The sequence below is a fragment of the Pseudorca crassidens genome, chromosome 9 (assembly GCF_039906515.1).
Source record: "Pseudorca crassidens isolate mPseCra1 chromosome 9, mPseCra1.hap1, whole genome shotgun sequence".
Taxonomy (NCBI): domain Eukaryota; kingdom Metazoa; phylum Chordata; class Mammalia; order Artiodactyla; family Delphinidae; genus Pseudorca; species Pseudorca crassidens.
Genome location: NC_090304.1, coordinates 37,771,327 through 37,915,505, shown reverse-complemented (window position 1 = coordinate 37,915,505; position 144,179 = coordinate 37,771,327). Strand labels below are relative to the sequence as shown.

Below are 144,179 nucleotides of genomic sequence, written 5' to 3'. Positions count from 1 at the left end.
TACTAAATCTGTACAAATATCATACTCACACCAGCCAAAAGGATATAATTTTACTTCATCATAGAAAATATTCAGTTTTCTCCAACGATACTGTGCACACTCCCTCATAGAAATGAAAATGAGGAACGCCATGTGCAAATAAACTGTTAGTCGTTGTGGTAGCTGATGAGAAGCCTTGGGAGAAATAAATGAATATTTTGAATTTCCAAAGTACTGTGCTGATTATCAGAGGGGCAAGTTAGCAGAGAACACTCTGTGAGACTAGAGGAGGGGAAAAAGGACACACTGTATTTCTCTGAGTCTAAGACCCCTAGACTGAAAGATGTGTTACTATTTATACACCACCAAGAAAAAAGATGCTACCATTTAGATTCAGACATAATGTTTTCTTATCACTCTGAATTTTTACTTTACACGTACTGAGAGAGTTCTTTTAAACTTAGACATAGATTTTAATCTTACATCACTCTTGTGTATAAACAAAAAGGAAAGCATACACAAAATTAATATATTTTATATTAATAATATAATAATAATATATTAATATATTTTTAAGGTTTTTCCAGTTTTTGAACTTTCTGTAAATAGATTTCTATTGTATGGATTCACTAGTCATTTGCTTATTTTGGTCAACAATATGTTCTTTAGACATAGGCATGTTGATGACTGTTGCAGTAGTTCTTCCATTTTCAATGCTGAAGACTATTGCCAAGCATGAATGTAACACAGCTTATTTCAACATTTGGGTTTTTTCTGTTTCGCTATTACAGTGTTGCTTCTGGTAATCTTGTGCAAATATTCCAGTACAAGAGTTCAAATGGTAGAGACCTAGAAGTGAAATAGAATATGATTATGTTGAACCTTAGTTGGTAATACCAAATTATCTTTCCAAAATGGTTATATATATATATTTACAATACATATTTCTATATTTTATATATTTATATTCCCACAAGTAGTGGATACATGGCCCCCTTGCTCCACATCCTAGGCCATATTTGTTTTTTATGTCAAGTTGGTGAGTGATAAATAGTATCACATTGTAGTTTAAATTTGTGTTTTCCTGATTGTCGATGAGATTCCCCATTTTTACATATTGATGAGCCATTTGTACTTTCTCTTCTGTGAAATTTATATTTATTTCCTTTTCCTTTTTTATTGATTAGTAGGAGCTCTTTATATACTTCATATAAAGCCTTTTTGATTATGTATGTTACAAATATCTTCCCCCAGCTTGTGGCTTTTATTTTCATGTTTTCAGTCATCTTCATGGGAGTAATGTATTTGGTTTTATATTTAACAAACTTACGATTCAACAAAATTATAATGTACAGCTATGCACTAATTCTTTTAAAATGCTTTCTTTCCCTTTATTTATCAATGTTTAGAGTAATAAGTTTAATCCCAGCAACTGCAAAGTTGTCTAATAAATTTGCTTTTTTAAAAAGTTTCTTTATGGTATCTTTTGATGAACACTAATGCTTACCTTTGTTGTAGCTTTTTTTCAATTAAGAACCATCTTTTAAAGTGGAAAATTATCTTATTCATTCTCTGACAACCAACTTCTATAACTTATTAATGTATTTGCTCAAGGTACAGAATATATATAACCTATGACGTAGCTATCTTTGCAAGCACTGTGGGAAGTAAACTTTAATTTTTCTCTCAAGAGAGTTTTCTTAAAAAGCCAGTACTTTTTATTTTTTATTTATTTATTTATTTTTAGGCCATGCTGTGCGTCATGCAGGATGCTAGTTCCCCAACCAGGGATCAGACCCGTGCCCCCTGCATTGGGAGCTGAGAATCTTAACCACTGGACTGCCAGGGAAGTCCAAAGCCAGTGCTTTTTAAAAGAGTTTGGTTTGCTTCTTATTTTCACCTGGGAAATCTTTGAAACTTTCAACTTAGTTTCAAAGGTATAGCTGGTAGTCTCTACCCTTTGGAAGTGGATTACCTTCTGGTGTGCTGGAATCAGCTCATACTAGCTCAGGAGAGCTAGCTGTTACATTTTCAGGGATTTTGCAAGCCAACTGTTAAGTCTTCGTCCTTTGAAATTAGCCGTGGTGGCAGTATTTACACCATGGAAATTGACAAACACTTAAGTCAGGGTTTTTTTTGTTTTGTTTTTTTGTTTTGCGGTACGCGGGCCTCTCACTGTTGTGGCCTCTCCCGTTGCGGAGCACAGGCTGCGGACGCGCAGGCTCAGCGGCCATGGCTCACGGGCCTAGCCGCTTCTTGGCATGTGGGATCTTCCCGGACCGAGGCACGAACCCGTGTCCCCTGAATGGGCAGGCGGACTCTCAACCACTGCGCCACTAGGGAAGCCCAAGTCAGTGTTTTTGTTTTTTCTTCCAGAGAGCCATCTCTTAATTCCCAGCACATGCCTGGGACTACTTCTAATTCCAAGTTCCACAGGTCCTTTCCTTTGTTCTTCTAGGCACTGACAAACCAATCCTTGAGGCAAGGGCAGCTTCTGCAAATACACAGCTTCAGCACCAGAAAGGCTGGATTCCCCATTCCCTATCCTTCAGTTCACTCAGGGAGATTAAAAGAGATATTACATTCAAACAACTTAAGAAATATGAAATTCTTGTGTACACTCTTGATTATATGACTGCATTTTCTCCCCAAGAAAACAAACATGGGGGGCAAATGCATACATCAGAAAAGGAAACATTTTTTACACAGCTGCTCTGAGCTTCCTGAGACCAGGACCTACACTTGCCTATATGTTTATCTGGTAGAGGGCAGCAGCTCCCTAATACTGAGGCGAGGCAACCTGCTAGGAGGCGGGTGGTTTCTGCTCTGGGGGGCTTCTCACTCTTCCCATGCTCCAAGAGTGCGGGAAAACACCCTCCACTGGACTGCAAGTGTCATAAAGAAATGACCGACTTCCTAGAATCACACACAAGTCTAACACAACTCACTATCAAACCTAGAAACAGCCATTTAAGAGAACAGATCTACCGCGTTTCTCCTCTCAGTCAACCACTGGTGGCTCACATGTAAGACTGCACCTGCATTCTTCTGGCAGAAGCCACAAGACAGCAATCAACAACAACAATGACTGGACTTCCCTGGTGGTCCAGTGGTTAAGACTCCATTTTTCCAATGCGGGGGACGTGGGTTTGATCCCTGGTGGGGGAATTGGGATCCTACATGCCACATGGCGCGGCGAAAAAAACCCAACAACAATAACTGCAACACAACCAAACCCAATAATTATCCTACCTTTAAATGACTATAGCATTTCTCAGCATAAAAGCTCTTCAGCAGCATTATTCTGAGCTGGTTAGAACCAGTTCACAGAGACAGAGATTCTCTATATAGACCGAAATGAGATTAATCTGAGTTCCCCTTTCCTTGTTCAAATTTGGGCTTAATACAGAGTCACTGTTCTCAGATATTCATATAATCAACTTACTGGTGACACACCGTTTGTTAATTTAGATGAACTAACACCCTCAAGGTTATTTGTTTAAGTAAGCATCCTTTTGATGCAAAGAGACATAGACATCTTTAGGAAAACAAATAAGTATTAGATAAGTAGAAGTGGTTGTCAAAGATCTCTCCTCCCAGTATCCTCCACTAAAGCCAGATGGTTTTTCAAGACAGTCTGCTAAAATCTCAGGGGACAGTTAATTCTAAGTTACACAGATAGTTGTAGAAAACCGATAAAGAATGAAGTTGGACAGCCATTTTAAAGAAGCTAGAGTAACTTGGTTCTAAAACAAGAGTGGACAGTACAAGAAAACAATAGTCCCATTTCAATTCCAAAGGTGCAAAAAATTCAAAACACAGCATAGTGTTGCCAAACCAAATATGAGTATTAAAGGTGCCTCATAATTGAGTGCGGTTTATTCTTGGAATGCCAACATTACAGAATCAATGTAATTCACCACAATGATAGCTTAAAGGAGAAAATAATATTATCTCAACTGATTTTTAAAAAGCATTTGATAAAGCTGAAGGCATATTTATGGTTGCTTTTTTAAAATCCTTTAGAAAACTACGTATCAAAGTGAAATTTCTTCAGTTTATAAGGTTATTTGCCAAAAAGCTACAGCACATATTTTATTTAATGGAAAAACCTTTAATTCATTGCCGTTCAGGATCTGGAATGAGAAAAGGAATGCTACTATCATCACTGTTGTGTAACACAGCTCTGGAAGCCCTGGCCAATGCCACAGAAAATTTCGAAAGTAAGAGATACAAGGATTGGAAAGGCAGAGATGAAACCGTCATATTTGCAGTTAGTATAATCTTCAACCTCAAAAAGCACACAAAATCAACAAACTATAGAATTACTAAGGAAATTTAATAAGGTTGCCCAACACTTGATCCAAAAGCCTAATCATTTCTCCATAGCAGAAATAACAAAATGGAAAATATGATTAATAATAATAAACAATTCATGGTAACAACATAACTATAAAATTTCTAAGGACTGGTTTCACCAGTAATACACAGCACCACAATGGAGATTTCAAACCTCTAACAAACACCTTAAAAGATGATTCAAACAAATGGAGAGAAGTTGCTGGCTCACTGATGGGATGACTTAATATTGTAGACATGTTGATTCTACCACAAATTAATCCACAAATTTAATGCAATTCTAATGAAAATTCCAGTTGAATTTTCCCAGAACTGAAGAAAATTACTCCAAAATTCATATCAAGAAGTAAAGGTTCATGCATACAAAAGTCAATCCTAAAAAAGGAGAATATTAAGAAGAGGCACTTACCATATGAGGTGTTCAGATGTACAGAAGAGCACAGTAAAAAAACAGTAGTATTTGCTCAACAAAAGATATATTGACCAATGGAATAGGATAGAGAGTACAGAGCTAGGGTCACACATATAGGACATTAGTATACGATCAAGGAGACATCACAAATCATTGAAGACAGGATGGGTTACTTAATAGTTTTGGAAAGAGAAAAATAAAACTGGATCCTTACCTAATACGTATACAAATGTTCACTCCAGAAGTATTAAATACATAAACATGAAGGTAAAACTATAAAGTTAATAGAAAAGAATATCAAATAATATATTTGTGATGTAGAGATGAGGAAAAAATTCTTAAACAAAACTTCAAAAGCAGGCTTCCCTGGTGGCGCAGTGGTTGAGAGTCCGCCTGCCGATGCAGGGGACACAGGTTCGTGCCCCGGTCTGGGAAGATCCCACATGCCGCGGAGCGGCTGGGCCCGTGAGCCATGGCTGCTGAGCCTGCGCGTCCGGAGCCTGTGCTCCGCAACGGGAGAGGCCACAACAGTGAGAGGCCCGCGTACCACAAAAAAAAAAAAAAAGAAAAGAAAAAGAAAAAAATAAAACTTCAAAAGCACAAAACACAAGACATAAAATGGTATTTCATTACATGAAAATTAAGAATTTATTTTCAGATAGAGAATGGGAAAAAGACAACGTCTAAATTATGGCAAGGGATTAATATTTCAAATATACAAGGAACTTCTGTGAATCATTAAGAAAAAGACGGCAACCCCAATAGAAAAATGGGTGAAAGGTACACAAAAAATAGTTTACAGACAACACACTAGAAGTAATAAGCTCACAGAGGGATGCACAAATCATTAGTAACCAGAAAAATGCAAATGAAACAAGCAGACGTTACATGCATTAGACCAGAAAAAAGATGACATCCGCAATGTGCCATGTATATCAAAAGAGTGATATTGCTGGCGTGCACATCCTTGTTTTCACTGTGAAGTGTCACTCTGCTGTCCAGGAGGGCAGCCCGCCCATATGCCCTCCAACAGTTTTGAGGGTTTCTATAGCTCAGTGCCGTTGCCTTGGCATGACCCAGCTATCCACTTTTCCAGTCTAAAAGCTTCCATCAAAAAAGAATTTTGCTTCAAATACACAGATTAGTGTCTAAATAATAAATAAAGTATTACAGGGTTGCTCTCACAGGACACAGTGACAATCTCTGATGTCTCTTTTGTTGTTGTTGTTGTTTTAAAAAACTCCTCTGTTAGAAATAACTTTTCTGGATACAGTTTTTGTGATCCTATCTGCTGTTCTTGCAGCTCCAGGAGAGAGGGAACATTTTCTATTTCTTATCTTGAGGAGACTTCTTTTGCCAGAGACGAGTAGGGCCTATAGTTTTCAAGGTCAAGTGCTGGAAACACATGGTTTAACACTGAAAGAGATGCAGTCCTGAGAGAAAAAGAAATCATATGGAAAAGAAAAGGTCAGAATAGGATTATTAACAGATGGAATATGGCACATAAAGATTAGGGACATCTGGGCTTCCCTGGTGGCGCAGTGGTTGAGAGTCCGCCTGCCGATGCAGGGGACGCGGGTTCCTGCCCTGCTCAGGGAGGATCCCACATGCCGCGGAGCGGCTGGGCCCCTGAGCCATGGCTGCTGAGCATGCGCGTCGGGAGCCTGTGCTCGGCAACGGGAGAGGCCGCAGCAGAAACAAGATTAGGGACATCTTTTTTCCTCTTATCTTCCATTATAAATTTTTTATGTGACTCTGACAGGTTTATCGATTCTTATTTTATAATCGTTGTTCATTTCGGTGCGTTATTTACGTGTATGTATGTGTTTGCACATTTAGTGGTGTTGTGGGGAGGTGTGTGTGTAAAGAGAGAGAGGCATATACAAGTCAACTATATTATAAATGGACATTTGCTGTTTTTCCTTATCTCATCCTTGGAATCCCGATCAGGACAGGAACTGGGTTGCTGGTTTTCTTCATCATCATACTCAGTACCTAGGAAAATGCCTAGACACAGGCAGACTTAATGAATCTTATTGGACAAACATGTCCACTGAAGAAAATCGAAAAATTTTAAATAAGTATAAAAATGAAAATAAAAGCAATACGAATTTCATCAGCCTAGACGGGGCGGGCGCGGTGGTGGGGGTGGGGGACCGGTGTGCAGGAAGAACCTCTGTAGAAACGTCATGTTTCCAATCTGTTGTCTCAGTGCATGTAGACATATAAACCCATAAACAAAAACAGGGTGATATAACACTATCGTTTTATGTTCTGCTTTTTCACTCCACAGCTTATCATAATCATTTTTGCATGTTACTACCCTTACCTACCACAGTCAGTGGCAAAGCCGAAATTCAAATCCAGCCTGTGAAGCCTGGGCGTTTGGATTCTTAGCCGTAGGTTATAGAGTTGACACCTGAACTTGGCAGCCGTTATTAGCATATAAACAAGTAACTGGACAATATATTTTAATTCAATTTCATTAAATACTGATTAGCTTAATAATACCTCTCCAGTGGAATGTTACCCGCATGAGAGCACTGATCTTGTCTATCTCAGATTCCCAGCGCCCAGAACAGTTCCTGCCACATTCTGGGGGGATCATTAAACAGGTGTTGAATAGTGAATAAAAGGACGAATGAGTTCTGTAGGCATCTTTACTGGAAGGATAAATTGAGGTTTTTAGAGACTCTTTGTTAGACTATTTTGGACAGTCCCAAGTCCACCCTGCAGAGAATAAAGGATGATCTCAGTGCACTGGCTCCCTCCCAGGTCAGATCGTCCAGGAACTAGGCACGCTGGCCAGCCTGAGTTATTGCCCATTTGTCCAACTCTTTCAGGAAACGTATCAGTGGGTCATTGACGGGCGATTTTGCAACGATGGTTTAAACAGAGTGGTTTGACAGGACTCCACAGGTAATAACTGTGTGTATAAACAAAGCACACTATCCTCAGAGAGGACCTGGGTCTTCTTTCCCATAATTACAGATTTCAAAAAGCAAACCTGGGAAACTAGAGAATGGTGAAAGGGCTCCCTATGCACCCGAGAGTGAAAAACAGGCTGTTGAGTGATGCTTCTTTTCTATCACCCACAGCTGAGGACACAGCGGCTCCAAGTACCCCACATCCTAGAGAGGGCATCCAGGAAGCAGGGCCAGACCTCAGTAACCTCCCAAGGCTGACAAAGAGGCAGCAGTGCCGGCCTCTGCAATCAACACCTCTCCAACCCATTCCACCTCTGGTCCACTTAGGAAACGCCAGAGGAAAGGGAGGGAGAGACGGCAGTGTCGTCAGTCTTGTGGGGAGTGCAGTATTTGTGGAGATAGGTGATTTCCTCAAATTGGTTCAGGGTGCCAAGAAGAATAGAAGAATGCCTGTTCAGTTCTCAGCTGGGTGCATGCTCACTGCAAACACTCCCAGCTCATTCTGGTGCCCCTATCAAAGCAGAGGGAGTACGGTGAGGGAGTTCTTGAGAGAGTTGACATGTGTAGGAGCCGGTGACTGTTCTGGGGATTTCTAAAAGGTTGGAGCACCCATGCCAGCAGAGCTTAAAGAGGCAGTGGTGGAGTGTGACTAGGAAGGAGATGGGGTGAGCTCTTTCCCATCTGCCATCTCTGCAGGAAGAGAAGAGGCCCTCAGTCATTCTGGGGTTAGAATAAAGGCAGTGCTGCGCCAGGTGAGGTGACACCTCAGCTAAGGAGGGAGCTTGGAACATGGACCATCATCAGGACCAGTTGTGGATAACCTGCTCCTCTCTGGGGAGGCCCTCCATAGCTGAGGGGCTGGTATGAAGCTGAACCTCACCTCAGGAGCACCCCCATCACACCTGATGATTAATAATAGCTCAAAGCTTATTATTATTTCTTCTCAGTAAATATAGTGAGAGAGAGAGAACTTGCATAGGTTTACATTTATATCTCATATTTCATCATTTCTAGGACACACATTTCTTGATTATACATTTCTGAAATTAGGATGTGTCTTACATTCACTAATGACCAGGCAGCACTCATGAAATTGTTGTCATTGCTTTAGGATTAATTTTGTGTATGCTTTCCTTTTTGTTTATTCACAAGAGTGATGTAAGATTAAAATCTATGTCTAAGTTTAAAAGAACTCTCTCAGTACGTGTAAAGTAAAAATTCAGAGTGATAAGAAAACATTATGTCTGAATCTAAATGGTAGCATCTTTTTTCTTGGTGGTGTATAAATAGTAACACATCTTTCAGTCTAGGGGTCTTAGACTCAGAGAAATACAGTGTGTCCTTTTTCCCCTCCTCTAGTCTCACAGAGTGTTCTCTGCTAACTTGCCCCTCTGATAATCAGCACAGTACTTTGGAAATTCAAAATATTCATTTATTTCTCCCAAGGCTTCTCATCAGCTCCCACAACGACTAACAGTTTATTTGCACATGGCGTTCCTCATTTTCATTTCTATGAGGGAGTGGGCACAGTATCGTTGGAGAAAACTGAATATTTTCTATGATGAAGTAAAATTATATCCTTTCGGCTGGTGTGAGTATGATATTTGTACAGATTTAGTAGTCACCTCAAAGTGACTCATTACCACATTCTGCAGATCCAAACCACATCCATACTTTCTACAACTCCCAAACCCTCCCCCCAGTTCTGTCCACTTCTGAACAATACTCTTCTCAGACCTTATTCATTCATTTCAACAAATATGTATAAAGCAGCTACTATTTGTGAGGCCCTATGACAGGCACTGTGGATACAATGACAACACACAATAAAAGAGACAGGCCTTTGCCCTTGGGTTCCCTACCTACTGGCTCTAAAGACAGACAAGAAAACGGGCGAACGCACTGGAGTGTGACGAGTCCTGGGGACACTCACCTACAGCAAGAGCAGGTACAACCAGATTCCCGCAGGTCCCTGTCGTCCATCTCAAATGTGCTGCATCCCCTGACCCCACTCTCTTCACCCTCGTTCCTTTCTCAGAGCCAGAGAAGTTTCTGCTCCCCTTGGGGTTAACCATCCTTTGTGGGTTTGATCCCTCTGCCTCTTGCTTCCCCTTGACTCTGCTCTTATTCCTTCTTCTTTACCTTTCTTATCTCCCTCTTCCTTAGCTCCTTCTTGTTCCTTATAACTAGTCTGACCTTCTTTGAAAGAAAACCTTTCTTGTATTAGTAAAATAAAAGATTAGGTCAATTATTCATTTTCAATAAGCATTTGTTGAGATGCCATTATATGCCAGGTACTGGATATTAGGGGTGAACAAGGGAGAAATGGTCACTTCTCTCACTGATTTTATAATACAAGGGAGGAAGATGGACCAAAAGAAAACCCAAACAAAAATTAGAAGAATAAACCAAAAATTGAGTAAAAGAATCCCACATGTTAAAAATTGGTAAACTGTAAAGAATAACCAGAGTGAGCCAGCCAGGATGACCAGGAAGGCCTCTCTCAAGAAAGAGTGAATTCGGGAGAGCCCCACAGGTGCGACATTCCCATCCTTGTGAAAAGCGAGCAGAGGAGTATGTGGGCAGAGAAAATGTCACCTGCAAACGTCCTGTGCCAAAGAAAATCTTGGTTTGTTGGTGATACTGGAGAGTGGGGAGCTTGGGAAGGGGTGGCATGAGATGCTGCTGCAGGGTGGCCAGGGACAGATCACACTGGGCTTTGTAAGCCGTGATAAGCACCTGGATTGTATTTTAAGGGACATGGGAATCCATTGAAGGATTTTAAGCAGGGGAGAGACATGATCTGAGTATAGTTTGTATGCTAGACTGAGAGGTAGGGTAACTACATGCTCTCTTTTGCCCAGGACAGTTCCAGCTTATTCCTGTCATCCAGGTATAATTATCAATAATGTCCCTTTCACAATGGAAAGTGACTTGGCTTAGATGATAAACTATACAGTCACACTTAAGCAGAGGCGGAAGCCATGAAGATGGGGAGACTACTGAGACAGCTGTTGCAGGAACCCAGGTGAGAACAGGTGTGGCCAGGAGCGTGGAGGTGCACGTGAGACCAAGCTGATGGGCTAGAGATGAATTTTGGAAGTAGAATCACAGGGCTTGCTAGTGGATTGGATGTGGAGGTAAAGGCAAGGGAAGCATCAAGCACATTTCCCAATATCTGGGGTGAGCCACAGAGGGAAGAGTCGTGTCATTTGCTGAATTGGAGTGGCCTGGGGGTGAAGAGTTCTGGACGGAGATGAGCGTTTCCTTTGGACAAGCAGAGTGTGAGATCTCTGGAAGCCATCCAATCAGAGGTTTCAGGAGGCCAATCAGATAAACAAGCATGGAGCTTGGAAACCAGGTTCTGAGGGGGAGATATAAGTTTCAGAGGCGTCAGCATGTAGATACTATTAGCTGCGCTTGTTGGGGAGAATACAGAGAAATAAAAAGTGCGAGCCCAGAACCAAGTCTGAGGGACACTTAGAGTTTGGGGAGATGAAAAGACCCAGCTAAGGAGATAAAGGAAAACTGAAGGGAAGCAAAAGGAGAGTGTGGTACTATGAAGCCAAGAGAGAACCTTCCAGGAAGGAGGGAGAGGACAACTGTGCTGAGCATGGCTCAGAGGCCTCCTGATAGGAGGAGAGAAACATGTCAGTTGTTTTGGCAACATGGAGGTCAGTGGTGACCAGAGCTGTTTTGCTGAGTGGTGGGGACAGAGGACAGGCTGGTGTGGGTTCAAGTGTGAGTCAGAAGCGAGGAATCAGAAAGTGCAGATGGGCAGGTTTTCAACAAGTCTGACTATAAAGAGGAAGAGGAAAACGTGCAAGAGTGAAGAGTGATGTGGATTGAACTCAGGGTTTTCAATGTGGTGCTTTATTGGGAAAGCTGTTACTGACTGTCTGGACTCTGCAAGGTTTTGCCCATGTGAGGAACAAGCACATTTTCCTCCCTGGTGTGAGTGTCACTGCGTGTCCTGTGCAAGAGAAGAGCACCACAGGAGCTGGGCAGAAGGAAAGCACAAACCAGGAAGTGTTTGTGTCCTACAACGTCCCTCCTGCGCCCTGAAAGGACAGAGATTAACACTGTGCCCAGCTGGCACAGGAGAAATGTTTACCAGTTCCAGTATCACAAGCGGGCAAAAGAAGGGTGGACGTGGAGCTCAGAGTAAATAAACTGATAACCGGCACACACTTCTACTCTGAAAGTGGGATTCAGGAGCACTCCTAAGGGGAGACGATTCATGATGAAATGATCCCTGTAGGGGAAAGACAAGTTTAACTTCCTTGTCAAGGAGGAAGAAAAAGTGTGTCTGTAAGGTAGTTAGTCACAGGAGAACTTTCTCATACAGTTCCCATCAGAAGGCACTGTCAGAGGTGTACGTAGAGGCTGTGTCTCAGAAAAGTGAGTCTGACAAAATAAAGCAGGAGCAGGGTAGCCGGGATTAGGGAGAGTGTGGTGGCAGATTGGCTGGCAAGAACAGGCTCAAAGCACTGCTGAGTTTAGGGCTCTAGTGGTAAAGTCTCAACAGACCCCAGGTTGTAAGGAGACTCCTATTATGAGAATGTTCACTATTAGATTTCTATCCCAGGAACTGAAGGTATAGAATTTGCAAAATGAGGGGAAAGAAAGGAGAAGTAGGAGAAAGGATGACTTGAAAGTTTAGATAAAGCAAGTTCTCCAAATTATTGTAAATAGGAAAAATTTAATAATCAGCCTTTTTATTACTTGAAATAAAAGTTGGATACAGAAGTCTATTCACCATTCTTTTTTCTTTTTTTGGGGGGGCTGCTTTGGGTCTTCGTTGTTGCACGCGGGCTTTCTCTAGTTGCGGCGAGCGGGGGCTACTCTTCGTTGCGGTGCGTGGGCTTCTCACTGCGGTGGCTTCTCTTGCTGCGGAGCACGGGCTCTAGGCGCGCGGGCTTCTGTAGTTGTGGCGTGTGGGATCAGTAGTTGTGGCTCGCGGGCTCTAGAGCGCAGGCTCGGTAGTTGTGGTGCACAGGCTTAGTTGCTTTGCGGCATGTGGGATCTTCCCGGACTAGGGCTCGAACCCGTGTCCCCTGCATTGGCAGGTGGATTCTTAACCACTGTGCCACCACAGAAGCCCCTGTTCCCCACTCTTTAAAGTGTTAGATCATTTTACTTCTTGGAATCTGTAATCTGAAAAAACCAAACACCAAAACCAAATTTTTATCCAAGGAAGAAGGTTATTGGTTTCTCTAGGAATTTGTGATTTATAGAGTCACTCATAATTCCTGTACTCTAACAGGCCCAAACCCCTTTTATTAGACACTGTTTTCCTCAGTAAGAAGTAACATGCTGGGACTTCCGTGGCAGTCCAGTGGTTAAGACTTGGAGCTCTCACTGCCGTGGGCCTGGGTTCAATCCCTGGGGGGAGAACTAAGATCCCACAAGCCATGCGGCATGACTGGAAAAAGAGTAACATGCTGCTGGCTTTCCTCTGTTGGGAAGGGTCCAGGGAGGGAAAATGACTTCTTCTCAAGGACCTGATACATATCCAATGCAATACAAAACCTCCTGATACTTAATCTTGATGGCGTCCCTATGCCTCCGTTTCTGGACATGTTTATTCCTGGACACTTGCATCAGGCAAGGAATATAGAGTGAAGGGAGACAGCGTTGGAGGCACTTCTGGATGGCACAGACAGAAATTGGTTCATAGATGGATTTGTAGGTGTTGCTGAGAGATGAACAGAAGATCAAGGTGCAGCTGCTGGAGCAGGATTCCACGATCCAGTCGTCCCGAGGCTGTGTCCCCTGCCCGCACACAGACACCACTGAGGACGCACTAAGGGCACTAGACCCCAGGGCAGAGAAGCTGACAGGACCCAACTGCCAGGGAGTGAAGAGGCCTGAATACAGAAGGGCCTAGAAAGAGCACCACTGTAACCAGAGGGGCCTGGAGGGGAGCGGGTCTGATTAGGGGAAGGGGTGGAGCAGGGTGTCTGCCCTGTATGATGCTGAGATTGTGGCCCCGACACCCAAGACACAGGCACAGACTCGGTCTTCATGTGGGTGTCCAGCCATCACCCCTTGGGAACAAACAGGCTGTCCTTATATCAAAGAATAATACACGGTTTTCAACATTCAATCTCTTAAGCATTTATTAGATCTGCTGGCTTCTGTGGACAGAGAACTCACTAGCTCAGCGTCTCTGCCCTTGGGGGCTCACAGCTCCGTCGTCTCCTGAGCAGAGTGAGAGGCAGCTCAGTACTTGTCGGGCAGGCCAGGAGGTCGGAAGTAATTGGGGTCTTTGCCGCTCCGGCCCCATCTATTGGCAAACTGGTCGGCCTCCGAGTCCTCCCGTCCGTGGCCACTGTCTCCATGCTTAAAAAGGTCTGTGATTCTCTGACTATTCTCCCTGGCATCGCTGGAATGGAGGAGGGCAGGTAGGGGATTACTCCAGGGCTGACGAGCAACAGCCCACCCTCCCCATCTCTCCTCTTTCCAAGGAATCGAGGACTCTGACAGGAGCTAGGAAAGAGGGAATGAAGCCTGAGGCTGCCCGGGCTCAGCCCACCTCAGCCCTGCGGGTCCCCTTATGCTGGGTGAACAGCACCCATGGGGGAGGCTTGGGAATCGTCTGTCCCACCAGCCTTGCTCTGCTCTTCAGCCACTCAGACCCCACACAGGACACAGAGGGTGAGGGTGGATAAGAGGAGGAGAGGCCACAGCCCTACAGGAAGTTCTCCAGGGCTTGGCCCCTCCTGGCTGTCCGAGGCTCTCACACCCATCCCTGCATCCTCAGGGCCCCTGGTACCTGATCACTTCAGCAGCCCAGACGCCCCCAGGTCCCCTTTGGGCAGCGTCATAGTTGCCCCGGGCGTGAAAGTACTTGTCTGCATCTTTGTACCCGGCTTCTTTCATGTCAGAGTAGGCTCGCCACATGTCTTTAGCCCCTGGGAGGAAAGCACATAGAGAAAGGATTATCAGGTGGACAGAAAACTGTGACACACCTTAGGGAAGAATCAAGGAATGAAAAATCTTCCACTGACTCAGTTTCATCCTGTGGCTATAGCACCATGAGTGCCATAGATTGAGCAGAGCATTCTTTGTGTCTAGTTTCCTGCTCCTGGTAACTCGAATGAGAGTCGTTATGGGGGGAGGGGCACAGCTGCGTTGGACCTGGTTGTCGGGCCCCTACGATGCTGTCTCTGGACTGCATCTCACTTAGGGCTCTATGTGATACGTTTAAGGAGAGAAGGGAGCTATCTTTATAGGGCAGGATTCCTCAGCTTCATACTATTGACATTTTAAGCCAGATAATTCTTTGCTGTTCAGGGCTGTCCTGGGTATTGTAACACGTTTAACAGCATCCCTCACTTTTACCCACTAACGGGCAACCTATTCCCCAAGTGGGACAACCAAAAGTGTTTCCAAACATTGCCAGATATCTCCAGGACACAAAATTGCCCTTGGCCCCGAACCACTGTTATAAAAGGAAGCCGCATAGGATGAGATCCAGGGGATTTGGGTGAGTGAGGAGGTGACATGGAGGACAGATTCTGAGAAAGGGGCAGACATGCAGCACCTCTGCCCTGACGCCTAAGAAATGTATCCCTGCTGCGCGAATGCGCTCAATGTGACTTGATTCCCCTGCCTGTTAGGCACGTGAATGGCATCCTGAGGACTTTCTAGTGGACGGTATTGATGACGTGGGCTGCCTGAGGAAGCAAGCCCTCGAGCAGTGGGTCTTGCCTCAGCCTGGTTACACCTTCCAATCAGCTGGGGAGGTACTGAAAGTCCCCTGAGACCTACCTCACAGCCCAGGCCAGTTACCTCACACTCTCTGGGGTGGGTCTCAGGCATCAATAGTTTTCACTGCTCCCCAGGTGAATCCAACATGCAGCTGAGATTGATAAGCCCCCAGCTTGAGGGAGTGGCACTGGGACAAGTCTGCCCAGCAAGAGCTGTGGCCTCGTGCACAGCTGGGTTCAAACTTCTGTCCTGCCACTTGCTGACTGGCACTTAGTCCCTGGGCAGCAGACTCGGCTGCTCTCAGCCTCGGTTTTCTCCCCTTCAGATGGGGGGAGATGCCTCCCTCACGGAGGTATTCTGCAGGTAAGTAGGTGACCAACTGTCCCAGCCTAACCAGAACTGCACCTGTTTTCCTGGAACTGCCCCAGTTAGCGTTGAAAGTGTCCTGGAAAAGTCCTCAGACCTGGGCAAAGCAGGAGAGTTGGTCACCCTGAAGTGCATGTAAGGGCCGAGTTCCTACCGGAAGCTTGAGATATGTTATTAGGTTCCCCACCCCGGTCGCACACGGGTTTTTTTGTCAGTTAAAAGGCTATAAAAGGGTAGGAAACAGACTGAACCAGGGACAGTGTCACTGAGTATAGGAAGCAGGAGCAAGAGCTAAGCTGAAGGTCCCTGAATTATCCAATTAGGAAATGGAAGGTAAGAAGGAAGAGAAGAAGAAGAGAGGAAGGAAGGAAGGAAGAGGGAAAGGGAGGGAGGAAGGGAGAAATGAGTGGAGGGAGAGAAGAAGAGAGGGGAAATAGATGGATAGCTTTCATCCTCCTTCATGCAATTGGTCTGAGGGAAATGCTGTACCATTTCAAGACTTATTTTATGTCTTCCATTCAAACTTCCATTTCAGCTGGGAATGATGACTGTTCTTTCTCTAGTGACTGATCGACATAAATCCTGTGGTTTTCAATCTGTCTGAAAAAAAGCTCCCCAAACACCTGGCACATTCTACCACATAGGGCAGCACCGCCTAAGACAGTAGCTCCAACCCTTAAGAGCGCTCATGGTGAATCCCAGAGGCCCATGGGTGTCATCCCCCCTCCACCAGCCTTACCTTCATAAGCCTCGCCAAGGAAGGAAAACCATCGGCTGTGGACTCCCAGCACCAAGGAGCAGAGAATGAGGCCTGTGAAAAGCTTCATTGTGCTGAAATGAAAGGAGAGGGTCAGGGAGACACGGACAAGCCTTGTACACCCACTTGGGGATTTGTATGTCGAGGAGAGCCCGGCTGTTCTTTCCACTTGTTCTCATTAGACTCTCAGTGGTCCACCTAGGCAATATTGCAGTAGGACCTCACTCGGAGCCACTAGCCCTCAGCTCTGAACCCACCAACCCTGAACCCAAGCCTGTCTAAGAGGTCACCAAGGTGTCTATGGTGGAAGAAGAGAGCAGCTGGGACGTAGCTGTGTCTTGCTAAAGCAGCCTGTAATTAATCAAAAAGCATTTCCCATGCGCCACGCTGCCAGCACTGACCTCATTCAGCACAAATACAGAAGAGAAGATTTAAACTAAGTGTTTTCAAAGAAATCACTCCGTGGAGAACTTTCTCACCTGAACCCGGTGGAGCAGACCTGCTGGGGACAGGTGGCTGCATTTATACTGAGCCATCCCTGCTGGGGTCATGGGGTGAGAAGGAAAGCTGGACTGGTGCCTGGGGGAGAGTCCCTGCAGGTCATTTCTCCTACAAAACTGCAAAGGGTAACTTACTGGAGACCAGTGGCTGTCCTCATCCACAGGTCATATTCCGCATTGTGCAACCCTGAGAAAACAGCAAGGCCTGTTCTGCCTGGTGGCCACTGTCAGGGGTGGAGGGGCTGAGGCCTGGGCCACCTGGGCTGTGGAGAAGAGGGTGTGGAGCTCCAGGAAGGAGGCCCCCAGGCTGCTGGCAGGTGTGTGGTTAGAGGATACTCCTCCAGCCTGGACCTTGCTTTCCTGGTCGTTTCCTCAGGAAGGTCCCTTCTGGACCAGACAGCCGATGTGTCAGCAATAAAATCCTTTGAACTCACGTGTAAAGCCCTTGAGCTTCAAAATTGACAGGCCACCCCACCGAATGTCGTGGGTGCCCCGAGCACTTTCCACCACGCTGTGTACCTGTGCTGAGCTCTCTGCTCCAGGGCAGAGAAAGCCCTCTCAGCCTCTCAGCCATGCCTTTCATATGGGTCAGCACCTATCATGACGACAAAAAAGGGAGGTATTATAAAATAATGAGAGGCTTTTTGACTTGATAAAGGTTAAATACCAATAATCTATAGCAGCAGTTCTCACAGTATGTTCTAGGGAAACCTGAGGGTCTCTTAAGACCCTTTCAGGGGAGTCTGTGGGATCAAAACTATTTTCACAGTAGCACTAAGATATTCTTTTCCTTTTTCATTCTCATTTTTTTCATGAGTGTACTGGGTATGAAATGTTCATTGATATGGTTTGAGATTTCTACATTGCAACTGACCTTTAAGAAACTACCACTTGTCAAGTTTTGGTATCATATCAAAGAATTGCCTGAATTATCATAAAATGCTATTAAAATGCTCTCCTGTTTTCTACCTATATGTTATATCTGTGTGATGTTGAATTTTTTTGTATACTTCAACCCAAATAATGTATTGTGACAGATTGAATGCAGGATCAGACATGAGAATCCAGCTATCTTCTATTAAGCTAGATATTTAAAACTTTTCAAAAATGTAAAGCTACTATTTTTGTTATTAATCTTTTTGTTTTGGAAAAAGATTATTTTCATTAAAATATATTATTTATGTTAACATAATGGATTTATTATTGTGTTTTTATTTATTCATTTATTTATTTGACCATTTTTTAGATACTCTGCAAAGGGTTTTTCATAAATTAACTCAATCCTCATAAAACTTCAAAACAGCACAATATATTATTGTGTTTTTAAATGCTCAAACATTTTTTCTTTCCAGTGAGTTAAATCCTGATAGAGTCAGGATAAATTAAATTTCTTTGAGGTCCTCAATAATGTTTCAGAGTATAATGGGACCCTGAGACACAAAAGCTTGAGAATCATTGCTCTATAGCAAATCTTATGTGTAAAGAAGACACTTTAGGTGCATTCTCAAGAAGGCCAAGAAGGAGACATGGGTGTCCTCTTCTGATCACCTCACTTTCACATTCTCCTGGAGGACCTGCCCGTTGCTAAGACAAGAAACATGAGGAGGATAAGAAATGGAAGAGAAGAAATGAAACTGTCATTATTTCTAAGTGATGCAAGCTTTTACGAAGAGAGCCCATCAGAAACAAATGGCACACTAATGAAGCCATTAAGAGAATTCAGTGAGATTGCCATGTTTCACATAAAAATTCAATTGTGTTTCTCTACACCAATTCTTTTTTTGTCGTTTTTTTGGCTGCGTTGGGTCTTCGTTGCTGCCCGCGGGCTTTCTCTAGTTGCAGCGAGCTGAGGCTACTCTTCAATGCGGTGCATGGGCTTCTCACTGCGGTGGCTTCTCTTGTTGCAGAGCACAGGCTCTACGTGTGCAGGCTTCAGTAGCTGTGGCTCGTGGGCTCAGTAGTTATAGCTCGCGGGCTTTAGAGCACAGGCTCAGTAGTTGTGGCACACGGGCTTAGCTGTTCCACGGCATGTGGGATCTTCCCGGACCAGGGCTCAAACCCGTGTCTCCTGCATTGGCAGGCGGATTACTGACCACTGCGCCACCAGGGAAGTCCCAACACCAATTCTTAAGTTAAAAAAATACAATACAAAATAGTACCAAAAACATTAACTATGTGAAACATGGCAATCTCACTGAATTCTCTTAATGGCTTCATTAGTGTGCCATTTGATCCTGATGGGTTTTCTACGTAAAAGCTTGCATCACTTAGAAATAATGATAGTTTCATTTCTTCTCTTCCATTTCTTATCCTCCTCATGTTTCTTGTCTTAGCAACGGGCAGGTCCTCCAGGAGAATGTGAAACTGAGGTGATCAGAAGAGGACATCCATGTCTCCTTCTTGGCCTTCTTGAGAATGCACCTAAAGTGTCTTCTTTACACGTAAGATTTGCTATAGAGCAATGATTCTCAAGCTTTTGTGTCTCAGGGTCCCATTATACTCTGAAAAATTATTGAGGACCTCAAAGAAATTTAATTTATCCTGACTCTATCAGGATTTAACTCACTGGAAAGAAAAAATGTTTGAGCATTTAAAAACACAATAATATATTGTGCTGTTATGAAGTTTTATGAGGACTGAGTTAATTTATGAAAAACCCTTTGCAGAGTATCTAAAAAATGGTCAAATAAATAAATGAATAAATAAAAACACAATAATAAATCCATTATGTTAACATAAATAATATATTTTAATGAAAATAATCTTTTTCCAAAACAAAAAGATTAATAAGAAAAATAGTAGCTTTACATTTTTGAAAAATTTTAAATATCTAGCTTAATAGAAGATAGCTGGATTCTCACGTCTGATCCTGCACTCAATCTGTCACAGTACATCATTTGGGTTGAAGTATACAAAAAAATTCAACATCACACAGATATAACATATAGGTAGAAAACAGGAGAGCATTTTAATAGCATTTTATGATAATTCAGGCAATTCTTTGATACGATACCAAAACTTGACAAGTGGTAGTTTCTTAAAGGTCAGTTGCAATGTAGAAATCTCAAACCATATCAATGAACATTTCATACCTAGTACACTCATGAAAAAAATGAGAATGAAAAAGGAAAAGAATATCTTAGTGCTACTGTGAAAATAGTTTTGATCCCACAGACTCCCCTGAAAGGGTCTTAAGAGACCCTCAGGTTTCCCTAGAACACACTGTGAGAACTGCTGCTATAGATTATTGGTATTTAACCTTTATCAAGTCAAAAAGCCTCTCATTATTTTATAATACCTCCCTTTTTTGTCGTCATGATAGGTGCTGACCCATATGAAAGGCATGCCTGAGAGGCTGAGAGGGCTTTCTCTGCCCTGGAGCGGAGAGCTCAGCACAGGTACACAGCGTGGTGGAAAGTGCTCAGAGCACCCACGACATTCGGTGGGGTGGCCTGTCAGTTTTGAAGCTCAAGGGCTTTACACGTGAGTTCAAAGGATTTAATTTCTGACACATCGGCTGTCTGGTCCAGAAGGGACCATCCTGAGGAAACGACCAGGAAAGCAAGGTCCAGGCTGGAGGAGTATCCTCTAACCACACACCTGCCAGCAGCCTGGGGGCCTCCTTCCTGGAGCTCCACACCCTCTTCTCCACAGCCCAGGTGGCCCAGGCCTCAGCCCCTCCACCCCTGACAGTGGCCACCAGGCAGAACAGGCCTTGCTGTTTTCTCAGGGTTGCACAATGCGGAATATGACCTGTGGATGAGGACAGCCACTGGTCTCCAGTAAGTTACCCTTTGCAGTTTTGTAGGAGAAATGACCTGCAGGGACTCTCCCCCAGGCACCAGTCCAGCTTTCCTTCTCACCCCATGACCCCAGCAGGGATGGCTCAGTATAAATGCAGCCACGTGTCCCCAGCAGGTCTGCTCCACCGGGTTCAGGTGAGAAAGTTCTCCACGGAGTGATTTCTTTGAAAACACTTAGTTTAAATCTTCTCTTCTGTATTTGTGCTGAATGAGGTCAGTGCTGGCAGCGTGGCGCATGGGAAATGCTTTTTGATTAATTACAGGCTGCTTTAGCAAGACACAGCTACGTCCCAGCTGCTCTCTTCTTCCACCATAGACACCTTGGTGACCTCTTAGACAGGCTTGGGTTCAGGGTTGGTGGGTTCAGAGCTGAGGGCTAGTGGCTCCGAGTGAGGTCCTACTGCAATATTGCCTAGGTGGACCACTGAGAGTCTAATGAGAACAAGTGGAAAGAACAGCCGGGCTCTCCTCGACATACAAATCCCCAAGTGGGTGTACAAGGCTTGTCCGTGTCTCCCTGACCCTCTCCTTTCATTTCAGCACAATGAAGCTTTTCACAGGCCTCATTCTCTGCTCCTTGGTGCTGGGAGTCCACAGCCAATGGTTTTCCTTCCTTGGTGAGGCTTATGAAGGTAAGGCTGGTGGAGGGGGGATGACACCCATGGGCCTCTGGGATTCACCATGAGCGCTCTTAAGGGTTGGAGCTACTGTCTTAGGCGGTGCTGCCCTATGTGGTAGAATGTGCCAGGTGTTTGGGGAGCTTTTTTTCAGACAGATTGAAAACCACAGGATTTATGTCAATCAGTCTCTAGAGAAAGAACAGTCATCATTCCCAGCTGAAATGGAAGTTTGAATGGAAGACATAAAATAAGTCTTGAAATGGTACAGCATTTCCCTCAGACCAATTGCATGAAGGCGGATGAAAGCTATCCATCTATTTCCCCTCTCTTCTTCTCTCCCTCCACTCATTTCTCCCTTCCTCCCTCCCTTTCCCTCTTCCTTCCTTCCTTCCTCTCTTCTTCTTCTCTTCCTTCTTACCTTCCATTTCCTAATTGGATAATTCAGGGACCTTCAGCTTAGCTCTTGCTCCTGCTTCCTATACTCAGTGACACTGTCCCTGGTTCAGTCTGTTTCCTACCCTTTTATAGCCTTTTAACTGACAAAAAAACCCGTGTGCGACCGGGGTGGGGAACCTAATAACATATCTCAAGCTTCCGGTAGGAACTCGGCCCTTACATGCACTTCAGGGTGACCAACTCTCCTGCTTTGCCCAGGTCTGAGGACTTTTCCAGGACACTTTCAACGCTAACTGGGGCAGTTCCAGGAAAACAGGTGCAGTTCTGGTTAGGCTGGGACAGTTGGTCACCTACTTACCTGCAGAATACCTCCGTGAGGGAGGCATCTCCCCCCATCTGAAGGGGAGAAAACCGAGGCTGAGAGCAGCCGAGTCTGCTGCCCAGGGACTAAGTGCCAGTCAGCAGGTGGCAGGACAGAAGTTTGAACCCAGCTGTGCACGAGGCCACAGCTCTTGCTGGGCAGACTTGTCCCAGTGCCACTCCCTCAAGCTGGGGGCTTATCAATCTCAGCTGCATGTTGGATTCACCTGGGGAGCAGTGAAAACTATTGATGCCTGAGACCCACCCCAGAGAGTGTGAGGTAACTGGCCTGGGCTGTGAGGTAGGTCTCAGGGGACTTTCAGTACCTCCCCAGCTGATTGGAAGGTGTAACCAGGCTGAGGCAAGACCCACTGCTCGAGGGCTTGCTTCCTCAGGCAGCCCACGTCATCAATACCGTCCACTAGAAAGTCCTCAGGATGCCATTCACGTGCCTAACAGGCAGGGGAATCAAGTCACATTGAGCGCATTCGCGCAGCAGGAATACATTTCTTAGGCGTCAGGGCAGAGGTGCTGCATGTCTGCCCCTTTCTCAGAATCTGTCCTCCATGTCACCTCCTCACTCACCCAAATCCCCTGGATCTCATCCTATGCGGCTTCCTTTTATAACAGTGGTTCGGGGCCAAGGGCAATTTTGTGTCCTGGAGATATCTGGCAATGTTTGGAAACACTTTTGGTTGTCACACTTGGGGAATAGGTTGCCCGTTAGTGGGTAAAAGTGAGGGATGCTGTTAAACGTGTTACAATACCCAGGACAGCCCTGAACAGCAAAGAATTATCTGGCTTAAAATGTCAATAGTATGAAGCTGAGGAATCCTGCCCTATAAAGATAGCTCCCTTCTCTCCTTTAAACATATCACATGGAGCCCTAAGTGAGATGCAGTCCAGAGACGGCATCGTAGGGGCCCGACAACCAGGTCCAACGCAGCTGTGCCCCTCCCCCCATAACGACTCTCATTCGAGTTACCAGGAGCAGGAAACTAGACACAAAGAATGCTCTGCTCAATCTATGGCACTCATGGTGCTATAGCCACAGGATGAAACTGAGTCAGTGGAAGATTTTTCATTCCTTGATTCTTCCCTAAGGTGTGTCACAGTTTTCTGTCCACCTGATAATCCTTTCTCTATGTGCTTTCCTCCCAGGGGCTAAAGACATGTGGCGAGCCTACTCTGACATGAAAGAAGCCAATTACAAAAATTCCGATAAGTACTTCCACGCCCGGGGCAACTATGACGCTGCCCAAAGGGGACCTGGGGGCGTCTGGGCTGCTGAAGTGATCAGGTACCAGGGGCCCTGAGGATGCAGGGATGGGTGTGAGAGCCTCGGACAGCCAGGAGGGGCCAAGCCCTGGAGAACTTCCTGTAGGGCTGTGGCCTCTCCTCCTCTTTGTGTAATTTTTTTTTTTTTTTTTTCGGAACGCGGGCCTCTCACTGTCGTGGCCTCTCCCGTTGCGGAGCACAGGCTCCGGACGCGCAGGCTCAGCGGCCACGGCTCACGGGCCCAGCCGCTCCGCGGCATGTGGGATCTTCCTAGACCGGGGCACGAACCCATGTCCCCTGCATCGGCAGGCGGACTCTCAACCACCGCACCACCAGGGACGCCCTGGCCTCTCCTCCTCTTATCCACCCTCACCCTCTGTGTCCTGTGTGGGGTCTGAGTGGCTGAAGAGCAGAGCAAGGCTGGTGGGACAGACGATTCCCAAGCCTCCCCCATGGGTGCTGTTCACCCAGCATAAGGGGACCCGCAGGGCTGAGGTGGGCTGAGCCCGGGCAGCCTCAGGCTTCATTCCCTCTTTCCTAGCTCCTGTCAGAGTCCTCGATTCCTTGGAAAGAGGAGAGATGGGGAGGGTGGGCTGTTGCTCGTCAGCCCTGGAGTAATCCCCTACCTGCCCTCCTCCATTCCAGCGATGCCAGGGAGAATCTTCAGAGAGTCACAGACCTTTTTAAGCATGGAGACAGTGGCCACGGACGGGAGGACTCGGAGGCCGACCAGTTGGCCAATAGAATGGGCCGGAGCGGCGTAGACCCCAATTACTTCCGACCTCCTGGCCTGCCCGACAAGTACTGAGCTGCCTCTCACTCTGCTCAGGAGACGACGGGGCTGTGAGCCCCCAAGGGCAGGGACGCTGAGCTTGTGAGTTCTCTGTCCACAGAAGCCAGCAGATCTAATAAATGCTTAAGAGATTGAATGTTGAAAACCGTGTATTATTCTTTGATATAAGGACAGCCTGTTTGTTCCCAAGGGGTGATGGCTGGACACCCACGTGAAGGCCGAGTCTGTGCCTGTGTCTTGGGTGTCGGGGCCACAATCTCAGCATCATACAGGGCAGACACCCTGCTCCACCCCTTCCCCTAATCAGACCCGCTCCCCTCCAGGCCCCTCTGGTTACAGTGGTGCTCTTTCTAGGCCCTTCTGTATTCAGGCCTCTTCACTCCCTGGCAGTTGGGTCCTGTCAGCTTCTCTGCCCTGGGGTCTAGTGCCCTTAGTGCGTCCTCAGTGGTGTCTGTGTGCGGGCAGGGGACACAGCCTCGGGACGACTGGATCGTGGAATCCTGCTCCAGCAGCTGCACCTTGATCTTCTGTTCATCTCTCAGCAACACCTACAAATCCATCTATGAACCAATTTCTGTCTGTGCCATCCAGAAGTGCCTCCAACGCTGTCTCCCTTCACTCTATATTCCTTGCCTGATGCAAGTGTCCAGGAATAAACATGTCCAGAAACGGAGGCATAGGGACGCCATCAAGATTAAGTATCAGGAGGTTTTGTATTGCATTGGATATGTATCAGGTCCTTGAGAAGAAGTCATTTTCCCTCCCTGGACCCTTCCCAACAGAGGAAAGCCAGCAGCATGTTACTCTTTTTCCAGTCATGCCGCATGGCTTGTGGGATCTTAGTTCTCCCCCCAGGGATTGAACCCAGGCCCACGGCAGTGAGAGCTCCAAGTCTTAACCACTGGACTGCCACGGAAGTCCCAGCATGTTACTTCTTACTGAGGAAAACAGTGTCTAATAAAAGGGGTTTGGGCCTGTTAGAGTACAGGAATTATGAGTGACTCTATAAATCACAAATTCCTAGAGAAACCAATAACCTTCTTCCTTGGATAAAAATTTGGTTTTGGTGTTTGGTTTTTTCAGATTACAGATTCCAAGAAGTAAAATGATCTAACACTTTAAAGAGTGGGGAACAGGGGCTTCTGTGGTGGCACAGTGGTTAAGAATCCACCTGCCAATGCAGGGGACACGGGTTCGAGCCCTAGTCCGGGAAGATCCCACATGCCGCAAAGCAACTAAGCCTGTGCACCACAACTACCGAGCCTGCGCTCTAGAGCCCGCGAGCCACAACTACTGATCCCACACGCCATCCCACACGCCACAACTACAGAAGCCCGCGCGCCTAGAGCCCGTGCTCCACAGCAAGAGAAGCCACCGTAATGAGAAGCCCACGCACCGCAACGAAGAGTAGCCCCCGCTCGCCGCAACTAGAGAAAGCCCGCGTGCAACAACGAAGACCCAAAGCAGCCCAAAAAAAAAAAAGAAAAAAGAATGGTGAATAGACTTCTGTATCCAACTTTTATTTCAAGTAATAAAAAGGCTGATTATTAAATTTTTCCTATTTACAATAATTTGGAGAACTTGCTTTATTTAAACTTTCAAGTCATCCTTTCTCCTACTTTTCCTTTCTTTCCCCTCATTTTGCAAATTCTATACCTTCAGTTCCTGGGATAGAAATCTAATAGTGAACATTCTCATAACAGGAGTCTCCTTACAACCTGGGGTCTGTTGAGACTTTACCACTAGAGCCCTAAACTCAGCAGTGCTTTGAGCCTGTTCTTGCCAGCCAATCTGCCACCACACTCTCCCTAATCCCGGTTACCCTGCTCCTGCTTTATTTTGTCAGACTCACTTTTCTGAGACACAGCCTCTACGTACACCTCTGACAGTGCCTTCTGATGGGAACTGTATGAGAAAGTTCTCCTGTGACTAACTACCTTACACACTTTTTCTTCCTCCTTGACAAGGAAATTAAACTTGTCTTTCCCCTGCAGGGATCATTTCATCATGAATCGTCTCCCCTTAGGAGTGCTCCTGAATCCCACTTTCAGAGTAGAAGTGTGTGCCGGTTATCAGTTTATTTACTCTGAGCTCCACGTCCACCCTTCTTTGCCCCGCTTGTGATACTGGAACTGGTAAACATTTCTCCTGTGCCAGCTGGGCACAGTGTTAATCTCTGTCCTTTCAGGGCGCAGGAGGGACGTTATAGGACACAAACACTTCCCGGTTTGTGCTTTCCTTCTGCCCAGCTCCTGTGGTGCTCTTCTCTTGCACAGGACACGCAGTGACACTCACACCAGGGAGGAAAATGTGCTTGTTCCTCACATGGGCAAAACCTTGCAGAGTCCAGACAGTCAGTAACAGCTTTCCCAATAAAGCACCACATTGAAAACCCTGAGTTCAATCCACATCACTCTTCACTCTTGCACGTTTTCCTCTTCCTCTTTATAGTCAGACTTGTTGAAAACCTGCCCATCTGCACTTTCTGATTCCTCGCTTCTGACTCACACTTGAACCCACACCAGCCTGTCCTCTGTCCCCACCACTCAGCAAAACAGCTCTGGTCACCACTGACCTCCATGTTGCCAAAACAACTGACATGTTTCTCTCCTCCTATCAGGAGGCCTCTGAGCCATGCTCAGCACAGTTGTCCTCTCCCTCCTTCCTGGAAGGTTCTCTCTTGGCTTCATAGTACCACACTCTCCTTTTGCTTCCCTTCAGTTTTCCTTTATCTCCTTAGCTGGGTCTTTTCATCTCCCCAAACTCTAAGTGTGCCTCAGACTTGGTTCTGGGCTCGCACTTTTTATTTCTCTGTATTCTCCCCAACAAGCGCAGCTAATAGTATCTACATGCTGACGCCTCTGAAACTTATATCTCCCCCTCAGAACCTGGTTTCCAAGCTCCATGCTTGTTTATCTGATTGGCCTCCTGAAACCTCTGATTGGATGGCTTCCAGAGATCTCACACTCTGCTTGTCCAAAGGAAACGCTCATCTCCGTCCAGAACTCTTCACCCCCAGGCCACTCCAATTCAGCAAATGACACGACTCTTCCCTCTGTGGCTCACCCCAGATATTGGGAAATGTGCTTGATGCTTCCCTTGCCTTTACCTCCACATCCAATCCACTAGCAAGCCCTGTGATTCTACTTCCAAAATTCATCTCTAGCCCATCAGCTTGGTCTCACGTGCACCTCCACGCTCCTGGCCACACCTGTTCTCACCTGGGTTCGTGCAACAGCTGTCTCAGTAGTCTCCCCATCTTCATGGCTTCCGCCTCTGCTTAAGTGTGACTGTATAGTTTATCATCTAAGCCAAGTCACTTTCCATTGTGAAAGGGACATTATTGATAATTATACCTGGATGACAGGAATAAATTGGAACTGTTCTGGGCAAAATAGGCCTGTCTGTCTAGCATTCAGACTGATCTTTGCAAACCATAATCTGATCATGTGTCCCTTCTGCTTAAAACCCTTTAGCAGATCTGGTCCCTGGTCACCTTCCAGCATCATCTCATGCCACATCCTCCCAGCTCACTGCTCTCCAGCCACACTGTTCTTCCCTCAGTCCTACCAACAAGTCAAGCTCTAATTTACCAGGGTGTCTACACATGATATTGCCTTTGCCTAGAACACGCTTCCCACCTCTCCTTCACATGGGTGCTTCCTTTTTTCCTGTGCCTCTCACTTGAAATCTCTCTTCGGAAAGGCCTTCTCTGACTACTCTGAGTGACCTACCATGACTATTCTTTCTTTCTTAGCAATTATCAATATGTGGGATGATTTTGTTCATTTCTCGGTTTACTTTTTCTGTTACTTGGGTGGTTTGTTGGTTTTGATTGTTTTCTTGGTCTGTCTTACACCCTAGATTGTAACAATTTCTGTCTCATTTATCTAGCACCAAGTAAAGTATCTGGCACATAACAGGACTTCAACAAACACTTATTGAACACATGAACGATTGAGAGAATTTATTTTTTAACTTACTAGTAAGAAGGGAATTTTTGCAAGGTAAGAGAAATGCATTACCTTTCTTATAAAACGTATTTCCATTATACACAGATACCACATTTTCTTTATCTATTTATCCATTGATGGACATTTAAGTACTTAGGTTTCTTCCATATATTGGCTGTTGTAAATAATGCTGCAGTTAACATAGGGGTGCATGTATCTTCTAAAAAATTTTTTAATTGAGGAACAGTTGATGTATATTATGTACGTTTCAGGTGTACAACACAGTGATTCACAATTTTTAAAGGTTATACTGCATTTATAGTTATTATAAAGTATTAGCTATTATTCCCTGTGCATCCTTGTAGTTTTATACATAGTAGTTTATACTTCTCAATCCTTTACCCCTATCATGCCCTTCCCTCTCTCTACTAGTAACCACTAATTTGTTCTCTATATCGTGAGTCTGTTGGGGTTTTTTTTGTTGTTGTTATATTCAAGTTTGTTTTATTTTTTAGATTCCACATGTAAGTATGTAAAAGTTCTCATCACAAGAAAAAAATTTCATCACTGTGTATGGTAAGTGATGTTAATTAAACTTATTGGGGTGATCATTTCACAATATGTACCAGTATCAAAACATTACGTTGTATAACTGAAACTAATGTAATGTATTAATTATATCTCAATTAAAATAATAATAATAATAAAGGCCATTCTAATCAGCACCCAGAATCACTGGAAGAGAGGGACCAGAGAGCCTGAGCTTGTGTTTGATCCAGCTGGAGTCAAGTTCCCAGGCACAGAAAGTTTATTTAAGCCTAAATAAACTGAGAACAGAACAAGCTGTGAGACTGTCACCTGGGATCCTCCCAGAAATGCAAAATCTCAAGTTCTACCTCAGATCTACTATGGCAGCCAGGACCAGTTACATAATGTGTGGTACCAGTACCAAATAAAAATGTGCGGACCTTGTTCAGAAATTATTAAAAATTCTAAGATGGTGAAAGCAGGGCATTAACCAAGCACTGGGCCGTGCTAAGCATGGGGCTCTGCACAGCTGCACAAGCCTCATGCCACAAAGATGGGCAGTTTCCTAGGAAAAGCTACACAGACAGCCAGGGGATTAAAAACTCTGATACAAAGTCACTAAACCCAGGCTTTGCCTATTAGTATCAGATAAAATCATGCTTAGATTGCTAGAAGAATATATCAACTCGAATATTCAGATTGATTCAGAGTCGTCCATCTGGAATAATGTATTATTACCTGGGGAAGATGGGAAAACCACAATCTGGGAAAACATTCTCTGTATTTAGGACACGGCGGTGCCAGTTAGTATTTTTCTGAACCCTCTGGGAAGAAATGCCAAGCAGGAATTTTCCAGGCCTCTCTTGTGGTTTGTATTTGATCCACTAAACCAGGGTTGACTGGAAACTCCAGGCTGGTCAACTCTGCACGGCAGCATTGTGTAGTAATTCTGTACTGTTACTCAAGAAGTTTCATGGCATCCAGATTTCTTCTAAATGAAGGAGAGGGAAAAGCTGGGTTTTGCTCTGACCTTACTCTAAAGTTACTGTTCCTGGTGCAAGGGATGATTTCAGCCCCTTGTTGTGCCCCAAAATGGTTAAGATGGTAAATTTTATGGTATCTGTAGTTTACAATTTAAAAAACGAACTTGACATGTGGAACCTGAAGAAACAGAACCCTGGTGGAATTTCAGCAGGTGGGCCCTGGGGCAAAGGGCAGCTCAGGGTTGATTGAGCAGAGGCACAACCGGAGGGCAAGTGCAGAGCGTGTCCAAGAACAGAGAGCCCAGGATGAGAGACAAACTTGGGCTCTGAAACTGAAAACAAGAGTGCGGGAACAAGTCACAGAGGGCCTTGTCGACAAAAAAACTTTAATCAGTAGTCAATCTAAGAAAGAAATAGAGAATTTTATTCCAGCCAATATGAAGATTATAACTCAGGAGACAGTCTTTCAGAAAGCTCTGAGAGGGAGGCTTCTGGGAAGATGGCGGAAGAGTAAGACGCGGAGATCACCTTCCTCCCCACAGATACACCAGAAATACATCTACACGTGGAACAACTCCTACAGAACACCTACTGAACGCTGTTAGAAGACCTCAGACCTCCCAAAAGGCAAGAAACCCCCCACGTACCTGGGTAGAGCAAAAGAAAAAAGAATAAACAGAGACAAAAGAATAGGGACGGAACCTGCACCAGTGGGAGGGAGCTGTGAAGGAGGAAAGGTTTCCACACACTAGGAAGTCCCTTCGCGGGCGGAGACTGCGGGTGGCAGAGGGGGAAAGCTTCGGAGCCGCGGCGGAGAGCGCAGCCACAAGGGTGCGGAGGGCAAAGTGGAGAGATTCCCGTACAGAGGAACGGTACCGACCAGCACTCACCAGCCCGAGAGGCTTGTCTGCTCACCCGCCGGGGCGGGCGGGGCTGGGAGTTAAGGCTCGGGCTTCGGTCGGAGCGCAGGGAGAGGACTGGGGTTGGCGGCGTGAACACAGCCTGCCAGGGGATAAGTGCGCCACGGCTAGCCGGGAGGGAGTCCGGGGAAAAGTCTGGACCTGCCTAAGAGGCAAGAGACTTTTTCTTACCTCTTTGTTTCCTGGTGCGCAAGGAGAGGGGATTAAGAGCGCTGCTTAGGGCTTCCCTGGTGGCGCAGTGGTTGAGAGTCTGCCTGCCGATGCAGGGGACACGTGTTCGTGCCCCGTTCCGGGAAGATTCCACATGCCGCGGAGCGGCTGGGCCCGTGAGCCATGGCCGCTGGGCCTGCGCGTCCGGAGCCTGTGCTTCGCAACGGGGGAGGCCACAACAGTGAGAGGCCCGCGTACCACAAAAAAAAAAAAAAAAAAAAAAAAAAGACTGTTGCTTAAAGGAGCTCCAGAGACGGGCACGAGCCGCGGCTAAAAGCACGGACCCCAGAGACGGGCATGAGACGCTGAGGCTGCTGCTGCCGCCAACAAGAAGCCTGTGTGCGAGCACAGGTCACTATCCACACCCCCTTCCGGGGAGCCTGTGCAGCCCGCCACTGCCAGGGTCCCGGGATCCAGGGGCAACTCCTCCAGGAGAACGCACGGCGCGCCTCAGGCTGCAGCAACGTCACGCCGGCCTCTGCCGCCGCAGGCTCGCCCCGCACTCCGTGCCCTTCCCTCCCCCCCCGGCCTGAGTGAGCCAGAGCCCCCGAATCAGCAGCTCCTTTAACCCCGTCCTGTCTGAGCGAAGAACAGACGCCCTCCGGCGACCTACACGCAGAGGCGGGGCCAAATCCAAAGCTGAGCCCCTGGGAGCTGTGAGAACAAAGAAGAGAAAGGGAAATCTCTCCCAGCAGCCTCAGAAGCAGCGGATTAAAGCTCCGCAATCAACTTGATGTACCTGCATCTGTGGAATATATGAATAGACAACGACTCATCCCAAATTAAGGAGGTGGACTTGAGAGCAAGATTTATTATTTTTTCCCCTTTTCCTCTTTTTGTGTGTATGTGTATGCTTCTGTGTGAGATTTTGTCTGTATAGCTTTGCTTCCACCATTTGTCCTAGGGTTCTATCCGTCCATTTTTTTAAAAAAATTTTTTCCTTAATAATTATTTTTTATTTTAATAACTTTATTATATTTTATCTTATTTTATTTTACTTTATCTCCTTTCTTTTTTTTCTTCCTTTCCTCCTTCCTTCCTTCCTCCCTCCCTCCCTCCCTCCTTTCTTTCTTTCTCTCTTTCTACTTCTACTAATTCTTTCTTTCTACTTTTTCTCCCTTTTATTCTGAGCCGTGTGAATCAAAGGCTCTTGGTGCAGCAGCCAGGAGTCAGTGCTGTGCCTCTGAGGAGGGAGAGCCAACTTCAGGACACTGGTCCACAGAGACCTCCCAGCTCCACATAATATCAAACGGCGAAAATCTCCCAGAGATCTCCATCTCAACACCAGCACCCAGCTTCACTCAACGACCAACAAGCTACAGTGCTGGACATCCTATGCCAAACAACTAGCAAGACAGGAACACAACCCCACCCATTAGCAGAGAGGCTGCCTAAAATCATAACAAGGCCACAGACACCCCAAAACACACCACCAGACGTGGACCTGCCCACCAGAAAGACAAGATCCAGCCTCATCCACCAGAACACAGGCACTAGTCCCCTCCACCAGGAAGCCTACACAACCCACTGATCCAACCTTAGCCACTGGGGACAGACACTAAAAACAATAGGAACTATGAACCTGCAGCCTGCAAAAAGGAGACCCCAAACACAGTAAGATAAGCAAAATGAGAAGACAGAAAAACACACAGCAGATGAAGGAGCAAGATAAAAACCCACCAGACTAACAAATGAAGAGGAAATAGGCAGTCTACCTGAAAAAGAATTCAGAATAATGATAGTAAAGATGATCCAAAATCTTGGAAATAGAATAGACAAAATGCAAGAAACATTTAACAAGGACCTAGAAGAACTAAAGATGAAAAAAACAACGATGAACAACACAATAAATGAAATTTAAAATACTCTAGATGGGATCAATAGCAGAATAACTGAGGCAGAAGAACGGATAAGGGACCTGGAAGATAAAATAGTGGAAATAACTACTGCAGAGCAGAATGAAGAAAAAAGAATGAAAAGAACGGAGGACAGTCTCAGAGACCTCTGGGACAACATCAAATGCACCAACATTCGAATTATAGGGGTGCCAGAAGAAGAAGAGAAAAAGAAAGGGACTGAGAAAATATTTGAAGAGATTATAGTTGAAAACTTCCCTAATATGGGAAAGGAAATAGTTAATCAAGTCCAGGAAGCACAGAGAGTCCCATACAGGATAAATCCAAGGAGAAATACGCCAAGACACATATTAATCAAACTGTCAAAAATTAAATGCAAAGAAAACATATTAAAAGCAGCAAGGGAAAACCAACAAATAACACACAAGGGAATCCCCATAAGGTTAACAGCTGATCTTTCAGCAGAAACTGTGCAAGCCAGAAGGGAGTGGCAGGACATGTTTAAAGTGATGAAGGAGAAAAATCTACCACCACGATTACTCTACCCAGCAAAGATCTCATTCAAATTTGATGGAGAAATTTAAACCTTTACAGACAAGCAAAAGCTGAGAGTTCAGCACCACCAAACCAGCTTTACAACAAATGCTAGAGGAACTTCGCTAGGCAAGAAACACAAGAGAAGGAAAAGACCTACAATAACGAACCCAAAACAATTAAGAAAATGGGAATAGGAACATACATATCGATAATTACCTTAAATGTAAATGGACTAAATGCTCCCACCAAAAGACACAGATTGGCTGAATGGATACAAAAACAAGACCCATATATTTGCTGTCTACAAGACACCCACTTTAGACTTGAAGACACATACAGACTGAAAGTGAGGGGATGGAAAAAGATATTTCATGCAAATGGAAACCAAAAGAAAGCTGGAGTAGCAATTCTCATATCAGACAAAATAGACTTTAAAATAAAGACTATTAGGAGAGACAAGGACACTACATAATGATCAAGGGATCAATCCAAGAAGAAGATATAACAATTGTAAATATTTATGCACCCAATATAGGAGCACCTCAATACATAAGGCAAATATTAACAGCCATAAAAGGGGAAATCGACAGTAACACATTCATAGTAGGGGACTTTAACACCCCACTTTCACCAATGGACAGATCATCCAAAATGAAAATAAATAAGGAGACACAAGCTTTAAATGATACATTAAACAAGATGGACTTAATTGATATTTATAGGACATTCCATCCAAAAACAACAGAATACACATTTTTCTCTAGTGCTCATGGAACATTCTCCAGGATAGATCATATCTTGGGTCACAAATCAAGCCTTGGTAAATTTAAGAAAATTGAAATTGTATCAAGTATTTTTTCCGACCACAACGCTATGAGACTAGATATCAATTACAGGAAAAAATCTGTAAAAAATACAAACACATGGAGGCTAAACAATGCACTACTTAATAACGAACTGATCACTGAAGAAATCAAAGAGGAAATAAAAAAATACCTAGAAACAAATGACAATGGAGACACGACGACCCAAAATCTATGGGATGCAGCAAAAGCAGTTCTAAGAGGGAAGTTTATAGCAATACAATCCTACCTTAAGAAACAGGAAACACCTTGAATAAACAACCTAACCTTGCACCTAAAGCAATTAGAGAAAGAAGAACAAAAAAACCCCAGAGTTAGCAGAAGGAAAGAAATCATAAAAATCAGATCAGAAATAAATGAAAAAGAAATGAAGGAAACAATAGCAAAGATCAATAAAACTAAAAGCTGGTTCTTTGGGAAGATAAACAAAACTGATAAACCATTAGCCAGACTCATCAAGAAAAAAAGGGAGAAGACTCAAATTAATAGAATTAGAAATGAAAAAGGAGAAGTAACAACTGACACTGCAGAAATACAAAAGATCATGAGAGCTCACTACAAGTAACTCTATGCCAATAAAATGGACAACCTGGAAGAAATGGACAAATTCTTAGAAATGCACAACCTGCCAAGACTGAATCAGGAAGAAATAGAAAATATGAACAGACCAATCACAAGCACTGAAATTGAAACTGTGATTAAAAATATTCCAACAAACAAAAGCCCAGGACCACATGGCTTTACAGGCGAATTCTATCAAACATTTAGAGAAGAGTTAACAGCTATCCTTCTCAAACTCTTCCAAAATATAGCAGAGGGAGGAACACTCCCAAACTCATTCTACGAGGACACCATCACCCTGATACCAAAACCAGACAAGGATGTCACAAAGAAAGAAAACTACAGGCCAATATCACTGATGAACATAGATGCAAAAATCCTCGACAAAATACTAGCAAACAGAATCCAACACCACATTAAACAGATCATACACCATGATCAGGTGGGGTTTATTCCAGGAATGCAAGGATTCTTCAATATACGCAAATCAATCAAAGTGATACACCATATTAACAAATTGAAGGAGAAAAACCATACGATCATCTCAATAGATGCAGAGAAAGCTTTTGACAAAATTCAACACCCATTTATGATAAAAACCCTGCAGAAAGTAGGCATAGAGGGAACTTTCCTCAACATAATAAAGGCCATATATGACAAACCCACAGCCAACATCGTCCTCAATGGTGAAAAACTGAAAGCATTTCCACTAAGATCAGGAACAAGACAAGGTTGCCCACTCTCACCACTCTTATTCAACATAGTTTTGGAAGTTTTAGCCACAGCAATCAGAGAAGAAAAGGAAATAAAAGGAATCCAAATCGGAAAAGAAGAAGTAAAGCTGTCACTGCTTGCAGATGACATGATACTATACATAGAGAATCCTAAAGATGCTACCAGAAAACTACTAGAGCTAATCAATGAATTTGGTAAAGTAGCAGGATACAAAATTAATGCACAGAAATCTCTGGCATTCCTATACACTGATGATGAAAAATCTGAAAGTGAAATCAAGAAAACACTCCCATTTAATAGATGGAGAGATATACCATGTTCTTGGATTGGAAGAATCAACATTGTGAAAATGACTCTACTACCCAAAGCAATCTACAGATTCAATGCAATCCCTCTCAAACTACCACTGGCATTTTTCACAGAACTAGAACAAAAACTTTCACAATTTGTATGGAAACACAAAAGACCCCGAATAGCCAAAGCAATCTTGAGAACGAAAAACGGAGCTGGAGGAATCAGGCGCCGTGATTTGAGACTATACTATAAAGCTACAGTAATCAAGACAGTATGGTACTGGCACAAAAACAGAAAGATAGATCAACGGAACAGGATAGAAAGCCCAGAGATAAACCCTCGCACATACGGTCACCTTATCTTAGATAAAGGAGGCAGGAATGTACAGTGGAGAAAAGACAGCCTCTTCAATAAGTGGTGCTGGGAAAACTGGACAGGTACATGTAAAAGTATGAGATTAGATCACTCCCTAACACCATACACAAAAATAAGCTCAAAATGGATTAAAGACCTAAATGTAAGGCCAGAAACTATCAAACTCTTAGAGGAAAATATCGGCAGAACACTCTATGACATAAATCACAGCAAGATCCTTTTTGACCCACCTCCTAGAGAAATGGAAATAAAAACAAAAATAAACAAATGGGTCCTAATGAAACTTAAAAGCTTTTGCACAGCAAAGGAAACCATAAAGAAGACCAAAAGACAACCCTCAGAATGGGAGAAAATATTTGCAGATGAAGCAACTGACAAAGGATTAAGCTCCAAATTTTATAAGCAGCTCATGCAGCTCAATAACAAAAAACCAAACAACCCAATCCAAAAATGGGCAGAAGACCTAAATAGACATTTCTCCAAAGAAGATATACAGATTGCCAACAAACACATGAAAGAATGCTCAACATCATTAATCATTAGAGAAATGCAAATCAAAACTACAATGAGATATCATCTCACACTGGTCAGAATGGCCATCATCAAAAACTCTAGAAACAATAAATGCTGGAGAGGGTGTGGAGAAAAGGGAACCCTCTTGCACTGCTGGTGGGAATGTAAATTGATACAGCCACTGTGGAGAACAGTATGGAGGTTCCTTAAAAAACTACAAATAGAACTACCATATGACCCAGCAATCCCACTACTGGGTCAAAAAGAGTCATGTACCAAAATGTTCATTGCAGCTCTATTTATAATAGCCAGGAGATGGAAACAACTGAAGTGTCCATCATCAGATGAATAGATAAAGAAGATGTGACACGTGTATACAATGGAATATTACTCAGCCATAAAAAGAAACGAAATTGAGCTATTTGTAATGAGGTGAATAGACCTAATGTCTGTCATACAGAGTGAAGTAAGTCAGAAATAGAAAGACAAATACCGTATGCTAACACATATATATGGAATTTAAGGAAAAAAATGTCATGAAGAACCTAGGGGTAAGACAGGAATAAAGACACAGACCTACTAGAGAAAGGACTTGAGGATATGGGGAGGGGGAAGGGTAAGCTGTGACAAAGTGAGAGAGAGGCATGGACATATATATACTACCAAACGTAAGGTAGAGCTAGTGGGAAGCAGCCTTATAGCACAGGGAGATCAGCTCCGTGCTTTGTGACCGCCTGGAGGGGTGGGATACGGAGGGTGGGAGGGAGGGAGACGCAAGAGGGAAGAGATATGGGAACATATGTATAACTGATTCACTTTGTTAGAAAGCAGAAACTAACACACCATTGTAAAGCAATTATACCCCAATAAAGATGTTAAAAAAAAAAAAAGATGTGAAAACAGAAAAAAAGTGTAAAAAAAAAAAAAAAAAGCTCTGAGGAATTCCCTGGTGGTCCAGTGGTTAGGACTCTTCTCTTTCACAGCCGAGGACGCGGGTTCGATCCCTAGTCAGGGAACTAAGATCCTGCAAGCCGTTCCACCCATTAGAGGTCAAAGCAGTTATGTAAGTTTTTGAGGCAAAGGGTTATACATCAAAGTGACATATTGACTATGTAGTCCAACAGGCAAGCAGTGGGTCATTGTGACTCCTTACAGGATTAAAAGGAAATGTTAATTCCTAAAGAGTTACCTTGCTGGGGGCTTCCCTGGGGGCTTCCCTGGTGGCGCAGTGGTTGAGAGTCTGCCTGCCGATGCAGGGGACACGTGTTCGTGCCCCGGTCCGGGAAGATACCACATGCCACGGAGCGGCTGGGCCCGTGAGCCATGGCCGCTGAGCCTGCGCGTCCGGAGCCTGTGCTCCGCAACGGGAGAGGTCACAACAGTGAGAGGCCCGCGTACCACACACAAAAAATAAATAAATAAAAATAATTTTTTAAAAAAGTTACCCTGCTGATGCCAGGAGGAAATTGTTTTTTTTTTTCTTTTTGGCAAGTAGGCATTCCTGTGTCTTTTAAGGGAACCTAGTTAATGTGTAGTACAGATGCACAATGTACACTAAAGGGGGGGGGGGGGATAGTGGTTCAAAAAGCAGAGAAAATTTTACGTTACATTTTTTTCTTGTCCTGCCTTAAAATAATTTTGTTTCATCAGTTTAAATGTCAATCTCAAGGATTTGGGCTTTATTTTGAAAGCAGAGGAGAGCCACCGAAAGTTTCTGATTGGAAGTGGCTTAAGGCTATGCCTCAGAGGACAAGGATTCTGACAATATATCTCCAATTAACTTCCCATGAGACCCAGGGAAGCACTCTTTCTCAGGGGCCTAGGTTTATCTACAAACTAGGATAACTCTACATCTAAATTTAGGAATAACGTGGGGGTAGGAGACAAGCTGAAGGAGGTTAAATTAGTCCTTAGATCTACAAGTTCCAGGTCTGGGGCAGGATCCCAGCGTCTGTATTTTTAACGAGCTCCTGTGATGATTCTGATGCATGGCAAGTTCGTGAATCACCTGACTGGGTGGTACCTAATGCTGGTTCCATTGTGATGTGCTGAGACTCAGTGGTGGTGGGGAAGGCAGTCTTTAGAAGTGTTAACGAGAAAACCAAAGGCCCAAAATGGTGCCACTTGTGCTCCCGTGATACCAAGCCTAGACTTAATACTTGACTTAGTTGCAGTTTCAACCCTCCCCAGAAATGTAATCTTAACCAGTGGAATTTTCTGGTCAGCACCGAAGAGGTAATCTGCATGTGGGCCCTCTCCATCCACGCCCCACCCCCAGAAGAGGTAACATGCATGATAAAAGTTTTGATGATCCCTTTCCCCCAAAAAGAAGATATCCTGACCTAGAAATAATCTTTTTTCTTTTGTCTTGTCCCACCCTTCTTCCTATAAAAGCTGTCCGTTTCGTACACCCACTCAGAGCACTCTTCTAGTTGCTAGGTGTGATGCTGTTTGATTCATGAGTTGTTGAATAAAGCCAACTAGACCTTCAAATGTACTGTTGAATTTTGTTTTTTTTAACAGAAGTGAAGAAAGTTCCCGTAAGACTGATGTAATTGTCTTGGCAAGAAGTAATGAGAATGTGGGATGGTGGCAATAGAGAATGGAAAAATAAACGACTAACGGAAAACACCACCAATGTAGAATTGAGGGAATTTACCTAGTAATTGGAAGTGAGGGTTGAGGAAGGGGGCAAGGATGACGACAAGGTTTTGAGCCTTGGCCAGGGCAGTGACAAATTAAATACATGCAAGGAAATTATTTCAATTTTGGTCTTCCCACTGTCTTTCATTCATGAAAACCAGTGTACATGGGTCTGATCACTACTGGGTGAAACGATATTCCAAATCTTTCAAACGACAACTAATATTTATTACCCAGACACTATGCCACAGGCACTATGCTCTGCATTTTAGTCTCATTTAATTGTCACTATGAGGTAGCTCTGGTTCACATTCATTATCTCGTTTAATCCTCAAACTACCCCCAAGGGGACTGCTACTATTATCCATATTTGACAGATGAGGAAGCTGAAACTTGGAGAAACAAAGGAACTCACCTAAGGTCATCTAGATGAAGAGCAGACATTCAAAGCCAGTCTGCCTCAGAACCTGCCAACTAAAATTTGGCATTGCCATCTACCTCTACAAGGATTGAATCATGAACCACTGTGGCTGCTGACCTTCAACACCCCCTGAAAGGAGGTCAGGGTGGAGATCAGGAATGCGGCACTCTGTGATCTGGGAAAAACTGGAACAGGTCTTCATATAGTTAGATATTTTCAGGAGAAGATCTTATGAGCTCCAATTCTTGCATCTACTCACATCTAGAAAAGAACTAAAATTATAAACTGTGACATCTGCTCCTCCTGACTAGCAACAAGCCTCTGTCCAACTGCATGCTTGACTGCACGCACCACCCCCCTTCAATAATCATTTACAACACTGACCTTCCCCCAACCTCTTTGAAGCAGTTTCTCAGAGCTATCTGAAATGCAGTCTCCGGGCAGTAGTCCTCATTTTGCCCCAAATAAAACTTAACTCATGGGCTTCCCTGGCGGCGCAGTGGTTGAGAGTCCCCCTACCAATGCAGGAGACACGGGTTCGTGCCCCGGTCTGCGAAGATCCCACATGCCGCGGAGCGGCTGGACCCGTGAGCCATGGCCGCTGAGCCTGCGCGTCCGGAGCCTGTGCTCCACAACGGGAGAGGCCACAACAGTGAGAGGCCCGCGTACCGCAAAAAAACAAACAAAAAAACCTCACAATTCTCACATTGTGCTCCTTTTTTTCAGTCGACAAACCCAAGCCCTCCGCCATTATGATACCCTGAAGCCCTGTTAAACACCAGTCAAGTCTGGATGCAAAAATAAAAGTGAGGCAACCATGAATCAATCTATCATTTTTAGGCAAGTGAAAGATTACAAGTTGTATTTGAAAACACTGCCTAATATCCAAGTAGACTGTTCAAATTTAAATGTTTAACTGAATGGGATTTTTGTTTGTTTTCCTTAGAAAATAAATTCAGATGATGTGGGGTTTCGGGGGGGGGGGTTTGTTTTAATGCTAGAAAATTCTGTTACCCTTTAGGTAAATGAGGATTGCTGTAACGTGCCCTAGAACGATCTGTCGGGAAATAATTGCACAATTGTGCCAGTTCAGGGTGTCCCCTCCTCCTGAGATTTCCTCCACACCCTCTTTCGGACAGTCACTGTGTAATGACAAAAGCTGAAAGTGACAGGAGGGCTCTCACCCTTTACCTTATAGACTCACAGTCAACTTAATCCAATACAGCCACAATCCAGCTGAACTAGTGGGAAGGTTTGATATTGTGATAAGAAATTTATATTTGGTCTTCATCTCCTTTCCTGGCACAGAGTTCCTAAAACCCTTGGAATTTCCAAGGCGATGAGAGGCAGAAAAGTGTCTTTCGTTGTTAATGAGGTGAGTTTTGGACCACACCTAAGGATGGGGGCTGGCTGCCAGTGGAGCCAACCATGTGATTAGTGTTGGAACTTTCAGTCCCACTCTTGACACTGGCCATTGGCAACTGAACTCAACGTCCAGCCTATCTCCACTCTCAATGCTGCCGCTGCTTTATCTAGAGCTTCCAGTTGGTAAACATGTGGAGATTGGTCTAGAGTGGCACTAGGAGAGGGCATGGAACCTCCTTGCCCCTTCCCCATACCTTACCCTTCCAGCCAGCTGTTCCTGAGCCTTTTATAATAAACTGATAATCTAAGTAAGTAAAATGTTTCTCTGAGTTCTGTGAGCCACTCTAGCAAATTAATTGAACCCAAAGAGCGGGTCACGGGAACCTCTGATTTATAGCCAGTTGGTCAGAAGTACAGGCATACCTTGGAGATATTGTGGGTTCGGTCCCCAGACCACAGCAATAAAGCGAGTCACATGAATTTTTTGGTTTCCCAGTGCATATAAAAGTTATGTTTACACTATACTATAGTCTATGAAGCGTGCAATAGCATTGTCTTAAAAAAATGTATATACCTTAATTTAAAACTGCTTTATTGATAAAAAAAATGCTAAGCATCTTCTGAGCCTTCAGCAAATTGTAATCTTGCTGCTGGTGGAGGGTCCTGCCTCCATGTTGATGGCAGCTCACTGATCAGCGTGGTGTTTGATGAAGTTGGGGCAGCTGTGGCAATTTCTTAAAATAAGACAACAATGAAGTTTGGCAGATCACCGACTCTTCCTTCTCTTCCTTTCACAAATGATTTCTCTGTAGCAGGCAATACTGTTTGAGAGCATTTTACCCACAGTAGAACTTCTTTCAAAATTAGAGTAATTTCTCTCTCAACTCTGCCACTGCTTTATTAACTAAGTTTATGTAATATTTTACATCATTTGTCTTATTTCAACAATCTTCACAGCAATCTTCACCAGGTGTAGATTCCACCTCAAAAACTACTTCCTTTCCTCACCCATAAGAAGCAACTCCTCATCCGTTCAAGTTTTACAATGAGATTGCAGCAATTCAGTCATATTTTCAAGCTCCACTTCTAATTCTAGTTCTCTTGCTATTTCCACACGTGCAATTACTTCCTCCACTGAAGTCCTGAACCCCTCAAAGTCATCCATGAGGGTTAGAATCAATTTCTTCCAAACTTCTATTAATGTTAATATGTTGACGTCTTCCCACAAATCATGAATGTTCTTAATGGCATCTAGAATGGTGAATCCTTTCCAGAAGGTTTCCAATTTACTTTGCCCAAATCATCAGAGGAATCATTATCTATGGTAGCTATAGTCTTACAAAATGTATTTCTTAAAAAATAAGACTTGATAGTTGAAATTACTCCTTGATCCATGGGCTGCGGAATGAACGTTGTATTAGCAGGCATGTAAACAACATTAAACTTGATGTACAACTCCATCAGAGCTCTTGGGCAACCAGGTGCACTGTCAGTGAGCAGTAATATTTTGAAAGGAATCTCTTTTTCTGAGCAGTAGGTCTCAGCAGGGAGCTTAAAATATTCATTAAACCATGTTGTAAACACTTGTGCTGTCATCCAGGCTTTGTTGTTCCATTTATAGAGCACAGGAAGAGTAAACTTAGCATAATTCTTAAGGGTCCTAGGATTTTCACCATGGTAGATAAGCATTGGCTTCAACTGAAAGTCACTACCTGCATTAGCCCCTAACAGGAGAGGAAGCCTGTCCTTTGAAGCTTTGAAGCCAGGCATTGACTTCTCCTCTCTAGCTATGAAAAGTACTAGATGGCCTCCTTTTCCAATATAAGGCCGTTTTGTCTACACTGAAAATCTGTTGTTTAGTGTAGCCACCTTCATTAATGATCTTAGCTAGATCTTCTGGATAACTTGCTGCAGCTTCTACATCAGCACTTGCTGCTTCACTTTTATGTTATGATGACAGCTTCTTTCCTTAAACCTCATGAACCAACCTCTGCCAGCTTCAAACTTTTCTTCTGTAGCTTCCTCACCTCTCTCAGCCTTCACAGAATTGAAGAGTTAGGGCCTTGCTCTGGATTAGGCTCTGGCTTATGGGAATGTTGTGACTGGTTTGATCTTCTATCCAGACTACTAAAACTTTCTCCATATCAGCAATAAGGCTCTTTCACTTTTTTCTCATTCTTATATTCACTGGAGTAGCACTTTCAATTTCTTTCATGTACTTTTCCTTTACATTCACAATTTGGCTATTTGATGCAAGAGGCCTACCTTTCAGCCTATCTCAGCTTTCAACATGCCTTTCTCACTTAGCTTAATCATTTCTAGCTTTTGATTTAAAGTGAGAGATGTGTAACTCTTCCTTCCACTTGAATACTTAAGAGGCCATTATAGGGTTACTAATTGGCTTAATTCCAATATTGCTGTGTGTCAGGGAATAGGGAAGCCTGAGGAGAGGGAGAGAGATGGGGAACGGCCAGTTGGAGCAGTCACAACACACATTAAGTTCACCATCATACATGGGTGCAGTGGTGCCACAAAACAATTACAATAGTAACATCAAAGATCACTGATCACAGATCACCCTGACAAATAATGAGAGTGAAAAAGATTGAAATATTCCAAGAATCAGGGAAATGTGACAGAGACACAAAGTAAGGAAATGCTGTTGGAAAAATTGTACTGATAGACTTACTGAACACAGGGTTGCCACAAACTTTCAATTTGTTAAAGAAAACAAAAAAGAAAGAAAAAAAAACAGTGTCTGTGAAGCACAATAAAGCAAAGTACAATAAAAAGAGGTATGCCTGAAAAAAAAAAAAAAGAGGTACGCCTGTACGGTTAACAACCTGGATTTGTGACTGGCATCTTAAGTGGGGGCAGTTTTGTGGTTCTGAGCCCCTAACCTGTGAAATCGGATGCTATCTCCAAGGAGATACGTTCAATTGAGTTGAGTTGTAGGACAACCAGCTGGTGTTGGAGAATTGCTTGGCGTGGGGAGACACCACACACACACTCTGCCACACACTGGTGACCAAAATTGTTAGGTTTTCCACACTTCCCAAAATGCTAAGAAGCTTTGTGAAGCCTCCCTTCTCTGATCATCTCTTCAACTAATCTGGTTATGTCATATCCAAATGTCACATGGAAGTATGACAGCAATTTGTGTCTATAGTTCTCTGGCTGTGTTATAAATGAAAGAAAGAAGTGAATCATTCAATGTACCCAACACTTTGCTTATTCCACACCGAGTTTACACCACACCTTCCTGCAAATTGCTCACTATAAACCTCATGTCTACATTCCACTCAAATAATTTTTAAATTAGATTTTACATTTATTATTAATATAACATGCTGTGTAAGTATACAGGAGCCTGAAAATGGCAATCTAGTACTTGGCTTAAATAATACAAGCACTTGCTGTGATCTTTATCAGTACTCAGCCTTCCTTTATTATGGCTTTTAAAAAACAAATTTTAAAAGTACATGATTCCTTTAGGCTACTGTTTAGGAAAGACTGGAGTAAAACATTTCCAGTAATGAATTAGTTGTATATAGGTTCAGATTAGAAAATGTCAAGCACTGGAAAAAAAATACATTTTAAATTAGCTCAATTTAAATATGGGGCCATTTCATTTAAACATCTGATTTGAATCTTCAGTGTTTCACTCATTTTATGTGTTAATTCCATTATACCAGATCTTACTTTGGTAATTTCTCAAGTGTCCCAGAGAAGATAAAAAAGGAATTCAATTTCTGTCAATTACATTGTATGTCTTCATGTGACCAGGATGAGAAACTTCTGCTCCCTACATGGCAGTCACGACAGGAAAAGAATTCCCCCAGTCCACCAGCAAGGAACAAATAACACTGTTGTTCAGAATAAGGACTGCATAGCTGGGGATATTCACATTCTGATTCCTTCCAGAGCACTTCATTTCAGCAAACAAGGACTGATTCCTTTCAAAATTCAACTTCAGTTGAAAAACACTGAGGTACAGATAGAGCCACAAATGCAGAGGTTACAGACACGGACAAAAGTGCTCCCAATAAGGTGGCAGGGATCTCAGGTGGGGCCTTTCCTTCAATAACAAATGCATTCAGAAGGTTCCGGAGCACGATTCAGTTTTTCTCAAAATGTCATGACACCCTGCTGAATCTTCTTCAATTAGGCCTGCTGAGACCAGAGAAACCGATCACATTTTTCAAGCATGCTTTGTATCAAGGCTCTGAAATCCCAAAGAAAAGAAACAGGCAAATTTAGCTGTCATTGTTCATTCTTTTCAGAAGAAAGGATTAAAAAAGCTGACTGACTCTGTGCATCAAAAGACACAATCAACAGACTGAAAAGGCATCCTGTGAATATGGCATCCTGTCCTATACAATAGGAGAAAATATTTGCAAATCACATATCTGAGAGGTTAATATTGAGAATATGTAAAGAACTCATAAGACAAAAAACAAATAATGCAATTTAAAAATGGGCAAAAGACTTGAACAGGTATTTCTCCAAAGATGACATTCAAATGGCCAACGAGCATATGAAAAGATGTTCAACATCAATAATCACTAGGGAAATGCAAATAAAACCACAATGAGATATCACCTCATGCCCATTAGGATAGCTACTATCCAAAAAAACAAAACAAAAATCAAAACAGAAAAAAACCAGAAAATAACTAGTGTTGGTGGGGATGTGCTATAATTGGTGGGAATGTAAAATGGTGCAGGCTCCATGGAAAACAGTATGGAGGTTCCTCAGAAAATTAAAAATAGAAGTACCATCTGATCCAGCAATTCCACACCTGGGTATACACCCAAAAGAACTGAAAGCAGGGTCTCAGAGATATCTGTAAACTCATGTTCATAGCAGCATTACTCACATTATGCTAAGTGAAACAAGCCAGTCACAAAAAGACAAACACTGTATGATCCCACTTATATCAGGTACTTAGAGTAGTCAAAGTCAGAGACAGAAAGTAGAATGGTGGTTACCAGGGCTTAGGTGGAGGGGAAAGGGGGAGCTGTTGTTTAATGGGTATAGAGTTTCAGTTTTGTAAGTTGAAAAAGTTCTGGAAACTGCCTGCACACTGATATGAATATACTTAACACTACTGAACCAAGTGGTTAAAAACGGTTGGCAGGAAATTTTATGTTATCTGTATTTTACCACAGTTTAAAAAAAACAAAACAAAACAAAACCCTGACTGAGACAATTAGGTATGCGGTACCAATAATATTCTTAAAGAACTGAGTACACATCAGATTTGGGTACTTACATTAACCTAAACAGTGTTTTGGTGATGACTGTGAACAAAATATTACTTTAGCCTCTTCTCTTAATCACCTTCATCAACAGAGGAGTCTCTGTTCCCTCATCTATGAATGAGGGGTTGAGACTATGTGATCTCTATAGTCCCGTCCACCTCTGAAAATCTGTGCAATTCTACATTCCCCAGGTGCCTGTGGATAGGGCAGGACAGACATACATTACCTCTGCCTTTTCTCGGCAATCCTCAGGATATCACAGGTTCTGGTAAACCTCTCTGACAGCTCAAGGGTCAAACCACATTCTTGTAGCAGTGACCAGGCCCGGTCTGGGCCCATGACCTTAGCTAACAGGAGTGCCACATTCTCCATGTTGATAGGGGAAGGCCCATCGCTGAAGTTCCCATTTGGTGACTTCTGGGGGGCTGGCTTTGTGCTCTTGTTTTGTACCAGATGTAGGAGAAGCTTCCATTCCTCCACAGTCTCTGGGATCCAACCTACTCAAACACAGAGAAACAATGTGGGCTCTGACCGCTCTTAGCACTCTGCCTGCATACAGGAGAAACCATTCGTGAAAATGTTTCATACCAAAACATAAAAATATTAAAGAATATAATCTCATTACCCCCAATACAGAGTTGTTTTCTGAATATTTGTTGAATAAATAGCTCACGAAAAGGAGAAGCCATAAAATTAGCTCCAACATTCCTTCATTTGCTCACGCAGTAAGTAATTACCCAGGGCACACTGCATACTAGGCACTGAATGTGAATGAGGAACAGACAGACATGATGAGCCCGGCCTGCACTCCTGTGGAACTCATGGTCCAGTATGCTTATAAACTGTGCTAAGTGCTTGCTATAAAGGAAAAGATCAAAGAGCCATTAGAGAGATTGGCAGGTTTGGGTTTTTTTTTTTTTTTTTTTTTTAAGGATCAGAGAAGGGCTGTATGAGAAGCGACAGTTAAGCAGAGAGCTGAAAGATGAGACAAGTTTAGTGAGCATGTGCTTGTGGCCCATATGTACACAAACGTGCAGGGAAGGTGTCAGGAATGGAGGGTGAAGGAGCCTGCATTTCTGACAAAGGAAACATGGAAAATGACTCGACACAGGAAGGAACTAGGTGAGTTCAAGGAACTCAAAAAAGGCCTACAATGCACAAAGGTGGCAGTGAGGAGTGAGAATGAGATGATAGGGCCAGGCCATAAGGGAACAGCTTAAGAATCTGGATTTTATTTTCAGTCCAATGTAAGGGGCTTCAAGGAGGAGAGCCACATAATCCAATTTTTGTTTAAAAGAACCATTCTGAGAGTCAGCAACGTGGTGGAGTGAAAAGCTACCTTTGTCTCTCCCCTTAACCTACAACCAGTAAAACATCCACAACACAACAAACGTTCTTGTGTCCGACACACCAAGAAACCAGAGAATTCTCCACATATCTATACAACTAAAGGTGATGGACTGGAACACATAGAAGAGGCAGAACCAGGGAAACAGTGGAGGCGGTGTCTGCAGTCCCAGCCCTCCAGCCCCAGAGAAGCTGACAGTAGCAGGGGAAGCAGTGCACATGACCCCAGCCCCCAGCCCCCCACTCGAAGTAGCAAGCCCATGAATCTTACAACACTGGACATGGCAGGGCCACCTGAGCAATCCTAGCTATTGCCCCTGCCCCTTCCTCCCCAATAGCAGTAGAACTTGCCACTCAAGGGCTCCTGGACAGGAGGGAGCCCACCATCCTGGTGCACCAGGTGGCAATGCTAGCAACACTGGCAGAAGTAAGGCGACCCTGCAGGTACAGGAAGTGATAATGCAGGCATCGGGCCACACCACAGATGGAGATGGTAGAGGGCACAAAGTGCAGACTCTCAAATATAACCAGAGGCAGCTGACGTAAGAGAAACCCAAAACTTGTGCTATAGCGCCACCTACTGGAAAACAAAAGAAAGGCCTCTAATTTCTAACCTGTTGCATCATTAGAATCAAGCAGAAAGGTGCTTGCTACTTTAAATGTGTGTCAGAGGAACAACTTCATCAAACACTGTGAAGAACCATAGTGACACTGTACCACAAAAGGAAAATGACAATTCTCCAGAAACCAAACTTAAAGTCACAGAATACTGTGATCTAACTGACAGAGAATTCAAAATAGCTGTCATGAAGAAAGTCAAGGAACTACAAGAAAACTCAGGCAGTTCAATGAACTCAGGAACGAAATTAATGAACAGAGGAATACTTTACAAAAGAGATTAAAACTCTAAAAAAGAAAAACAAATTCTAGAACTAAAGAATTCAATAAATGAGTTGAAGAAAACATTAGAAAGCACTGAAAATAGAGCAGATCACATGGGAGAGAGAATTAGTGAGCTTGAAGATAGAACTCTAGAAATGACACAAGCAGAAGAAGAAAGAAATAAGATATTTGAAAAAATTCTATGAGAACTATCCGACTCCTTAGGAAAGACAACATTAGGGTAATGGGTTTCCCAGAAGGAGAAGAAAGGGAGAGGGGAGCAGAGAGTTTATTTAAAGAAGTAATAGCTGAGAGCTTCCCAAACTGGAGAAGGAACTGGATATACAAGCCCATGAAGCTAAGAGAACACCTAATTATCTCAATACAAAAATACCTTCTTCAAGGGACTTCCTTCCCTGCTGGTGCAGTGGTTAAGAATCCATCTGCCAATGCAAGGGACATGGGTTCATGCCCTGGTCCAGGAAGATTCCCACGTGCCGTGGAGCAACAAAGCCCATGTGCCACAACTACTGGTCCTGCACTCTAGAGCCCACGAGCCACAACTACTGAGCCCACCCACCTAGAGCCCGTGCTCTGCAACAACAGAAGCCACCACAATGAGAAGCCAGAGCACTGCAATCAAGAGTAGGCCCCGCTCGCCACAACTAGAAAAAGCCCACACGCAGCAATGAAGACCCAACGCAGCCAAAAATAAATAAATAAATAAATAAATGTATTAAAAAAAGACCTTCTTCAAGACATATTATATTAAAATTGTTAAAAGTCAATGACAAAGAATTAAGACAGCCAGGGGAAAAAGGAAAGGTAACCTACAAAGGAACCTCCATTAGGCTATTAACAGATTTCTCAGCAGAAACTCTACAGTCCAGAAGAAAGTGGAATGACATTCTCAAAATACTGAAAGATAAAAACCATCACCCAAGAATACTCTATCCAGCAAGTTATCATTCAGATATGAATGATAAATAAGGACTTTCCCAGACAAACAAAAGCTGAGGAAGTTCATCAACACTAGACCTGCATTTACAAGAAATGTTGAAAGGAGCTCTTTAACAGAAACAAACAAACAGAAAAGAGTAAAGTACACAAATCTTTGAGTAAAGTGATAAGCAGACAGAATCTTTAAACTGCAACTCTTTATCAGAATAGGTTTTTTAAACACTTTACAGCATAAAGGTTAAAGGGCAAAGATGAGTAGAAAAAGTAATTATAGCTACTTCAATTTGGTAACAAACTCACAACATAAAAAGGGATAATTTGAGGCAAGAAAAATACAAAAGGGGGAGAGGAAAAGGGTGGAACTCATATAGGTACATAAAGATAAGATGCTATAAGCAGAAAAAGGACTACTTTATCTATGACATGTTTCATACAAACCCCATGGTAACCACAAAAAATAAATCTAGAGCAAAGACACAAAACATTAAAAAAGAGGAAAGTGAGAAAAACATCATAAAAAAACACCAAAGCAAAATGGCAGACAGAAATACACGGAAAAAGAAATAATGAAGATATAGAGCAACCAGAAAACGAAAGATAAAATAGCAGTACCAAATCGTCATCTGTCAATAATCATCCTAAATGTAAATGGATTGAATTCACCAATCAAAAGACACAGAAAGGCTGGGTGGATTAAAAACCAAGAGCCAACTGTATGCTGCCTCCAGGAGACTCATCTCAGAGTTTAAGACAATTATAGGCTCAAAGTAAAGAGATGGAAGATGACACTCCAGGAAAATGGCAGCCAAAAGAAAGTGGGTGTAGCCATACTTATATCAGACAAAATAGACTTCAAACCAAAAAAGATAACAAGAGACAAAAGTGGATAGTATATAATGATAAAGGGGATAATTCATCACAAAGACATAATGTTATTAATATATATGCACCTAACACAGGAGCACCAAAATATATAAAACAATTATTAACAGACTTAAAAGGAGAAATTGACAGCAACACAATAATAGTAGGGGAATTTAGCAGCCCACTGACATCAATGGATAGATCATCCGGACAGAAAGTCAACAAGGAAGCAGCAGCCTTAAATTAAACATCAGACTAGATGGATTTGATAGATTTGTACAGAACATTCCATTCAATTGCATCAGAATACACATTCTTCTCAAGTGGACATGGAACTTTCTCAAGGGTAAACCGTATGTTGGGACACAAAACAAATCTGTGAATTTAAGAAGACTGAAATCGTATCAAGAATATTTTCCAATTTCTATGAAACTAGAAATCAACTATAAGAAAGCTGGAAAAATTACAAATATGTGGAGACTGAACAACATGCTACTGAACAACTACCAAGTCAATGAAAATCAAGGAAGATATCAAAAGTTACCCAAAGACAAATGAAAATATGACATACCAGAATCTATGGGATGCAGCAAAAGTGATACTAAAAGGGAAGTTTAAGCAATACATGCCTACCTCAAGAAACAAGAAAAATCTAAAATAAACAATGTAACCCTGTACATAAAGGAACTAGAAAAAGAACAAATGAAGCCCCAAATCAGTAGAAGGCAGGAAATAATTAAGATCAGAGCAGAAATAAATGAAATAAAGACTAAAAAGACAATAGAAAAGATCAATAAAACTAAAAGCTGGTTCTTGAAAAGATAAACAAAATTGACAAATCTTTAGCTAGATTCACTAATCTTAGAGAAGGCTCTGATAAATAAAATCAGAAATGCAAGAAGAAAGATAACAATGGATACCACAGGAATAGAAAGGCTTATAAGAGAATAATATGAACAGCTACATGCCAAAAAATTGGACAACCTAGAAGAAATGGACAAATTCTTAGAATCATAAAACCTTCTAAGACTGAATCATGAAGAAATGAAAAATCTAAATAGCCCGATCACTAGTACAGAAATTGAAATAATAATCAAAGCTCCTAAAAAACACGAGTCTAGGACCAGATGCCTTCATAGGTGAATTCTACCAAACATTCAAAAGACTTAATACCTATCCTTTTCAAACTCTTGAAGAGAAGGGAATGCTTTCTAACTCATTTTACAAAGCCAACAACACCCTGATACCAAAACCACACAAAGACTCAAAAAAATTACAGGTCAGTATCTCTGATGAACATAGATGCAAAAATTCTCAACAAAATATTAGCAAACCGAATACAATACATAAAAAGAATCATACACCATGACCAAGTGGGATTTATTCCAGGGATGCAAGAATAGTTGTATCCACAATAAATTCATGTGATACACCACATTAACAAAATGAAGGATAAAAACCATATAATTATCTCAATAGATGCAAAAAAAAAAAAAAAAGCATTTGACAAGATTCAACACCCATTTATGATAAAACGAACTTTCAATAAAGTGGGTATAGAAGGAACATACCTCAACATAATAAGGCCATATATGACAAACTCACAACTAATATCATTCTCAATGGTGAAAAACTGAAAGCTAGCCCTCTAAATCAGGAACAAGACAAGGATGCCCACTCTTACCACCCTTATTCAACATAGTACCAGAAGTCCCAGCTAGAGCAATCAGGCAAGAAAAAGAAAAGGCATCCAAATTGGAAAGGAAGAAGTGAAACTGTCACTATTTGTGGATGACATGATTTATACATAGAAAACCCTAAAGACTCCACCAAAGAACTACTAGAAATAATAAAGTTGCAGGGTACAAATCAACATTCAAAAATCTGTTGCGTTTCTATACACTAACAATGAGCTAGCAGAAAAAGAAATTAAGAAAACAATTCCATTTACAGTCACAACAAAAAGAATAAAATACCTAGGAACAGATTTAACCAAGGAGGTGAAAGACCTGTATACTGAAAACTATAAGACACCGCTGAAAGAAACTGAAGAAGACACAAATAAATGGAAAGATATTCCCTGCTCATGGACTGGAAGAATTAACATTGTTAAAATGTCCATATTGCCAAAGCAATCTATAGATTCAATACAATCCTTATCAAAATCCCAAAAACATTTTTCACAGAAATAAAACAAAAAATTCTAAAATTTACATGGAACCACAAAAGACCCCAAATAGCCAAAACAATCCTGAGCGAAGAGAACAAAGCTGGAGGTATCACACGCTCTGATTTAAAACTATATTATAAAGCCACAGTAATCAAAACAGCATGGTAGTGGCAGAAAAACAGATACATATATCAATGGAACAGAACTGAGAGCCCAGAAATAAACCCATACATATATGGACAATTAATATACAACAAAGGAATAAGGAACATCCAATGGAGAAAGGATAGTCTCTTCTATAAATGGTGTTGGGGACACTGGACAGCCTCATGCAAAAAAATGAAAGTAGACCACTACCTCACACCATACACAAAAATCAACTCAAAATGGATTAAAGACTTAAATGTAAGATCCAAAACCATAAACTCCTAGAAGAAAACATAGGCACGACACTCTCTGACATCAGTCCTAGGAATATCTTTCTAGCTAGGTCTCCTCAGGCAAGGGAAACAAAAGCAAAGATAAACAAATAGGACTACATCAAACTAAAAAGCTTCTACACAGCAAAAGAAACCATCCACAAAATGAAAAGATGACCTATTGAATTGGAGAAGATATTTGCAAATAATATATCCAGTAAGAGGTTAATAACCAAAAATACATAAACAACTGGATGAAAAAATGGGCAGAGGAACTGAATAGACATTTTCCCAAAGATGACATACAGATGGCCAAGAAGCACATGAAAAGATGTTCCACATCACTAATTATTAGGGAAATGCAAATCAAAACCACATGGGAGGACTTCCCTGGTGGCTCAGTGGTTAAGAATCCGCCTGCCAATGCAGGGGACACGGGTTCGATCCCTGGTCCAGGAAGATCCCACATGCCGCAGAGCAACTAAGCCTGTGAGCCACAGCTACTGAGCCTGCACTCTAGAGCCTGCGAGCCACAACTACTGAAGCCTGTGCACCTAGAGCCCATGCTCTGCAACAAAAGAAGCCACAAAAATGAGAAGCCTGTGCACCACAACAAAGAGTAGCCCTTGCTCGCTGCAATTAGAGAAAGCCCATGTGCAGTAACGAAGACCCAACGCAGCCAAAAATAAATAAAAAATAAATTTATATTAAAAAAACCCACATGAGATATCACCTCACACCTGTCAGAATGGCTATCATCAAAAAGTCTACAAATGTTGGCAAGGATATGGAGAAAAGGGAACCCTGTGCACTGTTGGTGGGAATGTAAGTTGGTGCAGCCACTGGGGAAAACAGCATGGAGGTTCCTCAAAAAGCTGAAAATAGAACTACCATATGATCCAGCAATCCCACTTCTGAGTATTTATCCAAAGAATATGAAAACACTAATTGGAAAAGATATATGCACCCCTATGTTCACTGCAACATTATTTATAATAGCCAAGATATGGAAGTAACCGAAGTGCCCATCGATAGATGAATGGATAAAGAAAATGTGATACACACACACACACACACACACACACACACACATGTAATGGAATACTTCTCAGCCATAAAAAAAAAGAAGAAATCTTGCCATTTGTGACAACATGGATGGACCTTGGGCATATTATGCCAAGTGAAGTAAGTCAGACAGAGAAAGACAAACACCATATGATCTCACTCATTTGTGGAATACAAAAACAAACAAAAACAAAATAAATGAACAAACCAAACAAAAACAAACATGTAGATGCAAAGAACAAAGTAGTGGTTACCAGAGGGGATGGAGTGGGGGCAGGGTGAAATGGGTAAAAGGGAACAAACACGGTGACAGATGGAAACTAAATTTTTAGTGGTGAGTACACTGCAGGGTATACAAAAGTGGAAATATAATGTTGTACACATAAAACTTATATAATGTTATAAACCAATGTTATCTCAATAAAAATTTTTTTAATTAAAAAAAAAGAACCATTCTGGCGGCTCTAAGGAAAATCGGTTAAAGATGGGCAAGAATGGAAACCAGAAGGCCAATTATAAAGTTATTGCAGTAACCAGGCAAGTAGCTGGGATCAGAATGACCGTGGTGGAGCCAAAGAAAGTAGATAAATATGAGATATATATTTGGCAGCAAAAGCAACATTCTTTGAAGTGAAATATAAGTTAGGAGAGAACAATGTCAAGAAAAGACTCCCATTTAATACACCAAGGGTAAGAATAGCTATTATTATTATATTAACAAAATATTAAGAGTACTTTTATCTGGGTGGGAAGAATTTTAGGTGATATCTTCTTCATTCTTCCTAGATTTTCCATTTTTTTCTATAACAAACATCATGTTGTAACTTTAAAAGCATAAACCATTTATATCTTAACTTTTCTGGTTATTTTTCCAAAGTGAACACATCTATAGTTCTACAAAACCATGTGACCCTCTTGTTTCATGTTTGAAACAAAGATGATTCAGTTATTATTGCTGTAACTGTGACACCTGAGGCTATCTCTTTGCCAGTCATCTGGTTTCTTTGCTTGGTTGTAACTTTTCTTCCTCTACAGAAATAGGGCTGAAAAAGGCTGTAGATCACACTGCTAGATGAAGGATCCTGACGTCATGCTGCTGGCATCTCTGCTTGAGATGAATAAAGTAACACTACAAAACAGACCAAGACCACCTCTCTGAGTGCAGGATGAACTCTCAGACTTCAGAAATCAGTGTGTCAAAGTCCTGGCCTCCTGACTGCCATTTTATCTGTATTGAATTCACGAAAATTAAAAAAACAAAAACAAAAACAAACCCTAAGTACCTGTAAAGGCTTAGGAAAATCTGACTGCTACTCTAAGTTCATCTTAATGATCTCTAACTTTGGGCTGTGTAAAATGGCAACATGATGCAGATCAAAAAACCTGAGCACAAGCTTTCGAGATGGTCAGACCTGGCCTGAACACCAGCTCCAGCATTAACTAGTTGTATGACTGTGGGGAAACTAATTATCCTTTTTCTGGGCCTCAATCATAACTTTTTAAAAATCGAAATAATAGTAACTATCCCACAGGTTTAATATCTCATTTAAACAGCATATGGAAAAGCATCAGGTATCAATATAATGCCTCACACGGTAGGCACTCGTGAAACAGAAAAGTTGCCTGTAGTTTATTTCTAGTTATGATTTCATGGTATACCAAGTAGTACAGATAAAAAAAAAAAAAACTCCAAAAATGTGACAGCTAGCTAGAATAACATAAATGATCATTGAAATATTTAGCCAATTTCTTTATTGAATAGTCTGTAGTGACTTCTAAAATACTGTAACCAAGAATAACCGATTGAGATTTACATACCATTGTCCCCTTCCATCAGGCTCATATCATTCAGATACACAATATTCGTGAAGGCCTCTCTTCTTCTCCCCAGCTCCAAACAGAGGATAAGATATCCAGGCCAGAAACTTGAAAGAGACCAAAGTTGGAGAGAGGAATAAAAGGCAGTGAATTTATCTGGAGCTGTGTGGTCCAATACTGTAGATATTAGCCACATGTGGCTACTTACATTTAAATTAAATAAAATTTAAAAGTCAGTTCTTCAGTTGACCAATACATATTTCAAGTACTTAATGGCCACATGTGACTAGTGGCTACCATACTGGACAGCGTGATAGAATATTTCCACTGCCTCAGAAAATTCTATTAGACAGCCCTGATCTAGAGCATTTAAGAAAAAAAATAAAGCTAGTGATAAATACTAACATTTGAGGCCAAGTCCCAATTATGAGACATTTAAGCTTATACACTTCACAAACTTTAAGGTTCAATAACAAACTAGCATATTTCTTCCCCAAGTATGCAAACTTTGGAAGTTCTCCTTGACTCTTCCCCTTCCTTCATTTGCTATACCCAGTATCTACAGGTCCCACTGCATTTTCCTTTGAAATGTGCCATTAGATGTGCTCCTTCTGCTGACCTAGAATCAATTTGGTCATACCTGAATTACTGCACCAGCTTCCTAGCTGGCCTTCCTTTCTCATCTCCAATCTTTCTCATGTATGAAACCAGAAATGATCTCCAGAAACCTCCATTTTATCCTGTCATTTTTGTACCTAAAAGGGTCTCTGCTGATAACTAAATTCTTCTAACCACCTTTCAAGGTCCTATATGATCTCATGACCCACAACCTGGCCAGTCTCATCCCTCATTATCAGTGAACAAATATGTACCAAGTGCCTACCACTTTATGAATTATGCATAATGAGGGAAAAGCAAGACACATGTCCCTATCTCCAAAAGACTGTAATCCAGGTAAAGCCATAAGATAACATCTTCAGGCCATGAATAACTGACGAATATGTGGTACAGATAAAAAGCAATGTCAGTTTTTCATGGCTTTGCTCTTGCTGTTTCTCTCACCTGACTTGCCCTCCTCCTGGCTCCTGTTTGAATACAAATCCTACCCAGGCTTAGGGCTTACCTCAAAGTCTCACCTCCTCCCTGAGTCCTTCACCAGCCATTCTACCAAGCCCATTCTGATCTCTCCCTTCTCCGAAACTGTATCAATTATAACTTGTATCACACAGTCTGGTGCTTAATTAAATAAACCTGAGAACCGGGGCTAACAACTAAGCAAAAGGGGGAGAGAGGAATGAGCAAGGACCAGTCTCTTCCACACACAAAATAAAATACACTCAAAATTTAAGACAAAAAAAGATGTTTATTATCACTTAAAACAAAAAGCCACCTTTATGTAGCAAAAAAAAAAAAATCCCAAATGACAAAGCATATCCGTTCAGGCCCCTAACTACAAAGTTACTAACTAAAATGATTCTAATCCTAACTTCAGCTTCTAGGAAAATTCTCACTTACCCATGAGACCTACAGATGTCAGTCACTTTCTCTTTTGTTGTAAAATCTGCAGGAAGTTTAATTAGATGAAGGATTAGCTGACTGTAACCCCAGGAAAACAAGTGGGAATGAGGCCTGAAAAATGAAAAAAAAATCAGTAAATCAGACAGGAAATAAACTCTACAAAAATGCTTATTCGTCAGCTGATAGGTAAGATCAGAGTTTAATTACATTTTTTCCATTATTATATTTTTCAAACATTTCTACTTGGCCTTTGAAAAATTAAAATAGCTATTTTTCCAATGACAAATACCTGTTTATTTTTTTTAATTATATATTTTAGTAATCAAAAGAAAGAAGCTCATAATTCCATCACTCACAGATAGCCATTTTATATCCTTCCAGACCTTTTTCTCTAGGCATATAAAATAGGCATTTTGGTAGCTTTTAAAAAGTTTCTCCTGGAGGAAAACACAAGGAATATTTCTGATATATTACAAGTAACAGTGTGTATTTTTTATGAATTCTTTTTTTTAAAAAATCCTAATCAGGGACTTCCCCAGTGGCGCAAAGGTTAAGAATCCGCCTGCCAATGCAGGGGACACGGGTTCAATCCCTGGTCCGGGAAGATTCCACATGCCGCGGAGCAACTAAGCCCATGCCCCACAACTACTGAGCCTGCAAATCTAGAGCCCGTGAGCCACAACTACTGAGCCCATGTGCCACAACTACTGAAGCCCACACGCCTAGAGCCCATGCTCCTCAACAAGAGAAGCCACCGCTCACCACAACTAGAGAAAGCCTGTGCGCAGCAACGAAGACCCAATGCAGCCAAAAAATAAATTAATTAAAAGTTTTTAAAATGTACTAGAAAAGCTTTAAAAAAAGAGTCAAAGTTAAAAAAAAATCCTACGTCAGGTTACATCTAAAAATCCCTTGGCAAATTTCTAGGAAGAAAACACACACACACACACACAAACACACACACACACACACACACACACACACACAATTTTCTTCTAACACAGGTTTAGTCACCAAGGTCTCTTAATGTTGGTCCATGAAAGAGTTTCAGCAGCCCAGTCTAATTCTCTGCAATCATGTGCAAAATTTTGTATGAATGTGCATTTTTCTGAGAGGAATCATCAGATTCTTAGAGGGTCTGTGATTCAAAAAATATTCAGAACCACTAAGCAGTACACTCAATCTGATTACTACCATGACTTGAGTCAGTCGCTTCCATAGCTATTCCTGAAGTAAGCCCAGAATGCTATATGTGAATAAACTGGTTCCATTCCAAAGGAGCAGCAGAGCTTAGAAACAGGACTCCTTCTATACCTGGGGTCTCCTTCATCGTCCATAGTGCTGGTGCTTGGGGGAGCATCATGGGACACTGCCAACAGCAGCCAATCCAATCTTAAAGACTCTGGTTGTAGGAGGGACTCAAGGAAGAATGACCTAAGAGAAAGTTGGGGAAAAAAATCACCAATATTCATGCTGAGAAAGGAAAGATAAAATGTGCAGATGTGAAGAAAATGTTATTAAGGGATCAAGACAGTGGATGAAATAACCTGAAAACTCTTCTGCTACAAAATGTATAGAAATGCTGGTGAAAATATAATAGCCTTTTAACTGAACAGTTGAGCTTCAAGATAATAAGGAAAATACCAAGGGGCCAAAAAAAAAAAGGAGAAATAAATACCAGTATAGCAAATGTGAACCAATCAGAAGAAACAGAGGGGGGAAGTTGTCATTCTCAATAACCAAAGGACATGTGTGTTCACTGCCATGTGGAGATAGGAAGTGAGGCCTCAGCCCAAAGAAGTTAAGAGCTGTAACTGAGATCCACCCACAAAAAGCTGGGATATATCACCAACAAAAAGGTGGCAGCAAATCCACTCACTGGCAGAGACAACAAGGAAGCTTATCTGTCTTAGCATAGGCCTTGAAGCGGAGTTTAATTTTACACTGTTGATCTGAGAATCTCTGAGAGGGAGAGAGGGAGGAAAGAGAAGTGTGGGTTATGTGCACATTTGTGGTGTGTGCTGTGAATTGTGAAAGAATGGAACACAACTGCCAAAATCCTCCTCTTCCATAGCAGGTGCCTCAATCCTGTGGCAGTTAATAGTATAAATTTTCCAACTGCTTATACTAGAGAAACAGTGCCCTATCAAAAGAGAGTCCAAAAAAAAAAAAAAAGGAGGGTCCGCAAATATTCTCTCCTTCTCACCGTTGATCTTCAGGCCTTGATTTTACCAGACTGTCTAAATAAGCCAAAAACTGAGCAGGATGATGATGACAAAGTTGCATGACATCTGAAGGCAAAATGGATGGATAAAACCTGATTAAGGATCGAAGGGCAGATTCTCCAAATTTCTCATACAATCTGCATTTAAAAACAAAACATGTTAGTCTCCAACTTCAGTAAGATAATATAACTTGGTTACATTATCTATGTATTTATTAGAAATAAAAATAAATATACTAACAAGAAGCTGCTCAACATGTAACAGAGTAAAACTTTACAGACTGAGACGAAGAAAATGTCTGTGCTTTAGTTCACATAAACAACATACAGGACCACTCACCGGGTAGCATAAGCAATCAACAAAGGACTGTCAAAAGAGACCAAGTCATCCAATAACTTTAATCTTGTTGGAAGGTCTCCTTCTTCCATCTTTATATATGTAGGATTGGAACTTGCCATTTCTAAAAGACAAAGCACACCCCTTTCCCTTCATCTCATAGCGGTAAATATTTTATTCATGAACACATTAATCAACAATCATTAGTCATGCACCTACTGTGTGCAAGTCCCAACATTTGTAAAGCATCATAGGAGAGACAAAAACAGAACAAGAGACAACCACTGCTTTTAAGAACTTTAAAATCAAATTGCATAATCAAGACAGTATGGCACTGGCACAAAAACAGAAATATAGATCAGTGGAACAGGATAGAAAGCCCAGAGATAAACCCACACACATATGGTCACCCTATCTTTGATAAAGGAGGCAAGAATACACAGTGCAGAAAAGACAGACTCCTCAATAAGTGGTGCTGGGAAAACTGGACAGGTACATGTAAAAGTATGAAATTAGAACACTCCCTAACACCATACACAAAAATAAACTCAAAATGGATTAAAGACCTAAATGTAAGGCCAGACACTATCAAACTCTTAGAAGAAAACATAGGCAGAACACTCTATGACATAAATCACAGCAAGATCCTTTTTGACCCACCTCCTAGAGAAATGGAAATAAAAACAAAAATAAACAAATGGGACCTAATGAAACTTCAAAGCTTTTGCACAGCAAAGGAAACCATAAACAAGACCAAAAGACAACCCTCAGAATGGGAGAAAATATTTGCAAACGAAGCAACTGACAAAGGATTAATCTCCAAAATTTACAAGTAGCTCATGCAGCTCAATATCAAAAAAACAAACAACTCAACCCAAAAACGGGCAGAAGACCTAAATACACATTTCTCCAAAGAAGATACACAGATTGCCAACAAACACATGAAAGAATGCTCAACATCATTAATCATTAGAGAAATGCAAATCAAAACTACAATGAGATATCATCTCACACTGGTCAGAATGGCCATCATCAAAAAATCTAGAAATAAATGCTGGAGAGGGTGTGGAGAAAAGGGAACCCTCTTGCACTGTTGGTGGGAATGTAAATTGATACAGCCACTATGGAGAACAGCATGGAGGTTCCTCAAAAAACTATAAATAGAACTACCATATGACCCAGCAATCCCACTACTGGGCATATACCCTGAGAAAACCATAATTCAAAAAGAGCCATGTACCAAAATGTTCATTGCAGCTCTATTTACAATAGTCAGGACATGGAAGCAACCTAAGTGTCCATCAACAGATGAATGGATAAAGAAGATGTGGCACATATATACAATGGAATATTACTCAGCCATAAAAAGAAATGAAATTGAGTTATTTGTAGTAAGGTGGATGGACCTAGAGTCTGTCATACAGAGTGAAGTCAGAAAGAGAAAAACAAATACTGTATGCTAACACATATATATGGAATCTAAGGAAAAATTTAAAAAGTCATGAAGAACCTAGGGGCAAGACGGGAATAAAGACACAGACCTACTAGAGAATGGACTTGAGGATATGGGGAGGGGGAAGGGTAAGCTGTGACAAAGTGAGAGAGTGGCATGGACATATATACACTACCAAACGTAAAATAGATAGCTAGTGGGAAGCAGCTGCATAGCACAGGGAGATCAGCTCAGTGCTTTGTGACCACCTAGAGGGGTGGGATAGGGAGGGCGGGAGGGAGGGAGATGCAAGAGGGAAGAGATATGGGAACATATGCATATGTATAACTGATTCATTTTGTTATAAAGCACACCATTACACACCATTGTAAAGCAATTATACTCCAATAAAGATGTTTAAAAAAAAATCAAATTGGGAGGCAAAGCATATTGGAAGTTTTAAACAAGATAAAGGAACAGATAACCAATACATGACTATTACCATTGAAAATGTACCCTTTAGGGCTTCCCTGGTGGCGCAGTGGTTGAGAGTCTGCCTGCCAATGCAGGGGGCGCGGGTTCATGCCCTGGTCTGGGAGGATCCCGCATGCCACGGAGCGGCTGGGCCCGTGAGCCATGGCCACGGAGCCTGCGCGTCCGGAGCCTGTGCTCCGCAACGGGAGAGGCCACAGCAGTGAGAGGCCCGTGTACCGCAAAAAAAAAAAAAAGAAAATGTACCCTTTATATATGTAATATATGTATTACATATATAAGCTATTATATATGCAAGCTAATATATATATAAGCTACATTTCTACCATCAATGCCAAATTCTTCAGTTTTTTTCTAGAACTGATATCCCTAATCAATCTTTTGGAACAAAATTAGTTAATTAAATTTAATTAAATTAACTTAAAAATATTTTACCTATTTTTAAAAAACATCAGTTATAGCAAATCTTCCTCCAAAGGAAGATCTGACTTTGGGGAATAGCCAAGTCATTTAAAGCGAAGTGTGTAAATAAAGTGAGTGAAGATCTAGTTAAAACTACTTGTAGTTAAAAAATATGTTTACATATATATGAATCTAAAGTAAAATGAGTTTTTTCAAGAAGTTTTCAACTAGCTCTGAAGATAAATCCCAAAGAACTGTTCCAAAGCTGTTTTCATGATTACAACATCATTAGAAGAGTAGAACCTGTTCAATAGACCATTTCTAAAGAGCCAAACCTTCAATTTCCGATATATTTGTTTAAAAAAATATATCAATCTTTCCCAGTTTCATTATTTCCGATTTGACTGGGTCAGACAGTAAGTATTTAAAGGGATTTAGAGGAGAAGGCCATCATTTAGAGCATATGAAGTGAGAGAAAGCTTTATGATTGGGTGGGCGCTAAGCCAAACTTATCCCCTTAAATTCAATTTGGAAGCAGCTGCATCATCTCAAACACCCACCACACTTGCTCCAGCCAGCCCTGGCAATAAGTTAACCACTCAGGTTGATGAAGTGGTTATTTTTTTTTGCTATTTTCCTGTAACCAAGGTTGGGTACAATCACATAATAGAGACAGATATAGCAAATTTCCAGTAAGTAATATCAAACATTTGAACTTATTTGAAAAGAAATAACTCTTCTTACTTCAGCATAAAAGACAGTCTACCTCAATTCAGAAAAAGAAGCTGAAATCATTTCTTATGCTTTTAACTGCTAAATGTGAATTGAGGCAGAACTGTAACCATAGATCCTTGTTTCTAGAAACCTTAACGCTCTTTAAGTCAGATAATATAAAAATGTATCTCTACTTGTGACTACTCACTTTTGGTAATGAATGAAAAGTTTGCTTAGAGTCTACATCAATTATTAGAAACATGACATCTGTTATTCAGAGTTTTGAGTTAAGAAAATCCACCTGTTCAAAAACATAGGACTATGTAGTAGAAAGGGCAGGCATGGCCTCTAGGGTATGAAAGCTGGTGTCTACATGAGGATGACCAACAGTGTGACCTTCAATCAAGTGTGAAGTAGAGGCTGCTGACTGCCCACCAAAATCTCTGAGGCAGACATGCAAGCTCCTGACCCATGTCCATCCTCTTCCTTCTAGACACCTGGAGAGGTAATTTCCCAGACTCCTTTGCAGTTAGGTGGGGCCATGAGATAGAATTCTCACCAACAGAAGAGATATAAGCCACTACCAGGCCACACCTCCCTGTAAGAGCCTGTCTGCCTCTTCCACATGCTTCCCCCTGGACATAGCAACCCAGTCTTAATCATCAGCCCTAAGGGAGGATAGAGACCAAAAAAATGGAAGGAACTTGGAACCCTGAGTTACCACATGCAAGAGAGCTGCCCACTGACCTGGAACATCTGTCCTGGGCTGATATATGAGCAAGAAATAAACTACCATATCTGAGTTATTATATTGTATCTGAGTTATTATGAGATATTACAGAAGTTTAGCCTATTCAACTATTATAATCTCTCTGTGCCTCAGTTTCCTTACTTATTAAACAGAATAACACCATCTACTCCAAAGTGTTGTAAGGATGAAATGAAAGAATGCTGGCAAAGTGTTTAGCATATTATCTGGCACTTGGTGAGTACTCAATAAATGGTATATATTATCTCTATATTAGTAAGTTACAAGAGGGATTTTCTGGTTTTCATATATCTGCACTTATAAAATTTTACTTAAACCCAACTTCTCCAACATTGCTGTATCATTTTCTGAATGACTGTGAGAGAAATAAAACTAGCTTCTTATAATAGTTGCAAGAACTATTACAAATTAAATTGAGTTGTAAATCAACTATACTTCAATTAAAAAAAAAAGTGAGCAATCTCAACAGAAAAAAAAAAGCAACAAAAGACTAAATTGAGTGGAAAACTGAAGGGATGGTTGACCAGAACAGAGGTGATTTTCTACTTAAATCTTCTTCTTTAAACTCAAAAATGCCAAGATGCTACTGTCCTCTATTGGTAAGGCAATCTGATTATTACCTTTCAATCCTTCAATGAAAGTATCCCAAACACAAGGACTGTTAGCATAACTCAGCTTGATGCTCTCCTTTGCTCTTTTCAAGTCCAGAAGAAAAAAGTACTTCTTTAGGAACTGACAAGCCAGAATTTCAGGAGAGCACTGTTGCAAAGTGTGGTCTACATGTCTACTTGCACTTTTGATCTCAGAATTCAATACATTCAGTTCCAAACACAATGTTGTCACTTCAGCCAGGTCCTTCTGAAGACTGCCTGGTATACTGCATGGAGAACATACTTGAAAAATGTCATCATCCAGGGACTCCCTCAGACTATTTACAGAGTCACACGCTGCTTGATCAACAGTTTCTTCATTGCCTAAAGAGTTCCTTTTTTCTTTTTCATCTTCTTCGTCTAATATTCCCTTTTTTGACTCATCAAGCAATAGCATACCCTGGTTTGATTCCATGGATGAGTTGCCAGTATCTGAAATGCCTGAAAAGTCCTTCATGGCAAATGTTTTTTCTAACTGTGAAAGCCACTCCTGTAAAACCATTTTCAGAGACTGTGGTTCAAACAATACCAGTGGGTCCTGTAGCTTGGTCCTATATAAGACAGACAAGTAAGAAATTTATGTTTTATGTGGTTTTTCAAAAACAAATTGTTTCATGCTAAATAAGCCTAACAGATACAACATTACTTATCCAGAATAAATGTTACTTTTCAACTCTTTAAATAACAATTATCTCAGTAGCAAGACAACAACACAGAGAACGTTACCTTTGTATTAATTCATGAATTTCAATTCCAAATGAAACTGCCTCTGCCCCACACTGTCTCAGGACCACTACTAATGATCTCAAAAAGTCATTCCCACTCTCTATAAAACTTTCTCACCCATAAATACTCACATTGCTTCTGCTGTTGCCATTCTGAGCTCTTGAAACTTGTCCTCTTCTGGAGGTTGACTAGTTACTTCTTCTTTTCCCCTAGAGAAGTGTGAGAAGAGTTAAAGGGGATTAGAACCTTCTTGGGCAAATATTTCTAAGTGCTCACTAAGTGGTAGGTATTGTACTTAATGATACATGAAACAAACAGATGAGTATAAAAAATGGTCCATGGCTTCAAGATGAGTAAGTTCAAGTCAGAGTAAGCCCTAGTCAGAAAGAAAGGCAAGAAAACAACTGTAATATAAAAAAGAATAGAATGAATGCTAAAGAGCAGCACAAGCACTGTGATCTGAAAGCACAGAAAAAGGAATAATTATTCTGACTAGGCAATCACGAGAAGCTTTCCTGAGGAGGTGTATTTGCGTTAGGAAAAATGGGGGGAAAATACTGCAGGTGGGAGAAACAGCATGAAGAAAAGTAGTGAGGTGTACACACCCACTTCTCTGACATGACTAGAATTTAGAGTGCTTAGAAAGACGTGGTTGGAAATGAACCTGGAAAGGTGGGCTAACGTCAGACTGAGGGCTGCCTTAAATGCCACAGCACTATCTACACTTTTTTCCCGATATACATACGGATTCATAACTAAGTTACTCTAAGGGTAACACACCTTTTTTCTCATCTGAATGTCCAGTCAGTGTACACTGGCCCTGTGGGTCTATCTCAATTCCTGTGTGAGTGCTGAGCTTGCCTGCCTCCAATGCCCAGATCCCCTGAATTATGAGAAAAGGCAGAGACCAGATGGACAAGATACTTCACATTGTGCCAGACCAAGGGCTCTGCTACAACTCCACTACATAAGGACTATGCCACCAGCATACCATAGGAAGGCACGTGACGACATTAATGCCAATGCTCTCATCTTACAGGCCAGAGGGCGTCACCAACGTCACATGCTAGTCAGAAGCAGAACCAGAACAAGGCCTATATCCTTGGTCATCCTACTCTTGCTCTAATATTCCTTCTCTAACATTGCAGAAGTTTGAAGAGATTTGGAGGTGAGGGAAGTTGTTCAGGGGAAAGATGGAAGAAGAGGTGCTAAATTAAAATTCTGTCTCAACAGACTTGTTATGGGTTGATGTAATTTTCCAACACTTACTCTGTGGTATTCAGTTTTTATAAGCTATGCAAATAATCTACAATGAACAGAGTCATACATGTGTCTTCTTCAAGATGACATGGTTTATGGCTCTCTTCAAACCGACAATTGTATCCTCTAGAATTTACACAGATTTCTCTGCAATGGCTTACTCAGTGTCTTCCTCCTTTGGGCAAGTGACTGGACCCACATCCTCTTCACATGACTGCTCGTCACACCCGGGTTCTGGTCTCACTTTCAGATCAGGGCTCGTATGAAGGGTGCCAATCTTCTCAGTAGTTTTACGCACAAAACTAGAAACGCTGGAAGTCAAATACCAATAAACTAATATGAAAAGAATCTCATTACTGCCAAGAATGAAAATTTCAGTATCTGAGTTCTGTATGTTCCTGTCAGTCCCTGAAGGCAACTTGGACTTAGCAAGTCTTTCTTTACTTGCTATAAAGAAAGACTCTTTATAGCAACTTCCTTAATCAATCACATATTTCACATAAGGCCCATGTAAAATTTATAATAAGGATTTACTTCATTTACTAAACTACTCTGATTCAATCCTAAAGAAAAGGTCTTTAATTGCAGCTGTGCCTGCAATGTTTCTGTTTACTTAGGCAAAGAAGGCCATGTGAAAACCTGCCCCATCCTAGCCAAAGAATTTCTTCAGGAAACTCAGCTGCTGATTTGTCACAATATATCCTTTGAAAAAGCAAAATTTGTATCCAGTAAAACTCCCATTAGCAGTGAAGGAGCTACAGAAGTCTTCTCTTTCAAACTTAAATGTCTTTATTATTTTTTTTTTTACAGAAATCATTAGTATATTCATAATACAGGGACTCAGTGACACATTGTATAATTATTAAGTTATAATTATGAAGACTTTATCCTATTATGGTAAAACGTTTAAGTGGAAAAACTTGGACATAAATTCATGTAAGTCAATTCTGGGCCCATGGAGTAGCTAGAAAGACTTCTGAAGAGTCTTCAATTCTGAGCCCAAACTGAGAAATGATTAAGTTAAGAAATGACTAATGATATATGGAAATTGTTCCTATCAGGGATGAGGAAAAAACATTTTTTAACTTTTGCTCAGCCTGAGGGGGAAAAAAACACATTTGTAACAACTCAAATATCCAGGTACTCAAACAAAGAGGGAAGATAAATTCCGCAAGATTGAAATGAGAAGTAAACGGCTTCGTATAACAGGCTATATGAGGAATAATCTAGAGACTTTCTTTTTCCTCATTTAAAATGTCTTTCCATTCTCAGCGCAAAAGTGCCTAACATGACAACTGAAGTAAAACCAGAAGTGGGATTAAATGACAAGACTAATGAGTTTACCTTTCCTTGACAGCCTGAAGAGACACAAGAGGAGATGGAGAACGAAATGACAGTGGAATGCCGAAGGGGAGAAAAGTTTCATTCTTATCTGTCTCAAACATCACTGAAGCGTGTGAAACATTGTCTGATGAATGGAATTGGGGAGAAAAAACAAAATCTAATCACATGAAGAGTTTTTTAATCTTTAAAGAAATTCTGAAATGAATGAAGCAAAGGAAATGAAGGATTCAATACCAAAATCACAACTGACCCAAATACAAATGAGTGGAACACAGGTTTTACAAGAAGCATGGGATGGTCCACATATAAAACACTTGGACAGGTACCTTCATTTTTCCTACTAGCCCTGAATCCCCACAAGTCAGAAAGGAAGCTTAGAGTCTCTATTAATCTCAACAGTTCGGTCACAGGAGTACTTGAACATCGAAAAGTGAAGGCAATGACCCCCAAAACTGTAGTAATTTTTCATTCCGAATGGAAAATAATTTGGTTAGGATAAAATCGTTCCACTCTTTTGGTTAATGACCTCCTTTCTTAACCTTTCCAGCACTTTGATGCATGATAATAATTAGGTAATTTACCAATGTTAGCCTAAACAGGAGGGGAAAAAAAACCCAACTAAACATAAATCCATTCTTCTAATGGTGAACTGATCAATAGGTCTGGATGGAAAGTCTAACAACTTAATAAAAATTATTAACACCTTGTAGAAAACTCTATGCATGAGATAATCTTGGCAAACAGAAGTCACAGAAAATAACTGCTTCACATCAGCAACCAATAAAAGACACAATCCTCACCTTCATTTCCATGTGAACCACAACACTGATCTGGTTGGTCCTCTTCTTGATGTGAGGTGAATTCTTTAAGTCTCTCATCTTCTGAGAGGGTTTGGCTGTGAAGGGAACAAGAGTCTTCATCTGACTGACTGCCTCTTCTACTATTAATGATACGATAAATACCAGAGTCCAAGATGCTGAAACTTTCCTAAAAAGAAAAAGAATTAAAGAAAAGTTAAACTTTTATAACACGATATAGCTTTTTAAGAGAAAAATCAACACTAAAAGAAACAAGTCATTAACGACAATTATGGCTTATTAGAACAAAATGGTGAGCAAGGTCTAGGCTCCTGGCAGCCAGGTCCCTCTCACCTGCTCATGGCATCATGCTACCATATTTCTCTAGTGGGTCTCCATGAAGTCTGGCTGTGAGAATGTGAGAATGTGAGAATGAGGATTAAATAGACAATCCTAAGCTGCACTGAGATTCAAGCTGGCATGAAGCATCTGAAATTACATATTAGGGGTAACTTAACTTGCTCTGGAGGCTATATGAGGTATATTTTCAAACAGAACATAATAAACAATGACAAAAAAAAATGCGGCTCTAAGACACACCTAAATGAAGGCTTCATAAGGTTGTCCAACACCTGAAAGAAAGCCCCCTCTTCACCACCACCCCCAAACAATATACAACATGGAAAGGAAGGTAAGTTTTGGGATCCTAGAGGTAAATGAGTACAAACTAATGTAGAACAACCTTACTGTACAGCAAAACCCTTTTAAAAGTGAGAATACCTACATGTGATGAAATGGAGCTTCTTCTACTGCTACAAGCTGAATCCAAAGGTTCAAATTTTAAGATCAATTCTTCCAGTTGGGAAATCAGATCACCATAGGTTGTTAAGTCCAGCTGAGATTTCAAATGTTCCAATTTATCTATAGTCAAAGTTTTTCTTCCCTAATAAAAGGATAAGTAGAACCAATAGGAGGGTTTTCTGTTCGTAACTAAATCTATATTCAAATGGCCAATACATTGAAAGAGGTCTACATAGAACATAAAACCTCAAAGGTGCTTTAAAAGGGCGTTAAAAGCTAGTAAAAGACTTAATAAGAATTCTCTTAGGAACTAAGAATTTAGAGTTACTGTACATATAATAATTTCACTTAAAACAAGGCCTTGGGCTTCCTGGTGGTGCAGTGGTTGAGAATCTGCCTGCTAATGCAGGGGACACAGGTTCGAGCCCTGGTCCGGGAGGATCCCACATGCTGCGGAGCAACTAGGCCTGTGAGCCACAACTACTGAGCCTGCGTGTCTGGAGCCTGTGCTCCACAACAGGAGAGGCCGCGATAGTGAGAGGCCTGCGCACCACGATGAAGAGTGGCCCCCGCTTGCCACAACTAGAGAAAGCCCTCGCACAGAAACGAAGACCCAACACAGCAAAAAATAATTAAATAATTAATTAATTAATAAACTCCTACCCCCAACATCTAAAAAAAACAAGGCCTGAAATTCAAATAAATTTGTGGGTAAATTTGATTTTTTTTAATGGAAAGTGTATAGTTTTTCTCACCCCCATCCCCACTCCAGACTTATCTGTCATGTTTCCTTTGGGGATTTACTGCTGCTTAATCAGCAGGCTAATAAAGACAAGCAACTGCGTAGCACAATCCTGCAAGCTAGAATGGTTTTAACAACCCAGATGAACATGTAAGCTTTCTGACTCACTCTGCTGGCAATGACGGAATTCTGGAAAAGACAGCAAGTTTGAGCAGCCAGGTTCCACAGGCCTCTCCTTAGCAGACGTTCCACACAACGTTCCACAGATAACAGGGAAAGATGGGAGACCTTCCCATTTAGGTGCAAACAGAACAGCTCATTCTTACAGACAGCCACATCCTGAATATCTACAAAAACCACAGGGGTGAACACACAGGACATTAACCAAGTACTCCTTTTCCATTTTTGCGATGGCTGAAATTATTCTAATAGATTCATTTTCTATACAGGGTTTGGCTTGATTGAATTTCACCTCTATTTTTATACTTGCATTTCAATGAAGAAATCATATCTTAGACACTATTCTTTTAAAAAAGATCAAGAATAAAAGAGACAGAGAAAGAAACATCTCTCTGATCTAAAATCCTGTTTTTAAAAATGCTATGTTTTGTGAAAAGAAATTGGGACTTTAAAAGGGGGCACTTCGGAGGCCAGACTATCACATTTCTGAGTTACAAATCTGATACCAGTAACAGATTTCAGTGCAGTATGTAAATCAACAAACTGTTCGTGAAAAAACACCTGTCTTGGCAGAATACCATGAAATGACCTAAAAAACTAGTTTTCACGGGACACCTTTAGGAAACTTAATTCACGAGAAATCAGTATGTAATGGTTCCTTCATCTTTTTTATGTTTTTACAAAGTAGAAAATGACTCAAAAGTCAGGATACACTCTCTGAGCAGTCATGTTAAAAATGCTAGATTTACTTCCTCCATTTCTGGTTTAAACCAGAAGAATACAGAGATTGACTTTCTCTGCCTCAGCCACATAAAATGGCTATTGTTCCCACAAGGACTTTTCAACCCTAAATTATTAAGACACAAAACAGGAGTTAAAGCAAGACTTCTAACAGGGATAAATATTCAGGGTAAGTAGAGGGAAAAATTAACCCATTCAATTCTTAGCAGTGGTTGCTAATATTTAAGAATAAATGGAAATTGTATTTAAAATAACTAAATAACTATACATAGATTCACAAATGTATACTTCGTAAGTATCTTATAATGGGATACACCTATGAAGTTAATCTTTAAAAGAAATGTCACCTCATTCTATTTTCTACTTCTTACACTGCAAGAGAATCCTCCTACAATAATTAAATCTTTCACAAGCATGCGATTAAAAATTACATAGGAAGAAAAACACAATTACCCTTGACTTCACTCCAAAGAAGAACTTGAACATTCTGAGGAAGGAAAATATAAATTCCTCTTTCTGTCCAAGTCAGCACACAGTGCTCACTGCAAGAGAAAATGGAAGAGCTCAAGAGAATTCTAGTTTGCTCGGAATCAGAAGTTTATAATTCCCTGATTTCAGACCCTCACTCTAGCTATTAAAGCAAAATCAGCCTGTACAAAGAAAGCAACAGTTGATCCAGCCAATTACATCCTACCACCTCTTTTCTGTCTGTAACAACAAGCCAGTAAAAGATAGCATAATATGACACCAAAGTGGGAAAAATTCAGATACACGAAATATCTTCTAGAAAAATAAAAGGCTGGTATCTTATCTGACATTTATTAAAGTATCTAAACTTCCCATATCTGGTATGACATCTAAAACAAAGACTAAACATCACATCTAACCACCAATCACTGCTCTAGTGAGCCACTTTTAGGGAGGATAATATATATATATTTTTAAATGTGTTTATTTATTTATTTGTTTTGGGCTTCATTGGGTCTTTGTTGCTGTGCGCAGGCTTTCTCTAGTAGCGGCGAGCGGGGGCTACTCTTCGTTGTGGTGTGTGGGCTTCTCGTTGCAGTGGCTTCTCTTGTTGAGGAGCACGGGCTCTAGGCCCACGGGCTTCATTAGTTGTGGCTCTTGGGCCCTACAGCGCAAGCTCAGTAGTTGTGGCGCACGGGCTTAGTTGCCCCCTGGCATGTGGGATCTTCCTGGACCAGGGCTCGAACGTGTCCTCTGACTTGGCGGGCGGACCCTTAATCACTGCACCACCAGTGAAGTCCCAGGGAGGGTAATATTTTGATGTCCTTAGTTGTATGTGGGCAATAAAAGGTTGAAAACTACCAGTCAACTATGGGAGTTTATTTTTTTCATTAAAGGCTATACCAATATTATCTAACCTTGTAGCATCTCATCAAGATAGGAGTGTTATCCCTATTTTACAAAAAAGAAAAACTGAAGCCCAGAGAGATAAATAACATGTTGAAGCCCATTCAGTATGAATACGGAAGAGTCAGAATTTATACCAAGGACTGTCTGGCTCCAAAACCTGGACTTTTTTCTCCATACCTCACAGAAGCTACTTCTACCCTCATTTATCCTCACTGACCCACCCACTGTTATCTGGAATCCTGATCATTCCACTTAACTACATTCTTGGAAAGTCACAGATCTCCTACATGCCAAACCCAATAATCTACTTTCTCATTTTCCTTCTTGATCCCCAAGCAGAGGCCAACTCTGCAGACTGTTCCTTCCTTCCTGAATCTCGCCTTCCTAGACTCTGGACACTACTTCTTGGTCCACCTTCCTTTCCAGTCCTCTGGTACTCTCCATCTCTGCTCATCTCCTTCTATACTCCTTTGCTCATATATCTCATTTACTCTCTCGAGGCTGCTATTATTTTTTTATACACCACTGGTAATCCCCAGTCAGAGCATTCCCCATATATAACAGTCTCATTCTAGTCACCACTTAAGCATCAACAGCAGTTCTACTGCCCTTTGAAATCCTCCCCGACAGCCCTCAGCACTCTCCCTCCTGCACGCAACCTATTTCTCATCAACCCCGCTCAAACGGCACTTAATCATGTATTGCACTGTCACAACTCTTACTTTTTATTGTTGTTAAACATTTTCTAGAAATAAACTACATCTCTCCAACGAACTATAATCTTGAGAACAGGGACTTTTTTTTAAGTTTATGCCTCCAAGAGTACTAAAAAAGGTAACATGTGGCGATGAAACTAAGGGCGATATTTAACGGGAATTCGGTCCTCACACAAATGTTAAACATTTTGCCAATATAAGATCAGATCACTGTCCCTATGGGAAAGTAATCTTTGTCACAAAGAAGGAAGAAATCGTCAGAATCCTAGTCCAAAATAAGTAAAATTGGAAGGCTGCCTTTAGGAGCCAGAGGGGAAAAAAACCCCAGAGGCCAGAAGATCCCTGAATAAAGAGACACAGGATCAGGATTTTGACACTGAACTTGACATGCAGCTTGGAAAGATTCCTTAAGAATAGGTGGGGGGTGGGGGGGACTAATATCAGAGCTGAGACTTGGTAATTTACACATCCCTCATCCCCTTCCCCTTCACTGATAATAAACAGACAGGGGCACAAGCCTAACAACATTGTTTAAAAAGTTAAGGGAGAGAAAGTGACATCAGTGTACCCCAAAGAAAATGAGGCATACAAATTTGCTTCCCCATAGAACTTGTGGGTGTAACAGTGAAGGTTACCAAAACACAAGTGTACACATGGGAAAAAAAGTAAAGAAAAGCCCTGTATAACTAATGTTTTTTCAAAAAAATCTTTGTGAAACTCTTTAATTTAGCCATTATTTGAGAACCTTCTATGTGCCTAGCACTGTGCCCATAGCAAAGGAGTTGACAGTCTGGTCCTGGGATGGATATTCATAGGACAGTGAAACAGGGTGGTGACAGAGAAATGAACAAGATGTGACAACAGTGCAAGGGAATAAGTGTCTAACGGGAGTCACTGGAGGAGTCAGGAAAAGCTTCAAAGTGGCATTAATTATTCCTTAAGCTGAGGAGTAGGCAGAGCCAGATCATGCAGGGCTTTGAATGCTATGGCAGGAACTTGTATGGGAGCTTTAAATAGTTTCACTCAAAGGAAAAACACTACCAGGAGAACCAAGCAGACTGGCCTTGCCATTAGAAAACATACTCTTGGGTAGGGGACTTCCCCACACCCCACATATCACACCATAGCCAACAAATGTTAAGTGTCTATGATGTGCTAGGCATTATGCCAAACACTGAGAATAACACAGTGAACAAAACAGACATGATGCCCTCAAGGGCCTTACTGTCTAGGAGTAAGAGAGGCATAAATACTGTTTGAATATGTAATTATAAACTGTGATAAGTGCCATAAAGAAAGAGTTTTTAATATGCTTTATCTAACTATGGGCAAGTAAATAGTGGTCTTTCTCCCATAACTTTTAGGATGAATTATGGACTTGTGAAAGAGTTATACTGTTTATAATTTATTTTCAAATATTGCATTATAGGTAGTGTGGCATACATACGTTAGTTAGGGGCAGTTAGTTAACATTTCAAGTGTTTTTTAAAATTACATTCAAAGCACGGTTAGTTAGCCTTTGAAAGAACTCGATCAGGAGCCAAGCTCCAGAGTACCCTATACCAGCTCTAAATAACATTCTCTGAATCTGCATTAGGGATCTTATTAATTAGCTTAAGAGATATTAGAAATAATATTCTGCTGTTGAAATAAGAAGGGTTCAAGACACACAGATTGACTGGAAATCATACACTGGCATGCCCATGCTTGTAGAACAAGCTGTAAGAACTGGCAAGCCCAGCAGTTGATAGCTTTAAGTGGCACTCTGTGCTGCCACTTAATAGTGGACTTTTTTGTACCTAATCCAACTAGAAGGCTAGCTGAACTCAGATGTTAAAATATGGCTGGCTGGATCCACCTTGAGCAGATCTTTCATGCAAAGTACCTGAAGAATAGAGAGCTGAAATTTCACCAAGCTTACAAGAACAAGTTCTACAACTACTTTTGTGCCTGCCTACTAAGAAACATACATATGCAGCAGACTTCAGTCTGAGACTTGCTTTCACTGGAATATTCCACTAGGGAGAGGAGGTTATGAAAGAATGTGTATCTACAGCTCTGAGCTCTAATTTGTCAAAAGTTCTCAACAACTGTGAAGTGTCCAACTGGTTTAGGCCAGTTCAAAACAGAAAGGGAAGCATATTTCTATGCTTTTTTTCATTCCTCTTATACGTAGAACACTTCACATAACACAGTCATTTCCTAATTTTCTAAAAATGATTTAGTACAAAAACAAACTTGAAAAGCTAACTACCTTGAACAAGAAACAAAGAGGAAAAGTTAAGTGTTCATTTTTTTTTTAAAGGATCGAAGGGAGAAACTTACCTAAGATGTAAGAGTTTGGGGAAAGACAAAGACTGGGAGGATCCAACCGTATGATCATACTGAGGTTCTGATCTAGGAAGTAAACATGATTAATGATTTAATCAAAATATAAAAGTATCTTTTTCCCTATATAGGAAAATTTCTGCCTCCAAAACAAATTCAAGAGCCTAACTGCATTTACCCTTATTGAATTTGCTTTAAGCATATGAAAGATAATTGATTAAAGACTTTTTGGTTTCTCTGAATCTTTTAATAAAAATTCTACTTCACTCTTAAAAGGCATGATAAAATCTTTAACTCATGCAGAATATCAGAGGTTTCAAACCAAACCCTCCCTGTAAGTTCCTCAAATACTCCCTGCTGGCCATACAAATCATTACCTTAGATTAATCACAGGAAGAGGTGGTGATGAGAGGAGTTTCTTAAACTGATGTGTACTTATAACTTCTCCATCAAAGTTCACTTCCCACATCCTGGAGCCAGGGCGGGCACAGTATATTAGGGGCTGCTGGCTGGCAGAACATCTTCCAGGGAAGAAACAAGCTCCGTATTCTCCATCTCTTTCCTTGTTTCCAATTTTCCAAAATTTTTCTCTAATACCCGACCCCCGCAGAAAAGAGAAAGCATGTTTACTCACAAAAAAGTCAAAAGCAATGGCACTACATATCGGCATGGCCATAATAACCCCACCTACAATGTCCCCTCTCTCCTCATATTAGCAATTTACTGGAAAGAACAACAGAATGGAAAGGTCAAAATAGGGTTCTAGCTCTGATTTGCCATTAACTATTTCTGTTACAGAAAGCAAATGACTTCAAGTTAGTACTCAGTTTATTATCCACAGAATGTGAACGCTCTTTTCAAAACTAAAAAGTAAGTGCTACCGAACCATTTCCTACATCCTTAAATCCTACTGACTGCTTTCCAAATCACCTTGTTCTTTGGCCACTCCATGGAGGCTACTGATCTGCCCTGTCTCCAGGCCACTCCTCGGCCACATATACCCAATAAATGCCTCACTCTTTCCTCAAAATGCTAAGTCCTTCTGAAAGGCTGTACCTTGGAACATTCTGTTCCCTGAGGGTTACCTGAGCTAGATATATAAAAGAACTGCATATACAAAACTGCCTGAGAACATGGAAGGTGAGAATGAGGATATCTCTTTCCAAACACTCCTTTACTTATTCTTCATAATTAACTCCACCATTCCTCCTCTGACAGACTTCCTTGACTCCTATAAGCAGAAGGATATGCTTCCCATGCTATGTTTTCAAAGCATTCACCACGTTACATATGGTAGTTGTGTCTATTTGAACAGTAGATTATGACTTTCTTCAGGACAAACGTCATTTCTTTTTCCTCTTTAGCTGAACTCCCAGTGCACAGCACAGTAGCTGGCCCACGGAAAGCACTCAGTGCCCTTTGTGCTCCATATACTCAAACTGTTTATTTGGACAATGGCCTGATATGGTCTCTAGCATGAACTTTCTACATGACTTTAGATAATTCAATAAATATCCCTGTACTTATTTGCTTTATGAATAAAATATAACATCAGCTTTACTAGAAGAATATGGATGTGAAAGTGCTTTAAAATGTATACAGAGCAATACAAGAAGTTACGGTTTTATTACCTATGTTCCTTATTTGGGAAATAAAATATATTTCTTGCTTATTTCACATCCTCTATGGTGCTTAACAACAGTGCTACTAATTCAGAGGCGTGCAATAAATATTTCCTGAGTAAACCAATACAGTCAACTCATTCTCATTTGCATGCTCATTAATCTTGCTTTCCACATTTTCAAATGACATGTGACAGGCACAAGGCTAGGTATTTCCTATACATTATCTTAGTTAATCCTTAAAACTACCTCTACATTCTGGATGGGGAAACTGACATTTGGCAAGGTTTAAGAAGTGGCAGAACTAGAACTTGAAACCATATTGTCAGGCTCCCTTATCCAATGTTCTCTCTACTACAACATAATTCTTTGTTTCTGTTTGTTCTATTTCCTCCTGGGATCCACCCTGTTCATTAACAATACTGACAGAAAGTAGCAGGAAAAGCAAACTCATACCTCACTTCCGTTAGTTATTAGGAGCCTTTGTTTAAAAAAGAAAAATGCTTCTTTGTTTGGAAGGGAATATACCTTGAAACAAAACTTAAAACATACATAAAAATTTTCAATTATTGTCCTATCCATGTACCCCCAAACTGAATTCTAGCTAACAAAGTAGGCATTTCTAAAACATGTTATTTTTGCAGTTAGTTATTCTCATAACCAACTCTAGCCACAATCCTGTAAAATGGGAGCATAAATGATTAGCAACTGTACTGCACACAGGGAAGAATAAGCCTCCACTTAGTTAGCTCTTTATACCATTTGACTAGATTCTCAAAACAACCCCAATAAGGTGTTCATTCAATGCAGTGTTTTGACCATTTGTCAGAATTTCAGCCAAATTTCTGAATTGGGCTGTTTGGTAAACTCGAAAACCTATAGATGAAGAATATTTGAGAAATTTGTGAAGCTAACAAATATTTTACCAAAATCTCAAGGATGGATTTAATGGCCAAAGGTCCAATGTCAAAGAATATACTAGAGGTAACAGGAAAGGCACAAAATCAAGACAGAAAGATTCTAGTCTGCCTCCTCCCAGCTGCATGATGTGAGGCAAGCTCTATCACTCACTAGGCTTTCTGATCTGCAAAAATGAAAGAGTGACACTACATGATCTCCAGTTCTGTAAGTCTAACTTCATCACCGATCTACAGTCTGAAATAAGTCAGAACCAAGTACACCATCCTTCCTACTAATTCCAGGTAAACTGATCCTTCGCATCTCAAAGCCTTGCCCCTCTGCTGTACAGCTACGTTCTCTGATACCAGACATCTGCAACCTACTATTACTGGTCTCCTTCCCACATACCTTTCTCATCCCAAGAAAATTTTTAAAAAGTGCATCCTCTCCTCATCCTTCCCTCTACTAACCCTGACAGTCAACATACATTCCTTCAAAACTTTTGGAGTCCAGTCTCCTACTTTCTAGAATAGCAGTCTTCTAACTGAGATACAAGAACCCCTGGAAAAACATAAAAAGTTTCCAATCCTTGATAGTTCTAAGGGAATCAATTTCCAAACCCTGATTTTCTACATGTACACTTTCTTAAAATGATCTGAGAACCCACATACTTAATTAGTGTGACATTTAAGACTGTCACTCTCCATGTGGTGCTAATTTACCAACGTGATCTCCCACGACTCCCCTACTCAAGCCAGAGGACACGTTTTAGAATATGCCTAATTCTTTCTTACTTCTCCCCAAGACGCTGTTCCTTCCTGCTAGAATATCCTATCCCCTCTTACCTCTCTTCCTTCAAACTTCGCCTATTAAATATCCTCAACAAATTACTGAAGCTGGCTAGTGGGCTCACAGTGGTTTATTATGCAATTCTCTCTTCCTTTGTGTGTGCTCAAAATTCTCCACAATAAATTTTTAACAGAAGGGCTGGGTCCTGAGGAATATCGTAGCTGGACAGGGCCAATGGAGGGGGAAAAAAATGCCCAGTGAATATTTCCCTGTGGTGAGAATGGCTGAAGAACTTAAACACAGCAATACACAACATTTTTTTCAAACCATTTCCTATTCTGTTCTGGAATTTTACAGCTACCGCCAATATACTCCTTTGCCATTCATTGGACCTTTGGTTCCACTGTTGAGATTTCATTAAATATCTGTCAGCTTCATAAAGTTCTTATTTTTCATCCAATTTTACCCTATAGTAAAATTCTATTAAATACACAACAAATTTCAACAACAACAAACTCAATCAAGGAAGACTTCCCAATTCCCCATATAGAAACAGGCCTCTGTTCGGTCTTCCCTCATGACACTTAGACCAGGCTTCTTGGTAGAGTTAACTGAATATTTGTCTTAGTCACCCACTGGACTATGTCACTGTCCTCTACCTCCTCTCTACTCACTAACATCAGCTTGCACACAGGTGGTTCCTTATTAATATCTGTATAACTGAATTTAGGGGTTTGGGCGGGATGACTTCTTTCCAGGACTAAAATTCTGTATTTCCAATGACTCATGGTTAGTCAATATACCTCTCAGTATCACATAAGAAGCATCGAGTAAGTGAAGATATAAGTAATCTTCCATCCAAATAATCTAACTGGACAACACAGGAGTCAACTGTTGTTATTGTGTGAACAGGAAACATCACAAAGGCAGCAGCCGCCTAAAGGGGATGTGACAAGGAAATAAAGTTTATTTATCTTTACGTATACACATAATTCCCTTCTCTTTAGAGAGAAGGGGATTATGTGCTTTTACATGAAAACAGCTTAGACAGCAAAATAAAAACTTTAAATGGGCCAAAATTAATTTGCCTGTTAGAATATCAAGTTTCGCTCATTTAAGTTTTGTGAAATAATTTGCTACATAACTGCAGAAGAGAATTCTTAAGGCTCTGTTTGTGATTATCTATTCTTAGAAGTTGGGAAGAAAAAGATGAAGCAAGTTTTAGAATACGTGAGACAATTTTTCACCTGTAGACAGTACTTCTCCCTTTGGAAAAAAGACAAATTAGAGCTGTAATAAGTGTAGAATTCCAACTGTATATCAAAAATATGTTAGGAATCAAGTAGTAACCTTGATGGGTCATCATGAATATTTAATTAATACATCAAGAATATTCTGATGTGTTAATTAAAATAACTTAGCCAATAGTAGTTAGATCTCTTCTTCTCTACCAGGATCCTACATGCAAATAAGCCAATGAGAGACAAGTCCCCCATTTCTGATATCATAGCTTTGGAGGAGAGGGACAGCGAGGAGCAGGCTGGCTCTGCCTTAATGACGGACTGGAGCATTCTGTTAGGATAACTTGAGACTCAACTTTTCTACTCCAACAACTGTGGCAGGAAGCCTGGGGAACCACACTGCTTAGCGTAATCCAGGAGATGTCTTTAAGATTCCATTCACAACAAGTTACATCCATCCTGAGAAAATATACCTAGACCCATGAGTTTCTTCTAACCAGGGACCAGGAGAATAGGACCCTGGGCAATTGGTACCATTTCTATGTTTGCCATTTTATTCACACAACTAATAAACAGGCATCTTTTCTTTTTTCTTTCTTTCCTTTTTTTTTTTTTTTTTTTGGCTGCGCCATGTGGCATGCAGGATCTTAGTTCCCCGACCAGGGATCGAACCTGTGATCCCTGCATTGGGATCACGCAGTCTTAACCACTGAATCGCCCGCGAAGTCCAGCCATCTTTTCTTTCTTAACAGCCTAGTATTAAAGGATGCTTTACTTAAATGAGCCATGAAGGTGAATTATGGAGTAATATAATAGACAACTGCAAATTACTGAAGTTAGCTCACAGAAGCCATTCTGTAACAGTGTCAAGCTAAACCAGGGTACCACATGCACTACATGCAAACAAGTCTTCTCAAAATTCATAGTCTGGGCTCTAGATCAGTCCCTAAGAGATACAGTAGGTCAAATTGTGTCCTTTAATTGAAATTCTGCGAGACAACACCTTATATCTCACCTACATACACAAAGAACTGGACTGGTTCTCACCTTTGCTTGTTTAGAAGTGTTGAGTTTGATGGCAGAAACTTTCCCCATATGATCACCTATAAAAACTCTAAGAATAGCTGTATCCCAACAGAGAGCTGTAACTTTTCGGCCTTTGTGTTCTGAAGACACATAAATTCGTTCTGGTTTCCCACGACGCTCTTGATTTAATTCCCAAACAACTACAAGACCTTGACTGCAAGTATTGAGACACAAAAGCAAATTTTTGGCAATGGTGAAAAAGGTACAATTTCAATGCATCACAATATCAACTATGTTAAATATATAAGCAAATTCTTATTCTTCAGAAAAGAGGAAGTAGAAAGCCAAGGTATTAATTTCCTTGCTTTAGTCTACCAATCCAATATAATAGGAGAACTTAGATGTTCTAAATTATCCCTGTTACCTTTCTCTTTTAAGGTCACAGAAATGTTGTTGCCTCATATTAGTGTTTTCCACAGACCCTAGGGTGACCAAGTGTCCATCCTGGTTTGCTTGCGTCTAAGAGGTTTCCTAAGACACGGGACTTTCAGTGCTAAAACAGGGTCAGGCCCAGGCACACTGGGATGGCTGGTCACCCTAACAAACACACAACTACATTTGTCAGCTTCAAATGCATTTGGAAAAGATCAGACAGTTTTAGAACAGTTTCTTACCTGGTAGCCACAGCAACATAATCATCATCATGTAAACAACAGGCGACCTGAGAAATTGTACCTTCCTAGAGCACAAAAGGAAAAATATTAGGCAGCTCCTCAAAAATGGGTAATTTTTTACTTTTAAATCTCAAGTTTTACCTTCTTCTTTTAGTCCAAATGATCATTGATAATGGAGAAAGTCAAATTTATGAAAGATACTCCGGATGGTACATGACAGGGCTACTCTTAATCTTACCCTGTGCGAAAGAAAAAGCCTGTGCTTCCATCCTTCTTTCTGAATGAGATTGAGTCCTCCTCCTGAACTGCCCAAAGCCAACCATTTTCGAGACACAGCTATGCTCGTGCACTAAAAAACATGGCAACAGACAAGTGTGAAACTGTCACAGTCATTTAACAAATAAACTATGTACTGGAAATAAATACTGAGGATCTGTGTCAGGTTCCTCCCCGCACCCGCCCAGTTAGACACCACATAATGGCACTCAAGCTCTTATTCTAGATAGTGAAAGATACAGAAGAAAGAACATTTTGGTTTTAAATTTTTAATTGAATCTCAAAATTGCTGAATAGGCTCAATTGTATAAATGAGTAATTTTCCCTTGGCAAAAGCCAGTTACTAGCCCATTCATCTTCTGTGCAATTCAGCTAGCTCATTCCAATACTGACCACAATGATGGAAGATCAAGTAAGTCTCTATGGGATAAAGCAACCACTTTAATCACCTGCTCACATAAATCACTTCTCGTCTGTATAATCAGCACAAAATGTCCACAGTTTTGAGAGCAAGTGAGACTGCAGAGGACACAAATGCAAGTCAGTGTACTATTACATCTCCCCGCACCTTCAGCCTACTGATTCTTCTCCTTACCCACCAGAGAAAGCAGTGGCCAGGCTGTGCCCAATACCCTGTGACAAAAATTATTGGTTGGTGAACGAACAGGAATTCCCAATCCTCTTCGAACTTGTTGCTTTCTACCGCAGAAGCTGGAAAACCTAAATCTTCACTTACCCAGTTTCTTTTGCAGCTAGGGGGAGCCCTGTGACTCAAATCCAGCTACTAAGACTAAGCCCTACTGGGGCTTCCCGGAAAGCTTTGCCCTCCCAGATGAATGGCCGAAGCTGAAGAGAAAAAAGCCTTTGTCCTCGGCCACCTCTTTCTTGCTTGAGATGCTAATGGAGACATTAAGACTGGAGCCAGGACACTTATCTTGCAACTGTGACCAACAGTCAATATACAGATGATGGTAGAACAGGAAAGATGGAGAGCCTGGGTCCTAAGGAATATCAAAGGCCACTACACTAAACCCAGAAACGATAACCTCCAACCAGGTTATAAACACCTTTACTGCTTAAGATATTATTGAGAAGGTTTTCTGTAACTTGCAGCTCAAAAACGTCTGATATCAACCCTCATGCTTGTTGTCCATATTACTTTGCCTATTACTTCCTATTCTCCCTTTGCTCAGAGGCTAGAAAGGTGCTTTGGGGTGGGAACAAAAGGATAAGAATGAAATTATTTTGGAATTGGTTATGAAACTGTTCTTTACCATGTCATTCCTGAGTTTATCAAATGAATTCAAGGTTCAAGGGAAGCACATACTCCTTCCCACAGAGCTAATTTTTAGCTAACTTTGTAAAGCTAATTTTTAGCTCTGTTCCCTAAAACAGAGGGGGTACATCAAACTCCTTGTTTTGGAACAAACTTAGTTTAATAGCAATGGTTTGTGTTGCTCAAAATGCAATGGGGTATACTCATTTATACTATTTTATTTTCAATTGAATACATTACTTTCTGAGAGAAGACAGCAAGATTAGAGGCGGGAAAATTCAGTAATCTATATCATAGTTTCCAAGGATGGGAAAGAAGAATTCAAAGATTGCTTGAAAAATAAATCAAGAAAGCACTATGAACATACTACTGCTATGTGAGGTATTACTAGCACAGGTAAGAACACCCAAGAGTCTATAAAACATAAAGAATGGGGTCGGAGGGGCACGTAACCGAGAGCACACAAAAATATGAACGTGAAAATAAAACTGATATAAGGATCACGAAAATCACCTTTAGACGAGTGGAGTCCAGCCTCAGGGCTGAAAGTAATGGATCCAGAGACTCAAATTCTGCAAGAACATGGTTGTAGGACTCTGGTATCACTGGCACGAAAGTCATTTACCCAGAAAGATGAAACTACGTTGAGGGATAGGCACAGTATTCCTGAATAAAACCTGCAAAAATATAATTTAAGAAGCTCACCACTCCTTCAGCAAGCATTTAATGAACAGGTGGAGAAAACAGGGAAACATGCGAAAGGGACAAGGATCCCTATTCTGGAGCTCCTTGGCATCTAGGTGGAAAGAAAACACACGCAGGTGACATTATAAGTGACCATCAGCTTGTACTGATTATTCCCTGACTCCTAAAACTCTCACAGAACGAAATCCAGATTCTCAAGGCCCTCCACAATCCTATCCCATTCTATTTACCTAACAGTGTGAACAGATAGAATAGACGCTTGCAGGATATAAGGGGAAATTTTGTCAAGCTCCTCTGTGGTAAAATAGCACCTCCAGCTGCAATTCTTTGAGCTGTAAATCTTCTGCTTTTAAGTCTCTTGTTAAATTCAATGGTTATCAGCCCACATTTTAACCGTGCTTAATAGGAAAGGGCCTCTGGATAGCTTTCTCCAACCTGTGAATAAGTGAAAAGTCAGGTGTGGGGAATTAGGCAGAAAGACGAATAAGAGCTTCAATAAGAGGCCTGATAGGAAAGAATAGAAATAAGAATACAAGGTAGCAAATGCCAACTACCCAGTGAAGACTTTGTAAACTAACACAAGAGTTCTTACCTGTTCAACAACTCTCAAGTGTACATTTTTGTCAAATTATACCAGTTTCCAGAAGAAAGCAGAGTTTAAGAAAATTCTATCCATTAATTTTAACTTTTCCTCAATCCTTTGTTGCCTACCAAATTGAGAATAAAAAACAAATACTACAAAAAAATTCAGAAACAACTGTTTATGCTTAATTGTTTTTAATTTATACTTTGTGGTTTTAATTTTTTTTTCCAGAAACACATGTATTCACTCACTCATTTATTCAACAAATATACACTTAGCACCAACTATGTGCCAGGCATTGTTCTAGGTCCCAGAGATAAAACAGAGGACAAAACAAAGTCCTAACGTTCATGGAGCACACTTTCCAGGGGCAAACCATATATAAGCTTACAATACTTTTTACTGCATACACATAATATAGTCTTATTTTCTGCTGGTAATACAGCTGATCTCTGCAAGGAGAATGGTGTTCTGAAAAAACAAAATTCTTTAGTAGTCCTCCTATACTCAAATATTTGAGAATTCCTAATCTAAGAAAAATCTTCTCTCATCCTTTTCACTCATTCATTTTATTAAGTACTGTAGATACAGAAAAATCAGGATTGCTAAGACAAATAGTTTTGCTCACCATCCAGTTCTACAAGAGTTACATCGTAACCCACTACAGTTGCTGACCACCAGTGCACTCTGAGAGGAAATTAACAACAGGATGAGGCCCTCTGTTTTGGACAAAGCAGGCCCCTCATAGATGTATATCTCAGGAAGAATTTTAATCACCCCAGATTTTTGCACCTTCCCATACATAGAAAAGCACTAAAATCATTAACTTGAGATATCTATTCTTTGTGATTAGCAGTAATCTTTTACCAAGATGTAGGCTTAACTTGCAGTTATTTCCTCGCCAAAAATCATATATAAACTGTCTTCTCTATATACGCTATTGATAGTATGTATAAAATAGATAACTAATGAGAACCTACTGTATAGCACAGGGAACTTCTACTCATTGCTCTGTGGTGACCTGAATGGGAAGGAAATCCAGAAAAGAGGGGATATATGTATATGCATTGCTGATTGACTTTGTTGTACAACAGAAACTAACACAATATTGTAAAGCAACTATACTCCAATAAAAATTTAAAAATAAAATAACATAACATATACTGTCTTCTCCCCTACCTCTTCAGAGCAGTTTCCTCAGGGCTAAGTGGCTGTTAGCTGGGCTATAGTCCTCAGCAAGACCCTGAATAAAACTTAAACTCACAACTCTCATCTTGTGTGTTTTTCTCTGAGTCGACAGTTTCTAGTAGAATATGAGGCACAGTGGTGCGAACAAGACAAATAAAATAATTCCTGAAATCAGTCACTTTATAATCAACTAGGGAGAAAAAGACAAATCATACACACACACACACACACACACACACACACACACGCACACACCCCCCTCATAAGGGAAACGTAAGCAAGGTCCAATGTCGGAACTTAGAGGACAGAGGGATCACATTGAGTTAAAAGTAACCATAGAAAACTTCCTAAGGGAAGTAGCACTGGAGCTGATTAGGTTTTATCACAAGGAAAAAAGAAAGGGTAGCAGGTAGGGCAGCAATAAGCAAAGATACAGAGGATATATTTGGAGAATACAAGTTTAGTCTTTGGTTGAAACACAGGACACAAGCAACAGAAAAATGAAAGATAAAGCTGGAACAGTAATTCAGTCACAAAGTACAAGGCACTGAATCTCAAACTAAGGAACCTGCACAAATTTTAATTTGGTAGGCAACAGAAAGGCATTGAAGAATTTGGCGTTGGGAGATCACATAATTTCTGTGAAGCGCTGTGGGTAGACACTAGAAAACAAAGACTTGAGAAAAGGTGGGAGGGGTGGTGCGGAACTAAAGACAAGGCCTTTCAATTACTCAAGAAATCTGGTGGAGAAGGAGAAAACCTCTCGACCTTGTGAGCAGGGGAGACGCAGATTTGTAGATAGCAGCTAAAAGAAAAGGCTTTAGAATGAAAGGGACTGAAGGGACTTTCCTGGTGGTCCAGTGGTTAAGACGCTGTGCTCCCAATGCAGGGGGCCCAGGTTTGATCCCTGGTCAGGGAACTAGATTCCTGCATGCTGCAACCAAAGATTCTATAGCCACAACTAAGATCCTGTGTGACCCAACTAAGACCTGGAGCAGGCAAATAAATAATTTTTTTAAAAAATGAAAGGGACTGAAAATACAAGAAAAAGAAAATAAAATCACTGTACAAGATCCTAAGAAAGACAGAAAGGAATGACATCAGGACCACAGCAGCTATCTCTTCCACTTGCAATCTTAAAACAATCTCTGAGACGGATAGACCATTTGGTCTTGATCTCAGTGAAGAGAGAATGACCTGGAAATTATGACCTAACAGAGTAAAAAACCTAGTAAGTTTCTATTTTTCGGAAAAAGACTTAATAGAGACGAGAATGAAAAAGGAATAGCATAAACAATGTCAGTTCTCAAGAGAAGTTGCTAGTGACAGTGTTGAGCCAACTCCAAACTTATATTTTTCTTTGCGTTTACTCTCTGAAATGACTCCTTTCCCTCCAGATCTACTTACTAAAATCTGCCCAGCCTTTCAGGCCCAGCGTAAGTCCCACTTCCCAGAATTCTCAAAGTGGAAGACTCATAGGTAATTCAGTGCACACATCCACGTAATTCAGGAATTAGTCTTGTGCTGGATCCCTGAACACTTTCAGCAAGGGAAAGGAATTGCTCCCTCTCATGAAGCTGCCCATTCCACTCCTCCACAGCTCTCACTGTTATAAGGTACTTTTTCTACTATTGGGCTGAAACCTGATGACTTGGAGCTTTTATTTCCAACTGTGGCTTCTACAGTTTAAGGAAATAAGTTCACTCCTTTCAAAACAGTCCTTCAGTATTTGAAAAGTGTTATGAGGTCTTCTAAAAATTCATCAACCCCAGTTCTTCCTGACCTGACAATGTCCAAATTCCTCTCTGTTCTGATCAGTCTTCCACACAAGAGCTTTAGTTTGCCTAAAAATGTGGTCTCCAGAACTGAACATAAATCTCCTTAAGTAGCTGGATACACAGAATAGAGTAGAAACACTAAGTTCCTTGACCTGGACACTAAATTTCTATGTTACATCCTAAAAAAGTATCAGACTTTTTTTTCCAGATATGTTTTTAAAGTAGCCATGTCACACTTTTTTTTTTTAACATCTTTATTGGAGTATAATTGCTTTACAATGTGCCATGTCATACTTTTGATTCAACAGAGCAAGCAGTTAACTAAAACCCAAAGAAATTTTCAAATAAAATGAATATAATCTTCCTAGCCAGTACCTAGATACAGTAGAATTGAGCTCAAATTGAAACTTGCCATTAATCAAATGTGATAATGGATATAAAAAGTACCTAGAAAATTTAAAACTGTTCAAACAAGAACAGCAGAATGCTGATAACTGTTAAAGTTTGGTTAGGTGCACATGAGGGTTCGTTATATTATCCTGTCTACTTTTGTCTGTTTTAAATTTTCTTGAACAAGATTTCTTATTGAAGTATAGTTAATTTACAATGTTGTGTTAGCTACAAGTGTGCAGCACAGTGATTTCGTCACATATATTCAAGATTTTGTTAAGTATGTGCTTAACAACAAAAAGCTCTGTACAAACCTTTCATTCTATAAACTTTCTGTGCCTCCATGGTTTAATATATGCTGTTCCTTGAACCTTCCTCCATCTAACAAAACACTATCTTCCTACAGATCCGAGTTTAACTATTACTTCTGTTAAGTCTGTCACACTGTTAGCCTAGCAAAAAACTAAGCAAATAGAAGGTGGTCATAAATGCTTACCAAAGTCAATGAAAGAACTTTTTGAAGTGTTGACTTGCCCAAGGTCACAGAGTTCACAAGTAGAGCTGAGACTAGAATCCACTAATCCTGAGTCCAAATCTAATTACCTTTCCATTTCCCCGCACTGCTCGATGGTAACTAAAGGAGCAGTAGAATCAAGAAAAGTCTTTTCTCTTCGTCCTAGTACTCACTTTTATTCATTTTAATGGACTAGTGTTTGCTGCGCAAACAACCAATGCAAATCACAGCTTTCTTTCTTCCCCACTAGGGGCGTGGAAGGAAGAGGAGGCAAAAGAGAAAAGAAAGGAAGCAAAAATTAAAGATATTATGCGGAGGGGAAGTACGAGCGTCCCTCATTCCCGTAATGGGGATCTTTAAATCCAAGTAACAGAGAACAACTCTTCACCTCAGACCAAGAAATGGCGACTCACTCATTCATGCACTCAGCATGCCTCGCACACCCCACTGCAGACAGTTCCTGACCACAAGCTCCCTGACTAGCGGAACTCCTAACTTTTTAACAGCAGTAACTTTAATACTATACTCAGATCTCTTGAAAGGAGCCTCGGTAATCAAGTTTTCAAAGCCAGGCTCACAGCCTGTAGGTCTCAGCCTCTCTCCACCATCTCCAGGCCGGTAGTCCCCAAATTCCAATGGGTCACACCCTCTCTCCCGGCTGGGTGCCGTTAACACTCACCGCGCACTAAGAGCCGCACCTGAACTTCAGTCTCCCCTCCTGCTCCTCCCCTCCCTGGCTTACGTCATCCCGGAGCGCCGGGGACGCTGGGACAAAGCTGTTAACTGTACTTCCTCGTCACGTGACAGGTTACGCCCCTGCTGGCGCGTGGTCCCTCCCCCTCGGGCCGCCATCGTGATTACGCTCTCTGTGGCCTGCAGTAAGCGGGCCGCTGCCGGCCGAAGACGCAGCGCCGATCGGGACCGGAGGAGCTCTAGGCCAAAGGGGTGAGCCAGGCAGGATCCCGGGACCCTTCACCGCTTAAAGCCGGCGAGAGGAAATGAAACAGGCGGGCACCGGCGGGGAAGGGAGGGAACTAGCGGAAGGTGTCATGGCGGCCGCGCTCTGGGGTCACGTGCCCCGCAGGCCCGCCTTGGTACTTCCGGTCACGTGCCTTCAGAGTTCTCGCAGCCAGCGATGGAGGCGAGACCCCCCGGTAACAGAGGCGGTGGCGACGGCTGCGGCTGCTGGGTTTCAGCCTCTTCCCGGCAGCGTCTCTAAGAAGCGCAGCGGAACTCGACTCGACCTAGCTCAGTAACTTACTCCTTGCCCAAGGCCGTAGCTCCCACCTGGTAAGTTTAGACCGAAGAATGGGGGTGGGCGGGCGGGTGAAGAGCTGACAGGCCTGGGGGCCGCAGGACGGCGCGGAATCTGCCTCTTTTTCCTGTGTCCCTGTCGCCGTTGCCACAACTCCCAAGCCTGCGGTCTCGTAGCCCTTTATTATTCTGACGCGACGAAGAGGCGACCCCTAATCTACTTGTCTGTAGGAAGCCTTATCTCTCCACTGAAAGCAGGGACTCGAAGATTTATTCAAAGCCGGGATCAGACTTGGCTCATGAGGATGAAGGACACGGAGGCCTCTCTGGGGCTGAGAAGTCCGTCCCGTTAGAAAATGTGCTGTTGAGTCTTTTGGTTTCTGTAAGGGAAAAGCTTTTACCTTAGTGTCCACACACCTTTTGCTTTACCTGTCAAACTTACCACTCTTAAAATCTTCTTAACATGTGTGCTAGGCCAACCCCCTACACACACATCACATTTTGGTCTGTGCCCAATTTGATCATCTTTAAGCACCAACACATGGAAGTAAATAATTATTTTAGAAATTCCCCAGTGTTCTCAGAGACTGCATTGTTTAAGGAAGTGTATTCAGTTGACTCTTAAATGCCCGCTTTAGGGTCTGTAAAATGGGGGGCGGGAGGAGAGAGATAAAAACAACCTTTTGCCCATCAGAAGACCCAGTTTTAAAAACATACAAAAACTAAGTGGTTTAAAATATACCTTGCAGTAAGTACTGATTCCATAAAGGAGTGGAACAATTTTTCCCGTTGAATTCTTACCAGAAACCCCAACATACAAAGCAGCATGCCATGGTGGAATTGAGTTTGGGAGCGCTCAGCCTCCCCTCTTGGAACACAGTGTGAACATCATGAACTGGGCTTTGGTAACTAAGCCAAAGCTGCCAACCCTAAGATCGATTTAAAAAAATCAAAACTAGAACAAATGAGATGGAGAGGTCACAACAGAGGGGAAGGTAACCTCTAGTATCAGGCTTATGGCTTACAAAAGATCTAGACTCTGGAAAGAACTTTGTACCTTTTAGCAGACCAAAATCCATTATTTGGAAGAGAGAATTTGGAGGCATTAAACCTGTTCTGCTACTCTCACTCATCTGACATTTGGCAGGGCATCAGACTGATGAGCTTTGAGTCTCTCCTAGGGGATATTAAATACATATGGTAGTGCTAATGTTAAAAAAAATCCACACAAATGCAGAGAGGGCTCTTTAAAAATACTAGGAAGGTTGGTGCAAAGAGAGAGGAATCAGTTTAAAAGAATGCACCCAACGATCAACTTCAGTCAGTTGTGGCTGCCTCCTGTACGACCTGCTCTCAAGGCTTATATCTTATCCCTGCTGGGCTGTCTTTACACCTTTTAGCCCTGCTTTTCTGCGCTGCTGGTTTTTCCCTTACCATCAGAATGTTGTCAGGTGTACCTTGAGCTTTCCTACCATTTTGACCACTATTTCTACTTCATGGATGCTGCTACTAGAAGTGTCTTTGGGGACTTCCTTGGTTTTCCAGTGATTAAGACTCCCTGTTTCCACTGTAGGGGGCATGGGTTCGATCCCTGTTCAGGGAACTAAGATCCCACATGCCACATGGCATGGCCAAAAAAAAATGTTTTTTTAATTTAATAAAAAAAAAAATGTCTTTGTCCCTTCCTCCTTTTTCTCTTTCCTGCCTGCAATGTGACAGTGTCAGGCATCCATCTAATAGTCCCTCCTTGCTCCATTTATGATTACCAACTGATTGCTCTTCTCTCAATTTTGGTATCGTACTCTTTGTCAGCATGCAGTATTTATTAGTGAATATGAGCATACTCTTCCCTCTATCTTGCGTCTCTGTCGCATTTTCCTCCTCCTGCCTCTCCCATCACTGCTGTAAAATGAAAAAGTGCTCGGTCTTAAAATTGCTACCTCAGTTATTCCCTTTAATATCTTCTTTATGTGTGTAACTATCCTTAAAACAGTACATTTTGGTCACTCTTTACATACTTTCAAGGTCTTATTCCCTGTAGTGCTGAATTGTTAACATTTTTTAGGACTGCCCGATGGCAAGCAGCATTCCAGTCTCCATTTTGTATGCTGGCAGACACAGAAGCGCTTTCTCTAATAACAGTCCTCCTTTTAGTGAGTGATAAGGAGTTTATATTTCACTTGTTGCCTTCTTTTCGTCTGCCCCATTTATCTCTGCACATTGGAAAAGGAGATGTAGGTGATGGAAATGCAGAGACATGAGATGTAGGAAATGGAAATTTAAAGATTTCTCCTGAATAGTTTCAAATTCTTCCTATCCCTGTTTACTTATAAGCCAGTTATTGGAATCTGTGAGGAATGGTACTCTGATCTGTGAGTTGAGAGCTTTAGTGCTTCCTGGAGTTTAGCCGAGGATGTCTGTACAATGGCTTCTTGTTATGTATTAACCAAGACTGTATTCTTTTAACAACAGAGATCTTAAATTGATGTCATAGGTATTTATTGGACTATTCCTATGGACTAAAATATGCTGCTGGGCTCTGTATTGCCATGAATACAACACATGCAGCCTCTTCCCTTCTTTATGAAACTTGCGGTCTTTCGGGGAGAAAGGCATTAAAAGAATTACATTAAAAATTAATTGCAGGGACTTCCCTGGTAGCGCAGTGGTTGGGAATCCGCCTGCCAATGCAGGGGACATGGGTTCGAGCCCTGGTCCAGGAGGATCCCACATGCCACGGAGCAACTAAGCCTGTGCACCACAACTACTGAGCCTGCACTCTAGAGCCCGTGAGCCACAACTACTGAAGCCCATGTGCCTAGAACCTGTGTTCAACAAGAAGAGAAGCCACCGCAATGAGAAGGCTGTGCACCGCAGCAAAGAGTAGCCCCTGCTCGCGGAAACTAGAGAAAGCCTGCGCGCAGCAATGAAGACCCAACGCAGCCAAAAATAAATTCATTAATTAATTTAAAAAAATTAATTGCAGTAGTGATAAGTGTTGTGAAGGGAAGAATACTGTAACTTTGAAACTTAGACAGAAAATGAGTAAAAGCTAGTTGATGGAAAGGGAGGAGAATGTGCAGAGGCTCAGCACAAGGCATGCATGTGCCTTTAGCCTCAAGCAAGTAAATATTTAACTGCAAATGAATAAATGCCTTTACTGGAGGATTTTGCTATTTAAAGAAGTCTTGTGGCAGATTATTTCATAAAGTAAATAATCTTTTAAGTAAAGCTAGATCTTCATCAAGCCACTTTGTTTAAATATAACTGCACCGGTGTTTTTCATAAAATATTCTGTGGCTCTTACAGAGTTCTACTAGAAAGAAGTTTTTGCCACCCAAGGAGCCACCTTCAAGAAAAATCTAGAAATCATAGAAGCCCTTGTAGGATGGTCCTACTGGTTCTATTAAACTTCGTAAAACTGGTCCTTGTACAATTAACAGAGGTGCTACAGATGACCAGGGAAATTTGCCAAGCAGGTTAGCTGTGAGACAATTGACTAGTTATTCCCAGTGTTCAATAACTTATCTCTGATTTATTTTTAAAGCTCCCTCTAAATAGATTTTAATATGAATGGTTTTACATGCTATGCATAAGAGGCTATGTTTTTCCCCAATTGATTTAAAGTAGCCAACTCTAATAGTTCTATTAATCTAATTTATTCTCCACTTTACAGTTTCTCTGTCTTCATTCATCTTTCTCCTTATCTTCCCATCTCAGAAAGGTTTTTTTGTTCTTTTCCAAAGTTAACACTTTATTTGTGCCCATAAGCCCAGTTAATTGGTGACTTGCTCTGTCAGCTGTAACCTTGTGTTTCCTCCATATATGGACATATTTTAAATTATCCTGTAATTATCTGCTTATCCCCCTCCACACACACACCTCTCCTATCTTTCTCAGATTTTAATTCATGTTTCCTAAAATGTGATTCATATGATATGCAGTTTAATTTTACATAGTATAGACAGGTTTTTAAATGTTTTTAATAGTTACGTGTTTATTATAATGAATATTATAAAATTAATATTAAAATATTTAATGGTTCCATAGATTTTATAAAAATTATTATAAGTTAAAGTTTTAATACTAAATAAAAATAGTACACATATTACAGAAATTGAAAATAACAGTTTTAATTCTTACCAACCCTAACACCTTCCCATGTTACCTTATAGATGTGGTTTGATAGAGAACAAACTCTTGGAAAGACATTTTTAGTAACTGCTTTTCTCATTACAAAATACATATTTATTGTAGATAGTCCAGAAAACAAAAAGAACATTCAAATCATCTGTAGTCCTATCACCATAGGTAACCACTATTAAATTGGGTGTATGTCTCTCCAGTCATATATATTTGCAAAATAGCATAATGGAACTCTAAGGTCAGACTGATCCAGATTCAAACCCAGTTCTACTTCTTGGTGCTTTGGGAAAGCATCTTGATCTCTCAGACCCAATTTCCTTTATCTGCAGAATAGAACTAACTAATAATAGAACCTACCTCAGGATTGTTAGCTGGGGACTGAATGAGATAATGCCTATGAAGAATTTAGCCCAATGCCTGGCACGTATTACAAGCCTTCAATAAATTTTAGAAGGTTTTTTAAAATTTAAGAATATGGAATCAAACTACATGCTTTTTTTGCTTGCTTTGATCACCTAACAGTTTATCTTTTCATGTCATTAAATAGTCCTTTAAGGAATTCCCTGACGGGCCAGTGCTTAGGACTGTGCATTTTCATTGACGGGCCCAGGTTCAATCCCTGGTTGGGAAATTTAAATCCCACAAGCTGCGGCACAGCCAAAAAAAAAAAAAATAGTTCTTTAAAACAGTGGTTTTCAAACTTTTTAAGCGACAGTAATCCTCTAATCAAAATCTTTGGAGGACATCAAATAAGTTAATCAGTTAAAAGATGGTATTATATATTAAGAATTTTGACCCTTTATCATATATAATGTATGGATATTAAAACTGGAGATTGTAAAGTAACATGGGAAAATGTTTTCAATGGCAAATAAACAAGATAATTAACTTGGCTGTACTTCATGATTACATTTGTAAGGTGAGTACAGATAAGCACAATTTAAAATTAAGAAAATTGATGTTAAAGTTGTGAGATTGTGGCATTTTTTAAATCCCTTTTTGTTAACTTACTAGGCTCTGTCCCAACATTTATAAATGCCCACATAATACAGACTATTTCTACCTGCGTGACTCAGCAGCACCTCACACTCATTTTCAGAGCCGAATTCCTTGCCTTCACTTTCAAACTTGTTTTTCCTTGTTCCTGTTTCTGTGAGTGGCATCGCTGTACTCATGTCAGTTAGGCTTAAAAGTGGGGTATGAGCAAGCAGCTGTGATACCTCCTTCAGCACAGTGTCTATTCATCCTGCTTCCTCAGTACTCCTCCTTGTCTCTTCCTCTCCATTCTCACTGCCACCAGCCTGGTTCAGACCCTTTCTGGTCCTCCCTTCAGTCTCTCTCATATTGCCTCAGATTAATTTCCTAAAATACAAATCACTCCCTTATTCAAATCTTTAGAAGTTTTCTGTTGTCTGCCACATAGGGGGGTATTCTCCACTATCTTCCTCCATCTTAACTGTCCAACTTCATATCCCACTGATCCCCACTATGAACTTTGTGCTACATCCAGAGTGGACTACTAACCATTTGCAGAGAGTCTGGAGCCTTTGCCCCAAGCCATTCTCTTTGCCTATAATGCTTATTGCCTTTTCTCTGTCAAAACCCTCATTCAAGACCCAATTCATAACTAACTTCTGTATAAAAAAGAATAAACTACCAATACATGTAATAATGTGGTGAATTTCCAAAAACATGTTAAGCGAAAAGCTAGAGACAAAAGCATACATAGTGCCTGAATTCCATTTATATGAAGTCCTAGTACAGATAAAAACTAATCTGTGGTGATAGAAATCAGAAAACAGTTGCTCGAGGGCGGGAGGAAGAGAATTGACTAGAAGGGGACATGAGAGAACTTGGGGGGTGATGGAAATGTTCTCTGTCTTGTTTTGGGTAATGGTACACGGGTGTATACAGTTGCCAAAACGCATCAAACGGAACACCTAAGGACTATGCATTTAGTGATTTGCATCTTGTTTGTTCAGTTAATTATAACTGAATTATTTTTATTGCCCTAAGATATCTGTGACAAATATTTGACAAAGCCTCTCATGTGAAAAAGTTAATTGCCTCTGAGTCCTAATTCAGAACTCAGAACTTTGTCTCCCTTTTGGGACTTTACACATTCTAATTTGTATACACACACACACATCTTGCTCACTAGACTGGAAGCTTTCTCAAAGCAGAAATCACTACTGGCAGACATTTGTCTTCAGGTAATCCCTAGACTTCTTGGCTCAGTACAGAACTATTGAATAAATGTATTCACACTGACCCTTTTCCTTTCCATTTTTGGGGTGGAGTAGCCTGTAAGGAAACTAAAAGGGAAGATCTGGCTATTCAAAATTCAGGTAGTCAACTTCAGAGAAATTAAAATTTCACTCTTTTTTTTTTTACTTGTATTTTTGATTTTTAAATCACTGTTTCAGTGAATAAGAAATGTTACAATAAAGCTTCACTTGTTTGCTCAAATTTAATTCTTATGACACTTAGATATGCTAACTTCTCTGAAATTATAATTTGTACCTGAAGAAGTAAATATTTTTAAGTTATATTTTAAATCATTCCTTTGGGAATGAAAGCTAAAGTCATAACTTCACCAGAAATGGCATATATGTGCCATTTGTGCCACCACTTTCCCCATCGCAGCCCATGGCAGACTTCATCAATCATGGCATCTTCCCTGTTGAGCCCAAACAGCTTCAAAATCCTTTTCAGCCTCATATTACAGACAGCTACACTCAAGACTCTAGGATTTGGGTTGAGTGGCTTAAGATTCCCAGGATGGGGTGAACCTGGGGGGAGCTCCAAGCTGTTTCTTCCTAGGTAACAAATTAGCCATATACAAATGAATCTTCCGCTTAGACTGGAGAGCAGTTGAAGACATTTGATTGTTAAAAGATGGGGAAGATAGGGCTTCCCTGGTGGCGCAGTGGTTGAGAGTCCGCCTGCCGATGCAGGGAACACGGGTTCGTGCCCCGGTCCGGGAAGATCCACATGCCGCGGAGCAGCTGGGCCCGTGAGCCATGGCCGCTGGGCCTGCGCGTCCGGAGCCTGTGCTCCGCAACAGGAGAGGCCACGACAGTGAGAGGCCCGCGTACCACACACAAAAAAAAAAAAGATGGGGAAGATAGCATCTGAAGTGTTAAGTGTTAAATTCTTTCAGTTTTTTTTTTTAAGCATATTAGACCGGGTTTTAGATCTAGGAGTGGTTTTGGGAAGGTCACACAAACCCTTTGGCTCCTAGTTTTTTCAGTTGAAACAAATTTGAACTAAATATCCAATAGAGTGCTGTGTAATTCTAAAGTTCTGCAATATAGGTTACAGACCACATATTTGTAGTCAAATCATGTGTTTAAGATTTAATAATATAACAGGAAAATAAATTGAAAATACTGATTAGCATATGTGGAAATGGTTTGAAAACTGCCAGGTGTTGTCAACTTGCAGTGTTGTGTAAATTCATACCTGTGGTATGAGCAAAATGAAATTTGATTTTAAAGGAATAACGCCATACAGCTTTATCTTCAACTCGGAAAGAGGGAAAAGACTTTTTTCCCTCCTTATTACTCATTTTAGATTTGGAAGGGACTCAAGTCAATGAATCCAACCCTAACTGAGATGTGAAATCTTTTTGTCTTTTTTAGCACCTTCTAGCCGTCATGGCGACTTCATCTGAAGAAGTTCTGCTGATTGTAAAGAAGGTGCGACAGAAGAAGCAGGATGGAGCTCTGTACCTCATGGCAGAAAGAATTGCTTGGGCACCTGAAGGCAAAGATAGATTTACCATCAGCCATATGTATGCAGATATTAAATGTAAGTCGACTATACTAAGTCTGATGTATGTCATATTTGTTAGTAACTTTATAAGAAGACTGATTATACAGTCTCTGTGGGGTTTTTATTATAATGTCAAAAAATCAACTGTATAAAAATAATTATAGAGTAGGATCATTGAATATATATTATTCTGTAACCTGTCTTTTCTACAATAATAGAGTATGTACAGCTTTACATGTGTAAATCTACCTCACATAAAGATCTCCACACATACCATCTTTTTTTTTTTTTTTTTTTGCGGTATGTGGGCCTCACTGTTGTGGCCTCTCCCGTTGCGGAGCACAGGCTCCGGACGCGCAGGTTCAGCGGCCATGGCTCAACGGGCCCAGCCGCTCCGCGGCATGTGGGATCCTCCCAGATTGGGGCACGAACCCGTGTCCCCTGCATCGGCAGGCGGACTCTCAACCACTGCGCCACCAGGGAAGCCCCATACCTTCTTTTAAGAGTTGCATAATAGTCCACTGAATGGATTTACACTTATGTATTTAACCAGTCCACTATTGAAGGACATTTAGGAAGTTTTCAGAATTTTATTATTGAAAACAATGTTGCAGTATTGGTCTATGCACTAATATTTTTTTGAGGTTTTATGTATGGAATACATCCCTGCAGTGGGCTTACAGGTTCAAATGGTTCATGCATTTAAAATCTTGATAGATGGACTTCTCTGGTGGCGCAGTGGTTAAGAATCCCAACTGCCAATGCAGGGGACATGGGTTCAAGCCCTGGTCCGGGAAGATCCCACATGCTGCAGAGCAACTAAGCCCGTGCACCACAACTACTGAGCCTGTACTCTAGAGCTCGCGAGGCACAGCTGCTGAGCCTGCATGCCACAGCTACTGAAGCCCTTGTGCCTAGAGCCCGTGCTCCGCAACTAGAGAAGCCACCGCAATGAGAAGCCCGCGCACCGCAACAAAGAGGAGCCCCCGCTCGCCACAGCTAGAGAAAGCCCACGTGCAGCAACGAAGACCCAGTGCAGCCAAAAATAAATAAATTAATTTATTTTAAAAAAAAAGCTTGATAGATGATGCCAGATTGCCCTGGCATAAAATTGTATCTTTTAAGTAAAGTCGTCTAATCTTTGGTTATGTGGCCATCCATCATCTGTTGAGAAAATAGACTTAGTTTTATACTAAATGTAGATGGGAGGAATACAGAGCATAATATTTTTATATCCTTTTTATGATTTTCAGGTATGAAAGCTAACATCAAAACCCCTTCTCTTTTCAAATTTGCAAAATTAACTTTGAATTTATTACCCAAAGGACATGGTACTTTGTGGCTCAATAATAATTAGGTTTAAAGGCACCAAGTGAATCCTGGGATTTAGAACCTGTACTCTGAAAGGGATTTCTGCAATTCACCTAACTAAAAGATCTTGAATAGGAGGGACCCCAGGGGAGTTGGGTAACAAAGCCCTCAACAAATTGTGGTATCTTAACTGTGACCATTAATATGGATTCATTTATTTTCCTGGATATGAGATTCTTCTCCTAGATAAAATCCTGAACAGATTTCAAGGAACATGACACCTCAAAACATAGACAATCCTCAACTTGCAAGTGGTCAGTTTACAAATGTCCTTTGTGTATAAACAGTTGCCCTAAGGACTTAACCTCTAATTTGCTGCTGGAAATGACCAAGATCATCTTTCTCCACTGAAATAACTGAGAATCTTAATTTTCAAAAGGAAATACTGTTTAAAATTCATCATAATTCAGTACTGCCTAAGCTATCTGGTCTTTGTCCACTCTCCTGGTAACACTACTTCCTTTCAAACCTTTGTTTCTGTGGAGAAATGCCTCACCAAGTTTCTAATAGTAGTCTTAACAAACTAACATTTGTTCTACAATAGACTCATAAATTAGGAACTGCCTGTATTAGTATTTCTCTTAAACGGGAAGCTAGCCTTACACCTTTGCAAAACACATACTCAATATGATACTTACAGCATGCAATAAAGAATATGCCTTGGGCTTCCCTGGTGGCGCAGTGGTTGAGAGTCCGCCTGCCGATGCAGGGGACGCGGGTTCGTGCCCTGGTCCGGGAGGATGCCACATGCCGCAGAGCGGCTGGGCCCGTGAGCCATGGCCGCTGAGCCTGCGCTCCGCAACGGGAGAGGCCACAAAAAAAAGAATATGCCTATCTTCTGTATTTCAACAATTCTTCTCAGCTGTTGGGGAGGAGAGCACATACCCAAATTTAGATCTGCACCAGATCAGTTTTCATTTTAAGCTGAATATTTGAAAGAATGCTCATTTCTGAAAGAAGCCATTGAAAGTTGTCAATAATACATTACTAAGGTGAAAATTAGCAGTTAGATAGTTAAAAAACTTCAAAAGTAGGCCTCTCAGAGGCACGAGCTAAGATAGAGCAAGAATAAAGCAGTGACTGAGAAGAGATAGTAGAGAGGAGTGATCGTTTGTTTTGGAGGTATGGGATAATGGAACAGGCTGGCTGACAGTGTAAATTGCTTCATATTGCTCTTTTTGGCAGTAAGGTATTTCATCTAAACTGTTGGTTTGGAAGCAGCATTTTCATTGAAAAAGTTCCTGTTTATTTAAGTGTTAGTAGGTTGCTTGGGGCAGAGAGCTCTAGGTAATGTGTTCACACTACCATTAGTCACCCATTTAGTGAGACAAAGCCCCTTCATCTGTTTCCCTTATGAAGAAGACAAGTCACGAGGCCCACTTTTTAAGAATACAAGATCTCTATTATGTAGGTATATTTTGACATTTCCAGCTCCAAATTAGTATGAAAATCTTCAAAGTTACAGAAGAGTTTAAAGAATAGTACAATGTGTACGTGTATATTGTATACCATCTAAATATTAGTAATTTTGCCATATTTGCTTTTTTATGTGAGTGTACACTTTGACTGCTTATAATTTTATGACACCAAGAAAATTTTAATAAATATCCAGACCATTGTTGCATTTCCCCAGTTGTCCAAAGTTTTTTATACCTGTGATTTTTTTTTTTTTTAACCAATACCTAGTCTAGGTTCATGTATGTAGTTGTAGCCTCTTTTGTCTGTTCTTTAAGAGTATGGGCTTGTAGAATATCACACAGTCTGATGGTCTCCTCAAGGTTTTGTTTCATTTTTTCCTGTATACCTGTATTTCTTATAAAAGTCAGGTCTACAGGCTTGATTATACTCAAGTTAGACATTTTCAGCAAGAACAACACATAAGTGGTGGTGTTGCTATTCTGTCACCTCAGAAAGCCCATAGTGTCAGGTTGTTCCATTTTTAATGAGGCTAGGTTTGGTCACTTGGTTAAAGTGCTGACACCTGATCTCTCAAATGTAAAATTATGTATTTTCCTTCGCAATTAGTAATTAGGCCATGGGCTATGTTTTGGAGTTTTTTGAATCGTGACAAATCATTTTTATTAATGATATTGTCAGTTGGAAGCAGCTATTCAGGGTGGATTCAGGACTCTGGGTTGGCTGTTTAGAAAGCTTTTAAGAAAGCTGCCCAGTTGAGTGGAAACCAAAGCCCTTTAGTATCCGTAGGTGGAAGCAGTGGGTGAGAAGTGCCACACAAAAAGGATACTGAAGAAGGAAGCCAAGTGCTAGCAGCGAATTTGTTGAACCATGCTCTGGTTATATGGGATTATTTGAGAATTGTACATTTCTGCTGAAGCATCAAGATTGGAATAGGGCAACTAAAGCCCAAAGGAAGCCTGAGTCTTGAGAGAAGTAACTTATTGTATGACTTTCCACAGTGTGAGTGTCCTTATCTAACTAGCCTCATGCTTCTTTTTAGGCCAGAAAATCAGTCCAGAAGGAAAAGCTAAAATTCAACTTCAGCTGGTCCTGCATGCAGGGGACACAACTAACTTCCATTTTTCCAATGAAAGCACAGCAGTGAAAGAGCGAGATGCAGTGAAAGACCTTCTTCAGCAGCTGCTGCCCAAATTCAAGAGGAAAGCAAATAAAGAACTGGAAGAGAAAAACAGGTGAAGGAGGAAAAGAACAGCCTTTTAAAGAGATGCTAGGTTCTCACCAGTCAAGTAATAGTTTATTTCTCACCCTTGTGCTTTGACAGTGCAGTTTAGGAAAATATGGGCTTCGTTATCTTTACCTCTGTGTTTGGTTATTAACTTTAGCATCTTACTAGCTTTGGCTTTCGGCAGATGAGATAAACTCAGACGAACTGCCTCAAACCTAACATCTGATTAGGAACAGAACTGCGATTCGAAGGTGCTAATAAGGTCCCTTAATTCTCTAGTTCTCTGTCACAGAGAAGATACTAAACCATTAGAAATGTGTATGTGAATAAGAAACCTGAAAGTAGTCATACTGTAAAAAAGTTGAGCAAACATTCTAAAATAATGAGAATTTCTGATAAGATGAATTGTCTTTCTGTGCTTATGGCTCCAGGTGCTTATCACCATGAAAAACTAGTTGCTAGAAAATCTCTCTTCCCCATTCACCTTTTTGTGAAAGAATACAGTACAGTACAAATACAGCCTTTGTATCACTGGAATATAGGGATGAATAAGACCAAATCCATGCCTTCAAAGAGTTTAGCCTTTGCTTCTTCAGACTGACTTCTGTTTATCTGCACTTACATTTGTTCCTCCAAAAATGTTTTTTTGCTTTTAATTACAAATGAACTAAATGACCTCTGCCGCTCAGTCATCACAAAATGAAAGTTGGGTGTTTCATGTGGCTAAAGTCTTTTTTGAATGTTACCTAAATGGTATTTTATTCTAAAAGTTCAATATGTTCGATATATTCTATCACCAGAATGCTGCAAGAAGATCCTGTTTTGTTTCAGCTTTATAAAGACCTTGTTGTGAGTCAGGTGATCAGTGCTGAGGAATTCTGGGCCAATCGTTTAAATGTGAATGCAACAGAGAGTTCTTCCACATCTAATCATAAGCAGGATGTTGGCATTTCTGCAGCATTTCTGGTATGTGACCCTTCTAGATTTCTAAAGGGAAAAAACCGTGGTATATGTATTAACAATGCCACTTCTTTTGTAAAATTTAGCATTTTCTTCAAGTAAATTAGTGGATACTTCAGTATCTATGGTATTCTTCTAAAATAATTTTTAAAATACATACAGTGTCTTTTTTAATTTATATATTTTTTGCCAGTTATATTTTCTTAGTTTTCTGGACTTGACCCTAGTATGCTGGAAATCAAATGGACTTTTGAAAAAGAATGTTATAGCAACTGGACTAATGCTTACTTCCCCTATTACTTTTAAATTTAGGGCTTTCAGCTACCTTTTTTTAATGATTGCAATATTTTACTTACAATGCAAAGTTTAAACGTATAATGACCACCAGGTTATAAAAAAGTAAGATTTGTAAAATGTATCTTAAGAGGAAAATTGAGACTACCTTATGTGTGGAATTAGAAAGTGACGGTAAAACCAAAGCAGTATTTATACATTTAACAAAAATTTGAGTAGCAGTTACGTGTTTGGCATCTTTCTGAGTGCTTAGCAGTGAATTGAATTAATAAGGCCTTCTAAAGAAACCAATCAGATAATATTTAACTACTTAGTAACCAAATAGTTAAATATTTGGTAACTGTATAAGTTTTATGTTAAATCTCCACTAGATATCTGCCTTTGGCCACACTTAAATGTGCCTGTTTGACCATGTTGTATTTTCAAAAAGCAGAGTTTACAGTTCACTAAAATTATGTGAAACCAGGTCAGGCTTCTGTGAGCCCTGTCTCTATGCCAAAAGTATAGGTGAGGGACTTATCTCTGTCTGTATTTCATTCAGAGAGTCTATTTTTCCACCTTTGTCCAGTGTTCATTGGGTTCTTAGACATCTTCCCCCAGTATTCTAACAAATACAGATATATATGTGGTCTTTATTTTAGGCTGATGTCCGACCCCAAACAGATGGATGTAATGGTCTGAGATACAATTTAACGACTGATATCATTGAGTCCATATTTAGGACCTATCCAGCAGGTAAGAAGAATCAGTTCTTTCAGATAGTTAAAATATTTGTTTGGATGAATTCAGTAATGTATCATTGAAAAGCAAAAGGCTTTACCTTTATTCCTGATGAAGTGCTATAAAATATGTAAAGTACGTTATCCAGTGCCTGACATGTGGTAGATACTAATGGCTTAGCATATAATGTGCTGTCATCAATCCATTGGTATGATGACTTTCCCATTCTTTCCATTGGTGGTTCTTAAACTTTTTTTCTTTAATATTTAAGTTATTTTTTCTTTTTTATGTATATATTTATTTTTGGCTGCATTGGGTCTTAGTTGCGGTGCATGGGCTCTTCGTTGCAGCATGCAGGCTTCTCTCTAGTTGTGGCCTGCTGATTTTTCTCTCTCTAGTTGTGGTGTGCAGGCTCCAGAGCACATGGGCTCCAGAGTGTGTGGGCCCTGTAGTTTGCGGCACACGGGCTCTCTAGTTGAGGTGTGCGGGCTCAGTAGTTGCAGCACGCGGGCTTAGTTGCCCCGCAGCATGTAGGATCTTAGTTCCCCGACCAGGGATCGAACCTGCGTCCCCTGCATTGGAAGATGGATTCTTTACCACTGGACCACCAGGGAAGTTCCTAAACTTTATATACCCTTTAACATACATGAGTAAGATGACATGCTCCAGAGGCATCAATAAATGAGTCTCTACAGCACTAACTCAGATCATCCTTCATTCTGCCTCCCTTGCAGAAATCATCCTAAAAGTATAAATGTTTTGATTCTAGCTCTAGTGATGTACGATGTGCAGCCAAGGTTGAGAGCAGCTGCTTCAGTCATTCTTCTAACTAAACAAAGCTCTCAAGCTATACACTATTCTCTCTTTATACTTCCTCACTCCTGCCCCTTTAGTCCTTAGGAAACATCTCTCTCCCACAGGACTCAGCTCAAGCATCACTTCATTGCCACTTCTGTAAAATCCTGACTATCTTAGGCAGATATAAGCCCCCTCCCCATTCCTTTGATAGGGCTCTGTGTCTTACCACATTATAATGTAATTATTTTCTTATCTTTCTGATAATAACATAATTATGTAGTGTTTACTGTGTGCCAGACACCATTCTAAGGCCTTTATGTATATTAACTCATTTAATCATCACAGATAGTACCTATGAAGTAGGTACTATCATTACCCCCACATTACAGATGAGGAAGCCAAGATAAAGAAAGATTAAGTAATTTGTCCAGCATCACACAGACAGTAAGTGGCAGACCTAGAATTTTAAACTTAGGCTCTCCAGCTTAAGAGACCTAAACCTCTTAATCTCTTTACTTATTGAACAATGTGTATGCATCTGGAGTGCTGAACTGATAGTCCAGTGGGTTATGGAGATCTTTATTTATTTCCCCAGCACCTAACATGATGCCTTGGATTAAAAGTGTCCATATGTAAGTGATCAAATAAGCAGATTCAAGTCTCACTCCAAAAAGCTTGGTGTTTCCACTAAAACTTTGAAACTCGTTAATTTTCTTGGTACAAAATAAGGTTTTGTGGGACTTCCCTCGCGGTCCATTGGTTAAGACTCCGCACGCCTAATGCAGGGGGCCCAGGTTCGATCCCTGGTCAGGGAACTAGAGCCTGCATGCTGCAACGACGATCCTGCATGCCTCAAATAAGACCTGGCACAGCCAAATAAATAAATATTCAATATAAGGTTTTGTTTGTAATTTGTTAAGATTCATAAAGGTAGTGCCTCACCTAATCTCTCAAGTTATATTTTATATTTACAATTATTATATACAGTTTGTAAAGTTGAATACTTTCATAATCTAGTTTTGCTGTTAGTCTATTTTGAAACTAATTTGAGGGGTTTTAAGAATTGGAAATTCACTATGTAACTATTATGGGTTTTTTTCACAGTAAAAATGAAATATGCAGAAAATGTTCCCCACAACATGACAGAAAAGGAGTTCTGGACACGTTTCTTTCAGTCCCATTATTTTCACAGGGACCGGCTGAATACTGGGTCAAAGGACCTCTTTGCAGAATGTGCCAAAATAGATGAAAAAGGTAACTGTTTATCCTTGACACACATTTATTTATTTATTTATTTTAAAAAGACATTTATTCAGCATCATGATCAGACTGTTACATTTAGCAATCAACAGCATGGGTGCAAAAAAAAAATCTATATTAAAACCCTTTGTTGGAATGCTTTACACTTTACACAGAACAGAAACTAAAATAACCTGTTATACAATTAGTCACAAATACAGTCCTCGAGTTTTTTTGCACATACACATGAGTATTGTCTAAAACATGTCTTCTTTGTAGCAGCTAGGCCCTGCCACCACTGTGCTTGGCGGAGTTCACAAATCTGTTGTAACCTGTAGCTTCCCTGTCACTTCTCTGGCTCTCCTCTCCCGCTAAGCTTTGTTTCCTGGCAGTAATCAAAACCTTCTGCCACTGCCGTAGCTACTGCTGCTGCTGGAACCACCTTGGTTTCGGGGTTTGGCAAAGTATTGGCCTCCACCACCGTAGGGGCCAGAACTACTGCCTCCAAAGTTTCCTCCTTTCATGGGTCCAAAATTTGAAGATTGATTGTTGCAACTGCCAAAATCATTGTAGCTTTCACTGCCTCCAAAACTGCTTCCATCATTACCAAATCCATTACAGCCATCCCCACTGCCACCATATCCCCCACCACCGCGGCTGCCACCAAAGCCACCTTGACCACTGAAGTTTCCTCCACGACCAAAGTTGCCATTCTCACCAAAACCCCCTCCACGACCACCGCCAAAATTTCCAGAACCACTTCGACCTCTTTGGCTGGATGAAGCACCAGCCATCTCTCGCTTAGATAGGGCTTTCCTTACTTCACAGTTGTGGCCGTTCACTGTGTGATATTTCTGAATGCCACCAACAAAAATGTTTTTCGCAGTTAAGTGGGTACCAGGTCTTTGAGAATCTTCTCTTGAGACGGCCCTCTTTGGTTCCACCACTCTTCCATCCACCTTGTGTGGCCTTGCATTCATGGCCGCATCCACCTCCTCCACAGTGGCATATGTGACAAACCCGAAGCCTCTGGAGCACCTGGTGTTTGGATCCCTCGTTACCACACAGTCTGTGAGCGCTCCCCGCTGCTCACAATGGCTCCTCAGACTCGCATTGGTTGTTTCAAAGCTCAAACCTCCAATGAAGAGCTTCCGCAGCTGTTCGGGCTCTTTGGGTGACTCTGACTTAGACATGACGGCAGTGGAGGGGGCGGGGAGACGTCAACGATGCTTACTCGGCGGCATCCATGGGCAGAAACACACTCTAGCATTTAATTTGCTGCTCTCGTCATTAATGCTGTTAGTGATTTTTTTTATTTCTGAGAAAGGAAAACTTAATCACTTTTTGTTTCATTGATTTTCTAGGGTTAAAAACAATGGTTTCATTGGGAGTGAAAAACCCACTACTTGATTTGACAGCTTTGGAAGATAAACCATTAGATGAGGTAAGTAGTAGTAAAAGGATTTACGAGAGAAAACAGTCTTCCTAGTCTTCAACATTTGTATAATTTTAAAATTGCCTTGAGTATAGATATTCTAACTTGTTAGAAGGTAAAACAAACAAAATACTGTTATTTGGAGTGGTTTATCAAAAGTGCTTTTCAAGAGCACTCTTTATTATTAAGATTGCCTTGGAGAACTGAAATTTCCATATGAATTGGTAAAACATTTTTTAAAAGAATTTTCTAGCTCCCCCATCAACAGTTGCCTAGGTATTAATGAAGGTTTAACACGATGTTTTTTATGCTGTATCTAACATTAATCTAAATAAATGTGCCTAAATATTATTATACAGGGAAAAGTTAATATTGTTGGTTGCCCACTATTTGCCAGATCTTGAGCACAGTCATGACCCTTACCCTATATTAGCCCCAATATGTTTCAACAGCTAGACCATCAAGTATGAGCACCTACCTCAGCATCGTGACTCCAGACTGAGAAGTTTATCCAATCACGGAGAAATAGGTGATCCCTTCTGATCAAGGCTAATTCTATCCCTGCCTCTATCTTCTAGGCTAGGAAGGAACCTGCTTTCCTCAGGTATTCTCTTGACACTGTTACTTTTTAATTTTCTTGCCCTTCCTTTGGCTACTATTCTGTTGGCCATATAAATATGCTCATTCCTTCCTTCCCCCCCCCTTTTTCCTCTTGGTGTATGCATGCACCTGGTGAGAAAACCAATGTTAAAATTGTGTCCTATAGTCTAAATTATTAAATTAACAGAAAGTAATCCTTGATGTCCCAGTGAGTCATCTCCCTAATGAAATTCAGTTGTTTTCTTGAAAATTCTCAGCATTCAGTCACTTCCTTGGTGAATCTCAACACGTTACAAATGTGGCCTTCTTTAATCACCTGGAGAAAATGAAGCTTAAGATACAGCTTAAGGGACTTCCCTGGCGGTCCAGTGGTTGAGACTCCGCGCTTCCAATGCAGGGGGCATGGGTTCTATCCCTGGTCGGGGAACTAAGATTCCACATGCTGCGCAGCGTGGCCAAAAATAAAATAAAATTAAATTAAAATTAAAATATTTTTTTAAAAGATACAGCTTAATATGATGGAGGGGGAATTTAATTTTTTTTTAATAAAAATGGTGGTATGTTGTGCATACCTTTCTTCACTTTTCCTGTTATCACTATCAGTCTGAGCTAAACATACCACACGGTTGTTAAGTACATAGACTTACCTGGCTTAAACTGTAGTTTATAAACATTTTTCTAAGTTTTCTTGTAAATGAGGTTAATAGTTCTGACCTTGGGGAGGGGTAGCAAAATTGGAGAGATGTTGTTTAAGGGTACAGACTTGCAACTAGTGTTCCCTTGTAAGGATATATAAAAATTTATATATCCAATCCTTTTAATTAAAATGTTGGTTGGTTCAATTGTTCCTTTAATGCCTCTTTTTCCCCTGTCATCCTCTAGTAGTTCTGTCCCAGGATACAGACTTGAGCCTCCTTGTAAATACATCTTTCCATTCCATTGCTTCAAATTCTAATTATGTAATGATGACTCCCAGTTAGTCCTGGTCTGTCTAACCCCAGAACTCCAAAATCATATATCCAACTCCCTACTTGATATCTTCACTTAGGTAGTTCACAGACACCCTTCAACATAACATGTCCAAAATAGAACCTTTGATTCCCATTCTCAAAAACCTATTTCTTCCTGGGTCATCCGTATGTCAGTTTAAAAAAAACAAAACCATTACCATGGACTCAGTTACTCAAGCCAAAACCTAGGAGTCTCCTTGATTCCTCCCCTTTCTTCACCTCCAACATTCAATTGATCAACAAGCACTCAACAACACATCTCTGATCTGTCTATATCTCCTCTGTCTCCGTAGACATTTACACCCTCTTGCTTTTAGGGTACCGTTGCTTCATGGCTTGCATTAACCTAATTGATCTTCTTATTTCAACGTCTATTCCCTATAGTTTATTCTTCCCTAGCAGTCAGAGTTACAAATCAGATCATAATGCCCCCCTTATGTAAAACTCTTCAGTGGTTTCTCATTGAACTTAGAATAAAATCAAAACTCCTACCGTGCTCTTCTTGATTTGGCCTCTGCCTACTTCTCCCTCAGTTGGGGCTGTTTCCACTCGATTCGTGCTCCAAACCTAATTGCCTTCTTTAAGGTCCGTATCAAGCTTTTTCTACCTCAGGGCCTTTGCACTTGCTGTTCGTTCTTCCTGCTCTTCTACCTAACTAGCTTCTACCCATCTTTCGGACATGTGTTCTAATGTTACTTCTTCAGTGAGACCTTCCCTAACCTCCCTATCTAAAGTATCTCCTCCCATTCCAGTCACTACACTGTGTCTTTATTTTCTCCATTTCTTTTCTTTATTTTCTTCATAGCATCTGTCACTTTCAAAAGTGGTCTTATTTTTACCTTATTTTACTTGTCAGTTGTCAGTCTTCTTTCACTAGACTGTAAGTTCCATGAGGCTGACTGTTCTTATTACTGGCCTATCCCCATCACATAGGAGGTATTAGGCACTCAGTAATTACTTGATAAATGAATGAATGGCATATGAGTTTTTACGATCTTTCTCATACCTCTTTAACCTTATGTCCCACCAATCCCTGGCCCACCCTTCATTCCAGGTATACCAAACAACATACAAACCCATGGCACAATATGTATTACATTACTTCTATACCTTTGTTTAGTTTCCTCTTCCTGAAATGTCTCCGTTTTTGCCCTGCAAGCACCTATTCATCTTATGGTGCTCCGTGAAGCTTTTTTGAACCTACCCTACCCTCCCTATACCCCACCCCGGTGGGAGTGACCACTTCTTCTTTCGTAGCCCCTGTGAGTTTTAACTAAGTGTACTGACTTACAGCCCAACGTCCCACTAACTAGTATTTTAATCTAGATCCAAAATTGCTCTTTAGGAAAAAAATGCAGCACTTAACAGTTAAGGTATTTTTGTGATACTAAAAGCAGTTAGTAGTATTTCTTCATTTTTTGCGTGTATAATGTCACTTATTTTTAAATGTTTACCTGTAAGTATTTGATAATGCTTAGAATTAATAAAGTCCTGTCATCCAGAAAGTTTTTATGGCTCAACATGTCTCTCATAATAAGAAAAACAGAAGTTTATTTTAATTTTTAATCTACTAAATTGTTTCTCACAGGGCTATGGCATTTCCTCTGTGCCATCTACTTCTAATTCTAAATCCATAAGAGAGAATAGTAATGCTGCCATCATCAAGAGATTTAACCATCACAGTGCCATGGTCCTGGCAGCAGGTCTCAGGAAACAGTTAAGTACACATGCTAAGATGCAGTAACTGGGTTTCCCATGATAGCCAGATGGAGTTTTGTTGTTGTTCTGCCTGTGGTTTTCAACATTAATTTTTTTTCCTTTGTTTTCAGAGAAGCACAAAATGAGCAAAATGGCGAGCCCAGCAGCGTTGATGGAAATTCTGGAGATGTAGATTGCTTTCAGCCAGCAGTAAAAAGGGTATGGGTAAAAAGTCTGGGACATTTACGGCTCACATTTCTCCAGATAACTTATGTAACTGACTGCGAGTACCTTATGTTGACCCTTGATCAGTTCAGATGACTCAGTTCCTTCTGGCCAAGATGTTAAGCATTTGGGTTAAATTGTAGAACATTTTAAAGAGTACTTCCTCAGTTTTGGCCTGCCAGCCTGCTTTCCGTGGACTCAAGTCTGTTAACTGTTTTTATTGTTTTGTTTTATTTTTTTATTTTTATTTTTTTCCTTCACCTGTAGACACATACACATATTAACATACAGTTTTATTTTCTGGGAAAGAGTATCAACAAAGACTATGACAGAAAGAAAAAACTAAAGGTTAGTGTATGTGATTTTAAAAGATAAGATTGGCCCTCATGTTAAAGCCTGGCATTTCAGAACTGGAAATGTCTTTCATTAAATACTGAAAAGAGGTTGTGGGGGAATATGAACAGTTACCTACTTGTATGTTTCTTCTCTCCCTGCAACTTTGCCAAGCTTCGCTATCCCTCAGTTTTTTTAAGTTCCTCCCTCCCTCGTTATAAAAATAAGTTATGATAAAGCTTCCTTAGAGGGCAGTCAGGCAATATGTATTAAATTTTTGAAGGTTTATACCCTTAATTCCACTTCTGGATAGTATTCCACTTTGGACATTTATTTTTAAAAAAAATAAAGATGTGTGCAAAGATTCAGATACAGATACTCATGGCAGTATTATAATTGAGAAAATAGCAACCATCCTAATATCCGTGATACATCCATACAGTGGAGATTGATGCATGCAGCAATTGATGGCTTTTTAAAAGGATTAATGATATGTTGAATTAAAAAGAGTTCACATATACCATACGATAGTTCAGTTCATTAAAATTAAATTCAAGAAAGCATTTTTGAGTTGCCTTACATGCCATATTAGGTGGTGGGAAACAAGACAGAATAAGATTGGGTTCTTGTCCTCAAAGAATTTAGTGTCTACAGGTAAAACAAAATCAAAAGAATAATTATAAAACAATTTAAAGTATAGTAATTGTGTGATTTACAATAGGAACCAAAGAGTGAGCAAGTAGATGAAGTTCACAGAACAGACTAATACGATATAATTAAGTTTATGATTTTTAAAAGGGGATTATGGGCGAGTCTTTATTTTATATATTTCAGTTACTTAATATGTTTCTACAGGGATATACACCTTTAAAATTAACAAAATAAGATATTTCTTTTCTGAACTAAGCAAAGTGAATCTAAAATGTAAGTTAGAGATGCTAAGGAAGAAATCTAGGAAGTGATGCTTTTCTTTGCAATATTGCACTAAGTACTCGTGATTCTTGGTAGTGAAAGAATTGTCAAAAATCATTGTGTTAATTTTCACAATATTCAGTGATAAACTGACTCTATAGATATTTTTTCAAGTCAATAGTCTGCTGTGTGTTCTGCAAGGATTTATAGAATGAGAGATCCAGAAGTATTATATTCATGGAGCTTTCAGTTAAGTATGAAAGTTAGGTGAATAACTAGGCCTTGGCAGAGGCTTAGGATTTGGATTTATATAAGAGGTTAGGTTGGGACATGACTTGGGTAAGGTAACAGCAGGGGTAGAAATGAGCTTGACATATGGGAAAGGTAATGAAGACATCAGTATGCTTTGAAGTTGGCTCAAGGGTGTAGAGCTGAGAAAATAATAAAAGCTTAGGCTGAGTCTAGGTAAGGTGGGACTGATGGATGTGTTACTCTGAATAGCATGCTGAGGTCAGATCTGTTCCTATACTACAAGAGGACTATTCAGACTCTTAAAATAGGGGCAGTTTAAATACTGTTTTCAGATTGATCTTTTTTGAGGTATATTTAATATCGTAAACGTTTTGATCCTAGTCTGGGAAGCTACAGATGAGAGCTAACCAGATGAATTCCATAGCTCTGTAGGGATGAAATATTGTAAAATTGTTTTCCCAAATGTTTACATAGATTGTCACCATGTGTCTTATAATTAATGTGTTTTTATTATAAGGCTATAGAAATATAGCATTTTGTTACTAGTCCAGGAGAAAACACAGTAGTAAAACCAAAATAAAGAATCCAGAAGTAAACCCAAATATTTATTACATGGAGGGATTAAATACATATATGATAAACATGACATTTCAGAATAAGTGGGGAAAGACATTATTCTACACATGGTGTTAGGGGGACTGATTAATAATTTAATATTTTAAAAAACCCTCAGATTCCCTACCTTACTACTTATTTCAAAATAATTCTAAGTGGATCAAAGATTTAAGCAAAAAATTAACCCACAGAAAGAATAAGCATAAAGGGAATAATTAAAATTGAAAAACACCAAATTGGAAGAGAAGTATTTGCAACACATGTAAAAAAATTATTTTTTTATATTTATTTGGGGAGAAAAATAGTAAAATACACATTTTCATCTACCAAATTTTCAAATATTAAAGGTTCAGTAATGCTTAGTTTGGTCAGAGTGTAGGAAAACAGGTACTCTGTGTAAGTGGATGGTGAAAAAAAATGGGTTCAGCCATTTGTAGAGCAGTCATGTCTAGGAAGTGAGACTCATTTTGGGAAGACTTCATATTTTATCCTCTGTACAGTTTTGCTTTTTCAGTCATGTTCATTACTTTTGTAAGAGAACTTTACAATAAAAAATGTTGTGTTGATAATTATAGGCGAAGTTACAAGAGTCCATTGAATATGAAGACTTGGGAAAAAATAATTCCATAAAAACAATTGCACTAAACCTCAAGAAGTCAGATAGGTAAGTTTGGTGACTAATATTAAATTAACTTGAGACAGAATAGTTTTATATTACAAGTCATTACAGAATATATTCTGCAAGTATAGAACTCAAGTTTTAATTAGTTTGTTACCATAAAATACAGTATCTTATTTCCTTAAAAATTTACTTTTTGCATCTCAGGAAACGATCCTAAATGATGGAAGCCAAGAAAATAAATTTTGGCAATCTGTGCTGTTTTCTTCCTATTGCCCTTACAGGAATTCAATTATATTATTGAAATATCTTTAACTCTTTACTTTGGGGAGAATGTTGTCTTGAGACTGCTAAAATATTTGAAAGCAAATGTTGAGCACCTTTATTCTGTGTGATTAGTAATTTCTTCTTTGCTAATCTTCAGGTACTATCATGGTCCAACTCCAATCCAATCACTACAGTATGCAACAAGTCAGGACATTATTAATTCTTTTCAAAGTATTAGACAAGAAATGGAAGCTTATACACCCAAATTAACTCAGGTAGGTGACTTGTACTGTTTGAAAAACAGAATTCCCATTCTGTTTTCTGAGTTTATGAGCACATTCACATTGAACTGTAAAACTAATACTTTAATGGGGTTTAAAGACATATTTCTGCTTAATAAATTGAAAAAGAGGTAGAGAAAAGAGGTATTTGGCATACCTGAAGGTAAGATGATGATGAAAAGTAAGATAATGAGTTTTGTGATTGCTGATTTTTTCTTCCATATACACAGTTTTATTGGAAAAATCTCCCAGATTTCCCCAAATTTCTGGACATCACTCTCTAGATACTATACTTGTGCAAGATCTGGCCCTTGGGCCAAAGTAGGTCCACCTAACTTTTTTAAGCTGTGGTCAGTCTTCAATATTTAGATTCTTCCGCACAGCCCTAAAAAAGTGATTTCATCATCTGAGACACATGAAGAGGTCATCTGCCCTCGGATGTGTATACCTGAGTGTAACCAGTGACTAGTCGGCAAGCTCAGCAGTCACTGAAACTTCTGGTTACAATGCATTATAACATTTCTAACAAAAGGAAATAGGAATGAAGTGAACATTCATGTCCCCTTGACTCATAGTTGTCCTATAATGTGCTCTTTACACCAAGTTAAATATTTTTTTCATACACACATAAATTTCTACTTGTAAAAACTCCACTGAGACACACTAAACCTGCGCTTGAGCTATTCAGCAAATGATTTGTTCCTCTCCATGGCTAGCCCTTGGTACTTGTTAGGCACTCAATGAAGAGATAGATCAGTTATGTCCCTAAATGTTGATATGGATACAGTGGGGAATGTGGGTTTTTTTCCCCTTTTGGCTAGGTGTATTCACTTCTTGAAAAGTGACAAATGGTATATTTCTGCTTTGCTGGATTTTCTTATGTCAGCTGCCATTAAGGATTTAACATTTGTTTTATTGTCATTTTTTTCTTTCCTTAAACTCAGTTTTACCTTAGCACTCTTACCTTCAGTGCTAAGAGTTCATAAGTTAAGTTGGTACTTAAGTAAGGACTTGGCTAAGACAGAGAAAGACAAATATTTCATGATATCACTTCTATGTAGAATCTAAAAAATAGTACAGGGACTTCCCTGGTGGCATAGTGGTTAAGAATCCACCTGCCAGTGCAGGGGACACGTGTTCGAGCCCTGGTCCAGGAAGATCCCACATGCCGTGGAGCAACTAAGCCCATGCGCCACAACTCATAAGCCTGCGTGCCACAACTACTAAAGCCCATGCACCTAGAGCCCATGCTCCACAACAAGAGAAACCACTGCAGTGGGAAGCACATGCACAGCAATGAAGAGTAGCCCCCACTCACGGCAACTAGAGAAAGCCCACATGCAGCAACGAAGACCCAACACAGCCATAAATAAATAAATAGATAGATAGATAGATAGACAGATAAATAACTCACTCCCAATCTTTAAAAAAAAAAAATAGTACTAGTGAACTTATTTACAAAACAGAAACAGACTCACAGACATAGAAAACAAACTTATGGTTACCAAAGGAGAAGGAGGGGTGGTGGGCAGGGATAAATTGGGAGTATGGGATTAACAGATGCACACTACCATATAGAAAATAGATAAACAATAAGAGTTTACTGCACAGGGAGCTATATTCAGTATCTTGTGATAAACTATAATGGAAAAGAAAGAAAAAAAGAATATAGAGGACTTCCGGGAAGATGGCGGAAGAGTAAGACGCGGAGATCACGTTCCTCCCCACAGATACACCAGAAATACATCTACGCGTGGAACAACTCCTACAGAGCATCTACTGAACGCTGGCAGAAGACCTCAGACCTCCCAAAAGGCAAGAAACCCCCCACGTACCTGGGTAGGGCAAAAGAAAAAACTAAACAGAGACAAAAGGATAGGGACGGGTCCTGCACCAGCGGGAGAGAGCTGTGAAGGAGGAAAAGTGTCCACACACTAGGAAGCCCCTTCGCGGGCGGAGGCTTCGGGAGGCGGAGTGGGGGAGCTTGGGAGCCGCGGAGGAGAGCACAGCAACAGGGGTGCGGAGGGCAAAGCGGACAGATTCCAGCGCAGAGGATCGGGCCGACCGGAACTCGCCAGCCGAGAGGCTTGTCTGCTCGCCCGCCGGGGCGGGCGGGACTGGGAGCTGAGGCTCCGGCTTTTGTCGGAGCTCCGGGAGAGGACTGAGGTTGGCGGCGTGAACACAGCCTGCAGGGCGTTAGAGCACCGCGGCTGGCCGGGAGAGAGTCCGGGGAGAAGCCTGGAACTGCCGAAGAGGCAAGAGACTTTTACGTCCCTCTTTGTTTCCTGGTGCACGAGGAGAGGGGATTAAGAACGCTGCTTGAGAGAGCTCCAGGGACGGGCGCGAGCCGCGGCTAAAAGTGCGGAGCCCAGAGACAGACATGAGACGCTAGGGCCGCTGCTGCCGCCACCGGGAGGCCTGTGTGCGAACACAGGTCACTAGCCACACGCCCTTCCGGGGAGCCTGTGCAGCCCGCCACTGCCAGGGTCCCGGGATCCAGGGACAACTCCCCCGGGAGAATGCACAGGCGCGCCTCAGGCTGCAACGTCTCGCCGGGAGGCCCGCCCCACACTCCGTGCCCCTCCCTACCCCCGGGCCTGAGTGAGCCAGAGCCTCCGAATCAGCGGTTCCTTTAACCCCGTCCTGTCTGAGCAAAGAACAGACGCCCTCCGGCGACCTACACGCACAGGCGGGGCTCAATCCAAAGCTGAGCCCCTGGGAGCTGTGAGAACAAAGAAGAGAAAGGGAAATCTCTCCCAGCAGCCTCAGAAGCAGCGGATTAAAGCTCCACAATCAACTTGATATACCCTGCATCTGTGGAATACCTGAATAGACAACCAATCATCCCAAATTAAGGAGCCCTGTGGATGAAAGGCTCTTGGTGCTGCAGCCAGGAGTCAGTGCTGTGCCTCTGAGGTGGGAGAGCCAACTTCAGGACACTGATCCACAAGAGACCTCCCAGCTGCACATAATATCAAACAGCAAAAATTTCCGAGAGATCTCCATCTCAACGCCAGCACCCAGCTTCACTCAACGACCAGCAAGCTACAGTGCTGGACATCCTATGCCAAAGAACTAGCAAGACAGGAACACAACCCCACCCATTAGCAGAGAGGCGGCCCAAAATCATAATAAGTCTACAGACACCCCAAAACACACCACCAGACGTGGACCTGCCCACCAGAAAGACAAGATCTAGCCTCATCCACCAGAACACAGGCACTAGTACCCTCCACCAGGAAGCCTACACAACCCACTGAACCAACCTTAGCCACTGGGGACAGACACAAAAAACAACAGGAACTACGAACCTTCAGCCTGCAAAAAAGGAGACCCCAAACACAGTAAGATAAGCAAGATGAAAAGACAGAAAAACACACCGCAGATGAAGGAGCAAGATAAAAACCCATCAGACCTAACAAATGAAGAGGAAATAGGCAGTCTACCTGAAAAAGAATTCAGAATAATGATAGTAAGGTTGATCCGAAATCTTGGAGATAGAATGGACAATAGAATGGACAAAATGCAAGAATCAGTTAACAAGGACCTAGAAGAACTAAAGATGAAACAAGCAACGATGAACAACACAATAAATGAAATTAAAAGTCCTCTAGATGGGATCAATAGCAGAATAACTGAGGCAGAAGAACGGATAAGTGACCTGGAAGATAAAATAGTGGAAATAACTACTGCAGAGCAGAATAAAGAAAAAAGAATGAAAAGAACTGAGGACAGTCTCAGAGACCTCTGGGACAACATTAAACGTACCAACATTCGAATTATAGGGGTTCCAGAAGAAGAAGAGAAAAAGAAAGGGACTGAGAAAATATTTGAAGAGATTATAGTTGAAAACTTCCCTAATATGGGAAAGGAAATAGTTAATCAAGTCCAGGAAGCACAGAGAGTCCCATACAGGATAAATCCAAGGAGAAATACGCCAAGACACATATTAATCAAACTGTCAAAAATTAAATACAAAGAAAACATATTAAAAGCAGCAAGGGAAAAACAACAAATAACACACAAGGGAATCCCCATAAGGTTAACAGCTGATCTTTCAGCAGAAACTCTGCAAGCCAGAAGGGAGTGGCAGGACATATTGAAAGTGTTGAAGGAGAAAAACCTGCAACCAAGATTACTCTACCCAGCAAGGATCTCATTCAGATTTGATGGAGAAATTAAAACCTTTAGAGACAAGCAAAAGCTGAGAGAGTTCAGCACCACCAAACCAGCTCTACAACAACTGCTAAAGGAACTTCTCTAGGCAAGAAACACAAAAGAAGGAAAAGACCTACAATAACAAACCCAAAACAATTAAGAAAATGGGAATGGGAACACACATATCGATAATTACCTTATATGTAAATGGACTAAATGCTCCCACCAAAAGACACAGATTGGCTGAATGGATACAAAAAGAAGACCCATATATTTGCTGTCTACAAGAGACCCACTTCAGACCTAGAGACACATACAGACTGAAAGTAAGGGGATGGAAAAAGGTATTTCATGCAAATGGAAACCAAAAGAAAGCTGGAGTAGCAATTCTCATATCAGACAAAATAGACTTTAAAACAAAGACTATTAGAAGAGACAAAGAAGGACACTACATAATGATCAAGGGATCGATCCAAGAGGAAGATATAACAATTGTAAATATGTATGCACCCAACATAGGTGCACCTCAATACATAAGGCAAATACTGACAACCATAAAAGGGGAAATCGACAGTAACACATTCATAGTAGGGGACTTTAACACCCCACTTTCACCAATGGACAGATCATCCAAAATGAAAATAAATAAGGAAACACAAGCTTTAAATGATACATTAAATGAGATGGAGTTAATTGATATTTATAGGACATTCCATCCAAAAACAACAGAATACACATTTTTCTCAAGTGCTCATGGAACATTCTCCAGGATAGATCATATCTTGGGTCACAAATCAAGCCTTGGTAAATTTAAGAAAATTGAAACTGTATCAAGTATCTTTTCCGACCACAACGCTATGAGACTCGATATCAATCACAGGAGAAGATCTGTAAAAAATACAAACACATGGAGGCTAAACAATACACTACTTAATAACGAAGTGATCACTGAAGAAATCAAAGGGGAAATCAAAAAATACCTAGAAACAAATGACAATGGAGACACGACGACTCAAAATCTATGGGATGCAGCAAAAGCAGTTCTAAGAGGGAAGTTCATAGCAATACAATCTTACCTTAAGAAACAGGAAACATCTCGAATAAACAACCTAACCTTGCACCTAAAGCAATTAGAGAAAGAAGAACAAAAAAACCGCAAAGTTAGCAGGAGGAAAGAAATCATAAAAATCAGATCAGAAATAAATGAAAAAGAAATGAAGGAAACAATAGCAAAGATCAATAAAACTAAAAGCTGGTTCTTTGAAAGGATAAACAAAATTGATAAACCATTAGCCAGACTCATCAAGAAAAAAAGGGAGAAGACTCAAATCAATAGAATTAGAAATGAAAAAGGAGAAGTAACGACTGACACTGCAGAAATACAAAAGATCATGAGAGATTACTACAAGCAACTCTATGCCAATAAAATGGACAACCTGGAAGAAATGGACAAATTCTTAGAAAGGCACAACCTGCCAAGACTGAATCAGGAAGAAATAGAAAATATGAACAGACCAATCACAAGCACTGAAATTGAAACTGTGATTAAAAATATTCCAACAAGCAAAAACCCAGGACCAGATGGCTTCACAGGCGAATTCTATCAAACATTTAGAGAAGAGCTATCACCTATCCTTCTCAGACTCTTCCAAAATATAGCAGAGGGAGGAACACTCCCCAACTCATTCTATGAGGCCACCATCACCCTGATACCAAAACCAGACAAGGATGTCACAAAGAAAGAAAACTACAGGCCAATATCACTGATGAACATAGATGCAAAGATCCTCAACAAAATACTAGCAAACAGAATCCAACAGCACATTAAACGGATCATACACCATGATCAAGTGGGGTTCATTCCAGGAATGCAAGGATTCTTCAATATACGCAAATCAATCAACATGATACACCATATTAACAAATTGAAGGAGAAAAACCATATGATCATCTCAATAGATGCAGAGAAAGCTTTTGACAAAATTCAACACCCATTTATGATAAAAACCCTGCAGAAAGTAGGCATAGAGGGAACTTTCCTCAACATAATAAAGGCCATATATGACAAACCCACAGCCAACATCGTCCTCAATGGTGAAAAACTGAAAGCATTTCCACTAAGATCAGGAACAAGACAGGGTTGCCCACTCTCACCACTCTTATTCAACATAGTTTTGGAAGTTTTAGCCACAGCAATCAGAGAAGAAAAGGAAATAAAAGGAATCCAAATCGGAAAAGAAGAAGTAAAGCTGTCACTGTTTGCAGATGACATGATACTATACATACAGAACCCTAAAGATGCTACCAGAAAACTACTAGAGCTAATCAATGAATTTGGTAAAGTAGCAGGATACAAAATTAATTCACAGAAATCTCTGGCATTCCTATACACTAAGGATGAAAAATCTGAAAGTGAAATCAAGAAAACACTCCCATTTACCATTGCAACAAAAAGAATAAAATACCTAGGAATAAACCTACCTAAGGAGACAAAAGACCTGTATGCAGAAAATTATAAGACACTGATGAAAGAAATTAAAAATGATACAAATAGATGGAGAGATATACCATGTTCTTGGATTGGAAGAATCAACATTGTGAAAATGACTCTACTACCCAAAGCAACCTACAGATTCAATGCAATCCCTATGAAACTACCACTGGCATTTTTCACAGAACTAGAACAAAAAATCTCACAATTTGTATGGAAACACAAAAGACCCCGAATAGCCAAAGCAATTTTGAGAACGAAAAATGGAGCTGGAGGAATCAGGCTTCCTGACTTCAGACTATACTACAAAGCTACAGTAATCAAGAGAGTATGGTACTGGCACAAAAACAGAAATATAGATCAATGGAACAGGATAGAAAGCCCAGAGATAAACCCACGCACATATGGTCACCTTATCTTTGACAAAGGAGGCAGAAATGTACAGTGGAGAAAGGACAGCCTATTCAATAAGTGGTGCTGGGAAAACTGGACAGCTACATGTAAAAGTATGAGATTAGATCACTCCCTAACACCATACACAAAAATAAGCTCAAAATGGATTAAAGACCTAAATGTAAGGCCAGAAAGTATCAAACTCTTAGAGGAAAACATAGGCAGAACACTCTATGACATAAATCACAGCAAGATCCTTTTTGACCCACCTCCTAGAGAAATGGAAATAAAAACAAAATTAAACAAATGGGACCTAATGAAACTTAAAAGCTTTTGCGCAGCAAAGGAAACCATAAAGAAGACCAAAAGACAACCCTCAGAATGGGAGAAAATATTTGCAAATGAAGCAACTGACAAAGGATTAATCTCCAAAATTTATAAGCAGCTCATGCAGCTTAATAACAAAAGAACAAACAACCCAATCCAAAAATGGGCAGAAGACCTAAATAGACATTTCTCCAAAGAAGATATACAGAGTGCCAACAAACACATGAAAGAATGCTCAACATCACTAATCATTAGAGAAATGCAAATCAAAACTACAATGAGATATCATCTCACACCAGTCAGAATGGCCATCATCAAAAAATCTAGAAACAATAAATGCTGGAGAGGGTGTGGAGAAAAGGGAACCCTCTTACACTGTTGGTGGGAATGTAAATTGATACAGCCACTGTGGAGAACAGTATGGAGGTTCCTTAAAAAGCTACAAATAGAACTACCATATGACCCAGCAATCCCACTACTGGGCATATACCCTGAGAAAACCATAATTCAAAAAGAGTCATGTACCAAAATGTTCATTGCAGCTCTATTTACAATAGCCCAGAGATGGAAACAACCTAAGTGTCCATCATTGGATGAATGGATAAAGAAGATGTGGCACATATATACAATGGAGTATTACTCAGCCATAAAAAGAGACGAAATTGAGCTATTTGTAATGAGGTGGATAGACCTAGAGTCTGTCATACAGAGTGAAGTAAGTCAGAAAGAGAGAGACAAATACCGTATGCTAACACATATATATGGAATTTAAGAAAAAAAAAATGTCATGAAAAACCTAGGGGTGAAACAGGAATAAAGACACAGACTTACTAGAGAATGGACTTGAGGCTATGGGGAGGGGGTAGGGTAAACGGTGACAAAGCAATAAAGAGGCATGGACATGTATACACTACCAAACGTAAGGTAGATAGCTAGTGGGAAGCAGCCGCATAGCACAGGGAGATCAGCTCGGTGCTGTGTGACCGCCTGGAGGGGTGGGATAGGGAGGGTGGGAGGGAGGGTGACGCAAGCGGGAAGAGATATGGGAACATATGTATATATATAACTGATTCATTTTGTTGTGAAGCTGAAACTAACATACCATTGTAAAGCAATTATGCTCCAATAAAGATGTTTAAAAAAAAAAAAAAAAGAATATAGATATATACATGTACATGTGTAACTGAATCACTGCTGTACACCTGAAACTAGCACAATATTGTAAATCAACTATACTTTAAAAAAGGCAGGGGGGCTTGACTAGACAAAAGTTGTGTATTTTGAAGTACCTGTGGACTTGCCTGGTATTCCTGGAAGATTGGTAGGTATTCTGTTTCTACACATATTGTGTTTCTAGCCTCATGGAAAGTGGTTCACTCTGGTTGCTATAACTTATGTATTTATACAGGAATGAAGACTTAATGGACATTTTGCTATAGAACTGAAATGTTAAGTAAAAAAGATGGCCAGAAAAGAGAGAAACCACTTTTTTGTCTTAATTTCTTTCAGGTTCTCTCAAGCAGTGCTGCCAGTAGTACCATCACAGCACTGTCACCTGGAGGAGCACTGATGCAGGGAGGGACACAGCAAGCCATAAACCGTATGTGCTGGACCTCATGTTGCTGTCCCTTTACCTAAATAACCTCAGAAGAGCAATTTGAGAAGAGTGCTAAGTTTTATTGGTTTCTCTTTGGGACATTTCTGGAATTTTTGTTTTGTTTTTATGCATCCAGATCCTAAAGCATATTTAGACAAGAGTTGATGTTTCAGTATTGTTTTAATATTACAAACAGTGGCACGTTGCTGTGTCACACTAGTAATGTGTGATATTGCTCGTCACACATTTTTTTTCCTCTCCTCCCTCTTAAAGCAAAACCTGAAAATTCCTCCAAAACCCCAAGGAAATTTAAATTCTGTGGTCTTTCAGCCACAAAATCAGTAACTTGTCTCAGAATAGCACATCCTGGTTTAGTATTGGTAGAGTGCGCATTCAGATTTATTCTCTGAGTTGTCATTCTTTCAGAGACCACACACAGGGGAAAATAGCTTTTATCCTATGGACCACTTTTTCTTTTGCAGAGATGGTGCCAAATGATATTCAGTCTGAATTGAAACACCTGTATGTGGCTGTTGGGGAACTTCTACGGCACTTCTGGTCCTGCTTTCCCGTTAATACGCCATTCCTAGAAGAAAAGGTCAGAACCGATTCCAAACACAGCCAGCTGTTGTAGTAGTGTAACTTAGTGAAGTGTTATCTTGAAGTTGGAAAATCGTATTGGATGTTTACTATGTGCCAAACACTACTTTGCATATATTGTTTCATTTAAGCCTCACAGCATCCTGATGGAGTAGGTATTGACACCCATTTTGTATGCAAAGAAACTTGAGATCCAGACCAGTTCCATAACTTATAATCGTGCATCTTAAAAGTTAACTGAATCACTTTGCTATGCACCAGAAACTAACACAACATTGTAAATCAACTATAATTCAATTTAAAAAAAAGGTAGTAATAGCTTTACTATATAGATTGCTCTTACAAACAATCTTTAAGAGAAAGATAAATACCCCATTTAAAATAATAGGCAAAACATTTTTAACAGGCGATTCACTAAAGAATGCAAGTGGCCCAATAAACCTAGGAAATTTTCATACTCAGTATTCAAATAAATTATCTTTAAAGCTACATAAAAAGCGCATTTTTCATCTATAATTTGTAAAAGGATAAAAAACTTAGAATGATCAGTGATGGCCAAGTTGCTAAGAAGAGAGTCCTTTCCTCCACTACAAGTGGAGGAAAGGACTTTTACCTTTTTAAAACACGCTTTGGAAAGGACTTTTACCTTTTTAAAACACGCTTTGACCCAGAAATTCAACATTTAGAAACTTAACCTAAGGAAATAATTAAGAATGAATGTATGCAAATATCGAGCCATAGAGATGTTTCTCTACTACTGTCTGTGTAGAAATGGTCTAAATATCTACCAGAAAGGGATTGGTTAAAGATACATCCATTTTAAATGACGACTTAGTATTTAATGACTTAAAGATGTTCCCGTTAAACCAAGTGGAATTTTAAAACAGTGTATACTGTATATTTTCTACATATGCATTTATACGCATGCACAAAAAACATCAGGAAGGATATGAATTATAAACCAAAAGAATCTGAATATATTCAATATTGCTTCTCTGCCTGGTGGAGCCAGTTAATCTTAAAAAAAAAAAAAGAAGAAGAAAGAAAAAGAAACCTTATGTGTGTTTTTCTCTTGATCCCTGTAGGTTCTTTGAGAGTCTGTAATTCATTATTTCTCTCATCTTTTTTTAGGTAGTGAAAATGAAAAGTAATTTGGAACGATTCCAAGTTACAAAACTCTGCCCATTCCAAGAAAAAATTCGGAGACAGTATTTAAGCACAAATGTAAGGCAACAATTTAATTTTGGCCTAATATTTTTCTCTGTGTAGTAAAATGATGAAATTTACTTTGTTTTCCTGTAAATGAGTATATATGTTGTTTTTTTTCTGTTGCTGGGAATACTGGAGGTTTTTTTAAGGCTGCTTTTTTTTTTTTTTTTTTTAAGAGCATTTATTTATTTTATTTTTGGCAGCATCAGGTCTTAGTTGCAGCACGTGGGATCTTCGTTGAGGCATGCGGGATCTTTCGTTGCGGCGCCGCGGGCTCTTCCTTGCGGTGCGCGGGATTCTCTCTAGTTGTGGTGCGTGGGCTCTGTAGTTGCGGCACACGGGCTTAGTTCCCCGGTGGCATGTGGGATCTTAGTTCCCTGACCATGGATCAAACCTGTGTCCCCTGCATTGTAAGGCGGATTCTTTACCACTGGACCACGAGGGAAGTCCCAGGAATAGTTTTTTAATTGTAAAATGTATCATACATTCAGAAGTGTATAAAATACATTTGCTCTTTTAAATAGTAAAACAAGTATCTGTGTACCCACCAATCATGGTAAAAATAGAACCAGTACCCTGAGTGTCCCTGTCCCACTCTCTCAAGGCTATGACTAACCAGGATTTGTAATAATCACCTACATGCCTTTCTTTATAGATTTACAACCTATATGTATGTTCCTAAGGGTATTTATTTTGAAAACCTGAGTAGCAAGTACAAATGTAGCAATGCAGAGAAAGGTAGAATTGCCATTCTATGAAAGTAAGCTGAACAGTTCCTGGATTATGGTCTGCCTTCAGCTTCCCTGGTTGACAGCAGGGCATGGCAAGTGGGTAAGAAGTGTCACCTTATGCCCAGGATTTTTAGCGTTGTTTTTAATGGAAGGCTAGAACAACCACACAAGATTGTTTCTCTGTGTTAATGCAGGTCTTCTCAGAGGTGACAGGGAAAAAAGTAGTATGTACAAACTTAGAGTTCAGTGTTTCAGTGAGTAGGATAATCAAAACAAGTTTTACAGTTGAAAGTTGAAAAATCTTCATCAGTAATATTTTTAGTAAATTTTTATTCCCTAAACATTCTAAGTGGTTTTTCTTAAAATATAACAACGTTATTTATAATCAGAAAAGAAGCTCGAAGTGTCTTCCCACAGCAGAGCAAGGGTGACAAGTAGATTTCAGTTTATGTGCCTTCTCAATTGACTGTCACTACCTGGAGCACTGTAGTCAACAGGATTCTGAGGCCATGTGCGGCCTTACAGGAGGCTGTGGCATTCATCTCTTCTAACTGGTTCTGTGGAGCCACTGCAGCCTATGGAGCAGTGTAGTTCCCGGACAGAAGTAAATAACATAACACTCCCCCTTGTGCGCGCGCGCACACACACACACACACACACACACATAGTGATAACAGGTGTGGTAAATAAGAGTTTATTTTGTTTTTAACTATCTCAGATTGAATCTAAGTTATTGGCATGCTACAAGGATTTAGAACTTCCTGGTCTCTGTCCCCATACTGCCAAAATTGACTTGCAGACTTTTCATAAGACTTTTACTTCCAACCATGTAAATTACACTCTCCACTTGCGAGGAAACAGATAATCCAAAGACACTCTGCCTTAGGAGTCTTTATCAGCTTAGATCAGTGTGGTCCTGTTGACTTCTAGTTATGTCTGTGACGAGGGTAAAATTGTTTTCTGCTCAAGATACGTAGTCCTGACCTAAGGCATGACATAATACTTGTGTGAAGCTTTGAGACCATTTAGATTTTTCTGTAATCTGCTGAGTTACATTGAAATCCTGAAGTGTTAGACCTGGAAAAGACCCTAGAGAACATAGAAAAGTGCTTCACAAGGTTGCCTGTGCAGCAGAATTAAGTGGAGGAGCTTTTGAAAATCAAAAGATTCCTGGGTCTCATCCCAGACCTGTTGCCTCAGAATCTTCAGGGGAGTGGGGCATTTTTCAAATTTTCTCTAAGTTAGTGTTGATGCTACCCTCTTGATCTTAGTCAAGAGGCTTATGTTTATATCTAGAAATCACCAGTTTAGTTCACCTTTCTCATTTGACAAAAGAAACTAAAGCCTAGAACCCAGGATTTCATGTTGTCCTATGGCTGATTAATGACAGGGCAGACATACAGTGCAGGCAAAGCAGGTGAATTTCCAGCCTCTACTATACCCCACCTTCCCTCTTACCTTTCTATACAAAATGTGTCTGATAACACCTTCACAGAGGGCTTGCATGTTACCTCATTGGAGAAACAGAAAAGAGCTTGGGAACAGCACTGAAGTATGTGCCAGATCTGGATCAGAAGCAGTAACTTCCCCAGCCTTTACCATTGTTGCCTAAGTGTCTTGCTATGTTTTTCAGTTGGTAAGTCACATAGAGGAGATGCTCCAGACAGCTTACAACAAGCTCCACACGTGGCAGTCACGGCGTCTGATGAAGAAAACGTGAAGTGTCCGTGGCTCTCACAGGTTCTGTGAGACTGAGAGAACTGTGACCTGCAGTGACTCTGGAAACCTGGCCTGTCAGACATGCAGGTGATCACACAGAAGTGACAAGAAACATCTGTACCATGCCGACTCGGAGCTGATGCTATTGTACTTGCACATTGAGAACTGAAAAGAAGGGAACTAGGATTAAACTAAAAGCTAGGGAGGTAAATTAAGGCAGAACCAAAATGAGCTAAGTTGCAAATATATATATATATATTTTAAAAAGACACTGTTTACAGCAGTTACTCAGGAACTGCTTTTGATTCACATTAAGCTGCTTTCAGGAATCTAAAAAAAAAAAAACTTTTTAAAAGGGTGCATTGATAAAATCTGAGGATTTTTGGTTTTGTTTTGTTATTGTGTAAATTTTTTTTCCTAAGTTTATGGCACAGGGTACACCTTAAGTATTTCTCCTCCATCTTCCACTTGGATCCTCAAGTTTTGCTGAATTCTAGTTGTACCTTACATCAGCAAGCTAAAGAGAGTACTTTAAAATAAAGCAGAGGGAGACTGTTGCTCAGCCATCCAGAAACAGTTGTAGTCAGAAGACATCATTGGTCCTGTGTTTCCTACGGAAATAAGAAACAATAAATATTGCACTGAATGTTTGTGGTTTGGAGTCCCTAAAAGATAAAGAGGGGACATATTTGCAGAAAGTCGTGTGGGGTTTTTATGCAGAATTTTGTCAGAGGACAATGCGCTGCATGTTTTTCTTTGAGTGCAAATGTACATTGCTAAGATTTTTTTTAAGATGGCATGTGCTTTGAAAAGAAATTGCATTTTTAAGAGTTTAAAAATCTTATGAGTGAGAAATATAAGAAATCTTACTTATTTTCACCTCTTTAGAAAAAATAAAAGATGTTTCTCATATCTCTTTTTCTCCAGTATCTGACTGTTACTGTCCTTGGCGAATTGATAATCATTGCATAGTGACTGCAAAGCCTAAATGCAAAAAAAAAAAAAAAAAAAAAATTTGTTTTTGGAATCTGTGCCATATCTTGTTCCTGATAGTATCAACTCACCGTTTATCTAAGACATTAGATGTCTTATATTAAAAATTACAGAAAAAAGTAAAACTTTTTATAGATACTCTTTTAACTGTAACACATCTTGTGGATTCTCCTTATGTGTGGTACTTACTTGGGTGGGCTGCTCGAGGGCTACTCGTTTTTTTAAGCCATTATACAAGCTGGTTATCTCTCATAAAATGGCTACAACAGGTTTTCAACCTGTTCAGACTTTGAACCAGTAAAAGGAAAGTAGCAACATCATTCTTCTGCTTCAGCCGTCCCATTTCTCCTTCAGATCAGTTTAGTAATGGTGTGTTACACGTCACAGTTTTACAAAGTGCATTTCAAATGAATTATTACCACAACTACTCTATAAGCAATAGCAATCGAGCAGATAGAAAAATGTTTGAAATAGAAGAAAGAGTATGTCTGGGAAAGGCAGACGTAAAGAAATAAAATGCTCTGTTGAGTGCTCTGTTAAAGATTAAGTGATAAATATAATGGAACCTGAAGGAAGAAACCATTGGGGGAATTGGGTGGACTTCACTAAAGAAGTAACATTTTAGCTAAGCCTTGAAGGGTGAACATGGAAGTGCATGATGAGGATGTGAAGACTTTGAAACCCACACACACACGTGTTGGGACAAGAGTGTTTGTTGGATTGGAGAGTTGGAAGTGAAGAGGCTGGGAAAATCAGTTTAATTCAGGTTTCAGATGGCTTTGTAAGGCCAAGATAAGAAATTCAGACCTTACCCATTAGGCATGGGGGACCTGGAGAAAATTTTAAGCACATGAGTTGTTTTTCTGAGGGTATTTTGCTTGTTCTGTTTGTTTTGTTGGATTAAAAGTCCAGCAGTTGGGGATGCCAAAACCTAGAAGGCTTTGGAACAATCCAGACTGGAAACTAGGTCCAAATTAAAGTGGAATTCTGGTAAATAGAAGAGGGAACTGAATAAAGACTTTCGTTACGGTGTATGATTAAGTCTCATAAGGAATGAAGGACTTAAGGGGGATTTCACCAGAGGTAGCTCTCACTTTCAAGTCCAGCTTACATTTGAAATATTTGATCCTTGGAGTCCTTTCAAAATGAACTTTGGCAGCTGTTTAGACCTATTACGGCCCCACCTTCACATTGTGGAAAATGATAGCAGCCGCTGGTGATTGAGAGCTGCGATAAACCAGTACTGTTCCTAGCACCTTCAGAAATGGTTTTGATGTTAAGTAATTTACCCCAGTAAGTGTCAGAGCTTACTCTAAACTGCTAAGCTTCTGCAATCACTGAGATGGGACAAGATGCTTGTGAAGTTGGAAGCTTTTATTCCCCAGCCCAGGCTTCCACTGCATAGTTTTTCCTTTGACTGCCCCGTCAGTCATTCCTGCCTCCAATTCTATTCTGTACTTCTTTTACAGCAAATCACATTATGGGGTTATTTTGCCTAGTGGGTCCCATTAGCCCAAAGGGCTGCAAAATACAATAGTATAGTGAAAGCATGTCATGCCTTAGGAGAATGAGTTTCTCCTAGAAAAACATAAAATCAGTAGTGCTAGTCTACTTTGGACTTAACACTGCAAAATGAGTAGGATACTTTGTGACATCTGCTTCAGTCTGGAAAGCAAGATTGCTTAAACACCTGTAACTTAGGAGGGTAAGCCACTCATCCAGGCTGAGGGTTTAATCCAGAAAGTGATTTCCTATTGGTGCACATATCATCTGGAGCCAACAGTGGCCCTCGTATGGAAAGCTGCCCGTTTTAAACTTAGATTTGCTATTTCCAGTGTCAGAACTTGCATGGGAGTCCTCAGTGCATTACCTCTGCCCTTTCCCAATTTAGCTTCTTCAAGACTCAGCTGTTTTCCCAGTTCCTGAGGCCAGGGGAGTCTTAATTATTTTCAGCTCTTAAACTGTCCAGAGCTGGAGCATTGCCTAGAACCTGGTTCAGGGGTGATCAGCCTTAGTTTGTAGTCCATATCCTCGATTGGGTGTGTATTTAAGTCACAGAAAAGACCTTGGAATTCAAACTTTGTAACCACAGAGCCCTGTTTTCATAGTCTTTTGCAGAATCCCTAATATTTATGACAAACATGGAATTATACCTGTTGAGGTGGAGCCTGCGATCCAGCTCTTTCCACTCCCCCTAACAAAACAGCATGAAAAACCTACACCCTCTCTGGCCATCTGGTAACCTGCTGTGTTTGTTGGGATGAATGATAACAAAAGTAGGCCGAAGGCAGTCCCCTGGCAGTCCAATGGTTAAGAGTTGGTGCTTTCACTGCTGTGGGCCCGGGTTTGATCCTTGGTCAGGGAACTAAGATCCCACAAGCTGTGCGCGCAGCCAATAAATAAATAAATAAAAATGAATTCTCTTTAAAAAGGAAAGTAGGCTGAGGTTGAAGCATAAGATAAACTGGCTTGTATTTATTTATTTATTTATTTATTGGCCGCACAGCACGGCTTGCCGGATCTTAGTTCCCCGACCAGGGATTGAACCTGCATCCCCACTGCAGGGTCTTAACCACTGGACTGCCAGGGAAGTCCCTAAACTGGCTTAAATTTAAAATTTTACTCATCTGTAATCATAGAAATAAATAGCAAGATGGTAGACTTAAACCCAACTTACTAGCAATTGAAACAGACTGAACACTCTAAAAGACAAAGATTGTCAGATTGGATTGAAAAACAAGACTCAACTACATGCTAGTTATAATCACAGAAATGTCCATACCTCACTGGATTTGCCCTCCCCTCATGTCAAATTCAGGTTCACTAGGTATTAGAATTCAAAGACCTTTATTACTCAGATTTATATCTTTCTGGTTCGAGGACCTAAGTGGGGAACAGAGCAGTGAAAAAGGAATGACAAATACAAAATCACTGACCATTAATGTCCATTTTTTAAATTATTACAAAAGTATAATATTTTTAAGGTTTGAATAGTACCGACATATATAAAATAATAGAAGATGTTTCTGTATCCTTACCCCCAAATCTCATTCTCTTGAGGTAGTGCTTAGTGTATTTTCTCCTGGACATTTTTCTATGTGCTTAAAATTATTTTTCTAACCTACAATCTAAGATTTTTCTAGCAAAGAAACACCTGTGCACACATTTATACCCTTTAAGATAAGCCCTGACAATGGGGCTCTTCTCCATAGAGAACCCATTCATGGTCCCATTTCTGTAAGCTAAGTTTTTATGAATTTTGATCTTATCCATTAGTGTGCTACTTCTGGCACCTGGTTATCCATAAGAACAGGCTATGTCTGGCCTGAATGCAAAAATTCCTTGGAATTTTACTTGTACAATCGGATTCTTATCACCCAAGAACATTTAGACCCACAGATATAAAAAGTAGAGAAAAAGTAGTGTTATAACAGGCCCTCCCAGAATTGACTGCAGCCTCAGCAGCAGTAGAGACATGGTGTAGCAGAGCCATTAGAGCACAGTCATTGGACCTACACTGGGTTCAAATCCCAGCTGCGTAGCTCACTAGACGTGTGACTACTTAATCTGTGCCTTGGTTTCTTCTTCATCTGTAAAGTGAGTGTTATAGTACTTAACTGATAGGATTACTGTGAGGATAACAAATAGAGTATATATAGGGCACTTGGAGCAGAGTCCAACACATGACATGTGCTGGGTGAGTGCTGTCCTTAATGCTGATACAGGTTTTCACTGAGCCACACGGTGAAAGGCAGCATCTTCTCGATTTCACTGTTTAGAAATCTAAATGGAAGAAAATTTCCTCAAAGAACAGTAAAGTGCTTACTTTTGTACTTCTACCCCCAAAAAACTGCCCAAATCTAATTTTCATGGCTTATCTTTAATAGATGTATTAATAGTCACGTTTTTGTGGTGCCCTGCATTCTCCCAATTACTTTAAAATATACATATAAAATTGCTTATAACTGATTTCACACTTCAGTTGCAGTATTTATGAAATAAATTCCATTCTTTTGAGAATGTGAGGAGAACATTTCTGTGTTCTTCCCTGGGATGTAAAATATAGGTCAAGAGACAACTGTACGTTAAAAGATACTGTAAATTAGAATCCAAAATACATTTGAAATTAATGTTTCATTTCATATCTTATGTTTGATATTTAGGGAAACTCCCTTTTTTTGGTGAGAAGGGGAAGGGAAGCACATCCTGTTATCTTTTAAGTACTTGCTAAAATTTTTTCGTAAAAATAGAGGTTGGGATCTATGTAGAAAATAAACATGGTTACTGGGGGTAAGCGGGGGAAGGGATAAATTGGGAGATGGGGCTGACATACACATTACTATATATAAAATAGATAACTATTAAGGACCTACTGTATAGCACAGGGAACTCTACTCAATACTCTTAATGGCCTATATGGGGAAAGAATCTAAAAAAGTGGATATATGTATAACTGATTCACTTTGCTGTATACCTGAAACTAACACAACATTGTAAATCAACTATACTCCAATAAAAATTAAGAGAAAAAATAGAGGTTGGGATCAAAGAAAAACAGGTTGAAAATATGCTGAGTTAGCAGGAGAGCAACCTTGAAACTTGATAAAACAGGTGAAGGGGTTTCTCTTCAAAACAAGGTCACTAACAGGCTTCAGGGAGCACATCCCCAGACCTAAACATGGTGATTTGTCATCTGGACAGTTGCATATCGCAAGTATAGCTTAGTTAGGCAAGAAGGAATTTCTTTAAAAACATAATAGTGATCAATTTTCTGTGTTACATGAATAGGTTAGTAAAAATCTAGTAAACGAGAAAGCGCTCAAGCTCTACAGCTGAGCTACCTGGGTTCAAATCCCAACCCTGCCACTTAATAGCTGTGCAATTACTTCATCACTTCATGCCTCAGTTTCCTCACTTTTAAAATGGGCATAATAAGCGTACTTACAGATTTATTGTGAAGGTTAAATAAGCTAATAAATGTAAGTGCTTAGAATACTGCATGGCACAAATTAAGCACTCAATAATTGTTCTTCGTACCATTTATTATTATTTACCTTTACCTGGCTTCAGCTCAAAGCTTATTGACTCAGGCTGGCATAAAATATCAACATTGATAGAGACCAGAGAGTAAGGGAAAAAAACTAATATTTATTAGATCTATTTGCTAGATATTTGCCATGTTATATGTACCTTCTTAATCCTTAGGATTCACTGAACGATTATTTATCAAGCTCCTACTATACATCAGTCTACAGACCCCACCGTATAAAATCTCCGGGTCAGGAAAAGGCACTGTCCTAGATGATGCGTAGAATAGACTGTGCCTTCATGGAACTTAATAAAACTGAGTCTCGGAAAGGTGAAATGACTTGCCTAAATACCCTGACTCCAATTTGAGAGTGGAGAGCTAAGATTCAGGCTCAGCTCTTCAAAGCAAATCTGTGCAGCTGCGAACTATTGACCTTTCTCTCCCTAATCGCCTTACTGTCTCCCCACCCTGCTCAGGCAGGCTGGAACTTTCTTTTCTCCCTGCTCTAAATAATGGAGAAAGGGAGATCTGTGCTATCAGGCCACACACTGACAAGCACATGTGGCTCTGAGGCTGGGAGACTGCTTCATTCTCCTGAAGTGCAGTGACGGACACAGATTCTTGGATTTGAAGCCCTAAGGGAGGGCCACCTGGGCTCCAGCTCTGCTGTTGATGCCTAAGCCTCTATTATGTGCTGGGTCCTCAGAAGAATTCAACGGACCTTCGCTGTCCTGTTTTCTCCTGACATTTTACTTTTTAAAAATTAATTTTGTTTTTTAGCAAAGTTATTCATGCTCATAATTTAAAAAATCAAAAACACTAAAAGATGCATACCAAAACATCAAATCCACCAACTTCCCTCATCACAGAATTAATCACTTTCAACTCTTTTAGCTTATATTTTACCATTCTCAATTTATCAATTTTGTTATTCTCCACTATTATGGTCATTAAGGATTTAGTGTTCTTATCATTACTCCCATTTCCCTCTCTCCAGCCTCCCAATATAGTTCACAGTTTTTTGATGATCAACAGTGCTCACATTTTGATAATGTGAAGATTGTTTGGTGCTTCAGTCAGGGTCCTGGCAGGAAATAAATGGCACCCTCAAATTGGGTGATTTAAGGAGATTAATAAAGGGCAGTTTTCCAAAGTGTAGGCAGAGTAGAGAGAAACCATAAGTTATAGTGCAGTATCCTAGTTACCAGGCCTAGGCCTGATGAGGCGATGGAAAGAAATGGCTACCAGGAGAGAAGAGACCCTGACAGGAGTTAAGGGACACAACCCACCCACAGTCCCACAGGGAGGGCTCCATCTCACTTTCCCTCTCCCCCAGTCTCTGCAGGGAAGGCAGAGGGCATGGAGGCACTGTTCCTGTGTGGTTGCTTCAGGTCAGCCCCTCAGGACCCAGAGCAGGGTGGAGAAGAAGAGAGTGGACCTGCAGGGCAAATAGAAGATATCGAGCATCACAGCCGAGCAGGGTCCTAAGGTTCCCTTAACTTTCTTGACCAACTTTTCTTTCACCACAGTTTCCAGTTGGCTTGATCTTCTAACACTCCTGTGGCCACTTCACTCCAAACTCTGAACAGACTGTAAAACCCCTCAGCTGGCCCTTATATTTGAGCAAGTTATTTAACGTGGATTAGAAGCTCCATGTGCACAGGCAGGTCTGTCGAATAGAGGACGTCCACCGGGGTAAGTGGGGGGAAGCCGCTTTGCCAGCCAGGTCTCTCACATGTCAGTATTTGGGGAACTTTTCTCTGAGACCATTCAGTCTCTCCAGAGAAGGAGCCGCTGTGTCTCTACCTGGGAGTATAAGCCTGGAGACTAGCTTTCTGGGAATTGCCTCAGGAAGGGGGTTCTCTGTCTATAGACATTCTCTTATGCGCCAGTGCCTCTCACCACTTTGCTTGTGTCCTGATTGCATTTCCCCAAAGAGTAAACCCCTTATTTTCAGTGAGGGTGGAGGCAAGAGGCAGTCATTTTGTTGCGCAGGTGGGGAAGGAATCCGGGAATCTCCAGTCTCTTAGATCCCTTGTTTCAGGCCCACACTGTACTCCTATCTTCCATAGAACTTGCTCCCTCCAGCGCCTGAGCCTATCTAGTGCAAATCAGCTTCCATCTCTTCACCACCTCCCTCTGTGGCCACTTAGATTTCACTCTCGTGTTAGTCACACTGATTTCAGCTTTCTAAAATGTGGTTGACAGACCTCAGCTGCGGTTGTCTCCTCTTCCAGTCTCTTGGTCGTTGTGTGATTATATGTTTGTATGTTCTTTTCCCATTATTTTAGTAAGATTTGGGGAAGGAACTGAGATAAACATATGAGTTCAATCTGCCACGTTTAACCAGAGATCCACTAGTGTTGAATCATGGTTATTTTAGTGTCGAGGTGAATGCTCACCATTTCATGACTAAAGACGCCATAAGATGACTGCTCTAAACCGACTGAAAAAAAATGTACAACCTAAAAGTTGAAACTTATGTTTTATTCGGCAGACATACTGAGGACTTAAGCCCGAGAGACAGCCTCTCATATAGCTCTGAAGGATCCTTCAGAAGAGGTAAGGGAGGAGCCAGCATATATAAGAGTTTTGCAAAAACAAACCAGGTAGTTGAACATCAAAAGGTTTCTGCTAATTAAAGAAAAAACAAACATCTCAAGTTAATGAATTTAGCGCTTTTCTCTGTATGGGAAGGTGCAAGAGTCTGGGCTCACTGAAATCATTCCTTTGATATGCACCTCAACTATCTAGGGCCAGCATACTGTTCTTTTCCATCCTGAATCCACTCAGGGTGCACCGTTGGGGGTGACTGCAGTGGCCGATGACTTGATGGCCACAACATCCTTTGTTTACTGATTTGTCAAGCAGCATTCTTTGTCCACAACCCAAACCCCTAGTAGCTATCCTCCGTTCCTTGTCATAGAGCACGCCAAAGTTACTGAGCTCGTGCTTTTTCCCCTGCTGTGTGTGTGAGCATATCACATGATCCCACTGCTAAGCTGTTCACTAGCCCAGTGTTTTCTAAAGTGTGGTTAGCACACCCGCAGGAGGTTGAGTAAATATCAGATGACTGAGAATTTCAAATTTCTAATTGTATAGTTATATATTTTAATGTGTGTGTGTATATATATATATTTAATGTAACTGGCATATCAGGCACATTTTTTTTTTTTTTTTTTTTTTGCGGTACGTGGGCCTCTCACTGTTGTGGCCTCTCCCGCTGCGGAGCACAGGCTCCGGACACGCAGGCTCAGCGGCCATGGCTCACGAGCCCAGCTGCTCCGCGGCATGTGGGATCTTCCTGGACCGGGGCACGAACCCGCGTCCCCTGCATCGGCAGGCGGACTCCCAACCACTGCGCCACCAGGGAAGCCCTCAGGCACATTTTTGCTAGGGATGAAGCTAAGTAAAATAGGGAGTCAATTTAAAGAAGCACGTTGAATAGAGTAGTATGGGTGCTATTCAGGAATGGCAAACATTGTGACAATGACTGATACTTGCTAAACACCAATGCTGCTGAGTTGCAGCTAGCTAGTGCTACATGATCCAGAAAGGAGACTTAAGAAGCACGTTTCTTTCTAAAAAAGCCCTAGCGGGGCTTCCCTGGTGGCACAGTGGTTGAGAGTCCGCCTGCCGATGCAGGGGACGCGGGTTTGTGCCCCGGTCCGGGAAGATCCCACATGCCGCGGAGTGGCTGGGCCCGTGAGCCACGGCCGCTGAGCCTGCGCTTCCGGAGCCTGTGCTCCGCAACAGGAGAGGCCGTAACAGTGAGAGGCCTGCGTACTGCAAAAACAAAAAAAAAACCCTAGGGCCTGTGTTCTTCCCCCAGCTGGAATGGAAACTAAGGATTGTCCAGTGTGGGCATCTCACTGTTTGTTTTTGTGGAATGGACATAGAAATCCTTCGGGCCTGGTTGGAGTTAGCCCGTTGTGAGTTGCAGAGTGTGGGCACTAGAAGAGCAAAGCTGGCCTTTAGAAACTGCCTGCCTCTTTAGAGCTGCATTTCTGCCCCCAGAGAGCCCCCTTCTTTGCACCTTTGCTCCTGCAGCTCTGAGATGCAGGGTGAGCACATGGGAGGGGCTGGTCACTGACAGAGCATTCAGTTCTCAGCCTCAGGGAGGCCTCTCGCTTGTCTCAGAACTGCCCCTGGCACAGCTCCAGTCCAGATGAGGCAGCGCAGGTGGGGAAACAGGTGGTATCAAAGGTCTCTCCCAGCTCCTGGAGGCCATCCCTCTTCTTAGATCAGGGCTCTTGAGAGCTTCCCAGAAGTATCTTCATTTCAACATTCCAGATTGCCCCCCAGCGATCGAAAAGGAAGCTGACATTTATTGGGCACCTACTGGGTGCTGGGTGCTTTACATTTAAACCTCACAGCAACCTATGAAAATGGTATTATCCCCATTCTACAGAGGCCCCATGAGAGGAAGTAATTTGCTCACGTTCTCATAGTGAGTGGTGGAATCAGGAGTCAAACCCAGAGCAGTGTGAGGCCAAAGCAAAGAGCCATACTGAGGGAAAGACGACAGCAGGCCTGTCCCCTGGAAACATGGGCCTCACCCTGCTGCTGTCTGGATATTGCATGGCTGCCTCTCTTTCCAAACTGTGAGAGAAACAAAACCGAAGGAGGCCAGGGTCTCGTGGGCAGGGGCTGCCTTTCTGAATCCATGCAAGGGGCAGAGACCAGCCAGCGTAGGGTGGCCAGAAACAACCATGTACTTTACATCATAAGCTAAGTATGCCATAAAAAACCAGGAAACTTGCAGCCCCTCCCTGACCAGCCCAGCCTTGTATATACAACCAATTTTAGTACTAGGTAATAAAGCATCTTAAAAAAAAAAAAAAAAGGTTGGATAAAGCAGTCATTATGTGCAGGTTCTAGAAGATCCTCACCTGAGGAAGGGGTCAGGCTCAGCCTGGGTGCAGGGCCAGGAAGAATGCTCTGAACCAATTAGAGTCTGAAATAGATAAAACAAACGGTCAGAGCAGTGACCACAAACTTGCTTCTCTCCTCAGTTCATTTCCTGAGATAGGAATATGGTTTATTGAGCTATTTCCTTGTTTTTCCTATTTCAAAGATGCATAAGGCTTAGAAAGTGACTTGCCCAGAAACATACAGGCAGTAGGAGTCATGTCAGGGTTTGAACCTGACTGGCTCCCAAAGCTGAGGTTCCCATGGAGACCCTCTTCCTGAAGGACAGTAAGTTTGGTGCAGCAGAGGAATGCAGTACAGATGGAGGCTCTGCCATCTGCCCCTCCTTGTCCCTTAGGAGACGTGCAGAGTATCTCTCCAAGTGGAGGAGTTTGCAGGGATGTCTGTTTTCTGAAAGGCCTGGACAGAAAGATAGACAGGGCCCTCCTCGGAAAGGGTCAATCTGGGCTTTGTTTTCCCCAACGTCTCTGTCCCAGGACTAACAAAATGGCAGGAAAACAGGCTGACAGGAGCTGTCCAAAATGATCACGCCAGCCCCTGGCGCACCCCTGCTGCTCAGAGCAGTGAGGGAGCAGCCTCCATGGAGCGGTGCCTGGTGTCAACTTCGTTGATTTTCTACTTCATTAGGTCAGTGAGAGGCTGCGGCTTCCACAGAGAGCCCTCTTCAGCGTGGCCTAGCAATTTCCTGAGAGGAACTCCCCGTTGTCCCTGCTGTCACGGGCAGTAGCTGCACCTGGTCTCCCTGCAGAGAACTTGCCCAGATGCCACCTGGCTTTCATGTCTTTGAAGCCTGGCTATAGCACATCTGGCTGTGTGACTTTGGGCAAGTGCCTTCCCCTCCCCAAAACTCAGTTCCTGTTTCTGGAAAACGGGAGTAATGATGTGCCCTACTCCACAGGGCAGTTGTGAAGATTAAACAGTGCTTTTAAAGGGTTTAGTAGGAGTGCTGGGGACATACATATTAAATGTTCAGTAAACCTGGGAGTGATTATTATTGCAATGCTCAGAAAGTCTGCACCCGCGAGGTTTGGTGTCCTAGCACTGACTAGGAAGTACCCTTCAGCATCACAAGTAATTTCAAAATAGCTCAAATCCCAGGCTCGCCCTTTGGCAAAGTGAGAGTGGAGACGACAGTGATGTCCATAGCAGCATTGACCAAGAATTCTCCTTACTCTCAAATCTCCCTTCATCAGTCAGCAGAAGTTAAGGCAACCCTTTTCCAGTCTTCCACCTCCACTGCCTCCAAAATTCCCTTGAGATATTTTCTCTTCCTCTTTATTATACAGATTAACATCCTGTAGGCCCAAATCCTCCCTTCCACTACCAGGCCAAATACACAGTCTTCCCCAACCAGGGACTGATTCTGCATCACAAAAGCCCAAGGCACAAGTTGAGCAAAAACCGAACTCCCCTCAGAGACCGGGAAAAGAAGTTGAACAGGAGAGGGACTGCCCCAGGGCGCAGGGAAGGCTATGAACCTTGCCCGGTCCACTATCCACACAACTGAATTTCAGGCTCCCCCCCGGAGATGCGCACAGAGGGCTGAGAGGAGGAGCGGGTCATACCAGGAGCGGTTCCACTTGGCATTCTGATTTGGTTTTCTCCTGGAAACGGAATCTCTCTGAAGAGGCCGCCCCAGTTCTTGACACTGAGGCAGTGAGTTTTAGCTCCATCTCTGCTCCCGGGGCACCCACCCTACCTTCCCTGTCACTTTGACTCCACACTGATAAACACCCACCCTGGTTAAGAGCCTGCCAGCCCCTCAAATGCCTCAGGGGCCACTTTATGGGGTAGGGGTAACAAGGCCCTGGGATTCTTGCCTAATCCATGGCAAACTATCTCCTGCATCACCAGCACCTCCTCTGCCAGGGAGAGCAAAGTCTAAAGGCAACTAACACACTGTGCAATTTTCAACTTTCACCCATTACCCTAAAGAAGGTTTACCACCAGAGCCTCACAGCCTGCCCTGAGAAATCAATTCCATGTGGGAGGGAGTTGGTGGACTCCAAAGAAGAGCCTTCCTAGCCTGTCCCGTTTCAAGATTTTTCTCAGAGAACTCCTGCTGGGTCTGAAATCTTCCAGGGAAACCCAGCTGGGCTTCCTCCCTAGGCTGTTCCTAAGTTCCAGGCACGACAGTGGGGTGTGATGGGCCCGAATGACACTCAGCCCCACTGGAGTCTGCAAGGGAGCCCTGCCAAGGGTGATCGCTCTGGATCGTCGCCCAAGGCAGGAAGCTGTGGCCCCTGGTTACCATGGAGATCTTGGCACAGGCTGTGCCCATCTATGGCTGCCAGGCAGCCTCCCTTAGGAAATGAGGAAGAGAAATTTGGTTGCTGGAGAACTAGCTCAGCCTGGGAGGAGACTCCGTGACACCATGAGCCTGCAGCCGAGGGGGCTGCAGAGGAGGCTGAGGCCAGGAGCTCTGTGAGAACAGCTCTCTGCTGAAGCGGCCTCCTGCAATCCTGTGGCTTCAGTGGCTGGGGTGTGGCCTCCTGCTGAGCGAGGCCTCTCCGCCAAGCTGCCAGTCCCAAGCCAGGGCTTGTTCGAAGTGGCTCTGGTACAGTGGAAAACCCCAGAAGCCAAGCCGGGAGTAGAACCACACCCACAGTGCCAAGGAAGCAGCCCAGGCTGGTGGAGAAGGCCGTGGTGTCTGGTGCAGGGAAGAAAACGCTAGACTAGTTGGGAGGTTCCTGTTTCTTAGTCACCACCCCTGAAACACTACGGTAGAGTCAGGAGCACTTCCCTTCCCTTCCCTTCCCTTCTCCCAGCCCTACTTCCCCACTGCGCAATGACGTCTGCCCTGCAGGCCAATCGAATTGCTGAGAGGCCCTGCAGTGTAAGCAAAGCAGGGGCAGGTGTGAGGGGCTGATCTCCCTCACTGATTCAGTGGGTAAAGGAGGGCCAAGGCTGTGAGGGCCTCTCCTAGGCTTTCATCCCTTCTGTGGCTAAAACTGGAAGATCAGCTCAGTTAAAATGTCCTTTAAGACAGCCTGACGCTGCAAGTATGTTTGCACAGAGGGCAGAGCTTGGCCCTGCACACATGTGGGCTTTGCCAGGCTAATGGAGCACCAGGAACAGGGAGGCTGGTTAGATTATTAGATAGGGCCCTGAAGCAGCCCTGTGGGCAGATGAGCTGTCTGGACCTTGGGGAGTGTTTTTCACATTTGTCCTTTGATATTCGGAAAGCAAAGGGCTAACTGCTTTCCAGGCTGTGAGGCACCCCAGGAAAGACAGAGGGGCAGAGTAGCATAGGAGAAGAAAAACTAGACCAGGAGTTTGAAATCCACCTGGCTGCTTTCCAGCTATGAGGGGCGTGAAGCAATTACTTTTTTTTTTTTTTTTTGTGGTACGCGGGCCTCTCACCGCTGTAGGCTCTCCTGTTGCGGAGCACAGGCTCCGGACACGCAGGCCCAGCTGCCATGGCCCACGGGCCCAGCCGCTCCGCGGCATGTGGGATCCCCCCGGACGGGGGCATGAACCCACGTCCCCTGCACCGGCAGGCGGACTCTCAACCACTGCGCCACCAGGGAAGCCCCTGCAATTACATTTTTTGAGGTTTGGTAGTCTCACCAGTAAAACAGAGGTCAAAATTCTTGTTCTGCTCTCCTCTCTCGGTTGAGGTGAAAATGCCTTGAGAGAATGGATATGAAACCCCCCCCCCCCACCAAGCTACACATAAAAGAAGGCCCGATGAGCTTTACCCAGCTGCAGGGAAGCCTTCTCCATGTCTGTACCCATCACAGCCTGTGGTCCCTCCTGGGGGTCAAAGGAGCTCTCTTTTGTTCCTCTTAACAGAATCCCAGGCTCCCTTCTGGTACCCTGGAAAAATGAGGTGGGGTACCTTTTCGGGTCAGGGTGCTCTGAGCAGGCTCAAATAATAGGGCAGAGGGCCTCCTTCTCCAGTAGAGCCTGCGTTGTGAGGTGCAGCTAGATGAGTGCCTGTGTACCCCAGTTTAAACAAAAACCTAGGACCCAAATTTCAGTGAGGGGGCCCTGCAGTCAGCAGCTGCACAGCTAAGAAGACTTCCATTCATTTCCCACACCTAGCCCCAGGAAATTACCAATACACTTCCCTGGTGGTATTCATATTTACAATTGGCTTGATCCTCTTGGACTTTTAGAGGAAATTGCCCTTCTTTTTTGAGCTAGGCTTTGGAATGTAATTCTCCATCTGGTGAAGCTTTGAAACATCTACACAGGAATCAAAGAGATGGGTTCCTATTATCAGTAATTCACTTTCAAAGCCCTGTGAGACTGCTTTTTATTAACAATCCAGTACCCACCAGTGCCTTGGGAATTTTGGACCCCGTTTTGGAGCTAATATGGGGACAAGAGAGTGCCAGGCATGGATTTCCTGTTGCCATGGGTGGAGCCAGGAGCCTTGGATGTCTGTCTCCACCCCCACAGTAGCCCCAATCACTTTCCAAAGTAGGGGGCAGCCTTTGCCACTGGGTCCTGAGCAAAACTGGAAAAATGAAGGTGTGTGTGGAGGCTCAACTCCCTAGTTCAGAGCCTCCCGGGATGTTTGAACTGGAAGAGAGAGACCCTCTTATGTTTAGAGGCAGGGATGCTGAGACTACAGAGGGAATGTGACTGCCGTAGTGTCACCCAGAGGCCCATGACAAAGCTGGGGCAAGAACCCCAGGTCAGGGCTGCCTCTTCACCGGGTTGCTCACTCATCTTTGCCAAGCCACCACTGTCACTGTCCTTGCCACCCAACCTGTCAGAGGGAAAGGCTGTCGCAGCTTCCCACAGTCCTCCCCTGCTGTGATTAGATAAGGGACATCTTCTGTTACACTGGGAATTGTCTGGCTTGGAGAGGCCCTGGGACTCCCTCTGCAGCCCTGATACTGGAAGGCCTCAGTTTGGGAGCCCCTTATATTCTGGTGTCAGTCTTTGCCTTGGAACCCATCAATGGGATGGAAGATTGAGGCCTAACTCCCTGCCAGGGAAGGATGGAGAGAAAAGGGCACAGGTCTTATCTCTTTCCTGGGGTAGAATGTGGCTGGAAGGGTAATGCCTTAGTCCGTTCAGGCTGCGATAACAAAATACCATAGACTGGGTGGCTTATGAACAACAGAAATTTATCTCTGATGGTTCTCGAGGCCTGGGAGTCCGAGACCAGGATGCTGGCAGTTTCCAAGTTCATAGACGGCAATCTTTTTGCTGTGTCTTCACATGGCAGAAGGGACAAGGGCTCTCTCTAGGGTCTCTTTTATAAGGACACCAACCCCATTCATGAAGTCTCCACCTTCATGACCTAATCACCTCCTAAGAGCCCCACCTCTAAATATTATACTATTCTATTGGAAATTAGGTTTCAACATATAAATTTTGGCGGGACACAAACATTCAGTATACAGCAAAGGGAGTTTAGGGTTTCTGAGGGGATTGTTAGGGGATCATGTCAGGAATGAACCCTGGAGGGAATGACAGTCTAAGCCAAAAAGGGAAACAGAGGCAGCATCTAGTGCCCGAGGATGAGCCAGCTTGGAGGAGGGGAGAAGGAGTTGGGGGCAGGGAGACATCAGGATAGCAGAAGAGATGGCACCCAGGAGAACTTGGGGTCGGGTTGGAGTCTTCAGCTTCCCCTCCCATCATGCGAGAAGAAGATGCGATTGGGGCGATGACATGAAGCAGTCTCCCAGGGGCAGGCACCTGCTCTCTTCCCGGAGAGAGGAGCCTCTGCTTTGGCACATACGCAGCAGGCCCTGGCCTATCAGGGATGGAGATGGAAGAGGCTCTCTGCATCTTGGACCCTGCACCTTAGGAAAGTCATCAGCTTTGCAACTGTGGAAAAGGCTGTCAGCGAGTGTTCAGAGGTGCCATGGGGACATGTAGGGTGTGTCAGAGAAGAGTATGTTTTGTGCAGAGGTGGTTGGAGCTGTGTGTGTTCTGAAGCTTTCTGTTGTGTAACAATGTCCTTACTCAGGACCCTCCCCCATCACCTTTCAACCACCTTGCTTTCACCCTATCTCTCCCATTTCCCCAAAACTTCAGTGACTTCCACTGTCCACCAAAAACCAAAAACCCAAACCCCCAAATTTCTCAGCCTGGCATTTAAAGCTAAAGATTCACCAGACGTACCTTGAATTTCCTGTCTCCAGGTATTTGGTCTCTGCTTTCTCAACACCTGATCTTCATTAATTGAACTTTTTTTCTGGGCTGAGCTCAGATCCCACCTCTTCCAAGAATGCTTCACCGGTATCCCTGGCCAAAGGACCTC

At 41.4% G+C, this 144,179-nt stretch overlaps 5 protein-coding genes across 10 annotated transcripts; 2 read left to right on the top strand and 3 right to left on the bottom strand.

Annotated features, from left to right (window-relative positions):
• Nucleotides 1–13,772: 13,772 nt before the first annotated feature.
• LOC137230382 (serum amyloid A-2 protein-like) lies at nt 13,773–17,029 on the bottom strand. Of its 2 annotated transcripts, none has more exons than XM_067749683.1 (4): nt 16,918–17,029; nt 16,499–16,590; nt 14,456–14,594; nt 13,773–14,065 (listed from the first exon to the last, which is right to left on the bottom strand). In XM_067749683.1, the coding sequence occupies exons 1-4, from the start codon at nt 16,920–16,922 to the stop codon at nt 13,903–13,905; spliced, it is 399 nt and encodes a 132-aa protein (XP_067605784.1). In that variant the 5' UTR covers nt 16,923–17,029; the 3' UTR covers nt 13,773–13,902. The 2 variants fall into 2 exon arrangements, with proteins under 2 accessions (XP_067605784.1, XP_067605785.1); XM_067749684.1 differs by having other exon boundaries at nt 16,996–17,024.
• A 3,901-nt stretch (nt 17,030–20,930) lies between these two features.
• On the top strand, nt 20,931–24,402 carry LOC137230385 (serum amyloid A-2 protein-like). 2 transcript variants are annotated; one of them, XM_067749689.1, is made up of 4 exons: nt 20,931–20,954; nt 21,360–21,451; nt 23,357–23,495; nt 24,119–24,402. In XM_067749689.1, the coding sequence occupies exons 2-4, from the start codon at nt 21,364–21,366 to the stop codon at nt 24,279–24,281; spliced, it is 390 nt and encodes a 129-aa protein (XP_067605790.1). In that variant the 5' UTR covers nt 20,931–20,954; nt 21,360–21,363; the 3' UTR covers nt 24,282–24,402. The 2 variants fall into 2 exon arrangements, with proteins under 2 accessions (XP_067605790.1, XP_067605789.1); XM_067749688.1 differs by having other exon boundaries at nt 20,945–21,032.
• Nucleotides 24,403–44,440: 20,038 nt separating this feature from the next.
• On the bottom strand, nt 44,441–89,183 carry HPS5 (HPS5 biogenesis of lysosomal organelles complex 2 subunit 2). Of its 3 annotated transcripts, XM_067749678.1 has the most exons (24): nt 89,004–89,183; nt 84,464–84,578; nt 83,680–83,843; nt 81,853–81,963; nt 81,615–81,679; nt 80,962–81,154; nt 79,477–79,610; nt 75,740–75,952; nt 75,360–75,431; nt 71,395–71,483; nt 70,189–70,367; nt 69,262–69,420; nt 68,481–68,667; nt 67,681–67,804; nt 66,498–66,647; nt 65,208–65,285; nt 64,321–64,901; nt 59,895–60,015; nt 59,537–59,692; nt 58,645–58,764; nt 57,328–57,441; nt 55,813–55,919; nt 46,514–46,784; nt 44,441–45,248 (listed from the first exon to the last, which is right to left on the bottom strand). In XM_067749678.1, the coding sequence occupies exons 3-24, from the start codon at nt 83,785–83,787 to the stop codon at nt 45,188–45,190; spliced, it is 3,393 nt and encodes a 1,130-aa protein (XP_067605779.1). In that variant the 5' UTR covers nt 83,788–83,843; nt 84,464–84,578; nt 89,004–89,183; the 3' UTR covers nt 44,441–45,187. The 3 variants fall into 3 exon arrangements, with proteins under 3 accessions (XP_067605779.1, XP_067605777.1, XP_067605778.1); XM_067749676.1 differs by lacking the exon at nt 84,464–84,578; XM_067749677.1 differs by lacking the exons at nt 84,464–84,578; nt 89,004–89,183 and adding an exon at nt 88,307–88,991.
• A 186-nt stretch (nt 89,184–89,369) lies between these two features.
• On the top strand, nt 89,370–127,911 carry GTF2H1 (general transcription factor IIH subunit 1). Of its 2 annotated transcripts, XM_067749679.1 has the most exons (16): nt 89,370–89,614; nt 97,369–97,537; nt 101,331–101,523; nt 102,317–102,482; nt 103,412–103,505; nt 105,393–105,542; nt 106,892–106,971; nt 110,161–110,288; nt 110,402–110,489; nt 113,183–113,271; nt 113,651–113,768; nt 122,653–122,743; nt 123,223–123,338; nt 124,472–124,564; nt 124,753–124,860; nt 126,914–127,911. In XM_067749679.1, the coding sequence occupies exons 2-16, from the start codon at nt 97,384–97,386 to the stop codon at nt 126,998–127,000; spliced, it is 1,755 nt and encodes a 584-aa protein (XP_067605780.1). In that variant the 5' UTR covers nt 89,370–89,614; nt 97,369–97,383; the 3' UTR covers nt 127,001–127,911. The 2 variants fall into 2 exon arrangements, with proteins under 2 accessions (XP_067605780.1, XP_067605781.1); XM_067749680.1 differs by lacking the exon at nt 124,753–124,860.
• LOC137230381 (heterogeneous nuclear ribonucleoprotein A1-like) lies at nt 105,555–106,778 on the bottom strand. Its single transcript, XM_067749682.1, has one exon. It carries the CDS (start codon nt 106,718–106,720, stop codon nt 105,923–105,925), a length of 798 nt encoding a protein of 265 aa, XP_067605783.1. The 5' UTR covers nt 106,721–106,778; the 3' UTR covers nt 105,555–105,922.
• Nucleotides 127,912–144,179: the final 16,268 nt, after the last annotated feature.

Bases quoted from the DNA above. Each gene is read 5' to 3' on its own strand.
- GTF2H1 (XM_067749679.1), top strand. From the start codon at position 97,384: ATGGCGACTTCATCTGAAGAAGTTCTGCTGATTGTAAAGAAGGTGCGA. The intron at 106,972-110,160 runs GTAAGTAGTAGT...TGTTTCTCACAG, and splicing joins AAGATAAACCATTAGATGAG to GGCTATGGCATTTCCTCTGT. The intron at 122,744-123,222 runs GTATGTGCTGGA...TTTCTTTTGCAG, and splicing joins GACACAGCAAGCCATAAACC to AGATGGTGCCAAATGATATT.
- LOC137230385 (XM_067749688.1), top strand. The intron at 21,452-23,356 runs GTAAGGCTGGTG...CTTTCCTCCCAG, and splicing joins CCTTGGTGAGGCTTATGAAG to GGGCTAAAGACATGTGGCGA. The intron at 23,496-24,118 runs GTACCAGGGGCC...CCTCCATTCCAG, and splicing joins TGGGCTGCTGAAGTGATCAG to CGATGCCAGGGAGAATCTTC.
- HPS5 (XM_067749678.1), bottom strand. From the start codon at position 83,787: ATGACTTTCGTGCCAGTGATACCAGAGTCCTACAACCATGTTCTTGCA. The intron at 81,155-81,614 runs GTAAGAAACTGT...CAATACTTGCAG, and splicing joins TATGTTGCTGTGGCTACCAG to TCAAGGTCTTGTAGTTGTTT. The intron at 60,016-64,320 runs GTAATAATCAGA...TTTGTCTTTTAG, and splicing joins TTTCATTGAAGGATTGAAAG to AAATGGCAAGTTCCAATCCT.
- LOC137230381 (XM_067749682.1), bottom strand. From the start codon at position 106,720: ATGTCTAAGTCAGAGTCACCCAAAGAGCCCGAACAGCTGCGGAAGCTC.
- LOC137230382 (XM_067749683.1), bottom strand. The intron at 14,595-16,498 runs GTAAGGCTGGTG...CTTTCCTCCCAG, and splicing joins CCTTGGCGAGGCTTATGAAG to GGGCTAAAGACATGTGGCGA. The intron at 14,066-14,455 runs GTACCAGGGGCC...CCTCCATTCCAG, and splicing joins TGGGCTGCTGAAGTGATCAG to CGATGCCAGGGAGAATAGTC.